Below are 144,179 nucleotides of genomic sequence, written 5' to 3'. Positions count from 1 at the left end.
AGCCGTACGCGAGAAGTATGGCAGTAGAGCTCAAGTTAATTTGATCCCTGTCAGGATATTCCCATTTTCATCCTTGCAAGATAACATAAAATACCACACTCCGATTAGTGTAGGAATTAAATGTACATTTTATTCCGGTTGACAACGGTTGAAAGATATTTGCTTACCTTAACCATATCTGTTGTGGGTGGGCGAGGATTTATGCGTTGAAGGAACTGAATGCAGCTACGAAAAAAGTACTGCGTTGCTCTCCCGAGGCTTGTAGCTGAGTACACCACTACATAAAAAAAGTTTAGCTGTACAAATTTTATTATAGTGCCTTATTCTCTCTTACAAAACATCATTCAACAAGATTTTGTACATGATCAACCATACTCTTTCCTTTCTGTAGCTTCATCTTTTACATTAAGAAGTATAATGCAGAAGCAAAAAAATATATATTTAATGCATAAGGCTTGTGAATTCAGTATAGCCTCATGGATTGATATTTACCGTTTGTGTATTGGTAATCCAGAGAATCAGTGGAGGAACGGTACCTCTGGATGCCTCTTGTAGTAATTATTTTCGGATATATTTGTCAAGCACATGTGCAACAAACATAGTGCCTTCCATGCTCTCTGAATATAAAGGGACTATCTCTTGAGATAGGAACCTCAAAGGGACACTAAAGGCTAATACTAAGTCTGCGTGATCTGTTTGAATACCATTCCAGAAACCTCGCAACGCTTGTTTCGTGCGAAGAAAAGACTTAGTTTACGAGCTAATTGCATCTGAAGGATCCGAATACCTTTTTTGAAATTCAAATCTTCCGCCACTCAACCCGGGGGGGAGTGGTGACGTTGCATACGCCATCACTGCCCTTCGCTGGGGTCGCTGAGTAAAATGGCGCCCGACAGACGGCGGTACCGAGCCAAGACAGAGCGGTGGAGTCGCCGCTGCAGCTGCTTTTTTGGTCAAGTGGCGTAGACCCTTCGGGCATCCCGCGACAACACACAGAAGTTGAATTCTCTGCTACTTGCCGTTTGTGCGAGTTTTGCGAGCCAGCAAAACCAGCGCAGCACTACGCGACAACGAAACTACTGAAACGCTAAAGCGTGGGCGGTGCAGAGTCGAGCGATAACGAAACCTTTCGACCGCCCGCGTCGTTGTCATGGGTAATTTCAATGAGTTATCTTTCCTAAAAATGAAGTAGAACTGGAGAAGTAGCATTTTATTTTGTGTTGTAATGCAATACAATGATGTTTGTTTGCAAAGAGTAGTTCAGTACTAGTGACAAAATTTAACTGAGGAGTGCTTTCGTCATCGGGCAAGTGCTTAAAGGTCCCGGAGGAGTCTCTAATCATGTCCGGCATTTACCTCGATTTCTCTAGTATTAAGGCTATGCTGGCGGTAATATTGACGCCTTAGAGATTCTCGAACATCAGTCTATAACTTTAGCTTGACCTAATATTTGCATTTGGTGTCCCTTGTGTGAGGTCAGCGTTTTCGGGTTGTAAAGTAAGAGTAACAGCGCATTAGACTTCTAGGTTGCATCGGTCCTTTACAGTTGTTTGAAGTTGTCATTGAGCGCGAGTCTATTATGGGGGAGGGAAAGGGCGCCATAGATCGCGAACCAAAGTGACCGAAAAGATCACAAGACACATTGTATCGGTCTCCTTGCTTGTTTCGTTGTTGAGTGTCTACCACGGCTGCGGAAGGACGCGGGTTCAAAACCCCGCTGCCGCCAGTTGCTCACAGGTAATCTCACGTGTTGATAGGCCACTTTTCGATGGTATCTCCTAACAACAAGGGAGGCTGTGTAACCGACTGTATAGACAGGGTGTCCATACTGACTTTAGCCAGAGTTCTAAAATATGCAAATTACACGTAGCTGGACAGAGCAGCGGTAATGTTGTTTGCCATCCGTTGGAGATACCCACACTGTTTTTTTTTTCATTCCGCTTTATTAGATAACTAGACTTACTTAATTATTCAACTTCTCAAATAATATATTTAGATGAAAAGTGTCAAAGAGAAAAGGAGCTACAGGAAAAACTCCCGATACAGCTTTCTCTTCCTCAATACGTGCTACATAAAAGAGTTTTTCGAGCGTGAAGAAAGACCGCGAATACACGCAAAGTGCATCGAGCAGTCAGTCGCGCGGCAATAGTGCGTGCATTTGCGGGCTTCTTTCACGCTCGGGAAAACACTCTTATGCAGCACGTATTGAGGAAGAGAAAGCTGTATCGGGAGAAACTCTATGCTGCTACTCAGGCTTGTAAACTGCTGAGTAGAAGCTATATAGGAATTTATTGCGTAGCCACGTGCGTGTGGACCACTGGGCGGTTACATTGCTTGCTTAATTGCACTTTTTGCATTTTCTTGTCCATGTATTTATAATTGTCTTAAATGCACTTAAATAGGAACACTAATTCAGCTGTGACCTTAAGATCGCTACATTTCGTTATTTCACTAATTGAAAAATGCATAAGGAAGGGTCGAAGTAAATTTTTTTTTTAATTTTGCGTCATAACCCCAGCGCGGCGATTCGTCATTTCAACGTCACAGATTTGATAAGCTGTTTTTCTATTTTGCCCGTTGTTGCTTGGCAAATTTTCTAACGTTCACTCTTTGGCTGTGCTCAAGCAAACGCCGTCAAAATCCATGACGTCATGGCGAGCTAGTGCGAGAAATTGATGAGGGCGTCGCCACCCGTATTTTGTTCTCGCGTCTTTTCTGGCTAGCCAGCCTCTTCTCATGGTAAGGGCGGCTTTCTTGGGACTGCATGCAAGGGTAATTTATGACGTGGCCTAAAATTATTTTTCTCTTTACCGCGTGTCTTTAACGGCTAATGTGCATAGCAGTGCGCACAGCAGACCAAGCAATGGCTATACGGGTCTCGGAAACTATGCCGAGCCGTTCAATTCATTACACTCTATCAGACGTGTGAGCGCACACGTCGGTCGGAGAAAGTGCCGCTCGTCACCCGTAGGTTGCGCGAGCAGCTAAGCACACAACGCAGTGCGGGCTTCCGTCCTTCGTGTCAACTATGGGTGACAGTGCCAACGCGAAAAACAAAGGCGGAGGGCCATCAGATCGACGTCATACACGTACTTTATCCGAGTCCGTTTCTCTTTGACTGATTCGTGAGGTTAAACGCCCAAAGCAACTTTGGGGCTATGAGAGACGTCGTAAGGCGGAGAGCCCCAAATTCATTTTGAACGCTTGGGTTCCTTAACACGCCCCTTTATCTAAGTACACAAGCGTTCCTCCATTTAGATTTCATCAATATGCAGCTTCCGTAGCGGGGTATTGAGCGCACGACCTAGTGTTCGGCAGCAGACATGTCATACATAGCCTTTGAGCTAATCTGACAGATGTTTTCTTTCAGCGAGACTTCCAATCGCCAAGTATTCGTTCGCGTATTTCTAACAGGAACTGGGCTATTGAAAATTTTTATCGTTCAGCTCTGGACCTTCTCAAGGATGGGATCCTGGATACCACGTAACCCGTCGTTGCAGAAAGCCACCTCGATGCATAACCAAAGCTACCAAGGTCCAGCTCCATTAGTTACACCCATAAATTCCGTAGTTACTCCGTATTTGGAGGTTACCAATCTGCACACTCCCACGGTGGACAATCTCATCCCCAAACATCAATCGTCATCTTCTTACGTGCCTTTACCCTCTTTAACACGTTGCACCCAGTATTTTCATCTGTTAAATTGCAAGCGCCTTATCAGGGTGACATGGCATTATTTACAGCTAGGAGAGTAGTGAGTGCAGAGTTTTCAATAAAGTAAACGCAAGAGATACAGATGACGATCATTGTTTGGGTGTCTAGGTGCGCTCTGAAGGGTGCAAACATATTCTAGAGTGCTGTCCATTTGAGTTCCATGCTCCGTCGTTCGCTAGTAATAACAAGTTATGTAAATGCTACCCTACGTAAAGGTGTGCGCGATATAAGTTTGATGCAATGCCAGTGCAGCTAACAGCTAGTTTTTATGACAAAAATGGGCTTGAGGGGTGACTTCTGGCCGTAAAGGCTAACTACAACGAAATGTCGCTTTGGTTAAATACGTTATAAGTCAATAGAGTGCACTATCTGCAGCAATATTCGCAGATCAGAATGGCTGGTTTTAACAGACGACGCTTGTATGTGGTGGTTAGCAGAGTCGTCGTGATTCCCAGCATGGGCTACGTCTGACGTCGTAGGTCAGACGGAGGAGTAGCGTTAGTTTTGAACGTTCTGTTTTCTGCGTCATTCCCGGTGAACGGTAATGGCGGCGTCTTTTTGATGCGGTTAGCATTCTTACGCTACCTGAGGTACTTCAAATCTATCTATTTCTCTATCTATCGTGACGTCTCAATAGATCGATGAGATTTCTTTAGATGTTTATCACGAGGGAACCTCCCATTCATGAGCGCCTATCCAGAAGTCGACGCAGCGCTGACGCCTACTGCTGACGGGTCAACAAAAGACTCATCTGCCTAAACCATACAACGGGAACTAATTTATCAAAAGCGACAACGTCGATTGCTACCGTGGGAACGGCTTCGACTTTGGATTCACAGATTGCTACGCACTTGCACCATATGCGGGGCCGAAATCTCAAGATAAGAGGCGGAGTTCGGCGGAATAGTGCAATATCAAGGGCGGGATTTGGTGACCTATTCCCCGGGCGATTGTGATTGGCTGCGATACAGCCATCAGATTTCCTAGCCTGGTCGCTTAAGGAACACGATGGTATTAAAAGCGGAGATCTTTGGTGCAGTGAGAGTGCTGACGTGCGCTGATGTGAACTCAGACGTTTAATACGCTCTTACATGGAGTGGGCTCCGTATGTGGAGCCGGTGTACATACGATAAAATAAACCCCTTTTCCTTCTTTCCTACTACCGGCCGTGTTCGTTAATGGGCTTGGTTGATTTCTGAACGCCACCTCGAGCCGCAACACTGTCTGTCTGTCTGTCTGTCTGTCTGTCTGTCTGTCTGTCTGTCTGTCTGTCTGTCTGTCTGTCTGTCTGTCTGTCTGTCTGTCTGTCTGTCTGTCTGTCTGTCTGTCTGTCTGTCTGTCTGTCTGTCTGTCTGTCTGTCTGTCAATTTAGCGGCAAACCAGGGTGTCTGGGTACTTCATGGTCGAATTTGTAGCACGTGGTGTTGCTGTGCTGAGGGAAGAGCGTTCAAAACCAACCATAGTACCAACTTGGATCACGGTACGGGGTATGTGGCACTTTGTACCTAAGTCCCGCTATTCAACAAACCTCTATAGCAAAGTTTACATGAATGCAATAAAAGCGTATCGTATTACGAGTAACTTTTAAGCTCATCGCACCTATTGTAAGCTAGGCAATTCGCTAGGAAGGCGTACGGCCTGAAATGCGCCAACAGAGGTAGCTTGAGGTGGAGAATACGACGAGTGTCTTATCAGAAATTATGGGAACGCATTCGCTGCGCGATGAGAAGCGGCCAACCAACCGGCGATGGCCGCTGCCGCACTCCAGGACATCAAAACAAAGATGGCGGCTTGCCAAGCAGGCCACATGCAATTTCTTTTCACTCGTGAGTACGTTACACGCGTTGAAACAGCGTTTTTTGTCATTAATAAGTTACATTAACAAGGGTTAGTCACTTCTTTCGCGGCATTAACGCAGCGAAGTTCGCTTAGAGGAGATAGAAACCGAAATGTCCACGCTCGGCTACGACAAGACTTTGCAATGTCAAATTTTGGGCTAAATGGCGGTTTTTTCTTAACACTGCTTACAGCGCTAGGCTTTACGTCGGCGAAATAAGAGAGTAGGGCAGATGGCACCGTCTGTGGCTTGGTCTCTTCCTTCGGCCACATAAAGACTTGCGCTGTAAGGATAGTTAAGCAGTACCACTAGACATTGCAAAAGTTTCGAACGCACTGCAAAATTTTTATATCTTGCTAGAATGTGGTAGGTTACCGCAAGATAAGCGTCACGTAAATTTTTTTACGCAGGTAAATGAAGAAAAACCTGACCGAATATAGTCGACACACTGTAGGTACTTTTAGTGGATTTCGCATCGAGGCAGCAAAAGCAAGCCCATGGGAAGTTATAGCGCTAACCTTCAAATGTGACACCAATTGGCGTTGACTTGCTGGGCAGGAAAATGCGCACTCACGCAAATGGTGGCGTATGACTACATGCGATGCTATAAGTTACTGCGATACGCTTCTACCGGTACTGGCCATGCATTGCTCTTCAATGCATCTCTTGTACGCTACCGCTTTGCAAGAAACGTATTTCACGCCAACTTCGGTAAGTAGGTGATTTTCACTTGGAATGTCATAACAAAAAACAAATCCTTTTAATTTCTCCGACGCTTGGCTGACTCAAACTCCCCCAGAGAGCGAACTTCATGGCGGCGCTGAAAGATGTCGCAGCGTGTGCAGTGGGAGGGCATCCCGGAGGCTGCATTTCGACCAGCCGATTTCGCGATGGGCATGTAGATCCAGCTCAATGTACCACTAGAAAACCTTTGAAATTTTCCGCTGCTTGGCAGAATCGAGCCCACTTTCCAGATGTTGAACAGTAGCCCGAAGTTTTAGCAAGCTGCACCACAAGTGCACCGGGTACGTGTCGCTCTTCAACGAACCGCTCGCCAGCTTGGGTCATTGAATATGTGTCACTGAGTATGTGGCCAGAGAGGGAAAAATTGTCAGCCCTTGCGGGCACTGGCGGGCGACGAATTTCGTCTCGGAGGACATGCGCGGACTTGTCGGAAGCGCAACTAGAGAGTGCAAGGTGTCCAGAAAAAAAAAAGAAAGAGAGCACAAGAGTCCTGCTGCCGAATGATGCATTGCTCTGTGCAGGCACCGGCGTGCCATGCATTTCGGAGGCGACGCACAGGCTTCGCGTCAGTGGTGATAGATGGCACAGATTGTGCATAGGGAAGCCTGAGAGAGGAATCCCACTGCAGCACACGCCTCAGTATACACAAGGTGTTTCGACAGTGACAATACCTCAGGTCGCTATATAGCTTGCACGTGACGTGCATTACCGTCGACAGACGTTGTAAGGTAGCTTGTGTCGAATTTTATTACTGTGATTTGCATTTGTCCGCCGCCCCTCCTCCCTCCTCTCCTCCTATAACATGTAAAAAAAAAAGGTGTCTTCAGCAGTACTCTGTGTAGATATAGTGCTGGAATCGTAATCGTATTAACGTCGACATTCATCGTAAGATAGATTCTGCAAGATTAGTTTCGTTCGCAGTTTTGGCATCAGAAACATCTATTTTTACCCACCGTGGTTGCTTAGTGGCTATGGTGTTAGGCTGCTAAGCAAGAGGTCGCGGGATACAATCCCGGCCATCGCGGCCGCGTTTTGACGGGGGCGAAATGCGAAAACACCTGTCTACTTAAATTTAGGTGCACGTTCAAAAACCCTAGGTGGTCCGAATTTACAAAGTCCCCCACTACCACGTGCCTCATGATTATGCCGTGGCTTTGGCACGTAAAACGCCATAATCAAGTTTTTTAACATCTATTTTGTCGAGACCTCTGTGGTCCATTCACTCGCATTTCAAACGCGGAATTTCGCAAGGAGGCTGCTGAACATCTACGCTACCTGAAACAACGCCTACTAAGTGGTTCGAAATTGCATTACAGTAGAACTTTAGATAGGTTGCATAACCAAGGCTCGTATAGTAAGTGTGCAATGTGTAAAAATTCAAATGATTTCATTCATTTCGCGAGCAATAATCGTACTGTGCAAGACTGAAAGGTTTTGCGTTGTGAGCCAGTACTGATGAACGCGTCCTTACATTATTACTGTTTCAAAGAAGTGCCAGCCAATCGTATGAGAGGACATATGACTTGTGAAAGCCAGTCAGGCCGATGACAGAGGCCAATTGGGAGCAGTTCTTGCGAACGAAGCGTTTCGATAATTCGCTTCTTTATGAATATTTGCTAAATGACGCCGGCTGGCACGCCCATGTACTATCGCTTTTAGGCTGTTAGCTCGCTTTACGGTATTCGACACTTGACGGCGCAAGCATTTCTTTTTCTTCGTTGTCTTTTGGTTTTGTGCTGTAGGTTCAGTATTAAAACAATTCTGTTATGGTTGAATTGTTCGTAAGAGCAAATTTAAGCCTATAATCTTGCCGGGCATATAATTAACAAAAGCGACCAGCTAATGGCTAGGAGCACCTGCTAACGACACCCCGGATTCTTTCACGTATAACTAAACCATTCTTTACCAGTTTCATTGCACATGAACGAGCTGAATGCTAGCGAGCTGTGTATCTTAGTTGCTTCGACTGTATGTAGTTTGTTGCCAGGGCTTTCGCGCATTGAATAAACCGTGCCTGGTTATGGTGGTAATCAATCACGTTGCCTTCTTCGCAATAAGATACTGCATGGAGGTCAATTTCAGGATGGGCTAGCCTTATTTAGAGCGAAAAAGACGAAATGGCGGAGAGAAGACAACCGCGCGCATGCTCCTTTCACTAGTACGTGTTTTCTCAGCTGCAACAATGTTTATACTGAACGAAAACGATCTAGTGACACGTTGTCCCCTCTTTCACCTTCAAACCTCTCGAAAAGCACAAAGCAATACCTGGTTTTTCTTCTACGCGTATGTAGGCGTGCCGAGCTCTGTACCAGCGTCGTTAAGGCGTGCAGGTCGGCTGATACATTTGACAGGCGTAATCGCATAAACCTTGACTTATGTGAGTGTGCGGAGGAACTACATTACGCGTATCCGACGCATCATTTGGTAAACTGGCTGGTCACATGCGACCAATACATACCAAAACTCCATATGGGTTCAACATGTCCATAAATGTAACGCCAACGTGCGAGGTACGTTTTGGAATTGTTATCCAAGAAACTTAAAATCACTTCGATGTGTTATTCTCAGCACAGATTACACGTACACAAGTGAACTTATCAAATATCAGAGATAAAGAACTCGTCATACCTTCCCTTCTGTCTACTTTGCAGGAATGAGAAAAGTTCATGATTATAAGCAGAACGAGCAGTTTTGCACGATGTGCCATGGCTCGCAAGCTCTGAAGCTATCCTATCTGCTGGCATTATGAGAGCTCAAGCGAACTTCAGTACACAGACACAGATGAGAGAATAAAATCGAAAAAAAAAGGTGAGCTATTCAGCTTCTGACTAAACACGCTCGATCACTGGAGACAAAGCAAATGATATTCGTCACGGCCTCTTTATCCTTTATATTGTCGCTCTGGTAAATTTGACTGGCACGCAAACTTCCGATCAAGAACTTTCACGGTGCTAAATCGCGATCCATAGATCACCTCTTGGTGGAAATTATGTATGTCGAAGCACGTACGAAGGCCATTTTCATGGCTGAAAATAGGATAACTTCAGGAAAAAAAACTAAAGCTCTTCAGCATATTTGATTTCCTTGAGGACTGGGATGATTGAATAATTCTTCGCTTTAATTAAATAATGCAGGACGTTAAACGTGGCAGTTCAATTCGCAGAATAGGCACCAGCAATTTTTCTGCGTTGGCCAATGAATATGCTTTACTATCGTCGAGGTAAAAGTGGAGGTGTGTGTCGGCATGAGGCGCTGTCGACTTGCGTATGACCTCTTCTACCACATGAACGTCTGCGACATGCTTGATAAGGAAGCCACATAAATATCACCCGCTCTTCCATGCAGAGGCCCGTGTGCTAGGGATCAATAAGGTGACATTCTGATGACGATGGCTATTGCACTTCAGTAACCCCAAGGGATCGCTGTACCTCTTCCTTGACGATGTCGGCGATCGATGCCACTTGAGGCTGCGACAAAGGCAAGGCCTTGCGCAGTTATTTGCGCACAATAGCCTTGATGGCCTCTTGAAGGTCGTTGGAACCCAGTCCTTGGATGACGCACTGCGGCGTGAGCACCTGGCGGTTATATTGCCGAGTGCGCATTTCTAGAGTTCTCTCGATCGTCGATGCGTTTGTAGAAACCTCAGCTACAGTCTTCGACTGGTTGCGAATAAGTCTGGCGAAAAATTCTTGCTTGACGCCCCGCATCAGGAAGTGGACATTTTTCTCCTCTGACATTTCCGGGTCAGCGTGCCGGTAAAGGTGGGCCATCTCCTCCGTGAAGCTCGCTATGGTCTCAGTGGAAAGCTGTACTCGGGTTTCTAGTAGCACTTGGACGCGCTGTTTACGCACGGCTCTTGTGAATGTTTGCAGGAAACCGGTTCGGAACAGGTCCCATGTCGTTAAGGTGGCTTCTCGATTCTCGAACCACGTCCTGGCCGCGTCTTCCATTGCGAAATAGACATGTCACAGCTTGTCGTCGCTGTTCCAGTGTTAAACGTAGCGACCCTCTCATACGTCGCCAGCCAGCTTTCCGGGTCCTCTAATGTGGAATCGCGGAACGTCGGTGACTCCCTGGACTGCTGAAGAACTATTGGGGCCGCTGCGGCTGCCAATGCAGCTGTCTTCTTTGTCGTCTCTGGACCCTCTTGGGCGATCTTCCCGGTCGTCTCTGGTAGAAGTCCGTGGTCCGGGGGCAGCTGCTGTAGCCGGCAGCTTGCTCGATGTTCTGGGACGACGTTGATGTTGTCTTTGCAGTCCGGGCTTTGATTGCTGCTTGTCAGGGGCATCCGGTACATAAACGTAAAGTACCTCCACCAGATGCCACGTGGTATTGACGCATAAAGAACACAGTAAATACTGTGGAAGATGAAACTAACTTTACTGGGCGAACATGTACCCAGAAAAACACTCTACACAAGAATGGAGACAGCGGCGAACACAGTCGGCGATCGTCAAAATATGATCAGCGGGTCCAGTGCGTCGGCCTTTTATACATCAGTCGTCGAATGTTCCAGAGTAATCGCTGGGACCCGCGTGTCTTCCACAATGTTCTACACGATTCGCGTCGCGCATACAAGCAATCAGATTACACAATGTTCGGTGACAGACAGCGGATGGAACCATCGATAACATTCCAGAAACTTTCGATGCATGCACGCGCGTCCGGTGCTGTGAGATGACATTTGTTAGGTGGTGAAACGTTGTCACCTGATAAAGATAAACAAATACACCTGTCAGTATGTACAGGATATAGGTCATGATTTAATGTTCTTTAAAGCAGAGCACAGGTGGGCTCACCAGTATTATTTTGTCAGTCATTGCTCATTGCTATACTGAGCCGGTTTGATAAGCGAAAGAAGAACAAAGGACGTGAAACTCCGGATAACTTGCAAGGAGAGATTCGCTTCAGAACAACAACAATAATCAGGTAAATGAGGCAGTCTTGCCGATTCAGGTGAGTCAATACAGACTACATCATCCTTTAAAGGTGACTGTAACGCATGAAACAGCGAGAAGAAGCACTTAAAACTCTGAAATATCTTTAGGAGTGACGATGGCAGTTCTTTCACGGTCCCGTTCATTGACTTAAACCTGCCATGCGGCTCTCTATAAATGAAGTGATGAAAATTGTGATTTGGCCACAACTGCCTGAGAGAGTGATCTATGAGGCGCATTGGGCAAACATCTCTGTTTGTGATGTCGATGCGTGGCCTTTACTTGAAAAAGAAGCAGTTTGCCATATTCACAAATACGACAGATAATGGCAACTGAATCTTTGAAAGTTCAATAATGCCCTCTGCCATCATAACTCTTTTGTGCTTTAATTGCCTCGCATGGTTTCACTGAGATATGATATGGATAATATTGGATAGGGCGTGCAGCGTTAAAGGCAATTATTCTGTGTTACGTCATCGGCATTTGGCTCACCATAGATGAACGTGTTATGCTTCGATAATGCAGATTTCTTTAGAAGCAGAGTACTCAAGGACGTCCTATATGCTTTCAGGGTAATTGAATTCTGCGCTTTTACATGCAAGAACCACGATCTGAACACCAGGCACGCCGTAGTGGGGGACTCCCGATCAATTTTGACCACCAGAGGACCTTTAACGTAGCCGCAATGCACGGGACACGAGCGTCTTTCCATTTCGCCCCCATTGAAACGCGGCCGCCACCACTGCGATTTTGTACGTCGACCTTGTGCTTAGGAGCGCAACGGCATAGCCGCTAAGCCACCGCGGTGGGTGCTTACACGGTAGGTAATGGCAGTGTCACAAGAAGTCTTCGGCTCTCATTACTCAAATTTGCGAGCAAGACCTTGATCCAGCCACCCTGAAGGTCAACAGTGACTCGGGCTATACAAAGGTCTAGAGTTTGCAACATAGAATGGCTGCCCTCTGCTTGTCCTTCACAGTCGCGTGTCCCAACAGTTGCGACCTGAACCAGAACATTGGCATGGACCGGTATTGTAATGCGGTCGTTGGAAGTGTCTACGCCCGGAAGCTTCATCTTTTGTTATTGCGCTTTTTGTCTAGAAACTCATACAGCACTTGGAGATACTGGTGTTCCGTGATGAGCCCGGAGAGCGCACGTGTCACCGGTTGCATTACAGGAGCACTCACGGACAATGATTCAGTTGGCGAGGAACGCCCGACTGCGAAATTGTACTGTAGTTGTGCACACATCAAGCGGTGGGAAACGTATCCTCTAGGTAGGCGGATACGTTAGTTGGCGCACACTTTCGCGGGTGCATTGCCAAGATGTGCGCCTGCGAAGGGCACCAACTGTGAGAAACTGTAGCGACACGTCATCGCTTGCTCTCTCTCGCAAAACACGGCGCCAGCGATGCGACACTGAGCAATAAGCTAAGAAAATGTTACGCTCTGGAAAGACATTTTGTCGCTTTTGCCTGTGTAGCGAAAGACAATCGCCGACCAACATGTTGGTAGCCGAAGTTCTGGCCCCTCAGTCAGACTATCGATGACACAGCACAGAAAACAACTGCGTCTCGAGAGTGCAGTTTAGCTGGCCGCTACTGTGATTGACTGATTGGTTATGGCGGCTAATTACCCGCTCTGCAGCTTATTCATAAATTTGGTGGTTCGAGTTCGAGGCAAAGAGACCACAACACACAAAAAAAAAAAAACTTCAGCGCACCAGGCATCGGAAGCCACCTCAATGATGAACGGAGAAGTTATTGACACCATCCAATTAAATGACGGCTCTTGTGGTTTAATACGGTGGGTAAATAAACGATGTATATGAAGCCAGCGTTCCGACAAGAGGGCTTAGCTTCTCGATTGATTATTTTCCTGAAGGAAACAAGAACACTTAACAAATATTGGCTCCAGTAAAGTTTTTTTTGACTCGATCACTGTTGCTCAAGTCTGCATCTTCCTGTGAGCTGCTGTCTTGTTTGAAGTTCTAACATTAGCTGTTCTATAGCTCGTTGGTAAGACACGTTTGGCGCTTGCAATACACACATCAGACCAGGTTAGCACCGAAGGATCACTCACGGACTTTCACAGCGTTCGCAGTATAAGGCGATTGTGAGTATTATATGTTGTCATTGGCACATTTCCGTGGGCAGTCGTCGGCCGTCAGTAAACGGACCATGACCGTTTCCAAGCGCAGTCAGTAACACACACTACTCAGCGATGCCAGCGCAGGCCTGTCACCAGACCTACTGCTTGAACAGCAGGACTCCAGCACAGCACAGCAGGACTCCAGCACAGTCCATACATTTTATCGAACGCTGCAGCAGCCAGATTGTATAGGACACTCACATCAACACGATGCAAGAACGTCAACGCCCAAAGCGCTTCGGCAACGGGACAGCAGGATGTGCACCTGCTATGAACAGCAGGATATGTACCAGAGCCTGGCCTTCATTGCCCAGGCGTGCCAACTGCCCAGCAGAACAGGCGACGTGAGCACAGCGGCCCGTTCGAAGTGCCTCTTTGCGTCCAAGCATCCGTCCTTCCCGAATCTTGTACCACAAACAGCTCGGTGGCAACCTCATGCGAACAGATCTTGCGCCGTGATACGTGTCGCTAGAGTCCTATAGCTTATTATTCTTTCATGTAGCATTGGAAGCGCCTGGGAAATTCAAAACTTCTTATTAACGGGAGGTGCCTTCTTCGCTATAAACCAGTACCGAGGTAGAACATTTCCAGCGAAACCAGCGGTAAGAAGTAACGCCGGAACTAACCAAAAATAACTTCAGGTCGGAGTATAATGCTTTCCCTCTAGCGAACCCCCGCTTGGAAGTGTTATACTTCGTATAATCGGTGTATGATTTTATCTACGCGCACGTGAAGTTTTTGCATAGAGCCTTAGGAGTTTCTTTGTTTATCTGCCTTTCTGGTTTACTTCGTGCTGGACGGAGCTTTTTCGAGATGGATCAGGAGTATAAAAAGTGGTATTGCGTCAGTTTGCGTGATGATTTGTAATTATGTAGAGGACCCTGGTCAAATTTCGACATATAAACGCCTGAACGTGCCAAATTCTGTGAAACAAGTCAATGAGAGCAGATAAACCACGACATACATATGCATTTTTGAAACGCTCCATGCAGAGGAGAAGAAGACGAAGTGCTTCTCTTGTAGAACACATATCGCCGCCCGTCTCTGTGCTTTTCTGTAGTTCTCACTGCACTTGTGGGGTCTACCGCCCCTTGCATAAAGAAGCCTAGCAAGTGAACATAACGTCATTGTGCATGTTGGTTGCCTCGGTAACACACGTTGTGTGAGGATAATGTTCAAAGGTGACTGCCTTCCATCCTACGTGAAAGTTGGCACTTTCGCCACAGCGTTCGGCAATTAAACCGGGCACGTCTAGGAGCAAACGCCTGCAACACGCGCTAAGAAGCCTCCTCTGTATCGCCTAGGCGGAGACATATATTCAAGGAGCAAAAGCCACCAGATTTTCTCTCTCGCGCCCTCTCTTCCTCGTGCCTGCACACAAACGGCTGCGATTCCTCAAATGAACGTCTCGTTGGCGCTGTATTGCTCCCAAATACCGGACTAAATATTTAAGGATGGGAAGCTTTTAGGGAACACCACCTATTAAAACTTCCATGTGGGATTATATTCGTTTACAGCGGTAGGATACAAAAGAGCAAGCAGAAAAAGATTGGTGGCGTATTCATCCTATGAACATGATTGGCGTCGGTAATGCGATTAGCATTCTTTGTCGTGACAGGTGTGATTATTGATCATACGTGATGGATTCTTGTGATGGTGTAATTAACGAGATAGAGACTCAGTCTTCTTACTCTTTGAGCTCTCGTTACTGCTTGCGCTAGTGGCTAACTTGTCGAATATATGCCTATACAGCGCACCGAAGCCGCACTTGTCATTGTTCAGCTTCTTGGCGGTAACCATTACCTTGTGGCGAGGCATGTCCGACGGCACCGCGTGATGCTCTACTTCCTTGCTTGCTTGCTCCTTATTTCATGGCGCTTACCAACTACGGCGAACTGGCCACAAAGCCGGCGGTTGAACGAAAGGGAGGGCGAGAAAACTTCAAAGAGAGAGTAAATCAGGGTAAGCTAGAAATTTTCGACAATTAGAAGACAGACTCTCTTGACAGACAATATTCAAGTTCGAGATGCTGCTCTCGGACGGAGTCTTTTTCTTTACTGAGCTCCCGACGGTCATTATTGCGATTGCAATAATGACCAGTTGGCAGTGGTACGACGGTTGATTTTGAAACCTGTTCCCTCAGCACAGCAGCGCGGTGCTCTAAACATGCGACCATGAAGTAGACAGTGACCCAGCGTGGCGGAAAAACGCTTAGAGAGAGCCATAGATAGATAGATAGATAGATAGATAGATAGATAGATAGATAGATAGATAGATAGATAGATAGATAGATAGATAGATAGATAGATAGATAGATAGATAGATAGATAGATAGATAGATAGATAGATAGCTATCGCGCAGAAAGGCTGTGAAGTAATCTAAGAATGCTAATCGCAATAAAAGTATTGTCATCACACTTTTCCTCTGACAGGGAGCGCCACTTGCACCGACGAAGTTGGTTGGTTGATCTTAGGCGATATGGTTCAACCGACCCTAAGACACACCCTGATTCGCACGGTAGTAAGAAATAAAACTAAAATGGAAGTTTGTAGAATAAAGGGAAGATAAAGTGTGCATAATAGTATGCGTTATTAGGTACTCATGAATTGTGAGGTATAGATAAAAAATATGTTAGATATATTGCTAGTATAGTTAAGGATTAGAGAAAAATGTCTAAAGTTTTCTTTGACTGATAGTCTTCAATCAAGGCGTACACACTTAAGTACGCGACTTAATTTTGCCATTTCTGCGCAGTGGTGGCAAGGAATAGACCACGAACATTAAAGGGGCGCTCCCCTAAAACACCTGTTGAAGATGGTAAGAAAATTCTGCCACTCTGTTGTAGAGGCTGCGGTGAACACGTGAGCGCAATATTACTGCGCTGTATACAGCAGGGAGTTCCGAAAGTCGTGTCGAAACAGCGAATAATTGCTCGCTCTCGCTTCCGCAACGCCGTCATGCAGCCCCATCGAAAGGAGCTGGCCCACCACCGCTTTTGGTTTGTTTCGTGATTGAGCGTGCACTCCGAGTAATACATAATTGGTAATTTTCTGGCAACTAAGCGAAAAATACATGTCTGCGATCCTAAAAAGACAAACACAATTTCATCTTTGCACTGCGCGTAGCTGCGTCAGCTGGGCGTGGCCTCCAAGATGGCAGCGGCGGGCAGCTAGCACGGTCTACCGCGGCCGCCACGGTGTTCCGCGACGAACCCTTTCGCTGCCGCGACACTTAAGTCATGGTCGGGGCTTCGCCCTCTTGGCTTCTCCGCTGTTACCATACCGCTGTGTAGCTTCGAGTGCGCTAGCGGAAACGAAGAGATAGATAGAAATCCGCGTATCAGTGCGATAACCGCATTTAGGGTTGAAGGATCCGAAACACTTTTGCGGCGTGAGATCCGCTAGAAGACGTCCTTTAATATGGTTAGGTCATTCTTAAAGAGTGACCTTTTGCTTAGGGTAAATTTAACATTCTGTTTTTCTGATGGATGTTCGTTTTACTTCTGAGGGAAATATATCGTTAGAGAAAGTGAAGGCACTACTGTGTTTTCACAGTACGTTCGACGTGGGGTGTTTAGGTAGCAATTGCGAAATAGTTTCTCTTTTCTTTCTGGTAATAGTTGCGGGCAATTGTTAGCTTGTACGTAGTATTGGAGCGGGTAATTTATTAGTTTTATGAAGAAACCTAGCATGAATTAGTTTACAACAAATATATATTTATTACTGTGTAACTAATATGCCTCCATACAAAAGGCAGAATAAGTCATTCTACCCTCTTCACTTGCTTTGAACGACGTCTCCAACTATTTTTATGAAGTTATGCCAATTTCACACAGTTATGGATAGTCAATCATAATCTGTGACTGAGCTAGGGGATTCTAATAACGAACATAGTGTTAGATACGTTCTTGTACTAGTGTCCACTTCCGAGACTTCCTGTGACGCACCATCTCTTCTGCCAAGGGAAGCTAAAGTGATGATAATCAGTGATGTTTCAGAGAGAAAATTTTGAACGTCCCTCATGAACACCCAATTTTCTGAACATTGAGCCCGTCATACACACCAAAATTTGTAGGATTTCCAGAGCGAGCCTTTAAAAGATGCCCCAGCAAGAACATCCATTGCATAATTTAATGTTGAGCCCTTGTGGCATGGTGCCCCATACCAAATGGACGAAGCGTATGTGTACAGAAATTGTTGATTAATATTGTCCGACAATGTTACATGGATTCGTCGCTGACGTAATGTAGCAAATGGATAGGGAGTCTATCATGGTGGTTCGGCCGTGAAATAATCTTTAGAGGCGGTGCCTTGCGTGCATCTCTGAAGATTTAAACTTGCCGATAGAGCGCGAAATAGTGCCATACTTACTGCGCATAATTTTAGCTTATCTATAGCAACACACATTTGAATTGTAGGCGGAAGTGCCTTTTTTTGTTACTACCCTATAGATATATCGCAAAGCATTCTTGGGATTCCTGCGACAGGCGCCGTAGGACGCATGCGGACCGCAACGGATATCCTAACAATTATAGCAGCAAGTGCACAGCCTCAATTACTGGGAAAATGTCCTAATGCCCTGTGAGATTTCCAACTCCTCAGACCCAGATGAACACTCCAAGATTTCACCTCTCACTTAGGCCATTGATTCTGTAGCAAACAATAATGTTTCGGCTGGAGACCATAGGCGCATCTCCAGCAGCTACCATTCACTGTCGCCCACTCGGTTTGTCCCTACCTCTACTAGATGGCGCTGTTGTCGACAGACCTTGCGGACGAGGTCTTGGTTCTTTCAAGGAGTTTGAGGCCTATTTCTTCCCGAGTTAGGGCCCGATAACGCAAGGTGCTGACCGCTGCTGAAGAAGTAGAACAGTAATATACTCTCGATGCTGCAACCAGGGAACGTAAGAAGCTACATATGTAAAGTAGAGACATTCCCACAGTGCATGGTATCCACATATTTATTTTTTCTGAGAGCTTGAGATTTTTTGAAAAGAGATGAGTTAAGCGGCTTTGTGCTGTCAAGTACTTGACTTTCTGCAAGAATACGGCGCTGTTATTGACATACGGGGAGTGTAGTCACCTTATCAGCGGATGGAGAAATCGACGGGCACGACGACAAGCAACATGCAACGGCCTTCGTGTTTCCGCCGAAAGCATTATGCTTCCTCCATAAGCTAGTGTTCTAGTCGATGTGCGGCGGAATGCGCGAAGGCGAAGTGGTCGCAGAAATTAACTTATCACATCTATTACGCAAGGTGTCGGTGCGGCTAGGAGTGTGCTACAGCTTACTGATGGCCGTTCTCATGGCTTGTCACCAATTTCAGCAACCAGCAACAACACGTTTTCTGTGGTACTTCGATAGCGTTTGCCGACGAAATAGAGAACGTGGCTGAATGTATTGTCTCTAAAGCTGTGGGGATGGCTGAAAAGCCACTGGGCAACATCGATATTAATTCAGAGCTATCGAAAGACAACCAGGCAGCACTTCACGAGCTCGTGCTTGAATTCAGGGCATGCTTCGCAAGTTCATCTAAGGTACGCCAGGCTTCAATCCCAAGGCACAGGATCGTCACATGCGACGACGCATGCCCGATACGCCAGAAGCCCTACCACGTACCGGCAGAAGAAGTCAAAGCGATTCGTACGAAAGGAAAAGATATGCTTGAAAACGGTGTTATTGAACCTCCCAAGAGCTCATGGTCGTCTTCGGTCGTTCTTGTCAAAAAGAAAGACGGAAGGTTACGCTTCTGCGTTGATTACCGAAAGCTCAACAAGGTAACTAAAAAGGGCGTGTACCCACTGCGACGTATCGACCACTCGTCAGATAGACCATAGATAGCAACATTCCCTCCTCCGGCCGACAAGAAGGCTGTGTGGCGCTTTCTGAGCTCGTGTGCGTATTATTGACGTTTCATTGAAAACTTCTCGAAGATAGCGAAACCTCCGACTCGGCTCACAATGGATGATACCCATTTGTATGGACGAACAAGCAACAGGCGGCCTTCGCTGAACTACTGCAACGCATGCAGTCAGCGCCCATCCTGGCACATTCTGATGACGAAGCTGACATCGAGGTGTATATTGACGCCAGTAACATCAGTCTTGGCGCAGTACTCGTCCAACATCAAGGCGGCAGTGAAAAAGTAATAGCTTATGCTAGCCGCTCGCTGTCTCGTGCGTAGGAAAACTACTGTACCACAGAAAAAGAGTGCCTCACTGTTGTGTGGGCGATCACAAGGTTTCGCTGGCACGATGGAGCTTGCGGCTACAGGAATTGGACGCCACTGTCGGTTACAAGTCTGGACGCAAGCATGAAGACGCTGACACATCGTCGCGTGCACGCGCCGAATCTCTCAGTCGAGAGTCAGAGGACGATGATGGCTTCCTGGGCGCCATTACTACAGCGGAATTGATCAGACGGCAGCTTGACGACGCTGAAATTCGACCTATGATCGGCTACTTAGAGGGCCGCCCAACAAACATTCCACGCCACTATGTCACGTATTGACGTTCTTTTGTGTACGAGACAACTTGCTTTACAAGAAAAACGCCTGTTCGAGTGACCGAGCCAAATCCTGGCCATTCCAAAAGACTTGCGGGACGATATCAATTTCTTTTGCCATGATGACCCACCATCAGGCCACTTAAGGCACGTTTATAGTCCGACGTTATCGGCGCGCGGGCGAGCGTCTTTCACCGACAGTCACGCTACGTCGGTTGCGCTGCGCCAGCCGAGGTGCCATCCCCTCTATACTTCAACGCACACGCCGTCGGCTGCTATCTTCGGAGCATGCGCAGAACATCCGCCAAGTCGCGCGCCGTCCGCAAAAGACGTCTGCGCAGTTGTGTTGGCGCCTATTTCTTCGCGCGCAATGCATTGTGGGGCGAGAGTTCCGCCGCCTCCGATGCGCGAATGGGTCAGGAGCCATATCGGCGCCGGGCCCGTCGGGGCGCGTGGGAAGCCGCCGGTTACGTTGGCTGCGCCGGTGCGCCCGACTATAGAGGGATCGTTTTCGCCGACGTGACGTAGCGTGCGCGTGCGCAGGCCTTACGTCAAACTATAAACGGCCCTTTGGGTTCCTCACTAACGCTTGCCAGTGTACGCGAAATGCATTAATGGCCCCAGCTTTCGGCAAGCGTCGAACAGTACGTTAAAGGCTGCCATGAATGTCAGTGGCAGAAGTCACCGCCAATGAAGCCCACCGGGTTATTGCAACCTATCAAACCACCTCATAAGCCAATGGACCAAGTCGGCTTGGACATTCTTGGGCGTTTTCCTTTGTCAACCGACGGCCACAGGTGGGTGATTGTCGCGGCTATTTAGCCCGCCATGTCGAGACGGAGGTGCTCGCACGAGCCACGGCTTCTGAGGTAGCGCAATTCGTCATGTATCACTATGTGTTGCGTCATGGTGCCCCATCTACTGTAATCATAGACAGAAGGACGGCGTTCACAGCACAGCTCATGGAGGAAATTTTTCAGTTGAGCAACACCAGGCAACGAAAGATCACTGTTTACCAGCCGCAGTCCCGACGAGCTTACGAAACGAATAAACAAGACCATTAAAGGCACGGTCTTTATGTACATCGACGGGCAGCACAACACATGGGGCCATATTTTGCCTTAAGTGATCATCGCGTACAATACCGCCGCACATGCAACAACGCGCTTCACACAATTATCTCTCCTTTAAAGCCGCGAAGTTGACTATGCTGGACGCTGTGCTTTCATGTCAAGACGACAGCACCTAACTACTGACGCCGAAGAAGTTGCTGAAAACGCTGAGGAAGCTCGTCCGCTCGCGCGTCTGCACATTGGTCAGCAGCAGCACGCAGATGCAACATCTGCCACAAACAAGTGTGGATGTTCCTTTTTCGCAGTCTTGGCCTTAGTGCAAAGTTGCTGAGCCGGTATTTTGGCCCCTACAAAGTGCTGCGCCGCGTTACTGACATGAACTACGAAGTCGTTCCGGACAGTGCGGCTCAAATACGGCGTAGACAACAACCTAGCCCTGACATAGTTCACGTTGTCCGCATGAAACCATAACTTGCGCGTTCGTGATTATTCTTTCTTCATTTATTATTTATATATTTACATTCATATTTTCAGATAATGCGGTTACATCTCTGTTTCTTGAGACTGTGCACGTGACGCTTCACGTGACAACCACTGCTGTATGTTTGTCTTTCCTGTAGCTGTCACTGTGTTCCTTCCTCGAGCGTCTGCCTTAACCACGCTTTTTGTTTTCTCCTCCTTCTCTTACAGCGCTTCTTAAGTTTTAAGCCGATTGTCTTTTCGAGGAAGGGGGAAACTTCCACCTGCAGTAGTGGGGACAGTACAAGAGGAAAGGCATGCAAGGCCAAGAAGAAAGTAGTGCGCGTGATACCCTGCCGCTCGAAAGCCAGGTCCCACCACCGTCTTTTTCAACAGCCAGCTGTCCTCATTAAATGTAGGCAGTCCTATTTCAAGACCAGCACTCATCCGCAATTCTTGCCGGGTGCGGACGGAGTCACCAACAGAATGTTGACAAACCTCGACGACTCCTCGATCGTCATTCTGACCAACAGGATAAACGAGCCCTGGAAGAGCGGTCTTGTTCCTGCAGAATGGAAGACGGCCTGCACGGTGCTCATTACCAAGCCCGGCAAGGCCACGAACATCGAGAACCTCAGTCCAATTTCTCTAACGTCCTGCGTTGGCAAGGTAATGGAGCGCGTCGTCCTCAACAGGCTCAACGGGTACCCCAAACAGAACCAGGTTTACACGCATGACGTGATCGGCTTCCGCGCCGGACTCTAGATGCAGGATGCCATGAAATTAATCAAGCATCAGATCGTGGACGGCCGTTCCAGAGACGTCAAGGCTCTGCTCGGTCTGGACCTTGAGAAGGCTTTCGACAAGGTGCTCCATGCCTTCATCGTCAAGACCATTCCGAACCTTGGTCTCGGTTCCAGATTCACAGCTACGTTAGCTCATTTCTAACGGAAAGGAAGGCCAACCTTCGCATTGGATCTTCCGCAACGATGTGCCCCTCGAAGGACAGAGCACTCTTCAGGGCGCCGTCATCTCCCCCACACTGTTTAACGTCTCAATGATTGGTCTTTTCGAGAGGTTGGCACGCGTCGAGGACGTCAAGCACACCATCTACGCCAACGACGTCACAATCTGGTGCTCCGGCTGCTGCGAGAGCAGAGTGGAAAAAGCTATGGAGGAGGTGATCGCCATGATCGAGGAGTATCTCCGCCCCACCGGTCTTCGATTCTTCCCCCCCCCCCCCCCCCCAAGTCGGAGCTTCTGCTTTACAGAAAAGAGAAGGAAGGCAGACCCCGAAGATTGGAAGCCAGTTTCCGAAAGGAGCATCAGTCTTCGCACTTGTGATGGGAGGTTAATACCCAGGGTCGACATCATTCGGCTCCTGGGTATTTTTGTCGAATTCAACGGGGGTAATGGAACGGCTCTCCGCAAAGACGGACAGCGCTTCCCGCCTCGTTCCCAGAATCGCATGACTGACACCGAGGCATGATGGAAAACAATCTCCTCAGGCTGATCAATGCCTTCGTACTATGCCACTTCACGTACATGATTTCTATGTACAACTGGCTCAGAGCGGAGCGAGATAAGCTCTACGCTCTCAGCTGGAAAGTAGTCAAAAGGGCTCTCGGGCTACCCGTCAGGATCCACACCAAGGATACATAACACCGTCGAGCAGATCGCCGAAGCCCAAGAACGCGCGCATCTCAGTCACCTGACCACCACAGCGGCAGGTAAAGGCATTCTCGAAGAGCTGGGTTACCACCCTGTGGGATTCCCGATGGTCAGTACCCCGATCCCTAGATGCATTCGAGACAAGTTCGATGTGTCCATCACGTCAATTCCGTCGACAACGAAACGTCCATGCCGTCGACAACAAAACGTCCATGCTGTCCACAACGAGGGCAGACGCAAGGCCAGAGCAGCAGCGATCTTCAAACAGATCAAGACAGATCAGAGCATGGGTCGTCCACGCCGCGGAGTACAGCGATGGGAAGACCTTTGCCGTCGTCGTGCTCGACTCCAGTGGCAAGATTACCAATAGCGCCTTGATTCACCCTTCAGACTACGATGTCGCCGAGCAAGCCGTTATCGCCGTCGCCCTCCTAGACGGTCTTGGGTCCGAGATCTATAGCAATTCCAAAACGGCAGTTAGGGCTTTTCAGAACGGTTGCGTCGCTGAACAAGCTGCTCGTCTTAGTGTCTCGAGTCCGCATGCCCTCACGCATCATTAGATTTACCGGTTTCTCGCTCACGTAGGGTCGGTAGAGGGCGCTCCCCCGAACCTCAGTCAGTCTGCTCACGACGCTGCGCGCGACGTCACCAACCACTCTTCCTCTGTAAAGACCGCCGACTCCCCTCCTCCCTACGGCCACAGGGACGCTCCCGCTACTCACAACGAGGTTATCTAATTCTTCTACATGTCTGGAAGGGCCTTTCCACCCCCTCACTCCAAGTTGAATAGGGCGCAAGCCGTTTCTATTAGACTGTTACAGACCGGCACATAACCGTGTCTGGCCGTTGTACACGAAGTTTACTCCGACGTATATCACGACGACGCCTGCCCGTCCTGCGGGCAGACCTCCACTTAGCACACATGCTCTTAGAGTGCGCGTCGAGATACCCCAAGTTCAGCAAGGAGGAGTGGGAGCCGCTTCTGCGTAGCTCTACTGTATACAAGCAAATCCGGGCTGTCCGGTGTGCCCGCGACCGCGCCAGTGCGCGAGACCTGCCGGTCCCAACGTGGGACTAGCCGGGTGCGTGACGAGTTGCGTTCTCGCCATATCTCCAATGAAGTTCTTTCAAGCACTGACTTAGTCAAGACAGGTGACAACACACACACACACACACACACACACACACCATATATATATATATCTATATATGTATATATATATATTCTGACGGAGGCCGTGATGAGGCCGAAACGATAGATGTAATATTCGTATGTGTGCTCCTTCGTTTAGTCAACCTATGCACAGGACCTACAGAACTTTTCCTTGAATTATATATATATATATATATATATATATATATATACATAGATAGATAGATAGATAGATAGATAGAGAGATAGATAGATATTTGGTCACTGACGCCGGCTGGCCCGCCAGCCGAAGCGTTTGACAGTAAAAAATAGCGTGTTTTCACCTACGTCCCGGGACGTTTATTCTGTCGAGCAATACCAACGGAGCCAGTGTGCTGTTTTCGCCGCCGCTACTGCATACGTATATATATATATATATATATATATATATATATATATATATATATATATATATATTGTTGTGGGGAGAGAAGACGCTTGAGAATATATTTACAAGATATATACAACGGGCAGAAGACAGGCCTACAAGATGGAACCCGTGCGCACGACTATCGGGGACCGACGTCTTCATCAGTCCTCAGGCCGTCAAAGAGAGCGCTCATCATTCGTTTGAATGTGGCGGAAGCATTGCATAGCCCGAATGGCATCACCTTAAGCTGACAGAACCCATTAGGTGCAATAAACGCCGTCTTTTCACGATCTATCTCGTCAACTGCAATCTACCAATATCCGGAACGAAGGTCTATCGAAGAAAAATACTTGGAAGCACTGAGACAGTGAAGGGCGTCATGTATCCGAGGTAAGGGTTACACGTGTTTTTTCGTTAATCGGTTAAGATTCCGGTAGTCGATACAGAAGCGCCAGCTGGTTGTCCTTCTCTCTAATGAGCACGACAGGAGATGCCCATGGACTTGAAGAAGGTTCGATGATATCACGGCCAGACATTTTGTCAACTTCCTTTTGTATAACTTGGCGCTCAGTGGAGGAGACACGTTAGGGACTTCGGTGTATGGGTTTGGCATTACCTTGTGCTTAAGAGCGCAACAGCATAGCCGCTAAGCCACCGCGGTGGGTGCTTACACGGTAGGTAATGGCAGTGTCACAAGAAGTCTTCGGCTCTCATTACTCAAATTTGCGAGCAAGACCTTCATCCAGCCACCCTGAAGGTCAACAGTGACTCGGGCTATACAAAGGTCTAGAGTTTGCAACATAGAATGGCTGCCCTCTGCTTGTCCTTCACAGTCGCGTGTCCCAACAGTTGCGACCTGAACCAGAACATTGGCATGGACCGGTATTGTAATGCGGTCGTTATTGTTATGTCTTTTGTTATTGCGCTTTGTGTCTAGAAACTCATACAGCACTTGGAGATACTGGTGTTCCGTGATGAGCCCGGAGAGCGCACATGTCACCGGTTGCATTACAGGAGCACTCACGGACAATGATTCAGTTGGCGAGGAACGCCCGACTGCGAAATTGTACTGTAGTTGGGCACACATCAAGCGGTGGGAAACGTATCCTCTAGGTAGGCGGATACGTTAGTTGGCACACACTTTCGCGGTTGCATTGCCAAGATGTGCGCCTGCGAAGGGCACCAACTGTGAGAAACTGTAGCGACACGTCATCGCTTGCTCTCTCTCGCAAAACACGGCGCCAGCGATGCGACACTGAGCAATAAGCTAAGAAAATGTTACGCTCTGGAAAGACATTTTGTCGCTTTTGCCTGTGTACCGAAAGACGATCGCCGACCAACATGTTGGTAGCCGAAGTTCTGGCCCCTCAGTCACACTATCGATGACACAGCACAGAAAACAACTGCGTCTCGAGAGTGCAGTTTAGCTGGCCGCTACTGTGATTGACTGATTGGTTATGGTGGCGAATTACCCGCTCTGCAGCTTATTCATAAATTTGGTGGTTCGAGTTCGACGCAAAGAGACCACAACACAAAGAAAAAAAAAACTTCAGCGCACCAGGCATCGGAAGCCACCTCAATGATGAACGGAGAAGTTATTGACACCATCCAATTAAATGACGGCTCTTGTAGTTTTATACGCTGGGTCAACAAACGATGTATATGAAGCCAGCGTTCCGACAAGGGGGCTTAGCTTCTCGATTTATTATTTTCCTGAAGGAAACAAGAACACTTGATGAAATATTGGCTCCAGTAAAGTTTTTTTGACTCGATCACTGTTGCTCAAGTCTGCATGTTCCTGTGAGCTGCTGTCTTGTTTGAATTTCTAACATTAGCTGTTCTATAGATCGTTGATAAGACACGTTTGGCGCTTGCAATGCACACATCAGTCCAGGTTAGCACCGAAGGATCACTCACGGACTTTCACAGCGTTCGCAGTATAAGGTGCTTGTGAGTATTATATGTTGTCGTTGGCACATTTCCGTGGGCAGTCGTCGGCCATCAGTAAACGGACCATGACCGTTTCCAAGCGCAGTCAGTAACACACACTACTCAGCGATGCCAGCGCAGGCCTGTCACCAGACCTACTGCTTGAACAGCAGGATAGCCTGCCGCGGACTCCAGCACAGGTGATACATTTTATCGAACGCTGCGGCAGCCGGATTGTATAGGACACTCACACCAACACGATACAAGAACGTCAGCGCCCAAAGCGCTTCGGCAACGGGACAGCAGGATGTGGACCTGCTATGAACAGCAAGATATGTACCAGAGCCTGGCCTTCATTGCCCAGGCGTGCCAACTGCCCAGCAGAACAGGCGACGTGAGCACAGCGGCCCGTTCGAAGTGCCTCTTTGCGTCCAAGCATCCGTCCTTCCCGCATCTTGTACCACAAACAGCTCGGTGACAACCTCATGCGAACAGATCTTGCGCCGTGATACGTGTGGCTAGAGTCCTATAGCGTATTATTCTTTCATGGAGCATTGGAAGCGCCTGGGAAATTCAAAACTTCCTATCAACGGGAGGTGCCTTCTTCGCTATAAACCAGTACCGAGGCAGAAAATTTCCAGCGAAACCAGCGGTAAGACGTAACGCCGGAACTAACCAGAAATAACTCCAGGTCACAGTATAATGCTTTCCATCTAGCGAACCCCCGGTTGGAAGTGTTATACTTCGTATAATCGGTGTATAATTTTATCTACGCGTAGGTGAAGTTTTTGCATAGAGCCTTAGGAGTTTCTTTCTTTATCTGCCTTTCTGCTTTACTTCGTGCTGGACGGAGCTTTTTCGAGATTCATCAGGAGTATAAAAAGTGGTATTGCGTCAGTTTGCGTGCTGATTTGTAATTATGTAGAGGACCCTAGTGAAATTTCGATATATACACGCTGGAACTTGCCAAATTCTGTGAAACAAGTCAATGAGAGCAGATAAACCACGACATATATATGCATTTGAGAAACGCTTGAAGCAGAGGAGAAGACGACGAAGTGCTTCTCTTGTGGAACACATATCGCCCGTCTCTGTGCTTTTCTGTAGTTCTCACTGCACTTGTGGGGTCTACCGCCCCCTGCACAAAGAAGCCTAGCAAGTGAACATAACGTCATTGTGCATGTTGGTCGCCTCGGTAACACACGTTCTGTGAGGACAATGTTCAAAGGTGACTGCCTTCCATCCTACGTGAAAGTTGGCACTTTCGCCACAGTGTTCGGCAATTAGACCGGGCACGTCTAGGGGCCAACGCCTGCAACACGCGCTAAGAAGCCTCCTCCGTATCGCCTAGGCGGAGACATATATTCAAGGAGCAAAAGCCACCAGATTTTATCTCTCGCGCCCACTCTACTCGACCCTGCTAAACAAACGGCTGCGATTCCTCAAATGGACATCTCGTTGGAGCTGTATTGCTCCCAAATACCGGACTAAATAATTAAGAATGGGAAGCTTTTCGGCAACAGCACCTATTAAAACTTCCATTTGGGATTATATTCGTTTACAGCGGTAGGATACAAAAGAGCAAGCAGAAAAGAATTGGCGGTGTATTCATCCTATGAACATGATTGGCGTCGGTAATGCGATTAGCATTCTTTCTCGCGACAGGTGTGATTATTGATCATACGTGATGGATTCTTGCGATGGTGTAATTAACGAGATAGAGACTCAGTCTTCTTACTCTTTGAGCTCTCGTTACTGCTTGCGCTAGTGGCCAACTTGTTGAAAATGCCTATACAGTGCACCGAAGCCGCCCTTGTCGTTGTTCAGCTTCTTGGCGGTAACCATTACCTTGAGGCGAGGCATGTCCGACGGCACCGCGTGATGCTCTACTTCCTTGCTTGCTTGCTCCTTATTTCATGGCGCTTACCAACTACGGGGAACTGGCCACAAAGCCGGCGGTTGAACGAAAGGGAGGGCGAGAAAACTTCAAAGAGAAAGTAAATCAGGGTAAGCTAGAAATTTTCGACAATTAGGAGACAGACTCACTTGACAGACACTGTTCAAGTTCGAGATGCTGCTCTCGGACGGAGTCTTCTTCTTTACTGAGCTCCCGCAGGCGCTTGCAATAATGACCAGTGGGCAGTGGTACGACGGTTGATATTGAAACCTGTTCCCTCAGCACAGCAGCGCGATGCTCTAAACATGCGACGATGAAGTAGACAGTGACCCAGCGTGGCTGAAAAGCGCTTAGAGAGAGCCATAGATTAGATAGATAGATAGATAGATAGATAGATAGATAGATAGATAGATAGATAGATAGATAGAGGATAGATATATAGATAGATAGATAGATAGATAGATAGATAGATAGATAGATAGATAGATAGATAGATAGATAGATAGATAGATAGATAGATAGATAGATAGATAGATAGATAGATAGATAGATAGATATCGCGCAGAAAGGCCGTGAATTAATCTAAGAATGCTAATCGCAATAAAAGTATTGTCTTCACACTTTTCCTCTGACAGGGAGCGCCACTTGCACCGACGAAGTTGGTTGGTTGATCTTAGGCGATATGGTTCAACCGACCCTAAGATACACCCTGATTTGCACGGTAGTAAGAAATAAAACTAAATTGGAAGTTTTTAGATTAAAGGGAAGATAAAGTGTGCATAATAGTATGCGTTATTAGGCAAAGAACCTCAATTGTCTGAATTCTATACTCATGAATTGTGAGGTATAGATAAAAAATATGTTAGATATATTGCTAGTATAGTTAAGGAATAGAGAAAAATGTCTAAAGTTTTCTTTGACTGATAGTCTTCAATCAAGGCGTACACGCTTAAGTACGCGACTTAATTTTGCCATTTCTGCGCAGTGGTGGCAAGGAATAGACCACGAACATTAAAGGGGCGCTCCCCTAAAAAACCTGTTGAAGATGGTAAGAAAATTCTGCCACTCTGTTGTAGAGGCTGCGGTGAACACGTGAGCGCAATATTACCGCGCTGTATACCGCAGGGAGTTCCGAAAGTCGTGTCGAAAGAGCGAATAATTGCTCGCTCTCGCTTCCGCAACGCCGTCATGCAGCCCCATCGAAAGGAGCTGGCCCACCACCGCTTTTGGTTTGTTTCGTGATTGAGAGTGCACTCCGAGTAATACATAATCGGTAATTTTCTGGCAACTAAGCGAAAAATACATGTCTGCGATCCTAAAAAGACAAACACAATTTCATCTTTGCACTGCGCGTAGCTGCGTCAGCTGGCGTGGCCTCCGAGATGGCAGCGGCGGGCAGCTAGCGCGGTCTACCGCGGCCGCCACGGTGTTCCGCGACGAGCCCTTTCGCCGCCGCGACACTTAAGTCATGGTCGGGGCTTCACCCTCTTGGCTTCTCCGCTGTTACCATACCGCTGTGTAGCTTCGAGTGCGCTAGCGGAATCGAAGAGATAGATAGAAATCCGCGTATCAGTGCGATAACCGCTTTTAGGGTTGAAGGATCCGAAACACTTTTGCTGCGTGAGATTCGCTAGAAGACGTCCTTTAATATGGTTAGGTCATTCTTAAAGAGGTAGAAAAGGGTTTCAGGGACCTTTTGCTTAGGGTAAATTTAACATTCTGTTTTTCTGATGGATGTTCGTTTTACTTCTGAGGGAAATATATCGTTAGAGAAAGTGAAGGCACTACTGTGTTTTCACAGTACGTTCGACGTGGGGTGTTTAGGTAGCAATTGCGAAATAGTTTCTCTTTTCTTTCTGGTAATAGTTGCGGGCAATTGTTAGCTTGTACGTAGTATTGGAGCGGGTAATTTACTAGTTTTATGAAGAAACCTAGCATGAATTAGTTTACAACAAATATATATTTATTACTGTGTAACTAATATGCCCGGCCCTCAGTCCCCGGCCCTCAGTCCCCAGCAGCTGCGAAGCAACTGACCACGGCGGCGGTCACACCTGCGACGCTGCAGAGGGTGCTAAGAATGCCTGGCTCCGGACAGGCCGCCATAGGAATATGAACCTGGCAACGTTTTACGCTAGAACGTTATCTAGTGAGGCGAGTCTAGCAGTGCTATTGGAGGAATTAGAGGGCAGTAAATGGTATATAATAGGGCTCAGTGAAGTTAGGAGGCCAAAAGAAGCATATACAGTGCTAAAAAGCGGGCACGTCTTGTGCTACCGGGGCTTAGCAGAGAGACGAGAACTAGGAGTCGGATTCCTGATTAATAAGAACATAGCTGGTAACATACAGGAATTCTATAGCATTAACGAGAGGGTGGCATGTCTTGTTGTGAAACTTAATAAGATGTACAAAATGAAGGTTATACAGGTCTACGCCCCTACACCTAGTCATGATGACCAGGAAGTCGAAAGCTTCTATGAAGACGTGGAATCGGCGATGGGTAAAGTCAAAACAAAATACAGTATACTGATGGGCGATTTCAATGCCAGGGTAGGCAAGAAGCAGGCCGGAGACAAGTCAGTGGGGAAATATGGCATAGGCTCTAGGAATAGCAGAGGAGAGTTATTAGTAGAGTTTGCAGAACAGAATAATATGCGGATAATGAATACCTTTTTCCGCAAGCGGGCTAACCGAAAGTGGACATGGAGGAGCCCGAATGGTGAGACTAGAAATGAAATCGACTTTATACTCTGCGCGAACCCTGGCATCATACAAGATGTAGACGTGCTCGGCAAGGTGCGCGGCAGTGACCATAGGATGGTAAGAACTCGAATTAGCCTTCACTTGAGGAGGGAACGGAAGAAATTGGTACATAAGAAGCCAATCAATGAGTTAGCGGTAAGAGGGAAACTAGAGGAATTCCGGATCAAGCTACAGAACAGGTATTCGGCTTTAACCGAGGAAGAGGACCATAGTGTTGAAGCAATGAACGACAATCTTATGGGCATCATTAAGGAATGCGCAATAGAAGTCGGTGGTAACGCCGTTAAACAGGAAACCAGTAAGCTATCGCAGGAGACGAAAGATCTGATCAAGAAACGCCAATGTATGAAAGCCTCTAACCCTACAGCTAGAATAGAACTGGCAGAACTTTCTAAGTTAATCAACAAGCGTAAGACAGCGGACATAAGGAACTATAATATGGATAGAATTGAACAGGCTCTCAGGAGCGGAGGAAGCCTAAAAGCAGTAAAGAAAAAACTAGGAATAGGCAAAAATCAGATGTGTGCGTTAAGAGACAAAGCCGGCAATATCGTTACTAATATGGATGATATAGTTCAAGTGGCTGAAGAGTTTTATAGAGATTTATACAGTACCAGTAACACCCACGACGATAAGGTGAGAGAGAATAGTCTAGAGGAACTTGAAATCCCAGAAGTAACACCGGAAGAGGTAAAGAACGCCTTGGGAGCTATGCAAAGGGGGAAGGCAGCTGGGGAGGATCAGGTAACAGCAGATTTGTTGAAGGATGGTGGGAACACTGTCCTAGAAAGGTTGGCCGCCCTATATACACAATGCCTCATGACCTCGAACGTACCGGAATCTTGGAAGAACGCTAACATAATCCTAATCCATAAGAAAGGGGGCGCCAAAGACTTGAAAAATTATAGACCGATCAGCTTACTGTCCGTTGCCTACAAAGTATTTACTAAGGTAATCGCAAATAGAATCAGGAATACCTTAGACTTCTGTCAACCAAAGGACCAGGCAGGATTCCGTAAAGGCTACTCAACAATAGACCATATTCACACTATCAATCAGGTGATAGAGAAATGTGCGGAATATAACCAACCCTTATATATAGCCTTCATTGATTACGAAAAAGCATTTGATTCAGTCGAAACCTCAGCAGTCATGGAGGAACTACGGAATCAGGGTGTAGATGAGCCATATGTAAAGATACTGGAAGCAATCTATAGCGGTTCCACAGCCACCGTAATCCTCCACAAAGAAAGCAACAAAATCCCAATAAAGAAAGGCGTCAGACAGGGAGATACGATATCTCCAATGCTATTCACAGCGTGTTTACAGGAGGTATTCAGAAACCTGGAGTGGGAAGAATTGGGGATAAATGTTGATGGAGAATACCTTAGCAACTTGCGATTCGCTGATGATATTGCCTTGCTTAGTAACTCAGGAGACCAATTGCAATGCATGCTCACTGACCTGGAGAGGCAAAGCAGAAGGGTGGGTCTGAAAATTAATCTACAGAAAACTAAAGTAATGTTTGACAGTCTCGGAAGAGAACAGCAGTTTACGATAGGTAGCGAGGCACTGGAAGTGGTAAGGGAATACATCTACTTAGGGCAGGTAGTGACCACGGATCCGGATCATGAGACTGAAATAACCAGAAGAATAAGAATGGGCTGGGGTGCGTTTGGCAGGCATTCTCAAATCATGAACAGCAGGTTGCCACTATCCCTCAAGAGGAAAGTGTATAACAGCTGTGTCTTACCAGTACTCACCTACGGGGCAGAAACCTGGAGGCTTACGAAAAGGGTTCTGCTGAAATTGAGGACGACGCAACGAGCCATGGAAAGAAGAATGATAGGTGTAACGTTAAGGGATAAGAAAAGAGCAGATTGGGTGAGGGAACAAACGCGGGTAAATGACATCTTAGTTGAAATCAAGAAAATGAAATGGGCATGGGCCGGACATGTAATGAGGAGGGAAGATAACCGATGGTCATTAAGGGTTACGGACTGGATTCCAAGGGAAGGAAAGCGTAGTAGGGGGCGGCAGAAAGTTAGGTGGGCGGATGACATTAAGACGTTTGCAGGGGCAAGATGGCCACAATTAGTACATGACCGGGGTAGTTGGAGAAGTATGGGAGAGGCCTTTGCCCTGCAGTGGGCGTAACTAGGCTGATGATGATGATGCTGAACTAATATGCCTCCATACAAAAGGCAGAATAAGTCATTCTACCCTCTTCACTTGCTTTGAACGACGTCTCCAACTATTTTTATGAAGTTTTGCCAATTTCACACAGTTATGGATAGTCAATCATAATCTATGACTGAGCTAGGGGATTCTAATAACGAACATAGTGTTAGATACGTTCTTGTACTAGTATCCACTTCCGAGACTTCCTGTGACGCACCATCTCTTCTGCCAAGGGAAGCTAAAGTGATGATAATCAGTGATGTTTCAGAGAGAAAATTTTGAACGTCCCTGATGAACACCCGATTTTCTGAACATTGAGCCCGTAATACACACCAAAATTTGTAGGATTTCCAGAGCGAGCCTTTAAAAGATGCCAAAGCAAGAACATCCATTGCATAATTTAATGTTGAGCCCTTGTGGCATGGTGCCCCATACCAAATGGACGAAGCGTATGTGTACAGAAATTGTTGATTAATATTGTCCGACAATGTTACATGGATTCGTCACTGACGTAATGTAGCAAATGGATAGGGAGTCTATCATGGTGGTTCGGCCGTGAAATAATTTTTAGAGGCGATGCCTTGCGTTCATCTCTGAAGATTTAAACTTGCCGATAGAGCGCGAAATAGTGCCATACTTACTGCGCATAATTTTAGCTTATCTATAGCATCACACTTTTGAATTGTAGGCGGAAGTGCCTCTTTTTGTTACTACCCTATAAATATATCGCAAAGCATTCTTGGGATTCCTGCGACAGGCGCCGTAGGACGCATGCGGACCGCAACGGATATCCTAACAATTATAGCAGTGAGTGCACCGCCTCAATTACTGGGAAAATGTCCTAATGCCCTGTGAGATTTCCAACTCCTCAGACCCAGATAAACACTCCAAGATTTCACCTCTCACTTAGGCCATTGATTCTGTAGCAAAGAATAATGTTTCGGCTAGAGACCATAGGCGCATCGCCAGCAGCTACCATTCACTGTCGCCCACTCGGTTTGTCCCTACCTCTACTAGATGGCGCTGTCTTCGACAGACCTTGCGGACGAGGTCTTGGTTCTTTCAAGGAGTTTGAGGCCTATTTCTTCCCGAGTTAGGGTTCGATAACGCAAGGTGCTGACCGCTGCTGAAGAAGTAGAGCAGTAATATACTCTCGATGATGCAACCAGGGAACACAAGAAGCTACATATGTAAAGTAGAGACATTCCCAGAGTGCATGGTATCCACATATTTATTTTTTCTGAGAGCTTGAGATTTTTTGAAAAGAGATGAGTTAAGCGGCTTTGTGCTGTCAAGTACTTGACTTTCTGCAGGAATACGGCTCTGTTATTGACATACGGGGAGTGTAGTTACCTTATCAGCCGATGGAGAAATCGACGGGCACGACGACAACCAACATGACAACGGCCTTCGTGTTTCCGGCGAAAGCATTATGCTTCCTCCATAAGCTATAGTGTTCTAGTCGATGTGCGGCGGAATGCGCGAAGGCGAAGTGGTCGCAGAAATTAACTTATCGCATCTATTACGCAAGGTGTCGGCGCGGCTAGGAGTGTGCTACAGCTTACTGATGGCCGTTCTCATGGCTTGTCACCAATTTCAGCAACCAGCAACAACACGTTTTCTGTGGTACTTCGATAGCGTTTGCCGACGAAATAGAGAACGTGGCTGAATGTATTGTCTCTAAAGCTGTGGGGATGGCTGAAAAGCCACTGGGCAACATCGATATTAATTCAGAGCTATCGAAAGACAACCAGGCAGCACTTCACGAGCTCGTGCTTGAATTCAGGGCATGCTTCGCAAGTTCATCTAAGGTACGCCAGGCTTCAATCCCAAGGCACAGGATCGTCACATGCGACGACGTATGCCCGATACGCCAGAAGCCCTACCACGTGCCGGCAGAAGAACTCAAAGCGATTCGTACGAAAGGAAAAGATATGCTTGAAAACGGTGTTATTGAACCTCCCAAGAGCTCATGGTCGTCTTCGGTCGTTCTTGTCAAAAAGAAAGACGGAAGGTTACGCTTCTGCGTTGATTACCGAAAGCTCAACAAGGTAACTAAAAAAGGCGTATACCCACTGTGACGTATCGACCACTCGTCAGATAGACTACAGATAGCAACATTTCCTCCTCCGGCCGACAAGAAGGCTGTGCGGCGCTTTCTGAGCTCGTGTGCGTATTATTGACGTTTCATTGAAAACTTCTCGGGTCGCGGGATCGAATCCCGGCCACAGCGGCCGCATTTCGATGGGGGCGAAATGCGAAAACACCCGTGTACTTAGATTTAGGTGAACTTTAAAGAACCCCAGGTGGTCGAAATTTCCGGAGTCCTCCACGACGGCGTGCCTCATAATCAGAAAGTGGTTTGGGCACGTAAAACCCATTAACTTTAAAAACTTCTCGAAGATAGCGAAACCTCCGACTCGGCTCACAATGGATGATACCCATTTGTATGGACGAACAAGCAACAGGCGGCCTTCGCTGAACTACTGCAACGCATGCAGTCAGCACCCGTCCTGGCACATTCTGATGACGAAGCTGACATCGAGGTGTATATTGACGCCAGTAACATCAGTCTTGGCGCAGTACTCGTCCAACATCAAGGCGGCAGTGAAAAAGTAATAGCTTATGCTAGCCGCTCGCTGTCTCGTGCCTAGGCAAACTACTGTACCACAGAAAAAGCGTGCTTCACTGTTGTGTGGGTGATCACAAGGTTTCGCTGGCACGATGGAGCTTGCGGCTACAGGAATTGGACGCCACTGTCGGTTACAAGTCTGGACGCAAGCACGAAGACGCTGACACATCTTCGCGTGCACGTGCCGAATCTCTCAGTCGAGAGTTAAGGCACGTTTATAGTCCGACGTTATCGGCGCACGGCCGAGCGTCGTTCGCGGTCAGTCACGCTGCCTCGGTTGCGCTGCGCCAGCCGAGATGCCGTCGTCTCTATACTTCAACGCGCGCGCCGTCGGCTGCTATCTTCGGAGCATGCGCAGAACGTTCACCAATTCGCGCCCCGTGCGCAAAAGCAGTCGGCGGAGTTGTGTTGGCGCCTTTTTCTTCGCGCGCAATGCATTGTGGAGCGAGAGTTCCGCCGACTCCGACGCGCGAATGGCTCAGGAGCCATATCGGCGCCGGGCCCGTCGGGGCGCGTCGGAAGCCGCCGGTTACGTTGACTGCGCCGGTGCGCCCGACTATAGAGGGGTCGTTTTCGCCGACGTGACGTAGCGTGCGCTCGCGCGGACGTTACGTCGGACTATAAACGGCCCTTTAGAGGACGATGACGGCTTCCTGGGCGCCATTAGTGCAGCGGAATTGATCAGACGGCAGTGTGACGACGCTGAAATTCGACCTATGATCGGCCACTTAGAGGGCCACCCAACAAACATTCCACGCCATCTATGTCATGTATTGACGTTCTTTTGTCTACGAGACAACTTGCTTTACAAGAAAAACGCCTGTTCGAGTGACCGAGCCAAATCCTGGCCATTCCAAAAGACTTGCGGGACGATATTCATTTCTTTTGCCATGATGACCCACCATCAGGCCACTTAAGGCGCGTTTATAGTCCGACGTTATCGGCGCGCGGGCGAGCGTCGTTCACCGACAGTCACGCTACGTCGGTTGCGCTGCGCCAGCCGAGATGCCATCGCCTCTATACTTCAACGCACGCGCCGTCAGCTGCTATCTTCGTAGCATGCCACAGAACGTTCGCCAAGTCGCGCGCCGTCCGCAAAAGCCGTCTGTGGAGCTGTGTTGGCGCCTTTTTCTTCGCGCGCAATGCAATGTGGGGCGAGAGTTCCGCCGCCTCCGATGCGCGAATGGGTCAGGAGCCATATCGGCGCCGGGCCCGTCGGGGCGCGTCGGAAGCCGCCGGTTACGTTGGCTGCGCCGGTGCGCCCGACTATAGAGGGATCGTTTTCGCCGACGTGAAGTAGCGTGCGCGTGCGCGGGCGTTACGTCGGACAATAAACGGCCCTTTAGGTTCCTCACTAACGCTTGCCAGTGTACGCGAAATCTATTAATGGCCCCAGCTTTCGGCAAGCGTCGAACAGTACGTTAAAGGCTGCCATGAATGTCAGTGGCAGAAGTCACCGCCCATGAAGCCCACCGGGTTATTGCAACCCATCAAACCACTTCATAAGCCAATGGACCAAGTCGGCTTGGACATTCTTGGGCCTTTTCCTTTGTCAACCGACGGCCACAGGTGGGTGATTGTCGCGGCCATTTAGCCCGCCATGCCGAGACGGAGGTTCTCCCACGAGCCACGGCTTCTGAGGTAGCGCAATTCGTCATGTGTCACTATGTGTTGCGTCATGGTGCCCCATCTACTGTAATCATAGACAGAAGGACGGCGTTCACAGCACAGCTCATGGAGGAAATTTTTCAGTTGAGCAACACTAGGCAACGAAAGATCACTGTTTACCATCCGCAGTCCCGACGAGCTTGCGAAACGAATAAACAAGACCATCAAAGGCATGGTCTTTATGTACATCGACGGGCAGCACAAAACATGGGGCCATATTTTGCCTTAAGTGATCATCGCGTACAATACCGCCGCACATGCAACAACGCGCTTCACACAATTCTCTCCTTTACAGCCGCGAAGTTGACTATGCTGGACGCTGTGCTTTCATGTCAAGACGACAGCACCTAACTACTGACGCCGAAGAAGTTGCTGAAAACGCTGAGGAAGCTCGTCCGCTCGCGCGTCTGCACATTGGTCAGCAGCAGCACGCAGATGCAACATCTGCCACAAACAAGTGTGGGTGTTCCTTTTTCGCAGTCTTGGCCTTAGTGAAAAGTTGCTGAGCCGGTATTTTGGCCCCTACAAAGTGCTGCGCCGCGTTACTGACATGAACTACGAAGTCGTTCCGGACAGTGCGGCTCAAATACGGCATAGACAACAACCTAGCCCTGACATAGTTCACGTTGTCCGCATGAAACCATAACTTGCGCGTTCGTGATTATTCTTTCTTCATTTATTAATTTATATATTTACATTCACATTTTCAGATAATGCGGTTACATCTCTGTTTCTTGAGACTGCACGTGACGCTTCACGTGACAACCACTGCTGTATGTTTGTCTTTCCTGTAGCTGTCACTGTGTTCTTTCCTTGAGCGTCTGCCTTAACCACGCTTTTTGTTTTCTCCTCCTTCTCTTACAGCGCTTCTTAAGTATTAAGCCGATTGTCTTTTCGAGGATAGGGGAAACTTCCACCTGCAGTTGTGGGGAGTGCAAGAGGAAAGGCATGCAAGGCCAATAAGAAAGTAATGCGCGTGATATCCTGCCGCTCGAAAGCCAGGTCCCACCACCGTCTTTTTCAAGAGCCAGCTGTCCTCATTAAATGTAGCCAGTCCTATTTCAAGACAGGCACTCATCCGCAATTCTTGCCGGGTGCGGACGGAGTCACCAACAGAATGTTGATAAACCTCGACGACTCCTCGATCGCCATTCTGACCAACAAGATCAACGAGCCCTGGAAGAGCGGCCTTGTTCCTGCAGAATGGAAGACGGCCTGCACGGTGCTCATTATCAAGCCCGGCAAGGCCACGAACATCGAGAACCTCAGTCCAATTTCTCTAACGTCCTGCGTTGGCAAGGTAATGGAGCGCGTCGTCCTCAACAGGCTCAATGGGTACCCCAAACAGAACCAGGTTTACACGCATGACGTGATCGGCTTCCGCGCCGGACTCTAGATGCAGGATGCCATGAAATTAATCAAGCATCAGATTGTGGACGGCCGTTCCAGAGACGTCAAGGCTCTGCTCGGTCTGGACCTTGAGAAGGCTTTCGGCAAGGTGCTCCACGCCTTCATCGTCAAGACCATTTCGAACCTTGGTCTCGGTTCCAGATTCACAGCTACGTTAGCTCTTTTCTAAGGGAAAGGAAGGCCAACCTTCGCATTCGATCTTCCGCAACGATGTGCCCCTCGAAGGACAGAGCACTCTTCAGGGCGCCGTCATCTCTCCCACACTGTTTAACGTCTAAATGATTGGTCTTTTCGAGAGGTTGGCACGCGTCGAGGACGTCAAGCACACCATCTACGCCAACGACGTCACCATCTGGGGCTCCGGCTGCTGCGAGAGCAGAGTGGAAAAAGCTATGGAGGAGGTGATCGCCATGATTGAGGAGTATCTCTGCCCCACCGGACTTCGATTCTCCCCCCCCCCCCCCCACCCCACCCCAAGTCGGAGCTTCTGCTTTACAGAAAAGAGAAGGGAGGCAGACCCCGAAGATTGGAAGCCAGTTTCCGAAAGCAGCATCAGTCTTCGCACTTGTGATGGGAGGTTGATACCCAGGGTCGACATCATTCGGGTCCTGGGTATGTTTGTCGAATTCAACGGGGGGAACGGAACGGCTCTCCGCAAAGACGGACAGCGCTTCCCGCCTCGTTCGCAGAATCGCATGACTGACACCGAGGCATGATGGAAAACAATCTCCTCAGGCTGATCAATGCCTTCGTACTATGCCACTTCACGTACATGATTTCTATGCACAACTGGCTCAGAGCGGAGCGAGATAAGCTCTACGCTCTCAGCTGGAAAGTAGTCAAAAGGGCTCTCGGGCTACCCGTCATGATCCCCACCAAGGATACATAACACCGCCGAGCAGATCGCCGAAGCCCAAGAACGCGCGCAACTCAGTCACCTGACCACCACAGCGGCAGGTAAAGGCATTCTCGAAGAGCTGGGTTGCCACCCTGTGGCATTCCCGATGGTCAGTACCCCGATCCCTAGATGCATTCGAGACAAGCTCGATGTGTCCATCACGTCAATCCCGTCGACAACAAAACGTCCATGCCGTCGACAACGAAGCGTCCATGCTGTCCACAACGAGGGCAGACGCAAGGCCAGAGCAGCAGCGACCTTCAAACAGATCAAGCCAGATCAGAGCATGCTTCGTCGACGCCGCGGAGTACAGCGATGGGAAGACCTTTGCCGTCGTCGTGGTCGACTCCAGTGGCAAGATTACCAATAGCGCCTTGATTCACCCTTCAGACTACGATGTCGCCGATCAAGCCGTTATCGCCGTCGCCCTCCTAGACGGTCTTGGGTCCGAGATCTATAGCAATTCCAAAACGGCAGTTAGGGCTTTTCAGAACGGTTGCGTCGCTGAACAAGCTGCTCGTCTTAGTGTCTCGAGTCCGCATGCCCTCACGCATCATTAGATTTACCGGTTTCTCGCTCACGTAGGGTCGGTAGAGGGCGCTCCCCCGAACCTCAGTCAGTCTGCTCACGACGCTGCGCGCGACGTCACCAACCACTCTTCCTCTGTAAAGACCGCCGACTCCCCTCCTCCCTACGGCCACAGGGACGCTCCCGCTACTCACAACGAGGTTATCTAATTCTTCTACATGTCTGGAAGGGCCTTTCCACCCCCTCACTCCAAGTTGAATAGGGCGCAAGCCGTTTCTATTAGACTGTTACAGACCGGCACATAACCGTGTCTGGCCGTTGTACACGAAGTTTACTCCGACGTATATCACGACGACGCCTGCCCGTCCTGTGGGCAGACCTCCACTCTAGCACACATTCTCTTACAGTGCGCGTCGAGATACCCCAAGTTCAGCAAGGAGGAGTGGGAGTCGCTTCTGCGTAGCTCTACTCTATACAAGCAAATCCTGGCTGTTCAGTGTGCCCGCGACCGCGCCAATGCGCTAGACCTGCCGGTCCCAACGTGGGACTAGCCGGGTGCGTGACGAATTGCGTCCTCGCCATATCTCCAATGAAGTTCTTTCAATCACTGACTTAGTCAAGACAGGTGACAACACACACACACACCATATATATATATATATATATATATATAATAATATATATATATATATATATATATATATATATATATATATATATATATATATATATATATATATATATATACATGTTCTGACGAAGGCCGTGCCACGGCCGAAACGAAAAATGCAATTTGCGTATGTGTGCTCCTTCGTTTATTCAACCTATGCAGAGGACCTACAGAACCTTTATATATATATATATATATATATATATATATATATATAGATATTTGGTCGTTTGACAGTAAAAAATAGCGAGTTTTCACCTGCGTCCTGTTTATTGTTTCGAGCAATACCAACGGTGCCAGCGTGCTGTTTTCGCCGCCACTACTGCATACGTATATATATATATATATATATATATATATATATATATATATATATATATATATATATATTGTTGTGGGGAGAAAAGACGCTTGACAATATATTTACAAGATATATACAACGGGCAGAAGACAGGCCTAATAGAGGGAACCCGTGCGCACGACTATCGGGGATCGACGTCTTCATCAGTCCTCAGGCCGCCAAGGAGAGCGCTCATCATTCGTTTGAATGTGGCGGAAGCATTGCATAGCGCGAATGGCATCACCTTAAACTGACAGAACCCATCAGGTGCAATAAACGCCGTCTTTTCACGATCTATCTCGTCAACTGCAATCTGCCAATATCCGGAACGAAGGTCTATCGAAGAAAAATACTTGGAACCACTGAGACAGCCAAGGGCGTCATGTATCCGAGGTAAGGGTTACACGCGTTTTTTCGTTACTCGGTTAAGATTCCGGTAGTCGATACAGAAGCGCCAGCTGGTTGTCCTTCTCTCTAACGAGCACGACAGGAGATGCCCATGGACTTGAAGAAGGTTCGATGATATAACGGCCAGACATTTTGTCAACTTCCTTTTGTATGACTTGGCGCTCAGTGGAGGAGACACGGTAGGGACGTCGGTGTATGGGTTTGGCATTACCGGTGTGAATCGGATGCTTGACAACTGTTGTTTGGCCCAGTGGTCGGTTACTGAGATCAAAAATATCCTTGTACAACATGAGGAGGCCCTGAAGCGCGTGTACGTGTTCGGCCAGAAGGCCAGCGCGATCATCTTCGTTATGTTATCTGATATTGTGAGGTTCAAATCAATAGCAGCCGCAGGCGGTGCAGCAGGCTCAATTAAGACGGAAACATAATAGTCGGACGCTGGAGCTAGGGTTGCACGGGCGATACCACGGGGTATCACTTGAGGGGATAGTCCAAAATTCACAATAGAGCGACATGCGGTATTGCCCTTTATACTGATGACCGAGTGCGGGAAGATGACATTTTGCGAACAGAGGACGGTAGCCTTGGGCGACACGATGTAACACCCGTCGTCCACAGGGGGATCAGGAGATACGTCGATGTACGTCACTGCTAGATGTGGTATACGAATGTACGGCGGAACACAGCCGACTGGGCGCAGGTTCAGGAGGCTCACTGGCATAAGAGAGGGAGAAAGAGAGAAAGGCGAAGGAAAGACAGGAAGGTTAACCAGAGAACTAGCAAGAGGTAAGGCAAGCTGGGTAACTCCTGCAGACTAGCCAATAAAAGCCAAATCTGCCGAGAAAAAGTCAAGTCCTAAGATGATTGCATGTAGGCCAACACGTAAAACAAAACTAAAGCGTGGCGTCCGGCAACAGAGACAGGGGCCGTACACAACCCAGCAACTGCCGGAGTCGCACCATCGGCTACGCGCACTACAGCGATCGAAGCAGGGGTAAGAACTTTCTTCAGACGAGTATGGAGGTTTGAGTTTATGAGCGATATGTGGGTTCCGGTGTCAATGAGCGCGATGACAAGTACGTTGATGATGATGTGATGTCCAGGTAGAGTGAGTAGAGGAATTTCGGGCCGAGTCCTCGTGGCAGGTTCACCTCTCGAAGCTGCGCCGGTCAGTTTTTTTTATGAATGGCGGGAGTATGACGGAAAAGTTAAGCGACGACGCAGAGGTGATTGGGGCAGGTGTCGGCGTGGCGAAGAGGAGCTGTCTGATCGTGATACCCATGATGGCGGAGCGCTGTCGTCGTCATTGCGTACCGGCACTCGGAAACTACCAAATGGACGTCGGATGTTTCGATAGCTCGGCCAAGCCCGCGAGTTTCAAGCACTGCGACTATGGCGGGAAATGGCCTGTCATCGGAAGTACGCCATTCTGCGGAATTTTGATAACGAGGACGAACACTTGGGCTTCTGTATAAGTCAGGTGCACCAGGTAGGCAGTAGTCAGATCCGTTGACAGGGCGAAGCGTCTGTTTTCCTGCGTTTGTTAGTTCTTGACGCATAACGGTTCGGAGAAATGGAAATGGTCGCATGGGACTCGTCAGGGTTACATACCGGAAGGGGAACATGGGAGGCAGCTTCAACCTCGCGGTGGATGATGCGCGCAATATTGTCGGTTGCAGCAGGAACGGGTGGAGCGTGTGGGAAAAGGAGTTCCTCGCAGGTAGATGCCGCAGCCTTGTTCGAAAGACGTGTGAAATCGGAGTAACGCGGCGACTTTTTGCTTCTTCAAAGCGTCGGCATTCATTGATGGCGTCTTGCACTGTGGATGATATGTTAAAATCCAGAAGTTTAAACGCATCATCCGTGATACCTTTGAGGATATGCTCAACCTTTTCCATCTTCGGCATCGGAGCATCGGGTTTGCGACAAAGCGCGAGCACGTCCTAGATGTACGTCACATAGGACTCGGTGGAAGTCTGAGCTCGACAGGCAAGTTATTTCTGCGCAGTACGACGGCATCCAATGGGCTTGCCGAACAGATCGATGAGCTTTTGTTTACATACCTCCCTGCTCGTAAGTTCCTGTTCGTGGTTCGGAAAGCACACTTGTGCCGTGCCGGCCAGGTAAGATACGATGTTCGCAAGCATCAGTGTCGGATCCCAGTTGTTGCTAGTGCTCTGAAGCCAAGCTTCGAAGTAGGTGTGATCAGAGCCGAAAAATGTACCTGGGTCACGCGGTTGTCTGAAGACGATGGGGTGGTTGGCAGCGGATGGTTGAGGCATGGTTGATGACCTGCTCGAAATATTCTCGTCCCCGCCTCGCTCTGGCATTGTAGATGCCGCCAAGGAGCGTCCACTGCGTAAATCCTTCTTGAAACTTGAAAAACCCGCACTCTCCACCAAAATGTTACGGGGAGAAAAGACGCTTGACAATATATTTACAAGATATATACAACGAGCAGAAAACAGGCATACCATATGGAGCCCATGCTCACGACTATCGGCGATCATCGTCGTCGTCAGTCCTCTCATCATCGGTCGCTACTGCAGCGCCTCGTAGCAGTATATATATATATATATATATATATATATATATATATATATATATATATATATATATATATATATACACATACACAGGGTGTCCCACGTAACTTTACCTAAACATTAAAGCTAAGCAAATGCCACGCTGCTAGACAGAACCAAGGTAATATTTGGCGTCGCTTGGAGATACTCATATTTTTTTCTATCCGCGTTATTAAATCATTAGTCTTAAAAATTGATCAGCTTCTCAAATATTATAATTAGATGAAAAGTGTCAATGATAAAATTGCGAAAACACGAAAAATTCTCGAAAAAGCTTTGTGGTGCTCAATACGTGCTAAATAAAAGTGTTTTTCCTTGCGTGAAAGAAGCCCGCAAACACAAGCAACATTGTCGCGCGTCTGGTCGCTCGAGGCACTTTGTGTGTTCACGGCCTACTTGCACGCTCAGAAAAATACTTTTATGTCGCGCGTATTCATAAACAGAAAGCTGTATCGGGAGTTTTTCATGTGGCTCTACAATTTTCTCATTGACACTTTTAATCTATTTTTAATGTTTGAGAAGTTGAATAATTAATCTCCAAGCAACGGCAAACATTACCTTGGTTCTGTCCAGCTACGTGGCACTTGCATATGTTCGGCTGAAGTTACGTGGGACACCCTGTATATGCTGCAGCATCCATGTAAATGTGTTCGCTCAAATTACGTGGGACACCCTGTATATGCTGCAGCATCCATGTAAATGCGTAAGCTCAAGTTACGTGGGACACCCTGTATATGCTGCAGCATCCATGTAAATGTCGTAAGCTGCATTATCGTTAATGGAACCTGCCTATGTATTGTTTTTCCGCACTGTGATACTACCGGCCTATTTATTCTGTTTTTGGATATCGTAGTTGGGGGTGGGTTGCGTGGCCTCACCCCCGCTACCAAAAATTCAATGTTCCATAATCCCACTTTGGGAAAATGGCGAGAGTCAGCATGAAGCCTCTTCTCGGGGCGCGCCCTCGATGATCAGCGTTCGCCCAACACCAGGTACGTAAAGAGGAAAGTGCAAGCACCTCGCATCCCTCAAACTGTGCCCCTCTAATATGACCCGGCGGATGCTTGGCCGAAAATAATATATTAGTCGCAGAAGCTCACTCATTGTAGCCGATATTGCCTGGACAAGGCAAACGTTAAAGCGCAGAAAAATACTTTTCAGACAATGCAAATGAGAGCACCCCCGTAAGAGTTGAAACTTCACTTATTGATGAAAAAATTGTTGGTTGTGCACCATAAGCACCGAGTTCTTCAATGATGATGCGGATTGCCCAGCACTATTGGGAAGAAGTGAAGTGAATACGTGCGACCGCATTCACCTACTAACTCGTCTTTCTCTCTTCTGCACATGACAAAAAGGTGGAGAGTCGTCTTTTTCGTTTCTTCTAGTGCGTGCATACTTTACCATCATCAAACGTGCACCTAGTGTACGAGAGAAGCCACAGTCCTCATCAAGCGATCGAGAACAGACACAACATTCTAATTCAGTGAATACTGAACCCCTGCGGAATTGTCAGCAATGGCGGCTAAGATGAAGCTGCACGCTAGCCTCAGCAACAAGATCTGCGTATGCCCATAACGTTATCGTGAGCGGATGCTGCGTGGCCACTAGTGTAAATTGCCTTCCACCTCAAGATTTGACAATGGAATTCATTTGGTTTCATGAACCCTCGCTTGCATTCATCTCGTGCCTTACTTGTGACGTCGCCTGCCATCCGGACTCTCACGTCATGAAAGAACTTTATTGCGCAGTAAGTAGTTAGCAAAGACGGCGATAGCGAAGAGAGCACGAGGAGGAAAGCGGAGGAGGAGAGTGCGGCGAAATTCTGAGGATGAAGGCTGAGTGCCATAGAAGACATGCTCAACCGTGGCGACCAGTCATGCGGCGAGCTGCCTGAGCAGATGCTCAGTGCTTCCGCCGAGAGCACCCGGTCATTCAGAACCAAATTCTTTGCTACGATACATCGCGAATTCAAAGAATGTAGAGAACCATACTCAAATTCTGCATTAGGAAGTATCGGTTTATTTTTTTCCTTTTTCCGTCTGTATTCTCCTTTCCCTTCCCCAAGGGTAGGGTAGCCAACCGCGCACGTCCTTGGTTTACATCCCTGCCAGTTCATATTCTTCTTTAGCTCTTTGCAAAAACGAGTGTACAGGTTTTCTAACACATCAGCCCTTCAGTAATTTTAACAATTGAATTGTTTTGGCCGCATTCGCTCTATTCATAGTTGTCATTTGCTGAGTTTCGCCGCATATTTTTGCTGAGTAAAACACCGCTTGTAGCGATACAAAAGTACATGAAGCGTAGTGTAGGCTTCAGAAAACAGGCTCGTTTTGATGTCAACGGAGCATGATGCTTTACCAACAAACCAAGAAAAGAATTCCGCGCTGATTTAGCGGTTAATGCGGAAGAAATGCGTAAGCATTTTGTCGCACCTTCTTGAGATTCTGGATCAATGATTTAAACCGTCTACACCACATGCCAAAACGTTGTCCAGGAGCTTAATCAATGCATGTCATCTCCTTCAGTGCAACTCACGGTGGTGCGGCGCAAACACCGTCATATGTACAGGGTGTCCCAGTCCCAACCATCATGCACCAAGATTTAAAGATATGCGAATGCCGCGTGGCTCGACAGAACCAAGGAAATGCTGTTCTCCGTCACTTAGAGAAAGAGTGTTTCTTGCATTCCACCTCATTACATAATCATCGTTAATTAAAGAATCAACTTCCTAAATATTAAATCTACATGAAAAGTGTAATATAAAAAAAAGGTGGAGTAATACGAAAAACTCCCGATACACCTTTGTGTTGCTGAATACGGGCTACTTAAAAGTGGTTTCCGAGAGTGAAAGGAGCCCGCGAATACACGCAACATTGCCGGCCGCGACAACTTGAAGACTGCAGAAAGTCGCTGCCAGATTTTATGACCGCGGAAGGTTGCTGTCAAAAACGCTGGACTGAGAAAGCGTGGCGGCAACAGCAAGCGAAAGGAAATTCATGCAGGCTGTCGCTTCAACGGGAACTAAGCGGCGCACTTGGCGTATTCTGTCCCCTTCGCAGATCGCTTTGAAGGTAGGGCCCGAACGGCCGCGCCATACACAGCTGCGGCCGGAGTAGAACGCCCCACTCCACCCCCAACCCTCCTCCACTGCCTTGCGCGCTGCTTCCTCTCTTGCGCACGCGAGATTGAGCCGCAATCGTCGGCTCACCCTAGTACGTTTTCACTCGCGCACACAGCATACGGCACACGGCGGCGATGTTGTGATCCTTGGACTTTATACGGATCATCACGACGACGGCGGTGGCGAGGGCAGTAATGGCCTGGAGGGTCCGTGTAATTGCTATCGCAACAGAACGATCTGGCTATCTCCAAGTGACGGCAAACAACCTTACCTTGGTTCTGTCTAGCTACGTAGCGTTTACATATTTTTAACGTTTGGCGCAAGCTACGCGGGACACCCGGTATAGTGCCATTACTAGCCACAAGAGCATGGCAAACACGTCAATAAAGGAAGGTGCCACATGGAATGCACACTTGCCTGTCTTCTCAGCTTTATATATATCAGTGGCATAGACCACTAGATGTACCATTTCCAGGATCTTGTGTGTGCTTAGGGCTTCTAAAGTTTCTTTCTTTGGAAAAAGCTGAGGATGGCGTTCATCACTTACCTTATTTTGGAGCTAAGCAGTAAGGATGATAATAATTAAACAACAAAACGGGGCGCAGTGGGTTTTTCAAAGCGTTCCTGATGTGTGAAAGAAAATGAAAAAGCTGCAGAAAGGGGCCTGGGATGCAGAAACATTGTGTCTTTCCATAAGCTTGCAATTAGCTTTGTGCGACAAACATGTTCAGTACTTTAAGCGGGCCGAGCTTCTATCCTTGCCTTATTTAGTTTCCGTTTGGTCCAAAACACAAAAGATTTAATTTGCAAAATGAAGATTTGTTTGTGTTTTCATATTTGTTCCTGCATAAAGATAGCATCCAATGGGCGCCAATACTAAACACTCCTTTTCCCCTGTAAACAATTCATGAAGTGAGCATGCATCAATAAACATTTGCTTACCCTAACAAAATCCGACGTTGGAGGACGAGGCGTTATGAGCTTCATTTGAGTCATGCAGTTCCGAGCGAAGTACTGCGTTGCTCGCCCAAGACTGGTGGCCGAGCACACCACTAGAAAAGAACCAAGTAGAAGCGAAATTACCTGTAAACGTTTCTTAGAACAGTAAACGTTTCCCGCAAAATACGTCATCCGAGATGGTTGAATGCAGCTGGAAAATGGATTAAAGTCCCGGCAACCGAGGTACACTTTCCATCGAAGAGTATTGCATCAGGTGCTATTAAGCGGGCAACCCTGAAAGAGTAGAACAGGGGCCGAATCTTATAACGGTTCGGTTGGGGAACCGTTCCTTTGGCCTCACCTGATTGGCCAAAATTTTGATTACGTCACAGGTCGTCAGAGGCAGCGGGGCGGTATCGCAATTTTTGAATACGTCGCACATCTGTCAATCATCTTCAAAGCGAACCGGTCGTAGGAACCGGCGAAGGGGTAGTCCGCTTTGGGTTCCGTTGCTGTGGCTTGGCTTTGGCTTGTGACCCTGGCTGCGCGCGCCGGTCGCGCGACCCCGGAGACACGCGGGCGTCGCGCGCGCGTGCGTTGGTTGCTTCGTAGGCTATTACTTGCCTTCGTCGTCTGCTTGGCGTTCCTCTTTTGGTGTCGACCACGGCTGGAAGCGCGATACGCGTTCGAAGAAGTGACGGATAATGAGTTGCACCGCCCTTGCTGGCTTTCTAAGTAAACCTTTGCAGGCTACGCTATCAAATGGAGGGGACTCAGGTGCAAGCGTACGAGTGGCCATTCCACGCAGAGGAAGGAATATTGCGCGCTGCGGTTCATCGCCACCGGCCTGCAGCTCCCAGAGGTCGGTCGGACGTGAAGCATTCATCGGAATAACCTAGATCTCTGCTGCTGACACTGTCCACAAAGTTGCTCTCGCAATTACTGTGTTGGCTGGTTGAAGGGCTGGGTCAGCTTTCCCGTGACCTCAGCTTCAAAGCCAATGCCAAGGAGATATTTGCATGGTGAGATCGAATTCTCAGTGCTATCGCCAGCGTGAATAGCTCGCAGATCGCCGTTCAGCAGTCAGAAGGGTTCAACCTAGGCTGGTTCAGCACTTCCTTCGTTCGGCTGATAAAACTATACAGTCAAGACGGGAATATATTGTGGAGATCTCTTATTTGGCTGCCTTTTTTTTTTCTCGTTCGGGAGTGCCGCACTTTGTTACTCAATTTTACGGCACAGCGGGCACCGTCAGCACCACACTCTTCGATTTGACTTCGCGCAGGCAATGCAGGGCCCGTGTATCGTAATGTTCGATTTCAAGTTCCATTGCTTTTATCACGCGACGCGCCGTGGGGCTTATCGCAGGGACAGCGGTAGCGCGGCGGCGAGCAAGTCATGTCCGAGCCGATGACGAAGGGCGAAAAAAAGATGGAAAATTGATATAGTCGGCTAGTAAAGGTGTCCCTAAGAACCAGTTCACGGTTTTGTCGCGCTCGCTACTTGAGAAGTGCCGGCAGTGCGTTCCTGTTGCGTGCATCGTGCGAGCTCCTGGTAGCAGACGACATAGCGCGGCGCTCTGCCAACTCATTTACGCTTGCGATACCGCCTGTCGGCTCAGAACAAAAAAGAATGACATTAATAAATTACTTCTGCATTGCGTAAACGCCCGGCACCACACGTTTATACTTCAGAACTTGGCGTATAATATTTAATTCATATTTTACATTTATTTAGCAAGCAGAAACATTCTACAATTCCTCGATTAGCTCGTCATATAATGACGTACACTTCAGAGGTGGCACCCTCTCATCTATTGGTCGCGTCCTCCCATTCTTCCACCGCCGGCTTGGGAGTGGCACATCTAGTGACGTAAGCGGCGAAGCGAACGGTTCGTATTCCGAACCGTTATAAGATTCGACCCCTGGGTGATCAAACACCGTTTTGCGTAACTTGGTTCCGCGCTGCCATTTCCAACAAAGTGGCGAGAGTTAAAAATGCGAGGAGGTTAGCGGAGAGGAGGGTGCAGCGTAACCATAATATGAGAACAGAAGAAGGGTGTGAAGAAAGGGTGAGGAGGAAAGCGGACTGACGGCAGCGACCAGGCTTGCGGCGAGCACGGAAACAAAGCGCTGGCCTGGGCTTAGGACCCACTGTTCGTGCGCTACTTCGCCTGCGCCACCGCCGCCGCTAGAGAATGCGCGTCGCGCACACCACGCGTTTCCGTGTTAACGCGTTCTTTCTGAACAATCAGCGACGCAACCGGTGGAAATGCTTCCTCTGCCGCTGCTGCTGAACGAGCTGCCCAATGAGAGGCTCAGTGCCACCGCCGAGAGAACCCTGTCGTTCGGAATCAAGTTCTTTGCCACAATATATCGCGAATTCAAAGCACCTAAGCAGCTGCGCTCAAAATTCGAGAGATTATGGTAATCGTTGGTGAAATGTTTTTCTTGAAGCAAATCACTGAGGGTACCCAAATGCCAGGTCACCTTTAACATGAGACAGGCCGGTCATTCCTGATGATGTAGATTCTGAGCCACTGCACAGGAAATTGCGTGGGACTGCATAGTGTGGAGATACAAGAGATATTAAAACTACAGTGCTTAACTGACCTGGACACAGAAATACAAGCAAGCAAACAGTGCGCTAGCAATAATGCGCCATGCTTCATCTTGTGTCTGCGTCCCAGCCCTAAGGTCCCAGCCTCGGCACCAGACAAACCAGCCGAAAAGTATGTATTCCTCTATTACGAAACAGGCCAAGACTTGTCCTCTGTACCTGACCAAAACGGCAAAACGAAAACATTAACAACCAAGAACACGTGAGACTTCGCTTGAATTAAAATAGAACATGATGTGTAACCGCAACATGATATGACACACGCTGCAGGCCTGCGCAGCCGCACTATATAGACTAATGCCATCGCACAAAAATACGAAATATTTTTCGAAATAAATCAGGTCATGTAGAACACGTCTTAATAAATGTGCAGTTGTCCGCGTTTAGCAATAAGCACTTTTATGTTGTGCGCTGTATGCGAGTTCTCGAGACCTATAATGTATGTATATATATATATATATATATATATATATTTCAATTGCAAATTTTTATCGCCTACTACACGGGGGCACAAGGAAATGAACAGGCTAACGGTTATCTCGAGGGTCTACTAAGTGAGCGACCGCGTCCTCTTTTAATCCTAACCACTTGCACTAGCCTTTAGCAAATTCCCATCAGTTGAAATGCCAAATATATATTTGCTCATCAATCAACGTGGAGTCCGCAGAAAATACCGGCCACCTCACCCACAACTCAACGGGGAAGGGGCTACCGATGGGCGTAAAACACAGACTGGAATATTCGTCAATCTCTATGCTCAACGCAATGTATCCCACTCGATATAGGGCCAACTGCCCTTGGTGCGGTGGCATACCCACCCTAATACATGTAACCTGGGAGTGCACTAAGCGTCCTCATAGGCCAAATAATAATGACACACTGGAGCAATGGGAGGCACAGCTCGCCCGTTCCGACTTGGCAGGCATATATATATATATATATATATATGCTCAACGGATAAGCACAAGGACCATGGTTGCAAAAATACTTTGCAGTTGATCATCGCCTCAACGTCGCACGAGAGTTTGCGCGGATACTTTATAGAGTGCGGCGAATGTAGACAACGATGGACGTGCTTTTGAGACAATTCGACTACTTTAGATAAAGGAAGAGTACATCTTGTCAAAGGGCTAATATCCTCCTGAAGTTTGAAGACAGTTGAGGGAAACAATCGCTTTTCAAATCGGTTCTCCGTACTGATATTCCTCTGAGTGTAACGCTTAGATGGGAAAAACGCCATCTCCATATATATAGACAAACTAATTTCCTCATGATGAATGTGATAAAAACTTCTTTACATAAACAAAGAGACGGAGATGCATAATCGTATAGTTGGTGGCCATGATGACGCTGCATCAAGAATTTTCATGCCATTTCTTAGTGTAAGAAACACAACTTCATGGTTATTTTTCATGCCTCTGGAGAAATAAGGGTCTATATCAAATTAACTCTCTCATAGGTGCGAGCAATAATTTGATTAAACCATATTCATACAGTTACGCATGCATCCGACCTCATATCTGGGGGAAAAATGACATAATCACTACCTAGTTAACATGAATCAAGATTGAAGTAAATGTGCAAGATAATGCACGAGAGGTCTCCAGAGCATTTTGCCTAGTCTAGCTAGCTTCAATACTGAAAACTGTAAATGATTCAACCTCTTTCGCCTGTAAGGAACACATGCTACTGATTTACAGAGGTATAGGTATGATCGAAGCATAACATCTTACATAAATTCCAAGACTTTGGCAAAAACTGTGCCGCAGAACTCTTAATATCTCGAAGTGTCGTTATTTGAAATAAACTGTGAAAAAATGGGCAATCACAATTTAAAAAAAAAGCCGAAGCAGCAGTGCTCTAAAATGGACTTTTTTACAGACACCATAGAGTGAACGTTTTTGTACTAGCGTCACTTCATTACCTTCATTACTCAATACCTCTAGCGGAAATGAACAAAATAATGTTATTGTACTCTTACAATATTTTAGTCTATGGTAAGGTGCGCCTCCTATGTCGTCCTGACGAGCAGCGTCTGTGCCGAAACAAATATATTAACCTTTAGGTATTAGTCAACAAAGAATAACAAACAACCAGAGTGCGCAGTAAAAATTTAATAGCGTCGAAACTAATTAGCAAACCTCCCCTACTACGCCTCGCATTTCCCGTGCATTTGTTTGTAAGGTTGACCCGGGCAATTTTAATTTAAGCATTAAGTATAAGCACGGCTCTGCCAGAATATTCTTAGAAATTAGACTCTGAGTAGAGAAAATGTAACGTTGTACAGTTCGATTTAGCTCAGGCGGGAAGACGTGTATGCTCTGCGCATTTAACGGCGAAGCACTAGAACACCGCCATTGCTTTCCTCCCGTTACTAAAGTTCTGAGTGCAGACACTAGACAGGCGTTGTTAACGCGTCCTTGTTAGCTCTTCCACAGAAAGCCAAAGTAGAACGTAACGTTATAAATTTGTCTTGTAAGAGCTTTGCAAAAAATCGAAAGCTGTTTTTACAACTGATTCTTCAGAGACAGTCAAAATTTCGTCAATGAAGGTTACCATTTACATGAACCTAATAGAACGTAATCATACGTTCTCGCTCATCCACCTTGCAGGTGGTTGAGACGTCCAGCAATACTAACAGAGCGCAAAAACTCACCGATTCCTAGGCGTTATTATAGACAGAGACCTTTCATGGAGCCCCCACATCACATATTTGAAGAAGAGGCTTACTTCCATCTCCCATATACTAAGGTTTCTCGCCGGTAAAACGTGGGGCACATCCGTGGCATCTATGCTTCAACTATACAGGACGCTCTTCCTAGGATACTTGCGATACAGCACTCCAGTGCTGTCCAATGCTAACAAAACTAACATCCATGTCCTACAGAGCATTCAAGGCCAAGCCCTTCGAACATGTCTGGGGCTACCTCGAAATGCTTCAACCGTGGCAACAATTGCCACCGCGAGAGACCACCCAATAAGGACCTATATAGATATCGACGCGCTCCGGGTGCATGTTCGCCATATATCCAGAGTCCCTGACCACCATCTCGCTCGATTGCCTGAGAAAAGACCCAGGGCAGCGTTCTCCAGATCAATTGCGGCTAACCGGCACTCTTTGTCTTTGAGGCACTCACCCGCAACAAGAACGCCATCCCCTATGTGGTGCTTGAAGAAGCCTCCTGTGTACCTTGCTGTTCCAGGAATAGTGAAGAAAGCTAGCCTGACCACCGCGGCTCTCAAGCAGATCACATTGGAACTTCTGCATTGTTCATACTCTAACCGCATTCATGTTTACACGGATGGTTCCGTCTCGGAAAATTCTACGGGCGCCGTTGTTCTACCATCTCAATCGGTCGTCATCAAGTTTAAGACATCACACGCAACGACATCTACAGGCTCTGAACTGGCCGCTCTTCGCGCTGCTGTCGAATACATTGAAAAAGAACCGCCCTACAAATGGGCAATATTTTTTGACTCGAAAGCAGCCCTCCAGAGCTTGAGAAGTTTACGACGTGGCAATTATGAACAGATGGTGTCACAAATCCACGAAACCTGCCATTGCGCTTCTGAAAGAGGACATAATATCATATTTCAGTGGCTGCCAGGACATTGTGGCATCGTTGGTAATCACCTCGCCGATGACGCTGCCCGACGTGCCCAGGCTGGCTCATCGACACTCCTTATACCTTTATCCAGAGTCGACGCTGCAAGAGAGCTTCGCAGTCTCGCTCGTACAATCACGTTAGGTTGCTGGCATACACCTCAGAACTCTAAGTGTCGTTTACACAGCCTCGACCCATCACTGAAACTTACGTTACCAGCGAACCTTCCACGACGTGACGCAACACTGCTGTGTCGGCTGTGGGTAGGAGTAGCATTCACCAACTCCTACAGCTATCGTATTGGAATGGCGGATTCACCAATGTGCGCGAAGTGCAAGTGTGAAGAGACCATCAGTCACCTTCTGTGCCACTGTTCTCGCTTCGATAATCAACGCGAGACTCTCCAGTGTGCCTTAAATAGACTGGATGACAGGCCATTTACGGAAGCGAAGATCTTGGGGGCCTGGCCTCATAGTTCATTGGCCCAGAAAGCAGTTCGAGCGCTGTTTCGCTACCTGAGGGAAACAGACTTGAGTGCCAGACTGTAGACATCCTATACCTAAGTTCTCTCTCTCCCTCTTTCACTCCCCATTCCCCTCCCCACGTGTAGGGTAGCAAACTGGACTCAGTCTAGTTAACCTCCCTGCCTTTCTGTCTTCCCTTCTCTCTCTCTCTCTCTCTAACAGAACGAGTAGCTTGCCTAGATGGGCCATGATGTACCCGGACTCTGGCACTTTGATAAATGCGGAACTAGTGGAAGCTCTCGCTGTCTAAAGGACACACCGGGTTTGAGTGACACGATGAAAAATTGCAGGAAATGCGCTCATCCACCCCTGAACAAACACAGTCAGTCAAGGCTGCCTATCGCTGTAGACAAAGCAGCTGGCATGCATCAATGTCTATTTATTGTGTGATATTCATGCTTCTAAATCGTGCGGTCACGCAAGCTTCCGATCCGAAATATTTATGAGACGAGGTCGCAGCATGACACCTCTATATAGACTTTTCCGCCCAAGGACTGTCTAAAAGTTTTTTTCATCGCGAGTTTCGTGAATACTGCTACATGTTTTACGAAAAGAAAACCACCGTAATGTTAGATTGGTTTACCGTGCGCATTTAATTCTCATAGTGTGAGCAGCCAGAAAAACAAAGGCAAAGATCACTTCGTTTCTAAAAGCCAAAGTGAAATCTGGAATGAAAAAAGGTGTCGGGAAAGGAAAACAAAAAGAAGTATCGTCCTTTTCAGACTAGCAACACAGCTCCCTAAACAAATCACTACTGTTTCCTCAGAAAGAAGGGGCAATTTCTTCTTTTGCAAGGAATCGAACCGGGCACCGGCAACTCTTAGGGCCGGCCGTTCTACCACATGGACTCTCCCGGAAAAGCACAGCTAGCCTGACCAAGCCGTGTTATTTGACAACCGGAGACGCTGAAACCTTTAGTATGGAACATATTCAGAAGCGCTGATTTGTGATGCTCTTTACTTTTTGAGCGATTTCAGCCAAAGCCAATAAAAAGCAAGGATACTTGCAGTGATCATTGCTTAGAGAGCGCATTATGTAGAACACTACCGCGATCTTCAATCATATAAGTGCATGAAACAGTTCTAGGATGTTGCACTGCATTTTATGCAGTAAGTTCAAGTCTTGAGGTGCACCCGCAATTTCAAAGAACTTTTGCGAATGCATGAAAAGCTGGATATATATGCACGACATTGTAGAATAAGTTATCAAGGCTCACGTGAATTGCCAACGGGAGTGCCTCGCCCTCAAGCTCTCCCTTTTACCCGCTGCCACCTTCAGCTTCCAGATGCATACAACGCGTCGCTCAGGATATTAAAGAATGCACACAAGTGTTTCCAGCACCACACAGCATGCATATGGATCGCCACAAACACTAACGACAAGCCACGCGCTTCACCAACAATTAGTCAACTCCCTTGACACGTTGTAGACGGACACAGTGCTTTACGAACACGAAGACGCGCACTTGACCAGCTCAATAGTCACCACTGTCCACGAGGTATACCGTCTCACGAGCCGCACATAGCATACTACAATGCTCCACGCTCTCCGCACCGGCCACGATAATATGAACCCTTGGTCATGAATGTCCGGAATATCTAAGGTCGACGGCCCGGCTCAAGCGCGTACCCTAGGAGCATATTAGCGCGACAATCGGGAAAGAGAATGACCGGATGCGGTCTCAAGCTTTTTGACGCCGTTAACCAACACTGCACTTGCCAGCGGCGGAAGTACCTCCTACCCCACAAAGACCTCTCACGAAACGATGTCCTATCATGGCGTCAGTCGCACACAAACACATTCCCTCATCTCACTGTATACCACAATATATGCCCCGCACTGCACCGCTATTGACGTCCCGTCTGCGATGAACCTATGGCCCTACGTTCCACGCAACATGGGCGTTCCGACACTCCACAACCTTGGGCCATAACCTTCACCCTTTCCTGGCGCCGTGGGAAGCTTTGCTGTACAGCGTCGACTCGAGGAGCAAGCTCCATCTGGTCCGGAAAGAGCACCGGGTGGGCGTGTCTCATGGAGTCCTCAACTGAGGACTTCACTCACACATCCTACCCCTACGGTTCTCTGTAACTTAAGCGCAATAAGCTTTTTTACCTGTCTTCGGACTAATACAGTTCTAGCCCGAGTTTATTGCTCGGGCTAGAACTGCAATAAAAAGGCGAGCAACTGTGTTTCGAAGGAGCTTCTGTGATTCTCGTGGTGGCATATTACACAACTGCAGTAAATGTACACTAGCTGACTTAACATGCTGCATGGAAGTATACTTTAATTTGTAGGTAAGTGTAACGTGTGCGACGTGTGTCTGGTAAAGATCGAGGCAACTACAGGATGGCAGGAACAAGAAGCAGCGAAGGGTTTATTGGCACGCTCTTAAATAGTCAAACGCACGCGTGATATCAGGGCTGTCCTGATAAGGTAGTGCAGACAGCGCATACCCGATACATCCTCTCATGGGTAGCGAAGCACAACAGTTCAGGTTACTTGATTAAAGGTCGCGTCGTACCGAAGCCGCTGCGGTGGCCTACTGGTGCGACCCGACCTTCTTGGGACTAGCGTCGGCCTGGGAGGAGATAGCACGTGGTGCGCTGTAGTTGATGCCGGGCCATCGGCGGACGACGCTTGAGGATGCGGGTGTGTAGGCTGGCACGATGTAACATCAACGGAGTTACTTGCACTAGAGTCAGTGCACAAGCTGTAACATGAACCGCAGTCATCATCATCACTCTCGTCTGCTGTCCACTGTTCGCGAGTCTGAAGGAGATGCTGTCTGTTACGTCTAAACACTCGACCACCCTGTTTCCACGTTGTAGGACCTCGGGGACGTTCTACCCATCACAATACCTTTCGGGGACCATGTTGTGTCCCTGAGCCTTACGATCAACCATTTGTCCAAGGGTGACAAATGCTTTCCGCCGTTGTTCTGACGAAGTATTTTGACTGGCGTAGGCTGCACGTCGCCAAAATCGGGTACATTCGACCAGAGACAACTGCCTTGAAGAAGTTCTCGAGGTGATTGGCCACCCACAAGCGATGTGGAGCGGTAGGCCAACAAGCCTAGCCAAAATTCTTCGCGTGCAGTCTTCACTTTTCTTCAAGAGGCGTTTCACGATCTGTACCCCTTTCTCTGCCAGACCGTTGGACTGTGGGGAAGCGCGGACTGGATGTGACATGAGCGAAGTCATATTTTCTTGCTAATTCTGCAAATTCATAACTTGAAAACTGCTGCCCGTTGCCGGTGCACACCTCCAGAGCTACGCCATACCTGGCAAACATTGCGCTAAGTGCGGAAATTGTTGCTCTTTCAGTGGTGTCCTGGAGCTTCTGGACTTCCGGGAAGTTTGAAAGCGCGTCAAACGCTACGACGTACGAACTTCCCCCAAAAGAAAAAATGTCTACACCAACTCGAACCCATGCGCATAATGTGATTGGGCGCATGAGCAACGGTTCTTTCGGTTGCTTGTATGAAAACTTCCGGCAAGTAGAGCAACTCTGAATTAGCAGGGATAAGTCGCTGCTGAGCCCAGGCCAAAAAACCAAACGTCGTGCTCTTTCTTTGCATTTCTGCAATCCTAGGTGCGCAGTATGAATTCGTCCTAGGATTTCACGTCGCGTGCTTTTAGGTATGACGACTTTTGTTCCTTTCAGCAATATACCGTCCACGACGGAAAGCTCTGACGAAAACGGCTTGAGTTCACCTTGCAGGCTCTCACCGCTTGACAAATTGGAGATGACAGTGCTCAAGTAACCGTCACGCGCAGTTTCTTGCACCAGCTTCTGTCGCGTAGCGCCCGTGACCAAATAGTCCAGGACTTGCACTGCGTGCACTTCCACGTCATCAGCGGCGCCAGCGATGTCCTCGTGACTAGCCGCAGCCGATCTTGACAGCATGTCGGCCAAGACGAGGTGTTTTCCTGGTACGTAGGTACTGCAAAACAAAATCATATTTCAGAAGTCTTAAAAAATACCTCTGAAGGCGGGGAGGCATGTCGCAGATCCCTTTCGCAGCAACAGATAGCAACGGTTTATGGTCAGTTTCAATAAAAACTTTGTGCCCATACACGAAGTGGTGAAACTTCTAACAGCCGAACGAAATGCTGACAGTCTCCTTTTTCAATATGCGCGTAACGCTGCTCAGCTTGTGTTAGCGCACGGAATGCATATGCCACTGGGTGCCGCTTATCACCATCGTGACACTGCAAGAGCGCTGCCCCCATGCCATCTTTTGATGCATCACGTTATTTTAGACTGCCTTTGGGGATCCAAGATGGCGAGTACGGGTGTACGGGTTTCATGGTTAGAATTTGAGTGATGCCTTTCAACTTTTTTCTGTGGTTTTCAGTTCACTCAAATACTGCGTGTGTTTTGATAAGCGCTCGGAGAAGCGCAGTCCGCTCAGAAAGCCGTGGCACGTACTTTGCAAAGTAGTTGATTACACCGAGCATGCGCTGAACATCACATTTGGTTTTGGGTTCCGGCGTTTCAAGCAAGCTTTTGATAAGTTTTGGGTCTGGCGAGATGCCGTCACGTCCAATGATATCGCCCAGGAATTGTATTTCCGTAACACCAAACCGGCATTTTTTTGCGTTGAACGTTAAGCCGGTTTTTTCGGCCGCTTTCAAGACCGCAACCAGTCTCAGGTCATGCTGCTGTTTGTTTGCTCCCCATACCAAAATATCGTCAATGGACACATGTACACCGGGAAGGCCCTCAAATACTTGAGTCATCGTCCTTTGAAAGAGTTCAGGCGCTGAGGCGATGCCGAAGGGCAATCGGAGGTAACGGTACCTGCCAAAAGGAGTAGCAAAAGTGCATATTTTCGATATCTGCTCGTCAAGTGCGATCTGGTGGAAGCCGGAGCTTGCGTCCAAGCAACTAAATACAGTTGCGCCGGTCATCTCCCCTTCCATATCCTCACGCCTTGGGAGCTGGAAGTGTTCTCTTTTTATGTTCTCATTAATTTTCCGGGGGTCCATGCAAATTCTAATTCTGCCGTCCTTTTTCTTGACGGTAACCAAAGGGCTTACCCAGTCCGTGGGGTCATTCTCTTTTACGATGATGGCCTCGCGCTCCAGTCTTCGCAGTTCTTCCTGAAGAGGGCCCCGCAGGGACAGGGGAATACGCCGCGCTGGTTGAACGACAGGAACCGCTGTTGGTTGCAGGACCATGCTGTATGGTTTCTTCAAGCAGCCTAATCCCTGGAAGAGGTGCTGGAAATTCGTAACTGCTTCGTAGTCTGTTGAGGCACTTACAGTGGCCACTGTGCGTTGAAAAAGGCCCAAGGCTTCACTCGCTTCCAGTCCTAGTATGGCTTGACTGCCGCGTTTTACGACAAAGAACTGGACTGTGGCGGAAGTATTTCCTACCGTCACCTCCAGCGACGTTGCTCCGAAGTGTGTTATGACGCCTCCGTTGTAGGCCCGTAGTACCGAGGTAGCAGCAGTCAACGGTCCCGCCGCACGCATTTTCCGGTAGGCCGAAAACAGCAGTAAGCTGGCCTGTGACCCAGTGTCTACCTTGAAGGAGACCTTCTTGCCCTTGACCTCAGCTTTCACTATCCAGTCTTTGGCATTTCTGTTCCCAACACCAACTTCTAGGATGTCGAAGTTATCGTCAAAGTCGTCTTTGCTGACTTCGGCAATTTTGGACAATTCTCGACAGCACACCGCAAAATGATTGGGCAAGTGGCATACGTTGCTTTTCTTTCCGCATGCAGGACACTGCCTTGGTCTGTGCCGCCGGTCGCACTTTGTGCAGCGGTACTGCTTGTTGCCATCTTGGGCGTTTCTGCTTTTCGGTGCAGTTGCGGGCCCCGCAATAGCGTCAATGTGGCTGTCCGTGGCCCTCTGGACCTCGTTTCGTTGCGCCACAGATTCGGCGACCTTGCAAAATTCTTCCGCCTTCACTAGAGTCAACTGTTGTTCGCGAAGCATTTTTTCGCGCAGCTTTGAGTTATTTGTGCCGAACACTATTTGATCCCGGATCATTGAATCACGCTGTTCTCCGAAATTGCACTGCCCAGCCTGCTTTTTTAGGTTACGAAGACATTTTTTGAACGGTTCCCCATCTGCCTGCTTCCTCGAGCGAAACAGATATCGCTCATGCACTTCGTTGCTTACCTCAGAGCAGTAAGACTCGAACTTTTCAACGATTGTTGCGTAGTCTTCCTTGAATTCTTGTGCTTCAAACTTGAACGTGTTGAACACGTCAAGTCCTTCTCCGTCCGGCACTCAGAAGGAGTGCCGCTTTTGCAGCTGCCGTGCGGGGTTGCTCCTTCGTCGTGGTTGCCACTATGAACAAGTCAAACTTCTGTTTGAAGCGCTTTCATTGCGCAGAGAGATTGCCGGTAAGTTGCAAGAGTGGCGGTGCCTTCAGTAGTTCCATCGTTGGGGCTCCGCCGGATCCACGCTTGGACCCGAAGTGCCCACTTCTGACACCATGTAACGTGTGCCACGTGTGTCTGGTAAAGATCGAGGCAACTACACGATGGCAGGAACAAGAAGCAGCGAAGGGTTTATTGGCACGCTTTTAAATAGTCAAACGCACGCGTGATATCAGTGCTGTCCTGATAGGGTAGCGCAGACAGCGCATGTTCGATATATTAAGCATTGCTTTAAAGAAAAAAGAACGACGCTACAGCAGGGAGAAGATGACAGGGCACACGGTCTCTTTATTCATTCGTGTTTTTTCACTTGAAATGTGTATCTTCAACCAGAACAATCTAGCTCTGCCTCTATCTTTTCCCCCTTGGAACCTCTCGGAAAGTACAAAAATATAGCCAATCATTGCCGTGCGAAGCTCTCTACAGCGTCGTTAAGGTGCTTATTTGGGCGGACTTTAAGCTGACTGACAGTGATGCTTTCGAAGAGGAAATTGCTTAGAAATTGCCTTAGGTGTCTACGGCGAGGAATTCCACACGCATATTCTATGTATAATTTTGTAAACTAGCTGGTCACGTGCGACGTATAGACAACCTTATTCTGAATATCCGTCGGATGTGTCCATGAATATTAACACGAACGTAGGAGTCTTCTTTTGGCACTTCCGTACATGAATCTCAACAGCACTTTGATGTGTTATCCTGAGCACAAATTCAAATAAGTAAGTGAAAGTAAGTTTGGAGACAAGAAGTAACTTGTCATACCTTCCCTTATCTCTACATCGCAGGCGTTAGAGAGGTTTATAGTTGCCGTAGAACAAGCAGTTTAAGATGATGAACCTTTATTTGTAGGCTCTGAAGCTATCATATCTGCAGGGAGTATGAGATCTTTTGCCGACTTAAGGACGATTAATTGTGTTTAAGTCAGGCGAGATAATAGTATAGAAAAAAGGCAAGTTACTTAACTGCTGTATAAACATCATGGGTGTCTAACAGTGAAGGCTAAGCAAACGGCATCCGTAAAGACCTTACATTTTGATACCACTGGATATTTGTTGCACGCAAATTTCTATCAGCAAAGTCCCTTTTCTTTGGTCGTATTGCATGACGACCGCTTAGCAAAAATTGTGCATGTCTGAATACACACGAAGGTGACTTTCATGCCAAAAAAATACGATTAGGCGATTAAAAGAAAAGGCTTGTAAAGACATTGATTTTTCTGTGGATTAAATCTGTGGGAGGCTTGTTATCTTTACTGCAGTGATACTGTCTATAAAATGCGCCATTTAAACTCCCAGAACAGGTGCTGAGAGGAAGCTTTAGCTCGAGGCCAGCTCCGATGCCACCCATTTTTAGTGCCTGCAGCAACTCGCCGTCTAGCAGGGCGAGGTCGATAACGGCTTACTCAGCGCCTTCGAGGTCTGAAGTGCGAATCGAGGCGCTATTGGAAATATTGCCGCTGGAGTCAACCAGAACGACGGGAAAGGTCTTCTCCTCGCTGGACTCCGCGTCATCGACGAAGCTTGCTCTAATGTCTTGTTGCTTGACCTGTTTGAGGATCAGTGCTGCTCTGGCCCTCGTTGTGGGCGGGATGGGCGCTTCGGGGCACGGAGGCCACTTTGAACTTGTCCCGAATGGACGTAGGGATCGGAGTACTGACCATCCAGAATCCCGCAGGGTGGTAACGCAGCTCTTCGTGAATGCGTTTACCTGCCGCTGTGGTGGTCCGGCTAGCGAGTTGCATGCGTTATTGGGCTTCGGAAATTTCATCAGCGGTTTTATGTACCTCCAGCTATAGGAGATCCCTGGTATGGGTCCTGATGGGTAGCCCGAGAGCACTTTTGACTACTTTGCTGACAAAAGCGCTGAGCTTGTCTCGCTGCTCTCTGAGCCAGTTGTGCATAGAGATTGTGTACGTGAAGAGGCATAGTACGAAGACGTTGATCAACCTGAGGATCTTGTTTTCCTTCATGCCTCGGTGTGGGTTTGCGATTCTGCGAACGAGGCGGAAAGCGTTGCCCGTCTCGGCGAAGATCATGCGGACAGCCGTTATGTTGCCTCCAATGAATTCGACAAACATACCCAGGGCCCGAATGACGTCGACCCTGGTTATCGTCCCCCGCCCTGGCTTCTAATCTTTGGGTCTGCTTGCCTTCTCTGTAATGCAAAAGCACGCACCTGGCGGGAAGCATCCAAGTCCGGTCGGGCGCAGATATTCCTCGATCGCGTCGGTCGCCTCTTGCATGGCTTCTTCAACTCTGCCCTCGCCGGCGCACCAGATGGAGATGTCGTCAACGTAGGTGGTGTGCTTGACGTCCTCAATGCGTTCCAGCCTCTCGGAAAGGCCAGTCATAAAGATGTTACACAGTGCGGGGTAGATGAGAGCGCCCTGAGGAGTGCCCTGTCCTCCGATGTGCACATCGTCGGAGCGGCAGTCCCCAATACGAAGCTTGGCCTTCCTGTCCGTTAAAAAAGAGCTGACATAGCTGTGGAATTTAAAACCGAGATCCAGGTCGGAAATGGCCTTGACGATGAAGGGGTGGAGCACGTTGTCGGAAGCCTTCTCAAAGTCCAGACTGAGGAGGGCCTTGACGTCTCTGGAACGGCCATCCACCCTTCTGATGCTTGATTAGTTTCATGACATCCTGCGTCGAGAGTCTGGCGCGGAAGCCGATCATGTTGTGCGTGTAAACCTTGTTGTCTTCGAGGTACCCGTTGAGCCTGTTGAGGACCACGTGTTCCATGACCTTGCCGACGTAGGAGGTTAGAAGAATCGGCGTGAGGTTCTCAATGTTTGGGGCCTTGTCGGGCTTGGGAATCAGCACAGTGCAGGCCGTCTTCCATTTTGCAAGAACAGCGCCGCTCTTCATGGACTCGTTGATCTTGTCGCTCAGAAATACGATCGACGTGTCGTCGAGGTTTCTCAACATTCTTCTGGCGACTTCGTCCGGAGCCGGCGCAGACTTGCGGTTGAGCGCGAAGATGGCCTGTCTGACCTCGGCAATGGAGAAGTCTTCATTCAGCTCGGGGCGTGGAGGGCCTCGGTAGTCCGAGAGTTGGGATACCCGTCGCGACGGACGGGCAGGTACTTCTGCATGAGTTTTCAGACGAGATCATCGACTGTGTGAGACCTGGTGGCTTCGTTAAGGGCCCGGGCCAACGTATGCCTCTGCTTTGACTTCGAGCCGCTTTCGTCGAGATGGTGCTTCAGCATATCCCAGGATTTGTCGTTGCGCATCTGTCCGTCGTTGAATTCACACAGTTCGTCCCACTACTGCTCACATAGCGCTTTGCAGTGGTCATCGATGACCTTGTTGACCTCCAAAGTCTTCTTAAGGAGTCTACTATTGAGCCTTTGACCCATCGGCGCAGCAGGGCTTTTTTGGCCTCCATCATGTGGGCGAGTCTGCTGTCTATTCGCTCGACGTCGAGATGGTGGTGGTGGTGCTGGTAGGGGTCCTGAAGGACACTCCGCTAGGTGCCAGGTGTAGAGGGCAGCTCCCACGTCGGCACAGAGAGCCCGAAGCTCTCCGCCGCCACGCGGGCCTCCAGGACAGCCCGAAGCTGGTCGTGTAGTGAAGCACTATTTAGCGCTTTGTCCCAACCTTCCTTGTTCTTGACGAGGCGTCACTCGATGCACAACCACACAGCATATGGTTCAAGTCTACACATTCACTGCACTTTTCACAAACTTGTCCGTCATAGTCTGGGTCGATGTGCTTCATGCGTCAGGGGTTGGGGTATGAGTTCGTTTGGAGCAAGCGTAACGAGACCGACTGGCTGCGGGTTAATTTCTTATCCGGGAGGGGAAACTCTCGTCTCCCTAGATAAAAGTGCTTAGTGAGCTCGTTGTACGTTAATAATTGATCCCTGTACTCGATATGTGGGGTAGCAGGGGAAAGCGGAGGGACGCCGTCAATGAGTCCTCGCGCCGCCTCGTGTGCGATCTCGTTGAGATTCCGCAGGCCACCCCTTAGCTGCCCATGGGTGCCGGGAACCATACGATGGAGTGATCGGTGATGTTACTTCCGCCTAAGATTCGTAGCGTCGTCTTGTCTATCCCGGCTCCGGCGAAAGCTCGAGTGGCTTCTCTAGAGTCGCTGTATACAGTTGTGAAGCTCGAGTCTGAGAGCTAGTGGTATAGCTGCTTGTTCCGCTACCTGTGGTTTCTTCTTGTAAAGTGTGAATGAGTTGCGTGTTCGCCCGTGTCCGTCGATTACTGCTACCGAGTAGGCGTGCTTTGCCGGTATGTACGCTGCATCCACGAAAGCTGTCTGGTCGCGAAACCTTGCCGCGTCCGCCGCGAGGGCTCTGGCTGGGCGACTCTTCTTCCTTGATTGTGGATCGGGTGTACGTTTCTTGGGAAGGGGAGCACTTTAATTGCTACTCGCATGACTTTAGGTAACTGCAGGCCGTTGTCCCTTTCTGCTATGGTGTTCAGGCCGAGCTTGACCAGAATCTCTCTGCCCGCTTTGGTGCTTGATAGGCGTGCGATGTGTGCCGTGTGCTGAGTCTCGATGATTTCGGCAAGGGGATTGTGCACTCCTAGCTGTAAGAGTAGATCAGTGGAGGCATTATCGGGGAGCCTCAACGCTGTCTTGAAAGCTCAACGTATGTGTACTTAGAGCCTTTTCCGATGTTCTTTTTCCAGTTGAGCATCGCATTCACGTATGTGGTGTGACAGAGTTCAAAAGCGTGGACCATTCTAAGGGTGTTGTCCTCGCTCAGTCCCCTGTGCGTATTCATGATGCGCTGAAACATTCGGATCGCGTTCACAACCTTGATCGTGATGCTGTCCAGCATCACCCAGTTGGAGCCGTTACTTTGGATGATCAGTCCTAGAATTCGTATTTTGTCAACCGTAGGTATGCGATTTCCGTCCGTGTAGTATGGTGTCTGCGCCAGTTGTTGGATGGGCGTCCTGGTCTTGGGGGTGGTAGATGAGCAGCTCGGATTTTCTGGAAGCGCAGCGAAGTCCCATCGGGGTGAGATGGGCCTCGGTATCCGAGATGGCTTTTTGCATGCGAGCTTCCAATTCCGCATCGCTGGCACCAGTGATCCAGATGGTGACATCTGCGTATATGGTGTGCTCCACGTCGGCAATTTCACCCAGTGCGCGAAAGAGCTTTGTCGTCGCCAAGTTAAATAAGAATGGCCAACGTACTGAGCCTTGCGTCTCAGTTTTCATTCGGCTGTATTCAGCAAACCTTAAGGGCCTTTACGCATAATCACAAAATCCTACTTACAACTCGATCGCATTGTTCAGCCATTCCACAACAAAGATAATTACGGCGTCGCGAATAACACCTCCAAAGTTCGATATGCTGAAGGTTAGGACATTCTTTGTAGGACTTGAAATAGATGGTCGGTCTCGTTCTCGCGGGAACCGGTGGATCTTGCAGCTGCTCTAGGCTTTTCGGTAGTTCTAATGTAGAACAAATAGGCTAGCGGTAGGTGCAAATATGACAGGGAAAGATAACGAAGTGGCATAAAGGTCACTGATAGGGGATTAGGTCTATCGCGCTGCCAGGAATTGGACAACGGGGACATTTAGCACTCCCTTCATTCGTTATTTGCCACTAAAAGGGAGAAAAAGACAGTCCATGGGACATCCCATCACTTCCTACAGGTTCCATCGTACTTTCGCCCCAAACAAATTGGCGAGTGCTGGATGCGCCGCTCTTGCGGAGCATAAATATGCAACACGCGCCACCATACGTGCCGCCGTAGGCGAGAAAGAAGAAGCACTAGCAGTGCGCGTGTCCTTCGAGCAAGGCCGAAGAGAAGGCGACGTCCCAAACCTGCGTTCCTCATGGAAGGCCAGCGTCAGCGGTCGCCATCGGAGTCACGCGCGGTAAGTGTTGAGTTCAGAAGCGGCATGTCCTCGCGGGGCGGCGAGATTCATTGCTACGGTTCTGTAGGCAAAAACACTGCACTTCGCACGGCTGTTTAGTTTGGTGACGTCACTAGCAAGGTAAAGCGACATGACTGAAGACAACAGTGTGCGCAACGCAGAATCGCCTCTCAGTACGGAATCGTAAAACCGCGTTTACGTCGAGGACGAGACACTGATCTCGAAACGTAGCTACAGCAATAAGAAAAATTTACAGGGTCCCTTACGTTATCCCTAAGACGACTTGACGGGCAAAGCCCGAGTGCCGATGCATTATAGACGGACGCCGGACGTACACATCCCTCATAATTCGCTTAGTGTACTTTGCTTAGTCATCCCTCTTTATTCCAAAGGCCGAGGGTTCGACGCCCACCCAAGGTCGTGAGTTCGAGTGCCTTAATTGTCTCTAGCTTAACTGTATATTAACATCGCCGTCATTAGCTCCAAAGGTCGTGGGTTCCAGTATCTTAATTAACTGAATAATAATTAACCATGCAGTAATTAACTTCGCCTTAATTACCACCAAAGGTGATGGATGCGACTCCGACCAAAGGCTGTGGGTTCTACTTGCACCAATGGGGATGGGTTCGACTCCTACCAAATATCCAAATATCGTGGGCTCGGGTGCCTCAGTTAACTTCGTCGTCATTAAAACCAAAGGTCATGGGTTCGACTTCGACTAAAGGTTGAGGGTACAAAGACTTTTTGTACCTATCGTGTCATGGACGTGTTTTTGCTGAAGATCGACTGACCGATGAGACATATAAGGCTTTCGCCTTAATAGAAAGAACGGACTAATCTTTCCGGAAAATAACAGACGAGCTCACGAAAGCGTGAGATCAATGAAATACGTCTTTACTTTGCATTCTCCGGCGTTACATACTCTAATTTATGGTCACCGCAGGAAGAAGGCCTCTACTAGCGATATGCAATGCCCCCAGTCCAGCATGAGCTGGCTCCATCCTTAAAATTTCAGAAATTTGTCTCACAATATAATCCCATAGACACTTTTCGACCGTTGCGCTGCCCTTCACAGCTCTCATGTTGCTCTTATAGACCACTGGTTGTATGCGCCTGTTAGACAGCCTTACGTAACACTACTTTAACGCAGCATAAATATGAGAAAAAAGAGTGGTAGGAATTTAGCTGGCCGAATGAGTCAGAGTTGGAGAATTCATCAAACATGGCAATGAGCCGGCATAGGCGGCTCTATACACTTGAGGGTATCAGTAGCTGGGAAGTGTAACAGTAATCTCCAGAAATTTATTTCTATTTAGGTTAAGGCTCAATAAAACGTACCCTAACACATTTCAAAGTTATTTACGCACTTGCTCCTTCCCGTTCTTGCCTACAGAACCCCAAGAGGTCTTCAGTGCCCAATCTTCGTCACCATCGTAGTCTCTCGAGTAAGCGGACCGCGAGGACGGGCTCGGTGCACGAGTATGTTGCCAGTGCACCCGCATCAAGAGACGATGCGAAAAGCCCTTCACCGGCCTTGCCAGTTGGGCAAGCCTCGCAGGGCCGCAGGGACGAGGCACCTAGGACAGGTGCACTAGCCGCAGAGTACGTACCAAGTAAGATGAGGTACAAACAAGGGGACAAGAACATTGCGTTTCGCACCTACGCTCTTTATCACGCGTGATATACTTGTCTTCGCCTAAACGATACAACGTATGCACGGGCTTCGCGCGTGCTTTAAAATACCGGTTCCAAAGTAATGGACAGCATTTCTGGTTACGCGCATATTGGCACGCGTCCCGGCTTATCTCACCGTCTAACAAATGTTAAGCGCTACCGCCCGGCGCAAAGCGTCGCATGCGTGTGTCGGAACATTCTCGACTTCTGTCACCGCTTTCATCAGTGGTCTATCTTGTCGCTGAATATTTTAATCAGATTGCTTGCGCGACTCGAATAGTGTTGTGCATTCTGGAAGTGATAACAATTCAATCTTCGCTGAGTCATATATAGGTAGCTGATGCGCTTGACCTGTAGATAAGGTTTCGACGATCAGTGAATCTGCTCATCACTGTCATTCTGCCATAGTTTAGTTTGCTTTCGTAGGTACAGGTTCGCAAAACCGAGAGTTAGTTTTTTTACTTAACGTTGTACCACGGTCAAATTCTTCACCGTCACGAGAACGTGACAATATAAGCATTTCCATATATAGCGCTGTGGCTATTTCTTGGCTTGCGTATAGATTGCGTTAAAGAAAATGGTGCAGCCTAGGGTACCTGCTAAAAGTCGAATTCATTATTTCCTCTGGCTGAATGCTAACTAGAACCAGCTTTTGCTTAGTCTTGTACTACTTGGAGGGCATCGTACAAGCGATGAGGTGCCCGCTGCTTCTGGGATAGACTGCAGTTTTGGCACTGTTAAGCCGCTCGTTAACGACAGCCGCTGTGGTTAGACTGAGCGACAGCCGCCATATATGATTTCCTCCTATCAGATGGCGCCCCAATCATTGAACGTGGGCCTTGCGTTCGGGACTCGGAGTGCTCTACTAAGAACCTTCCCAAGGCTCTTAGTAGAGCACTCCGGGGCCTTAGCCGGAGTGTAGCGGGGCCCTTCATCATCATAAACGGTCCAAACGCTGCAGTTTAATTTAGGTGCTTCTATTGGCGTATCTATTACGCGTATATATTCAGAAGTATGGGAGAGGCCTTTGCCCCGCAGTGGGCATAACCAGGCTGCTGCTGCTGCTGCTGCCACCGCCGCCGCCACCGCTGCCGCCGCTGCTGCTGCTGATGATGATGATCTATTGGCACAGAGTTTTCGCTTTACAGTTAGTTGAGAGAGCGGACATGAGCTAATACAACGGCAGCACTTTTCTCAACCAAGCGCACGGGACATGTGCGCACTAGTTACGCGTTTAATTTGTACGTATACATAGTGTCCCAACTATCATGCACCAATATTTAAAGATATGCAAACGTCACGTAGCTGGGCAGAACCAAGGTAATGTTGTTTGCCGTCGCTTGGGGCTACTCGGATTTTCTTGTTTTGCATTCCGCCTAATTGTCTAATTAGTCTTAATTATTTGACTTCTCAGATATTGTACTTAGATGAAACTTGCCAACGGGAAAATTGTAGAGCAACATAAAGAACTTCCGATACAGCTTTCTGTTGCACAATACGTGCTACATAAAAGTTGTTTTCAAGCGTGAAATAAGCCAAATTTCCGCGCGACTGACCGCTCGAGGCACTTTCAGTTCTCTGCGGTTCTCTTCAAACAGGCGGTGTTATCCGCTTGTCGATGTAACCAATGCGCCGCTAGTGTGCTTTCCTTCGTATACGATAAGCATCCAACAATTCTCGTGCGAGGGAGTAAGCACTCTTTCTCAGAATTCTAATATTTGAAAGCTGTGACTAAGGCTCGCAGGCTTTGCAATGTCGCGGTAAATACTCGTCGCCAAGCAAATGCGTCCATGATTCGTAAAGTTCCCCTTTCTTTTCTCCATATGAGGGAAGTGTTTCGTTTTCAGCGTTAACAACGTTCCTCTCATTTTGATATCAAATACGCTGCTTATTATTTGACACCCTTGCTAGAAGGCAAGCTGCGTGGCACCGTGAATGCGCAATGAATATGCTCGTCAAACCTGGGCCTAGTGGACGCTCCGCTTCAACTGTGTTTTGGTTTTCTCAAAGTTAACGTAACACAAAGACATAAGAGACACATCGTGATTATATCACTTTAAGCGAACACTAGCAAAGTTTCAATGTACCTCAGTAAAAAGAACTATGGGTTGTATACAATCATCAGACATGCTTACACATGAGAACTTTTTATGAAACCCGTGTGGTAATATTGTATGTTGGTGTGCATGGAGCATTTCGAATTTCTCAATAGGATATGCTATTCAGTTAAGGAGTGGGGTCAAGTTTTTAAAGTTTTTTTTTGTCATTGACTTACCCTAAAGACAGAGCAGCGCAATGCGCAGAAGGTGAATGGCAGAACCTTGAAGCGACGAACACAAAAATCTATTTCAGGAGAAAACCGGCAAAAATATTGGTTGTAAAAGGAGATAGATTTTTCACAGTACAGAGAGTAGGACATAAAGAGAGAACTGGAGTATAAAGCGACGTGGCTTATAAATTACATTAACGCTCTTTCAGACGTGGATGGGAGAGACGGTCACTCACAGCTGCTGAGAAGTCGGAGTCGCCTGCGCAGCAGGACTGTGACTGCCCGTCCGCCGTCGATGCCGCGACCGCGCAGGGCCCCGAAAGCTCGATGAGCGAGCGGACCGCGTCCGTCGCGGCAGCCCCCCCGCACCGACCATCGTGTGCACTCGGGCTGCTGCAGGGCGCAGATTCCGACGCGCTCTTAGGCCGAGCTGACGAAGGGGCCGTCATGCACCGCCTCTCCACGTCTTCTACGCCGCAATTGAGTCGCTTGGAGGCTCCCCAGATTGTCAACAGCGAGGAATCGGCGTGGCAGAATCCCGAGAAAGCCAGAGCCCCCAGTGGTGTGAGCGCGAGCTCTGGCATTCAAGGTACACAAACGCTTTGTTCGTGGCCTAGCTCCGAGATCGCACCGGCTACCTTACGCCGATGCACTTTCGGAGGCCATGGTTTTCGTCGAGCCGTTCGTAAAGGTGCATTCGGTGGGTGCCACCTGTCGCGTGCGTGCTTGCCTCCATCAGGGGCCTTGAGTGAAGTCGAAATGCATGGTTCAAGGCGTTCTTGCAGTTGATCGCTTTGCGGCTTAATCCCGGGTGCCTTGACTTCCGTTGCCGCTAGGCCAGATTCGGCATTTCCCAGCCGTGGTCAGTGTAAGTGTAGCCGGAACCTGGTGGGACATATTACGAAAAAGTCAGCTTTTAAATACATTACAAAGGGAAAATACTAGCACAGAAATAGAGCTCACAAACACGTTTCCATTCGTATGGTCTTTTTATGCATCTTTGCTTTGTCCTTATCCTTAGCCCTGTTGGCGTTTGGATAAGAATAACAGAGTAGCCGATGCTTTCAGGTTAATTAAGCTCGTTCAGTATATAATGATGGGCTAGCTGGTAAGCATATATTGTTGTAAAGGCGGCACACTATATCCACAAGCATGTACAACACAGCATTACTTAAAAAAACAATTACAGCTTGTGTTTCATTTGATGTGTCATTATGTAGCTACGCCTAGAATAAACCTTTTCTGTCAAAGGACAAGGGCACGGGTTGACTTATCTATAGTCAGCAACTCAGGAAAAGCTTCTGTCAAAAACACGGGCCGGCTTCTTTCCTGTAAAACGGTATAGCTTGCTTGCCACCCCAACACAAATGTTAGGCGCAACAGTGTTTCAGCAACGAATCCGCCGTATTCCCGTACGGCATGTGTATGAAAAGCCCGGATGAACACGCGCAAAGGCAAACAACGCAAATATATGAATGAATGAATGAATGAACCGAATTTTCATCTCAAAACAGGTGAGGGGCATCGCGAGAAAGAAGTGAACGGAGCTTGATGGGCTCCCGAGTTTTACGTGTCTCGGAAGAAAACGGCAGCAATAAGACGGCAATAACACTGTATAGATCCCATGCATAAACAAATTGGCTCATTGCAATGTGAGCTACCGTAAAGCTCTTGTGGAGTGGTGTGACCTTGTTTAATGTGAATCCTGCTCATTATGAGGCGGGCCGTGCCTGCAGGAACTCTCCATTCTGCCGAAATAACTTCACCATTCCGTGAGAGCGATGGCACGGAAGCTCGGCGCCGCCGAGATGAACCGGCAACCAGACCACGTCACACGTCCTAACACCGCGAACACTCGCAAACATGTACATATAGGTAGTACCACAATAATAAAAATAACTCAGACGTTCCACGCCGGGCAGTCTCCTGTGGCCACGCTGAGGAGAGATCATGCCATAGCAGCACGTCCGCAAGCCAGACAAGGAAGGAGGGGGGCGTGGATCAGACGAGATAATTTGCTAGCGCATGCGTACATCTTAGAAAGGAGCAAATTTGCAGCAAAAAAAAAAAAATATGCGCTGGTCCCGGAAGAGGCGTCGAGAGCATGTAAAATAATTGCCGAGGACATTGTGTATTGTTTTCTTTGGCTTTAAGACCACATCTAAACTGTATAGAAAGCACGTCTCCTTCAAGTTCGTTCTTGCACGTCAATGTACAAGAGTTTTGCACATGCAAAGCGCACCAGGTACTGCGGACATGCGCAGCGACCGACTTTGTTGCGAAAGTTGGTTAATTACCCACTTCATTACAGGTTACACATGGTCTCATTTGTGTTATTTTGATACAGATTTTAATAGACATGCTAATGGTTATGTAGTCGTCCTGGTATTGAATGGAGCAAGATAAGATGATTGAAGCACATAATTAACGAGAAATATTCTGTGGCCTAATGTGTAAAGAGTTCATAATCAAGAGACCCTGTGATGGGTATATATAGCTACTTGCATATCGCAAAGAACATTAATTTCTGTGCGCATGAATTCGTAAATCCGTCATTTTTTTACGAATTGCTAATTTCAGAAGCTAATGTGGTAAGCACAAATGCTAACCACAGACTTTTTTTGTGTTTTTCTTTGCCATGGCGTGATTCCTGCAAAGTGTTGAATAACAGGTGATGGAATTCGTCCCTTAACAGCGAACGGTAGACATAAAGCTCAGTTGAATGCAACAACGAAACGTCAACTACGGAAAGCTTTCCGTGAGACTAGGTTTCGCCACTACGTAAGCGCTTGCACTTTGGCGTTACTCTGTTCATTGTCCCTGACGGCGTCCTTATCTTCCTTTGCGTCTTATGTAGCACCTCGTATTCAGCAGCTTGCACCCACTTAACCGGTCGTGCTGCTTTCTGATCCACATACGGATGGCAACACGTCTCCATCGTTCAGCCATGGGAGGTCTTTGGTTTTACGCACACCCGTGATCAAACCGTACTGAACTGAAATCGGAACCGCGAACCAGACTCGACTTTCTGGGGCGCAGCATGGAGAGTTTTCATTACATCGGTGACGTCTGTACACTTTTGGTTCCAGATGTGGTTTCCTCGGGGAGTTGCGAACGAAGTGTTAGGACACTAGATGAAGCTCCAGGAACTAATTATATTTCCTGTGGTTCCTTTCACCCGAATACAAACAAGCTACGAGAAATCGACAAAATACAGCAGTAAGCGCTGAGCAGTGGCCAGCCGTAAGTTCCCCTATCCGCTTCACATCATACAGGGTGTTCAAAATTAAGCTTTATGGTTTTCTTAAAATTAGGCACTGGGAGGCACGCGAAGACCACCTGTCCAAATAAGGGATGTGACCTGGAGGACACAAAGTGAGAGGATAATTATCGCTGTCTGCAGCCCAATCAACTAAAATTGAATAATTAACATTTTGTTGGCTGCACTAAGTGGGTATGTTTGTATCGAAAAGTTAGAGACAGTCGCACAGAATCAGTTGGAATAATTCTTCTAGCGTGTCTGTAGCCCGAGATATCCGACGCCAAATTTTAGTTGTCGTTCGCATGATTACGCATGCAAGAGAGTGAGGATCACAACAAAGCTCTCCCTGATGTGACGCGGCTGTTGCGTGCGGCGCTTAGTCTGACAACGGGGCGCTTTCATATCTTGATTTCGCCAGCCAAGAGGGGAAGGGGAAGAGTTGTTATCTTTGCCTATGCCTCCGCCCTGTTGTCAGCCTAAACGCCGCACGCAAAAGCCGTGTCACATCAGGGAGGAGCTTTGCGCCTATCCTCACTCTCTTGCATGCTTAATCATGCGAACGACAACTAAAATTTGGAGTCGGATATCTCGGAGCACTGACATGCTAGAAGAGTTCTTCCAACTGATTCTGTCCGGAAACACGACTGCCTCTAACTTTTCAATACAAACATACCAAGTGACTGCAGTCAACAAAAAGTTAATTGTTCAATTTGAGTTCATTGGGCTGCTCACAGCAATAATTATTGTCTCACTTTGTGTTCCCCAGGCCACATCACTTATCTGCACAGGAGGTCTTCACGTGCCTCCAAGTGCCTAACTTTGAGAAAACGATAAATCTTCATTTTTAACACTCGGCATAACAAAAGCATACAGAAACTCGTGGATTATACTCATTCTCTGCTATAGAAGGCACGATGGCCTGCACTACTTGCTGGCTGGACGGCATGCAAACTCATACTTAAAAGGCCTGTTTCCCATAATCTCCTACACGTTACCTACTGCTGCCGGCGAGAACAAGCTTGACGACAAGGGAATCAAACAAGATTTATTCAACGACTGCAAACGCATTTCCTCTGTAAAGAAAAAAAAAAACTCGGTGGCTACAATATCGGCAGCGTTTGCCACGGCTGTCGCAGTGAATCGCGCAGCTTACATTACCCTGACATGTACGTGGCCATCGTCGCACATTCAGAATGAATTCATGGCTGTCGAGGCGACAGCCCACAACGTGTGACACAGGCATCCGTACGAACGTACCCTAATGTCATGTTACCGTCAGGACCGCGGCGTGATAGCATCGCGAAAAGCACAACAAACAACGTGCGCCGATGCCATTTGCAGGTTCCGAGTCGCCCCGCGCGCTCACGCTGTCTCCGGTCGGAACCGCGGCGGCGGCCCTTGCCGCAGCTGCGTCGTACGCACCCTTTGTCGGCGTCGACTACGATGTCGTTACCGGGCCGCGCGCCGACGAAGGCGAGGCTGCGATGGGCCCAGAGGCCGCTTGCGCTGCTGACGCTGGCGCGACGGAATCGCAGCTACCGGACACCGGCGCTGGAACCGGCCGGCCGTATCGGCCCCGCGGCCTCCGGGACGGTGCGGCGCTCAAGCCGCTCTTCGACCTGCTGGTGCAGCTGGACTGCTTCTGGCTCGCGCAGGATTTGTTTTCCGGCGACACGCAGCGCGTGCAGAGCAGCATTCGCGTGCTGGCCACCATGGCGCTGCTTCTGCTAGTGCTCTGGCTGGCCGCTGTGCCAAACTCGGCCGAGAAGGTGCGTCCTCGATACGATGTCTCGTGGGGAACGCTCGCAGCGCACCGAGCCACCCTGAAAATACCCTGGCGTTAGAGTGCACGCTTGCAACACCGCCGGGTCAGGTTTTCTCTCGTTGTTCTCATTATTGTGGATCGAGGTGAGCCAGTATACTTCCAATCCCGACTTGACACACGAAACATGTCGCGAATCTCGAATCGCAATTAAGGATTACGAAAATCAATTGGAAGGTGTTGAACCGTCTAATAACTTTTACTTACACATATTCAAATATGTGCATCAACGTTTGCGGCACTTGCGACAATATGGATCCCATGATTCTATAGATGTGTTCTTGTATGTTCGTTGTATGTTCGATGTATGGCGCATCGTGGTGTTTTTTTTTTACGGTTTTATTCTTGCTTTACCTTCGTTTTTCTCACCGGGAGGGCATAGGCTTATGTTTTAGCTTGTGAACTTGTATTGTGAACTTGTGGATTATTTGCCCCGACCTCTGACCTACTCCCTCAAACTCACTGCTGGGTTCTTTTTTATCGCTACGGCTTCGTTCCTCTGCTCCCAAATACACTTATATTTAAAAAAAAGAAAATACACGTCTCCTTGCTTTTCTCCGTTGAGTCCACGTCTTGCCATTCTGCAGTCGTGGCGCGCCAGCAGCGTGGGCCTGCTGCTCATGGCGTCGCTGACGATGGACCTGGTGGCGGCACCCATGGCTTCGTTGCTGCCTTTCCTGTGCATGCCACTTCTGGAGCTGGCCGACGCGTCAGCCGCCGCACTGCCGTACTCCACGGTACAACGCTCTATAACTTTTTCAATGGACCGTTTTTCTCTAAATTTAAGCTCCCGATATTTAGTAAATAATTTCACTAATTATGCAACGAAACAAAATGTAAATGCTTTTTCATTGACTTTTCAGCTAAATGCTTTCAGTGGCGTCTTGCTATAGTGCACCAACATATTCATAAAGCTATCGACCCTGGATATAGTACAAACGTGAATTCCAAATGCGTCTTAACGCTATCGTGGGTAGGGCGAAGATGCGCTTGTGGTGTTTAGGCAAGCAATGAATTGGTAGGACGGGTGCGCGTCTGTTGGCGCTAATATGACCGCATGATTTTTGTCGCAGTCCGAGGGGCCGACGTAGGCAGCGTACAGTTTCCCACAAGATTTACCAGAGGGACTCTGGCTCTGGTTTAAACGGTAGCCGCAAGTATGGCGGCTCACCCAGAGTGAAAATGACGAGAATTACATGAATTTGCCTAAATTTGGTCCAATTATGTCTTCAAATGGCCTTGCGACTTTGTAAATTGTCAATCTTAGACGATATATTACGTTATGAACGCAACAATTGAGTGCTTAGGCATGCACATGCACTGATTCGTATGGCGCTCCTCGTTTAGAAAACATTGATTGGAAATATAAACCAACAAACGCAATACAAAACATCTAAATAAGGCCACAGTAAGGTCTTACGTCACTAGCGAAAAGATGAGACAAATATATGTGCTAGCCATCATTTCCGTGGCACCTGAGCGATGGCAGTGTCAGTGGCAGTGGTGGTAACCTTATGAGATTACCACTTGGTCAGCAGCACTTGTAGGTAGCTGAAAATACAGCAGCGCTATCTATCGAGTGAGCGATGTTCATTTGGAACAGAAAAAAAGAAAAGACGAATCACACATTTGTTAGCTGCGTGGAAACGTTGTATTCTATTTACAACCGAGAACAGGGCTGCACAGCACAACAGGAAGAAAAACAACGCCGACCAAAATGGGGTTGTCTAAAAATTCTTAAACGTTTCGGTTTCTCACACGGAAGCCTTCTTTAGTGAGCTTAGAGGCATAAAGCCTGCAGCTTAAATACGCGTCAATAATGACTTCAGGCATCCTGAGTATGTCGGCGGGAGATTGCCATGGTTTCGATTAACCATGTGTGTGGTTTGCATAGTCAGATTCCATATACAATCGCTTCGTCCAGTTTTTTTTTTCTTGGGCGATGACGGAAGTTTGGCTCCAGTTGTAATCGTGTTGGTTGGCTTATGCGTGTTCGACGGGTGCATCGGAAGTGACTTTTTTCTTTTTCACATTGTTCATGTGATCCTTTAGGTTCCACTAAAATTGCCAATTTCCCCAATGTAGACATAATTGCAGTTATATACAACGCCCGGAAATGTTCTTTTCTTAGTTTGTCCTTGGCGTAATTGACAAACTCAGGATGTAACTTGCGACGGGGAACATGGGGGACTTGCACGTTATACTCACGCTAGACACGTGCTCCAAAGATTCGATGATGACGGGAACATACGGAATGGCTGCGCTAACTTGGCCGGAGGCATCACGTCGTTCATTACGCTGCGAGGCTCTTTTTTCCGAAGAAGCAATAAAGCTTTCTCATTGGCTGCACGCACTGAACCCCCGTCGAATGCAGGCCAAATCGGAAACCAAGTCGTCTGGCTTACTACAATTTGTTTGGACTCTCTGTATTGAGAATGCCACGGACCGCTTGTGGCACACAGGGTGTGCAGAAGTGAAATGAAGTTACTGTGTGCGTGTCCTTCCTGTGAACTTTGAAAGATAACCGCTGTCTGTCCCATTCTACCACTACGTCTAGAAAGGGTAGCCTCCATAATCCTCAGAACTTAATGGCTTCCCGACCAGATTGCATTTCGTTAAGCTATTGATTTCAACGCTGCGCAGGTTCGCCAGATGAGTTTCCTGTGCGCCATGCTGCTCGTGCTGACCATGGAAGAATGCGGCCTCTCGACTCGCCTGGCGCTGCTCATACTCAGTCACACTGGACACAAGATCAACAGGTGGGTGCGGCGCAGACCTTATTTCTTCTTGCTAGTCCATAAACCCGCCGGAAGCCGCATACTCTCCCGAGTATGCTCGTGAAGTGCGTTACATCTGCAAGCTATCCGCATTCTGTGCTCCCTGGGTAGATCACTAGTGTTGGAGAGTTGTGTGAAATTGTTTAAATTGGAAATAAGTGTGACACAGCTGGCAGGAGAGATATTTAGTGCCACCCGTTATTATTTGTCTAATGCTAACCGGCAGCGTAAGTTGTCGGTGAAGCGCAGCCACAGTGATACCGTGATGCGAATCCTGCCTCAGGTTTTCCTAGATGTCTGTAGAAGTCTGTGGTCCAAAAGTAGACCATCTGGACGCTCGGTGCTTGCGTGGAGATAACGCTACTGTTGGTCACTCATGTTGTTGACGTAGAAGTGATCCTTTAGCTGAAGAAATCAGATGGCAGAACTGCTTTTGCAAAACTTTGGTAGGCCATGCATCCACGGGATGTGTGAATACAGAATATCGAAGGCTTGTTTGCTGTTGCTTACGGTGAAATGGTGAATTCCGATAGCATAAGGGTTGCCTTGTTCACTGAAGCAATCACGAAGGTTCTGCTTGTGGCGTCGCTGTGACTGTAAGAGGGAAATTTGCCCCTAGTGCAGCTGGTGGGAGAGCTGCCTTTGAGAGGGTGAGGAGGCTCACAGACTGAGTTGAGGTTTAATGCTGGGGCCGGTGCGTGCTGACAATAGGCAAGGGTGGACGCAGGCGATGTGGGTCGACAAGACGCAGAATCGCGCCGCGATTCAGATGGCGAGAGCGGCTGCAAGTGAGGGCTTGAGGTGACGTAGTGAGCAAGGACGGCTGCCCGCAAGTGCGAGTAGACGTTGGGGCCAGGGGATGACAGCCGGAGCCTGGAACCTTGTTGAGAAGGAAATGGCTTTCTGGCTTGATAAACCACAGAAGTCCGGCATGTCGATGTAGAATTCCCGGACACCCTACAATCGCGGGACATTTGCCGCACCGCGTGAGGCCACGTCACTACTCGCGTAGAGTCGTTGCGCTGACGTTGGCATGGCCGGGTTTCGACGTCCGGATCACCAATTTGTGGGAGGCGGCACGAAGAGGTAGGCCGCCATAGCCGTAGTTTCTTTGAGCCGGCCAGTCATTTTGTCAGCTGATCTCGGTAGCAGCCGACACTGCGGCCGCTCAGATTGAGCGCGCTAGCGTGTTCTGTTTTCGGGCTACCTGCACGAGAACAGAACTTTGACTGCCTTGGAAGCGATAGTCGCGCCGCTACAGTAGATTTTGTAATAACCTGCATGTTAGCTTCTTTTCGTCATTAAAAAATTGGGGCAATGGCTTTCTGATTCACCCTTGTAATCGCCGTTAGCACAAGACCCTGCGTTAGTTTCTTAATTCCTGCATGGTGACATTTTGTTGGGGCAGCCAATCTAATAGGATATGGGAGTTACTAAACGGAGGCGTATTTTCGTAACAGCCTAATGCAACGATGTCAGTGATGAGAATACATATTTTAACCAATATCATAATAGCTCCAGGTTCAATAAGGCGCGTGGTTCAAGTTTTGTGACACGAAACAATTCTTTATGCTGCTATACTTCCATGGTTGCTGCGCGCAACAAATCACAAACTCAATTAAATTCGAAGGCCCTGCGTGTGAGAAACCATGCCATGGTCAGAATGCGCGATCTAGTAAGGACTGCGCAATAATTTGGATCATCAAGAGTGCGTTAACGTGCACGTAAATCAAAGTAGGCTAGCATTTTTGCGTTTAGTACCCATCAGAATACTGCCGCTGCAGTCGGAGTCGGAACTGCGACCTGGACTTCAATATAGCCATGCCATATCAACGGGGGTACCACGGTGAGGGAAAATCGCCATCGCTCACCGCGCGAACGTTCTGTGCACAAGGCAGTTTAAGGCTTACCTATTTTCGAAACCGTTACTTATTGCGTACAATGCAGCTCGTCAATTGTTGTAATTACGTGGTTCTGGACTGGCAATCTCACAGGTGGCAAAGACAAACCCAATCTGAAAGTGCTACCCACAGCTGCATTCGGAAGAACGCCACCACCGCCTTCCAGTCCTCCACTTGAGAAGTTCGATTCGAAGCACACTTTGTTGAGCCAACACAAAAACTTTGGTTTAAATACTGGAAAACATTTACTGCACGCCCTCCTTATTCCTTAAGTGCTCCCGTGCATCCTACCACGTACCATATTTCTTTGTCAAATCATTGCTGTCGCGAAGCGATTCCGTCACAAAATCTCCCCGGAAGAAATGCCTCCATAGTTTAACGCTGATTTCGTAAATGCGATGATCTCGGTCAAATTGTCTTCGTTCCCTGTTTGGACATCGCTGCGCACCACTCGGCCAAGCAGACCCCTTGTATGGCTTCTGCTATGCAGCATCCTGGCACTCGTAATAGCCGTGGCCGTGACAATGACGTGTCTGCTGGATGCCTTTTGCGTCACCGTACTCATGATGTCTACCGTAGAGTGCATCGTGGACGAAATATACTTTCACGTTGTTCAAGCCAACGTGCCCTCCGGTGAGTGAGCTACTTGCTAGGCCAAACTACGACGATTGACCAAAAATGCCAGACGTTTTCTGAGTTGAGTTCAGAGCATAGAATTTCATACAATTGCCAGACGGAACTGTGGCCCTAATGTCTACGGCATTCCCAAATAGGGCCGCCCAGCCAGCATGGGAATGATGGGAAGCGCATGGATTTGCTTAAACTTCGTCCTTCTGGCTTTAGATGGCTAAAGTGACTTTGCAAAGGGATCATTTAAGAATGTACTGCGTTACGAATATACAAATAAACATAAATATTGTCCGACAGCTGGATCCAAGCACAGGACCTCTAACACAGAAGCCCGATATTGAAGTCATTATGCCCCGGACATATGGACCAGTGGAACCACTGCAATTAGCGGCGATTATGCGTGATTGCAGAGTCTATTACATTCTGCATCAAAAAACGTTTCAACCTCTTTGAAACTTAGGCCCAGATAAAGGGCGCGCGCGCGCACGCACGCACGCACGCACGCACGCACGCACGCAAGCACGCACGCAAGCACGCACGCACGCACGCACGCACACACGCACACACGCACACGCACGCACGCACGCACGCATACATGCATGCATGCACGCGCTTGAGCGCCGGCGCAGGCACACAAGTTGGACAAAATAAAAAGCGAGTACGACGCTGCAACTTCCATGTTTTGTTCATATCTTGCTGCACCTCCTGTACAAATTTCATACGTACTTCTTGCACTATTGTGGGTTAGCTTCTGTCCTTTCTTTTTTATTTTGATTGTATGCGAATCGTATAAAACTTCTGTCAAGGAAGTAGCAAACCCTAGTAAACACAGCGCCGCGTTCGATTCATTATTTCCTTCGCAAATTTCATCTTCACATTCTTAGCTTAATTAATGCAAGTAATGGTTTGTGACTGAAGTCGTGCTTCTTATGATTCAAGTCTCACCATGCATATTTCTTCAACACTGTAGACTGCGCGGAGGTGGAATAAATAAGTAAATAAATAAATAAATAAATAAATAAATAAATAAATAAATAAATAAATAAGTAAATAAATAAATAAATAAATAAATTAACGCGCCCATGCAGCAACTCTAAAGTCTGATTGCTGGCGCACGCATACATAAAAAAGGAAATAAAATTACTGGACTATATCACTAAAAATAAAAAGAGAAAGAGAAACGATATAAACAAAAAGAGAGATCACGCGATATAACCACAAAACAAAAACAATAAATAAAGGAACTATTGGGAAATCAGGAGTGCCCATACAAAAAGAACGCAATGTAGAAACAAGAAAACGGAGGAGAAAGACAGTTAAGCAATGGAAAGAACAACGCAAATAGGCAGTATGCTGCAAAAACAAAACACTTATCCTGTTACACTAGTTCGCACAAAGCCTGCAAAGAAAAGATGGTAGATGTAGCGGTAACGGTATTTGTTGGGGATGCATTTATCGCTTCATCTGGCATCGCTCCTCGCGTTTGAGGCGCCTCATTTACGTACCGACATGCGGGTATACGTCCACAAACAGGGATGGCCGACCCAGGCCAACGCCCTTGCCATGGAAGTGGGGCAAGCCCCAATTCGGCGCCGCAGCGGCAGTCAATGGAGTCGACCGAGCACCTGTCGTACTTCACCTACCGCCGCTACATCTTCAGCGAGTGCACCACTTACATCCGGTGAGCAGTCACTGCATGGCGCGCAACGAGTATCGCGAGCGCTTTGCCATGAACATTGTCAAGCGCCTACAGGCGACGCACTGCGCAGATGCGAAACCAATATGAGAGATTACCGTCAAATCCGAAGTTAGAATTATGGGGTTTAGCGTCCTGAAAGATCACACGCCCTTCAATGGACGTCATAGTGAATTGGGCGGAGAGGTTATATTGTTCAATTACATGGGCACTTCAGGCGCATTTCTGCCGTCGCCGTCGCCGTGAGGTTCTGTATAAAGTCCGAGGACGATAAAATCATCGCCGCGTGCCTTATCCTTCATGTGCGAGTGAAAGAGAGAGGGTGAGCCGGCGAACACCGCTCAATCTCGCGTGCGCGAGCGAGAAAGGCAGGGCGCAAGCGCGCCCTCTTTTGTCGCGCGCGAGGCACGGGAGCGATACGAGGGAGGGGGGCGTTCTTCTCCCGCGGCTGCTGCTTACGGCGCGGCCCTGCGGGCGCGCGGTCGAACCTTCACTCATTTTGTTTTACGGCGAAGCTTTTGGCCTCTGGTTGGTGGGGATATTTCGTGTCCTTGTGCACGGTCCTCACTCAAAAACAAACGGCAGTTGGAAGGCTTTGTGTTAGGGTTTCCGCGTAACAGAATTACGTTATCTTGTATACTCGAATTACAATCATGTGCTATCATGTACGCAGGTTTTGTGTAAGTCGTACTTTACAAATTTGCTGGCGCATTCTACTTTGAGAAATTCAATTAGTTCATATACGCACTTGCGCTAAGCGGAGGGCCTACAAGAATGAGGATTTATGCTGTGCTAACGCTACCGCCATCTAGCGGCCGCGGCCGCTCTAACAGACCTCAAACGGCAGCTGTCTCTCAGTTTCCGCGTAACAAATTTGTGTCTTCTCTTACATTACAATAACAATTTGAAATTATCATGTCTGCAGCTTCTGCGTAAGTCGTACTTTAAGGATTTTTCTGGCGCAATTTACTTTTACGCATTCGTTTATTTCAGTAATGCACTTGCGCTTGGCGGAAGGTATAGGGGAATGGGGATGCGTGCTTCACTGCGCAACACGTGCGTGGCCACGTGACGTACGTCGCTTGTAGTGGAAATGCGTGTGCATAGAGTTTCTCACTGTAACACCTATAGGGAAATCTGGCGCCACCGTCTATGGGAGTTTCTTAAGGGGGCTCCGTGCCGTCATGTGTCTGCGAGGCTCGTATTGGCTAGTGTTGTACGAAGCTTCGTCTAAAACGTGGATATGGCGACACAAATAACGCGTTCTCAAAGTAAAATCTTCATAAAACGTTTCCATTGACGCATGTTACATCTTTACTCACCTACAATGCATGACCAAGGGAAGAAAAGCGAGAACAGACGACAAACTGTTTCAAAGCGAGCGTGTCCTCCAACTTTAGCGGCCCGCTTATACTTTTTACATAACATATAATCGTACACGTAATAACAAGTTCTCATAGTTAAACAAAACATGTTTTTGCGTAATAATAAAACCGAAACAGCTTTTCACGTGCTGTTTTAGTAGAAAATGAATCATTGCGACAGACGGAACGGTGCTTGCCAGGCGTGTCCTGATTCTTCGAGAACGATGCCAATCCGAAGTCACAATATACCGGCATTCCCATGCATACCACAGCGCAGCAGCGCCAGATTTCCCTCTAGATAATGTAGTGAGAAACTCTATGTGCGTGTGTAACATCGTCCAACATCGCTTGTGCTTACCTAACGTCGGCAACAGCTTCACTGTACATCCACTTCCACAGGATGGAACGGAGGCAGATTTTTTTATTTTTTATTGTTTTTATCCCGGCAGCAGTTATAGGGGCACTTCAAGTGAATTTTTGCCGTCGCCGTAGTCGTGAGATTCCGTATATATTAAGGTATATGTATGCCATATGCCATGCCATGCTATGTGGCATGCGGTATATGCGGATTATATTTCCACGCCATTCTATCATTAAGGTTCCTCGTACTAGGTCTTACATTCTCGACAAAATTATTCCTTAGGATGTTAACAATGGCAGCCTACTAGGAAATGTCATGAAGCAAAACACTACCCGCCGTGGTTGCTCAGTGGCTATGGTGTTAGGCTGCTGAGCACGAGGTCGCGGGATCGAATCCCGGCCACGGCGGCCGCATTTCGATGGGGGCGAAATGCGAAAATACCCGTGTACTTAGATTTAAGTGCACGTTAAAGAACCCCAGGTGGTCGAAATTTCCGGAGTCCTCCACTACGGCGTGCCTCATAATCAGAAAGTGGTTTTGGCACGTAAAACCCCATAATTTTGAAGCAAAACACTGACAGCGCATGTCTTTTATCTTAAGTCTTCTCAAACTTTAATAGTAAAAGTACGAAACATTAACCGAGCTCAAATATGAAAACAATGCTGTTTCATTGACGCGGCTATGTGCTACCTCCGGGATCTGTTCAGGAAAGTTAGCCGATAAGGAAAATTGGGGGTAATGTCGCTAAGAAAGACATTGACATTAATTAATAAGCATAACTGAAACTGCCCGATGACAGGATCCAAACAGAGAAGAACCCTAGTGCAACAGCTCGTTTTTACTTAGGCAGCTTACGTTTACTTCAATTCATACTGCCACTGCAGCTACAATTCTTAAACTTAGTGTAATAGTCTATCTTATTCCCATCGCATTCATTGCTTCGCTCTTATGGTGAAACCACGACATTTTGCTTCACCACGTTTGTTGAATAGATGGTGTTCCAACTTAATTTATTATTCTTTCATTTATTTTCATATTATTCTTTTATTTTCAACTGCAATTTCACTAAACACAAAATTCCACCGTGCTGTCATTGCATGTCATAAAAGTTCACTCCACCTCTATATAGTGGGTGCTTTCTGGACGCCGTTATTTGAAGTGCGGCCTGCTGAGGTGCGGCCTACTTGAGATGCGGAACTCGCACCACAAAATTGGCGCCAGGATTGATTGCCCAATGTTCCATCTGCTATTCGTGAAGCATGGATGTGGCATAAAGCTTCCGCGTAAGTTTGTAGAATGAAAACTTGACAGTTCTATGCGCTGCACTGTCGACCTCGACTGTGGAGTCTGTCAACATGTGCCAGTTGTTTAGAACACGCCATTCTGGCACTACAATTCGTCAGCTTGGTCTCTCATGGAGTGCTTTGACGACTCGCTCACAAGGAGCTGTAAGGAAAACAACCAGACGAGCTTCAATGAGGCCCGTAAAAAAAAATCGCAAATACATGATGAAGATTCGCAAAACAACGGCAATGAAACAGCATCGATCCGACTGCAATTTGATGCTTTTCAGCCGTCTTACACCAGCTCGCAAGTTATATCGTAAGATCAGGCTGTTTCCTCGGCTAATATCTGTTTGCCACTAAATATCAGCAGTTCATTAATGCTGCCGAATCATTCACGCCGAAAATGATTGATTTGTGTTGGATGTTGTGTAGCAGATTTTGCAGTCGTCTGAAGCTTAATGATGATCTATGGCTTGCTGCCATTTCCTTCCACATGTGTGCATGTGAAAAGATTAACTGAACTGCGACGCTCTCCGACGCTGCGTTGTACAGGCTCTATACTTACTGGCAAATAGCGAAACTTTCTCTTGGCGGTGTTGCCGTATCTCTCGGAAATAGCTACAGTCGGGGTGAGAGTGAGGTATAAAATAAAATTTATATTATTTCGTCACCTTTCATCGGTTCCGCTTGCGAGAAAGGTGGCGTAAGGAAATGGGATGGACAGAACGGGAAGCCTGTAATTGACGTCTAGGGCGTGTAGGCATGTATGATCAAGGATCGTGACCCATTGCTTAAGTCTTTCCGTACAGCGCCCATTGAGCATCGTTAGCCCGCTAACTATGGTTTGAAACGCCGATTTCGAGACTCTACGTGCCGCTCACGCACACGCTGTAGTAATCAGACGTAAAGGAGAACTATTCTACTGTTTCCTAAGCAGTTTGCCTTTTCTCCCCAGGCGGTGATTTTCGAACACGCTTCCAAGTTTTCGCGCTCGCCAAAGTAGAAAGCGAAATGGCCGCCCGCTATCGATGATTTGAAACACCGCTTTCGAGATTTTACGCGGTGTTCATGGATATTCTGGGTCGTAGAACGTGAAGGAGAACTATATTTTTGTTTTCTAAGCAGTTTGCTTTTTCCCTACCAGTCGTTAATTTTTGAACGCACTCCGAAATTTGGCGATCGTCAAAGCAGAAACCAAGAATGGCCGCTTCCGGAAGCGGCGCGCGCGCTTCGAATATCTCGCAATTTCGCTGCGTTTGTGGCTGAGTGTATCTGTGGATCGAGCAGCAGCGAGTCTGAGGATGCTACCTTTTCGTCGGGCTTTGACTCTGAGACCAACGATGACGCAAGCCAGCCCGGACATCGATGGCCGCAGCCTGGCACGCCATACTGTAGTGCCCGCACTTAATTTTTTGTGAATACCTGTTCAATTAAAGATTTTGAATTCTTGGAAGATAGTGCCAATTAGATGGCAGTACATATTTGTATATCTAATATCTTTTGTTATATTTTTTTAGTAGATACAAGCGTGTCTTTATACAAACGTTGTTCAATTTTATCCCACAATCTTGATTTTGGCAATTTATGTCTTTTTTATGACATGTATCTTGGTAATACAAATTTATGCGTGAAAAGTGCATCCATTCTGCCTTTTGTATAAGTACTACATAAAATACTGAGTGCAGTAGTACCTACTGAATAAAGAAATCTGGCGTAACCTACAAAAAACACCTATTTTCCCCATGGTATGGAAGGGGTTAACAGCGCAAGGTTTCCATTATATCATTGCCGTGTTTGCAGTTTCTTCGCTGTAGTTTTATAAACTTGGAGAACACTTAGGCTTCGCCTTTAAGAGTGGAGCGCCCAATAGCATTCACAGATATCTGACTGCTTCTCACGCTTCCCGTCCAATGCAGCTTTGGAATCACAATATTTACCGCGAAACGCTGGCGGCGAACGCTCCCCGAGGGCGAGGCTTCTGGTAGAAACGCGGCCACTTGTGTGGGCCAATCCCGCAGGTAGCGCACAGCCGCGCCAAGAAAGTTACTCATTTTCAGGTTTCTGTTATTGTTTCGCACTTTTTCTGTTTCAGTTTGAGAAGGTTAAACATAAAAGGCACCCACTGTTGCTGTTTTGTTTCATGAAATTTGTTTGTGGGCTGTCATACTCAAAATACCGAAGAATAACTTTGTCAACAATACAAGGTTAGTGACTGAATGGTGTAGAAATATAACGCGCATATACGCATATCATACAGCAAGGCGTGGTATATACATATACCTAAATATATACGGAAATTTACGCTCACGGTCAGCTAAGCCCACACTGACACCGGATTTTATGCGACTCAGGGCCCTTAACGCTATCGCATTAAAACATACCTTCTTTGTAACATGCGGGTGTACCGAAAACTTGAAACTCAGCTGCAGTAAATTCTTGAGTCGGTTATTGAAGTAACACCCAATTTCCGCTGTTGCCATCATCTTCATATTCCGTTAGACTCGTGTGTTTATTAGTAGGATAAGGTTTGAACTCCTTGCTGTTGATTACTATCACTCATTTACCGACGGACACGCATGCGCACACCCGCATACGTACACCGACATATATACACAGGCAGACACGCTCTCAATCTCTTTCGCACACTCACACACACGTACGTGCACACGCATGCACGCACGCGTGCAGGTACCTGACAATTGCGAGCACAGTCATTTGTGACAATTGATCATAGACAAAAGGCAAGAGTGCTCTCCAGTATGTGCAGTCGTTGATGGTGTGCTTGTGTTGCTGGCATTTTTAAGGGACGAACGGAACACGCTGTTCAAGGCCATGATGGCGGCTGTCGTGTACGGCTCCAACATAGGCAGTAGCGGCACCTCTCGCGGCTCCCAGCAGAGCTACTACCTGCTCCATTTCTTGCGCCAGTGAGTATACTGCTCTACACGATTGACAGAGACCACTGCACAAGTACTGCGACTGTCCAGTAATGGACTCCGATAATATCCCCTTTAGGCACACCATAGCCTAAATTATCGATAATTGTGTCAGAGTCGCATGATTTTGCAGGAACGCGCAGCAGAGTCCGTTAAAAGAAAGTTTAATTGGTAGGATGTTGCTCTGCGCATTTTATATCAAGTGTTCATAATCAAATGTTCTCACAATCAAACTCCTTCCTACCGAACATGGGTATCGTCACATGCAACCGAACACTGTTGCTCCTGAAGGACCTGCGATCTTACAAGAAACCTCAAGTTATCTATGTCCGCAGGCACTGATCTTCTGAATTCCAAAACATTAAGAAACACTCTGCCATTGTCTAGCCAAATTTTAAGTCTGAGGCCTAATCAACCGTTATTAAATGGCCAGTTACATGTGAATTGGAGGATGGCAGAAGGTTTTCCCGTGTTTAAAGCTCGAGGAAGAAACGCTCCTGAACACTACACTGTTCCATCTCTCTTGCGTGCGTCAGGTATTATTTCTTTTACGCGTATACAATCTTCTTGAAAAATATTTTCATTAATCCGCATGGTTCCCGAACAAGCCTTTCTTGCGACACTCAGTTGCGGGAATCTACGATTGTATTTTCCTTGTGTTTTCGAAAGCGTTTGTTTGCGTAGTTCAGTGTGATTTTTTTTCAGAAATTTCATAAAATTTATTTTTATTAGTTAACTATATCCTAGTTCTGCACCTTTCTGTAGACTTGTCGCTACTACGTTTATAACTGTGCTTCCCCGCTACCTATGTTGCTTCTGGTGTTCCTCAGGGTATTCCTTCTGGCCCTCAACTTTCTAAATTGTTTATGAATGTCTTACCCGATCACTTATCACCCGAAATGCGGCTCTTCGTTGGGGATTGTATTGTCTACCCCAGAACAAATTAATTTATGGTAACCTGATTCTGCAAAATTATATTTCTTTTACAAGCTTTGATGACAGCACATGGGAAATGGCATTCAATTCCGAAAATAAAAATAATTTTCATTCATTCGTAAACTCTGACTTTCCTTATTCCAATTACCACAGTATGGCTTCTTCAAGTACATTGGTGTGCATTTTGAATCCAACCTGTCATGGTCAACACATGTCACTGCAATGTGCGCGAAAACATCTCAAACACTTGGTTATGTCCGTCGTAATTTGCTCAACTTGCCTACTGACACCAGCACATCGAGGCGCGTACCACACGCATGTTCACCGAAAGCTTGGATTTGCATCATTAGTGCGGTCGATGAACCAGAAAAAATCTCATCGATAAGATATAGTGTGCTGGAAACAGGGCAACACAGTATATTTGACGTAAATACGATTGAAGTTCTAGCGTTACTTATATCAAACTAAACATTCCTCTTCAGCGCCTCGAAGCTCTCCGTTCCGCTACCGTTTTATGTGTCCCACATGGTAGGTGGAGACCGAAGAATTCGCAATTTTTTGGTCACGAATTCATACCATCACGAAGAACTTATAATCTTTTGAGTTTTCAACGTATCTTTGGGAAGACCCACACGTTTAAGGAGCCTCCCTTGCCTCATGTAATTTCAATTTAGAATGAGCTTTCTGATGTCATTCCACTCCTTTGATATCGCGATCTTTTTCTTGAACGTTTATATTAACTTCATTTTTCTTGTTGGTGTACTGTGCTACAATTTTTGCCCTTTCTTGTTTGTGTGAAGTTGTTTCTTCATAAAATATGCGACACATTGTCTCTTTTTGTCTTCAGGTGCTGTTGAAGTTCCTTTTCGTTGGTGCAATGCTGCTTTGCCAATACTTATTGATTTTACCCTGCTTGCTAAACTAACTGCTCTTATTACTACGCAGCTCTTAGGCGTCCGTTTCTGTGTTGAGCGTCGCCGTCCCTACGCGTAACCGCGCGAACGCGTTCTTGCCACTGCTCGCCCGTTCGTCGTCGTCTTCCACAGCTGGCTCCGATGCCGCTCATCATGGCAGCGTTCGCATACTGCCTCTCACGCTCGTGCCACTTCTCGCGTCTTCGTCGTCGTCTTCTTCCGAAGTTGGTGCCGATCGGTGCAGCTCGTCGTGCGAGCGTTCTCATCATACTTCCCCTCCCTCTGCGAAGGCGCTGATGGCACTTCTTCCGAAGTTGGTGCCGATCGGTGCAGCTCGTCGTGCGAGCGTTCTCATCATACTTCCCCTCCCTCTGCGAAGGCGCTGATGGCACTGCACCCCTGCCAGTCGGCGCGGTGATTTCGGTCTCAAATTCTTTCCTTCAGCATATCGCGAAATGAAAACACGTATACAGATTTTCTCAAATTTCGCATTAAGGAGTATCGTAATAGTCGGACACGTTTAACATTATGTTCCCCTTAACTCAATGCTCCACATACGACATTTTAAAGTATGATAAAGAAATAAGCAAACAGCGTGATGAAATATTCATTAATTGTGTAATGAGTGAAGCGGCATAATCTCATGTAAACTATTAAATCAAGGACTCAATGTACAAGCAAAAGTTAATTATTCACGGCAAGCATTGCATTCAAGGAGAAACTATCGCATTGCAATTGCTAACACAACCCTTTTTTAACATTCTGTCAAATATGGTATTGCCGTCGGCAGAGTGGTAGTCTGTAGCAATGTTCAGCGTATAGAAGCAGTCTGAAGCAACCTTGAATATGTGAGGGGTCCAGTTTATACAATGCTTAGTGTCCACATTTTCTTCCTTACCAACCCTCAACAGGTTTGGTAAAACCCCAAGTCACGAACACAACTGTCTACACCAGCACTGAAGGGGACATAATAACAGTTGCTGTAGCTTCGCTTAGGCGCCGGAACTCAAGATGTAAGGAATAAGACAAGGAGAGAATGTCACGTGACAACTTTGAAGCCTGGTCATAAAAATTTCCGGCAGAAACCATGTCACGATGAATGTCCGCACAAATGCGATTGAAATTTGCGACGCACCGTATTGTCAACACCAAAACGTTTCATGTATGGGGCGTATATGGAGCCGGGCTCTTTTCTCGCGCTTCCCGCTGTACATGCTGTGCCTTCTAGCGGTGTCGTGACGAAGCCCATGCGTGGCGTGTGTGTACGTATATGTTCAGACAAGATTGCCGGAATATGTATGACACGAGTTTGACATCGCCCAGCACCAGATAAATTTTATGTAATTTCTTTTGCCACTAAGGAGCGGCACATACCATTGGCACATAGACAGTGAAGTTGTAATCACACAGGTTACACTGAAGAGCGGCCCATACCCAGTGCCACATAACGAGTGATCTAAGTTGGTCCAACGGCTGGATTCAAGATCGGCGCTCTCAGCACAACAGCACATGCTTTTACCCAATCATAGCGTACATTACCCAGTGACCCAAGTTGGGGAAGGGAGCTATTAGAGACACCAGTAGATAGACAGAACGCTACCGGAAAGTATGTGAAGTGTCGTTCGAATGCTAATCGCTTTGAAAATAGAAAAGTAAGGTGCATGCGAAGTAGGCCCTCACCACGTGACAAGACAGTGGTAAATTCGAGCCACGCAGAGCGCGGAGAATACAAGGGAGAGCAGAGGGGAGGAAAGGTGGTGAGATTCTATCTGGCCGTCAAAGCGTAGATAAGACCCGAAGAAAATGAGCGTTGGGTGATGCTGTAGTACAATGAAATTCTGTAACATTGTCAGTGACGCCAGACTGGCGTTTGGAGCCAGTAAATGAGTAAAGCGTTGGTTCGGGGCTTGTTGGTAAACCGTATTTGATACTGTTTAAGCGCAGAATTTACAAAAACCACAAATAAGCACGAACGGGAGAGGCACTTACTTTCAACTAAATTGTAATGGAAGATGTCGTGAATATGTACAGAAAAACAGACAAAACGGAATAGAAAAGACAAGAGAGAGCTGACAAATAATCATTTCATTCTACCGTCTAACATGTGTACCTTATAGTAAGCGATTGTCACCAGCTGCTCGCGATAAAATTCATTTCTTTGGCAGGAAACCTCCAGCTCAACGTCTCTTTTGTTATCTGCCAACGAAACAAATTTTCTTGAGGGCAGCTGGTGACATTTGCTTAGTAACGCACACGTGATAGACGGTACGATTAAAGCATTAGTTATGCTTTTTCTTGCCTTTTCTGCTTCTTTTTGTCTATTTTTCTGCATATATTCACAACATTCATTTCACAACATTCATTTTCTGCATACTCACAAAAAAAGGTACGTGACACGGAATCCTCAGTTAGCATTATTCCCGACACCAATGCAGAGAACAGTTCTTTTTCCCCATTATGGCCGTTTTTTTGTTCTTCCGAATTTACAAACACATGCTTTTAAAAATTTTCAACTAAAACATCTAAGTTGGAATTGCACCTATCACTTGTCCCTTTGCACCTACTTATTCAATAATTAATTAATTAATACTTATTAGTTTAACAAATGTACATTGGTTTATGTTATGGTTGTATAATTTGTGCATTTCTGAGCAATATAAACGACTTAGTTTTTCAATAGATATGTACGTTTCTTTTACGGCTCAGCTGAAGTGTTTGGTAATACGAGTAATTTAGTTCGTCGGCATTTACCTCGGTGAAATCAAGGCACGTAAATCGTATAATCCTTAGGCAAAGAAGCTGATGCTTGGCTGTGTATTGCACGTACAAGAAGAGCAAATCGCATAACGCAGCACATACACCGTAACGCGTGCATCAAAGCGCAAGTAAGTTACGCGGAAACAAAGAAGAGAGCACATAAAAATAGCTCCCGTGTTGTATTGTGTTTCACTGTATGTGTTTGTCTTGATTGTGTGAGAATGTGTCGAAAAATACAAGCTCAAGTGACAAAATAAATGGAACGCAACGTAGAGCCTAACATTTTTTGTAAAATCTATTATTCGCGGAATTGAGGACAGGGATGCGAAACAGTCGTAAAAAAGTAGCGGAACATTCTGATTTCAGAAATACGGCGGCACAAAGGGTGAGAAAACAGGGAAATTCATTTACAGGCTACTTATAAAAGAATTCTCTATCAGGCACGTTCCTATTCTCGCAGACTTCGGCACAAGCTCGTGCTCTCCTACCTCAATGTTGCGTACGGTGTTGTAACATATGTCCCTCCTTTGTGAAAGGCTGGCCCTGTGCGTATTAAGTGGACAAAAACTCGTAGCGTTTAAGGTGGTCAAGATGATAGACATCACGGGAAGGCTCTATGGAAGAATAAATAAATAACAATTAGGCGTTTTACGGGGCAGAACAGCGATATGATTATAAGGGATGCCATATTGAGCGACTCCGGATTAATTTTGGCCACCGGATGTTCTTTAACGTGCACCCAATGCACGATACACGGGCTTTATCGCATTTCGCCCCCATGGAAATGCGGTCACCGCGGCCGGGATTCGATTCCGCGCCCTCGGACTTAGCAACGCGATGCCAAAGCCACTACGCCACCACGACGGGTAAGGCTGTGTGGAGCAAGTGGGATACGTGACGAGGGAGATTTCATAGATTACATCTGTCACCTGGTGAAGAAACCGGCAAGGACCCGCGTAGCAGGACAGTGTAGCTTTTCCGAGAGCTCGTTAGGGATAGTTGGATTCGTTAAATAAACAAGGTCTTCGGGAAGAAAGTTGGCGTCGTGGTGGCGGCTGTTATAGGAGCGCATCTGCTTCTTCAGGGAAACAAATGCGACAGCGAGCAACCTGACGTGTTCTGGCCGGGCAATGACGTCGTGGGCATAATAGTACGGCGAATGTTGACCGCGGGATGGTGTCAGAAGGCAATATGGGGTGGTGGCCATCCAATAGATAAAATGGTGAATAACCAGCGGTGTCCTGGGAGGGGGGGGGGGGGTATTCTGTAAAAGTCCACTTAGTGCACTGTCCATTTCGGCTGCTGCTGAATGGATGCCGCTGTACGAGCGAGGAGGAGACGAGACGGCCCTAGCCATGAAGAATTTTACACGACTGCGACAAAAACAACAGCATTTTCCCAGTCACATTCTTCATTTGAAACATACATTGAAGGCATGTCCGTGATAGTACAAATAAGGCGCTCAATAAGATCTTTAGTCCGTGATGATAGACAGTCGTGAGCTTGTGCTTGGTAGTACAGGAACAGAGTTCGTGGTCCAAAGCTCTGGATAGGTAATGCCGGTCACGGTAAAGAACATGTTAAAGAGGAGCGCCTTGATGAGGATAATGTCGTGGAAAAGGAACTCAGCCCCGTGTATTGCGCAGGATGACGGAAGAGCTTTGGTGATCGCATACCGAATTGTATAGTCGGTAGTGACGACAATCCACTTCTTAATAGAGGTGGCTCTAGGTAAAGGTACGAACAGGCCTGCACCAACGAGAAAGAACGGTTCTCAAGATACGTCAAGAGGTTGAAGGTGACTGCAGGGAGTACAGGCGGTTTTTACAGCGCTGACATAACTCGCAAGAAGAAGCCACGTAGCGGCTTACGGATCGATATAGGCCAGTACAAAGGAAGCAGTGCTGCACATGCTCGAACGGGCGGGAGACCCTGAGGTGATCAGCTGTCGGCACATTGTGTACCTGGGAGAAAACAGGGACACACGGATGTTGGGGAACGACTAGGATGCATGCCGCGGCGAAATGAAGTGCCGTGCCGGAAGAACAGGGAGGGGTCAGATGTGACACTGGCGACTTTAACAAGGAGAGGCGGGCTAGTTGGTGGTCGATATTGGAATGCATCATGTAACCACGTCAACAACAAAGGACAAAGAAGGCAACACACAGGACAGACGCGGAACATCAACTGTTGAAGTTGTTAACTGTCAGTCAGTTGAAGTTTCTGTCCTGTGTGTTTCCTTCTTTGTCCTTTGTTGTTTGCGCGGTTACATGATGCATTCCAGAAAAGAGGCGAACTTGTTCATGGCCTCAATTAATTGGGTAGCGGCACTGCTCGGTGGCGAGGACCACGAAAACAGACAGCGAGGGTGCAAGAGTCGCAGCATCGGTCACCGAGATATCAGGAGGATTGACGGGATGGCGTCACAGGCAACTGGCATCCTGGTGTCCATAGACAGTTTCGGTTTCACGTAGGTAAATGCTTTGCATACGTGGAGCTCTTACCTGTGAGCAGTGCGCCTGCGCAGAACGAAAAGGGTCTGCGTGAGTCTGAGGCTCAAAAGTTTGCGTGCGTTTCTTGCGCACGTAGAGAGCTCTGCGCGGTGGTCTCGCGAGATCTCGCACAAGCGAGAGCATCATTGGAAGATGGCAGCCAAACACTACGACAAAATAGCTCCGCGCCTTCGTATTTCTAAAAACGACTCTGATTTGTTGTGAGAGGTAAGCGAGTGCGACTCCTTCGAGGTCAACATGTAATATAGCACTTCTAGGCATTGCGAAGCTCCAATCGGCCCAAGCACACACTTTTACGTGTTTTGCGCGCCAATGCAACTCGACTGGCTTGGCTTTGATTTGTCTTGGATGACAATGGTTACAGCAGTGTTTATACCTGGCGACAGATGGCGATACATCGTTGCTTTTAGCGTGCGTAGCGTACGTGTAACTTAAAGCGTTTCAGTTGCAGTGCGCGTATGGTACGTAGAGCTTTCACGTTTGCGTGCGTGAAGTCTCTGCGTACGTGTAACTAAAGCTACTCGAAGGTAACGGCATACGACTATTCTTGAAGGCCTACCATGGCGTGACCAAGGTGCTCTGTAGATTCCTTTAGGACGAAAGTAAGTAGAGCGCGCAGTAGTCTGTTGTACCGATAAATGGCCGACCGTACGTAAGGGCGAAATTTTCTGCTGTCTAGACAACTGCAAGGCCTTCCTGCTCGGTGATGCAATAATTCCGCTTGGTTGCGTAAGGCGTACGATTTTCGTATACAATCACTGTCGTGCCATCACCGGGGCTGAGATTAGTGCCCAGTCCACGACCACTCGAGACAGTGAGGACTTCAGTATGAGCATGAGGGTGGAAGTAAACTCAATTGGGTGGAGAAATAAAAATAGAGAGGGGCTTCAAGAAGGCGGTTGCTTGTTCAGCACCGGCTTCCATGGATGCAGTAAATGGTGGGGCGACTTCCGCAATATTGTGCACGAATTGACGGATGTGGCTCAACACAAATCAATAAAGCTCTGTGCATCCTTGGCCCCCGTCGGTACGGGAAAATACTGTACTGCTCGAACTTTCTTTGGGTCGTGGCCTAGACCGGATAAATCAACAAGATAAGATGGTCGAGGATAGTGATGTGGTTGTACCCTAAGTGACACTTAGAAGAATTAAGCTGAATAGATTGGTTGCGAAAAACAGAAAGTACCAATCAAAGGCGCTCGAAGTGCGTAGCAAATGTGGGAACGAAAATAAAGGCGTCATTTAGGTGAAACGTCACTGCCCAAGCACTCCGTACAGATGGTTAACCGACGAAGCGCAGGCGTACGGCCCCGGTGTTTATCACTGGGTTAATCCCGATGGTTCATTAAACGACGGCTTGGTAGGCTGCCGGATTCTCGGTAGGCAGTTGCCGCTTGCGCTCGGCTGCACGAGCCTGTTCTTGTGCCCCGGCTTCAGCATCGGCACGGCGTAGACGAGCTCGTTCCCGGTTCTGCTGGCAGCGTTGCTGATTGAGAGCTGTCTGCTCCTAAGGAGTACGTATGACGCGTGGCTTACCCATTTCGGAGCCGGAGCTAAACCGCTGCGCGCGCGCTCGGCTGCGGCGGAGAGCAACGTCGTCACTACCGGCGCAGCCAATCGCGCGCCTCTCTTGTTTTTTCGCCTATGATTAGAAAGCTTTAGCAGAGCGTTTACGGTCCGCTCCGCTCCGACCGGCGTATCACACCACTCGCACGCAGCCGGTCAGCAGAACACTACCGGGAAGATTGATGCGCGTGCGCACAACGCACATAGCGGCAGCGGAACGTGGTCAGCGTTCCACGTTCCGCTAGGAACCCGGTTTAGCGAAGCATCAGGGTGAGTCTAATTGCTTTCGTAATCGTTTTACAGCCAAGCTGAGAGCACGTCACTGGCGTCTCTGGGAGACGCGCTTGTTAGATAAGCGAAATCAGTGTAGGGTAAGCAGCCACCGGTGTGCATGAAGTGTTTGCGGAGCGCAGCGTAAGCAACGCTCTGCTAAAACTCTCTATTATCAGCTGCGCTGGAGTTTTCGGCGCGCAAGCGACAGACGGACGGACGGACGGACGGACGGACCGTCAGACAGACAGACAGACAGACAGACAGACAGACAGACAGACAGACAGACAGACAGACAGACAGACAGACAGACAGACAGACAGACAGACAGACAGACAGACAGACAGACAGACAGACAGACAGACAGACAGACAGACAGACAGACAGACAGACAGACAGACAGACAGACAGATGACAGGTCCTGCGCAAGAATATTGCTGGAAACCGTACCAATTACTGGTAGCACCCTGGTTACAAGAAAAGTAGCACTTGTTATTTATGTTATTGAAAGAACTGACAGTGGTATGGCTGTGTTGCAAGTACTATTGAGTGCGATAATAGCTGAACTGCTTTGGACCATGCCCATAGTGGCTTCGATGCCTCTGGTAAATGCTCTCTATAGATGCATGAATATCGTGAACCCAGGACGTACAAGGGAGGGACGACGCTCAACTACGTCACCTGGACAGTGTACTCGGCTCCGTCTGTGGTCGCTTCGGCCGTGTTTCTGTGGTGGCATCTCTGCAGGCGATTTGCGCCCAGAGCGTGAGTTGATGAACGCGCTCATTCTCTCTTCCGTGAATTTCCTCTCTACAAAGCCGGAACTCTGCAAGCGGCATCTATTGCAGTATGGCTGGAGGACAACATAAAGGAGGCTTTTAGCGCAGGTTAAATATACTGCATGAGAGTGATTATTGATGCCGTAGTTTTCCGAAAAGTTGACCCAGAGGTTTGACTTTCCCCCCAAAGTCTGGTACAAAATTACTAAAAACGGAGTCCTCATTCCTGCAGTCATCTGGTTCGTTTTTTACGCATCTGTTCTGGAAAAATATTATCACAAGTTACCGATGACCGAAGTTAGGAAATGGCGACACGCAGCGCTCTTGTTCCCGAGTACGCCGGTAACGAGTGTGTCAGGTACTCCTGCTTGAAACATGGATCCGACCTGGCACTCTGGTCACCGGCGTGCTCAGCTACAAGAGCGTCGGGTGTAGCGATTTCGCTGCTTCGTTCACATGGTTGCTTGAGCTAGTTGTTTTCCGTTGTAGTTGTACATTACCCTTTACTGTCGAGCTTTCTGCAAGCGTCTCGTATTCTTAAACGAAGTCGCAGTTTCGCCCGAAAGGCGAAGCATCGATTGCGACAACAAATTAGTTGACAGCTATGGGAAGTAAGGATAGTAGTTTTCTTTTACAGAATAAACTTGTAAACATTTCCTTAGTAAGTAAAAGAACAAGCATACTGGCACTCGCGCTCAAGCAAACATGAACGCATCTCATTCGATGACTGCGGAAACTCGCCGTCAAAACGCTGGTGTGATGAAGCGCGGCGCCAGCAGCTAGCGAGGTGACCTCCTTGCTGACTCTCGCTTAAACGCAAAGCGGCAAAAGCACTGCGCACACGAACCTATGAGCCATCGGCGCACCTAAGCTTTGTACTCACAGCAGATCGCTTTCAAGATAGGGCCCACGCCCCAACGCGCGGACGCTCCATGTGCCGCAGCCGCCGGAGTAGAACGCCACCCACCCCTCTTTCCCTTCCTCACAATGCCTTACGCGCGAAGGAACACGGCGAGCTTCCTCCCCGATTTCCTTCCTTGCGCGCGCGAGAGCGAGCCTCCGTCATCGGCTCACTCTCGCAAGCTTTTACTTGCACATTCAGCATACCGCTCGCGGTGACGATATTATCGTCCTTGGACTTTATGCGCAACATAAAAGCGAAGGCAGAAATTCGGCTGGCATGTTTATGTAACTGCTGTCGCAACAAAAATATTCGCAGATAGATGCCAATTCGAGCAACTCGTTTGACAGCGAAGCTATCTAAGCGTTTTACTATAAAGCTCCTTCGCTGTTAGCGGCGAGAAGTTGGATTGATTCCCTCTCACCAGAGACTTCACGGACAGGACGCCACTCGCTTCGATTTGCTTGAATGCCAAGCGCACTCACAGGCTTAGTGCAAGCTAGGCAGCAGGAACAAAGCCCGCACGCGAGCCTGAGGACCCTTCCTGAAGGGTGTTCTTGCTACTCGCTCCTGTCGTGCCTTTGAGTTTTCTCGAAACCGCATGACTCGCGAAAATTTGAGGCATAGCTATTTGAAGCTGTGTAGAGTTGATGTCGCATATCTGCATATTTAGAAGTGTACCGTGCCTGTCGATAGATTTTGCTGCAATATAGTAATGCCCGTATATTCAACTTGTAAATCTTTGTGCGATATTTCGCCCAAGACGCGAATATTTGCTGTAATACTTAGCTATGGCAGACACTGTATTTTATACTGAGCAGCAGCCTTGATCTTTGGCATGAACAATGTAAATGGGCAGATAGAACCGATACTGCCTGCGAAACTTTCATGGAGCTTCTGTTCGCCTGGTGAGTTGTTCTAGTCAAATGCAAGCACTATAAAAGTGCGTCAAAAAGAAGTTACCACGCATTTTCTATTAACTTGCCATTATTGTCTCCCCTTCTCGGCAACAGGGGCTCAGAAATCGCGTTGCTAGGGGCATTTAGTACGACTTCGTGAACTATATGAGGTATATTTCACAAAAATCTGCACAACGGTGTCAAAAAAACTGTGTGATTACGAGAAAGATTTGGCTCGTGGCCAACTCCGCTTTGTCTGTTCCAATAGGTTTAAAACGTAGATACACCTTGACGAGGCAACCGCTAAACTGATTTGAAGGAAATTAGTATTATTATTTCAAGTATTAGTATTAGCCTGAGTAATCACTGAGAGCAAAAAAGAACAAAAACAAGAGTAATCTGACTTGCCTAATATGATACAATGACTACCCTATTTGTGCCTACGGTACTTCTAAGAACCCCAAGTTCTGATATCGAAAAGACTGGCCGAAGAACTCAGATGCGAGATTAAAAGTGCCTAATATTACTTCCTCAGGTTGCAGGCTGCGGCACAGTACCAGAACGACACAGACGCGTGCCAGGAAAAGTACGCCACAATCAGGAGAATAGGGTGAGTGAACGAATACATGAGAAAGAGCCTTGGAAAACGTTGACGTCTAGATTATGGATGTGCCGCAGTATTCTCGTGTGTGATAGTCTATAGTGCCAGCTAAAAAAATTTGTTTTTCTACCTTTGGCGTACGGTGTACATTAAGAGAAAGATCAAGCATAGAACAGCCTGGGGGGCATGAGTAGTCGGGACGCACAAAATATGGACGTGAAGTGTACAACTACGCTGGAAACATATTGTGACACTGTGTGAAACTGTCTACACGACAAACATTTTTGTTTTGCCCGACAAGAAAACCGCCAAGAATATGCAGCGACCATCATCTTCTACACCACGGTATCAAAATAATTTAGGTGCTGATACTCCGTGAAGAGACGCTACCAGGCAACGTTTGCCGCTCCTGTAATTTCTTCAACCGGCGGCAGGTGGGGCCACTGCAAATAGCCCCACCGAGCCACGGTAGTTCTACTGCAGCTGCTGTTTGACTGTCGGGCGCCGTGACTTGTATGGACTAATTTATAAGTGTGGCAAGTGACGGAAGCTTTTCAGCAGCAGTCGCCACAGGATCATATCACCCTAGTCCCCCTACTGTTTACTGGGACTGCATGAATGGGCGGATTAGCAACGAGGACGAAGCCTTCACGTCTTTAAGAGCTCAATCTGGAAGTGCTACTCATTCCAAGGGTTTTCGCATGCTTGAAGCATTGCTCAGCGCAAGATTGACTTTATACAGATCAAATAAAGATGGCGCGTAAGCCTGCTAGCCAGAATTTCAGTTAATGACGAATCGCTTCTTGCCCATAGTTGAGCGGAGCAAGCTCCTGGGTGTCGCTGGCTTTCGCAAGTTGGCGAAAAGAGCACATCCAGCCATCGGAGGATAAGCGGCAGCAACGGTCAACAGGCTCGGTCAGTGCCATCATTGAAGCTTCGTGGCCAACAACGCCATTCCAAACCGCGAGAGTTGGGAAACATCTACACAGCGCCCATCACAACGCAGGAGGCTAGAAGATTACGTTTTCGCACTGTGGAAGCTCAAAAGGCAGATACGAAAAAAGCACCAAACCTCACTGAAAGCTGAATGCACCATTTGATACGTTAGCCGCGTGGCCTTCGAGGTAGCACTGGTGCACCTTAAAGAAAGGCAGATGGTGCAGTCTCGGAGGCCATGGTTTGCCACAACGTAGCGATGATAATGATGATTCTATTGACATCACATTTGAAATGGGGTGTCGACAAATTACCACCTAGCCTCCTCGAGCTAATCATGTTTTGCTACATGTGTCGCAGTATAGAATTTTGCCAATCTCTCCTCGTAGTCCTCTATCTACATCAAAACCTCTATCTGTGTATTGTACCGTTACCTATGCTTGTAAAAACACCGGTTCTATCGATGTGTCTCCTGCTTTTCCCCCCCAAAGCTGTAAACGCCTCTTGCTTACCTCGATTGCCTGCCGAGTTACTACTTCCTTTCTAGGGAAGTGGACGTCACTTACGGGTTTCGCTGGGTAAAATACCTTCGCATTCCATTAGTATATGTTGAGTGGTCTCCGGATGTTTGCTGCATTAGACACAGGCCTCGTCTGTTGAGGAGTATTTGCTACGAGATATCCTTTTCCTTAAGCAACCAGCTCGGGCCTCAAATAGCAACGCACGGCCCTTTGTGCCATTGTGCAGATTTTTTTGTATTCATTTGTGCCATACTTGTCAATCTACACGATATTATTTCTCGTTACCATCCTTTGTTTCAGATTTACTGTCTCTCTCTCTCACTTTCTTTTTCATGACTCCTGATAACTGCCGTGGTGGCTTTGCGGCTATAGCGTTCCGCCGCTAAGTGTTGCACTGTGCATTGGTTTAACATGTACCGTGCATTAGGTGCACATAAAGAAACCCGGGTGGTCAAAAATTAATGCGGAGTCCTCCATTACGGCGCGTTTTATAGTAATAGAGTGGTTTTATCATGTAAAACCTCAGAATTCGGTTGTGACTCCTTGTTGTCTATTTACACGTTCGATTACCCTGTACTTGGTTGCCAACTTTCTTGACCACTTCCTCCATTCCGTGTTCAGACTTTTGATGTGCACACATTTCTGTACTTTAGGTGCCCATTTTTTTATCCACGCCAGAAGCATACACCAGCAGCGCAGCTGCGAACGCTATTTAGTGGGGCTGTACGCGCTGGTGCGCGCCGAGTGTTAACATCTAAATTATTTTTCACACTGACCAACACGTTTACATTAGCAGTTAAAAGATATGGCCCTCAATATGAGATTTTTTTTTTCAGGCGCGCAGATTCTAATTCACTTCCGTGCACCGAAACCATCACTCATCAACTCGAACGGCTTCGTTCTAACAAGTGTAACAGCAAATTACACAAAGCTATTTTACCAGTTACTTTCTAGGTCTGTTCATACGAACAAGTCAATGTCAACGAAACTTGATCGCATGTCAGTAGAAAATGGTATCTACCTACATTTTCATTCATTCATGACTCTATCGGGAAATACCGCATCAGACGGTTAGGTACAAACGCAAAGAGCTTCGCGATAGTCGCTGTGTAATAGAAATTTTTTTTTTCTAAATCGCGAGTCCGCTTCTCTCCAGTGCACATTTGGCCAACTGTTGGCGGCGGCAGTCATCGTTCAAACGAAGACGAAATTCTAGCGGCACCTGCCGGGGTTTATCTCCTGCGCATGGTTTCAACACAGGAGCCACATCTACATTTCCCATGCCATAATACAATGAACCTTTACTTGTCGTACGCGCTGTTTGCACGAATGGCTACGCCGCCAATTGTTGGACAGACTGCCTCGCGGGTAAGCTAGCTGAACAACGATGAAGAATAAATGTTTTACATTGCGAGTTTCGAGATTATCTGATGACTGATAAAAGGGAAAAGTGAGTGATCGGGTATGTACAATGATTCGCGAGCAGTACGAATCAGCGCTTCTTGCATATGTGATTAATATCGATCACCATGAAAGTATACATTGGTCGGAAAGTGTGAGGGTTTTTGGCGCAGTCTCGCTCTTCAAGACATAGTATTAATTTATGACAATCTGAAAATACGTATACTACGGCGGAAAACGTATTTAAATGGTGTTCGCAACACACGAGTATATGCGTGTTTCTAATTGCTACAATTAGAAATAATAAAAACAAATAGGCATGACTACATTTTGTTTTAATGCTACTCAAGTAAAGAGGCTAAAATTCCTAAATCTCGCTGATTGTGATACGTATCTTCAAGTCAAGGTGCCTCTGCTCATTTTTTTCTTCCAGACTGGTACGCAGTCTTAAAACGCTTTGGACATTGCGTAGAAACAGGATAAGAGAAACCTACAGCTTGCCACACCTCTCATTGGCAGTGAGCAAATTGTACAGCGTAGCAATGAGGTCGGCTTAATGGTAAAGCGGGGACGATGAGCTTTTCCAGGCTACCTGAAAAGTTAGTGATGTTAATGTGCTTTGTTACTATAGGTGCTGATCGACAGTTATGTTGCACTGCAGCCTTTCAGTTCTACTTTTACGAAAGTGCTTATGCAGCATTTTAACATTCTGATACTTAGCTCTTCAGTAACAACACTGTTTCGTGTCAAAGAAGTGCTCATGGCCACAACCGTAACCAATTTCCTAGACTTAACGGAAGTTTTTATAAACATAATTATGGGCATTCTAAATTGTATCTTGAAGAAATAATTGGTGGTCTAGTTGGTCTTACTTGGCTGACGAGGCAAATTAGCGGAAACTAAATGACTACTCACACGGTAAGAAAAGTCTGTCTCTTCTTCCCCTATCAGTTGTCTTCTGTTAGCACTGAATTTCCTTGCCGGTTTCTGGAAGATAAGATATTCTTCTGCATGGTATGTTCTTCAACAAACCATTCGTGATACTGACCGTTGCGTTCTACCGGCCCCAAACAGGTACAAGTCTTACGAGGCCGTGGCCATAATGATGATGGCGGCCTACGTCAACTGTTCCCTTGTCGGCCAGGACTGGATTAACATCAACGACAACACCAGGTACGCGCACACTGGCATGCCTCCACATAATCTTATCTCCGTATTTCCATGCGTAATGACAGATTCATGCAAAGGACCGTGCAGGGTACAGGTCACGCTTTCACGAGAAAAGTGCCACAATCACGCAGAAGAATTAGCTGCTGAAACATGCGGCAAGTGGGGAATGTAATTTTTGTGGGATCGGGCTAATGAAAAGCATTAGTTTTTTTGTTCAAACTCACTTGTACAAAACGTTTGAGTAAAGAAATCTAAACCTGCCTGTATCAAGGAACCACGCCTTGTCTTCATTTTCCTATAGTAAGAGGTTTCACTGCTGGTTATTATTGGTAATCTGTGGGGGGTGTTTAAACATGTCAAGTCTCTAATTATGCAGACACTTTATGGATAGTTCGTTTTCTGATGGCACGTTTGACCTAGATTGAGCATAAGCAGTAACATTACGGAAACATCTGATTTTCGTCATAATCATTACGTGCCTAGGGCCCTAAGTCAACTTTACTGTGAAGTATACAAAGCATTTCATTGAAGGGCCCCTAAACTACTTCGGATATCTGAACACATTAAACACAAATGCTTATCGTGTGCAGAATGCCAGGACGATTACCTTGTCTCTTCGGTGCCGTGCCTTGTTCTCGATGTTGTCTATTCAGCATGAGCGTGTACCTAGCAATCTAAGCTACTAGATAACGTGGGTGATTGGATGAAAAAGGTTTAGATAAAGACGGAGAAACCGGAAAGAGGGTAACGTTACCAAGGAATGATAATTCAAGGAATTAAAAAATGGAACAATATGGTATTCATTTCTGGCTTTTGCGTAACCCCATTCATACCCTGTAGCACCAACATAATCATGCACCAACATAATCATGCATAACCAGGGTAAAAGCTTTCGAGTTGTCCATCTATGAGAGACATCAGTTCTGATCAGTAGTGCGCCATGCCATGCCATCAGAGACCCGACCATTCTTTTGTCGTCCCGCTTTCGTGTGGCGCGTAATAAAGTAATTTTACCTCGTGTAACATGTATTGCACTGTGTGTGCGATTACAGCAGCGTGTGGCCGAAAAGCGCGTACTCCGGGTGACTGGAAGTGGATGGCGTTCTCACATAGGAATACAGCGTCAACGTGACGTTTTTTTCCGGCGTGATCTCTACGTGTCTCCTGGAAGCACACGGCGATGAGGAGAGGGGCAAGAGTAGGCGCTCGTTCGCCATCACGCTCATAATAGTTTAATCACAGTGTAACAGTGATTGGGGATCATGAGAAAGGAATTTATAGAAGAATAAAAATGGGTTGGATCGCATACGGTCGACATTGTCAGCTCCTGACTGGAAGCTTACCATTATCAATGAAAAGTAAGGTGTACATTCAGTGCATTTTGCCGGTGCTGACATATGGGACAGAGACTTTGAGACTGACAGAGAAGCTTGAGAACAAGTTAAGGACCGAACTAAAAGCGATTTAGTGAGGAATGCTAGGCCTAACGTTGAGACGCAGAAAGAGAAATGTTTGGATCAGAGAGCAAAAGGGTATAGCCAATATTCTATTTGACATTAGGAGAAAAGAAATAGCGCTGGGCAGATCATGTAATGAGCAGGTTAGATAACCATTGGACCATTAGGGTTACAGAAAGGGTACCAAGAGAAGGGAAGCGCAGTCGAGGACGGCAGAATACTAGGTGGTGCGATGAAATAAAGAAATCCGCGGGTGGTAATTGGAATAGGTTGGCGCAAGACAGTTGTAATTGGCGATCGCAGGGAGAGGCCTTCCTACTTCAGTGGACATAGAATAGGCTGACGATGATGATTCTAATATGACCGCGGCATATGCTTAGAAAGCGTACCGCCCTACGTTCAGACTATGGTACGTCTAAACTCAACGGTATTAGTTATAGAATGCATGAAAGAAGTATTTAGTGTCAGTGGTGGTATACTGCATGAACCGAACTTATTTGTGTGAACACTCTACTCGATTTATTTTGCCCCTAGCAAGCGTCGCTTATCACCCTGATCGGTGCCATCAGTATTGTTTGCCCGAATACCAGCCAATGAATAAGTGGTCTTGTGCAAAATCGGCTATGGTTTTGGTGTTTTTAAAACATGTGTCAGGCTTTGCCCGCAATGCTCTAATGCATACATCGGCTTCCACAATGAACTTTGTTGTTTACTACCATTTCAAACAATCGAAACTTTTCTCATTGTTCTGCAAAAATAGCATATTTCTTTGACAAATGCTCCGCCGAATGTTTCGCAGCAAAACTAGACGCACAAATATCTTCAGCTGTGCTGATCTGGTGCGTGCAAGTTTCTGTGCAGCAGTAATATGCGTGATTTAGTTATAGTTAAAGCTGCCGTAACCATGTATATGCGCTTCGCAAAAGATAATAATGACTGCAGCTTCCCTTATGTTCAGGTTCACCCGCTTTTAAAGTTACGATTAGGCACCAGGCAAGGTGGACGACAATATTGGCTCACCTTCATAATGTCCGTGACAACTATTTTGTCATATATTTACGAGATTCAGCTCAAGCATGATGGATCTCCGGCTAACCGCAGGCTGTGGCTTTTTCTCCATGATCTGCTGCTGAGTACAAATCCGAGGGTTCGATTACCTGCCATGGAAGCTGCATTATGAACGGGGCAGGTTGTGTAATTGTGTGATGCAACTTCCCCCTCCCACAATCCTCTAGGTGCCTTTCATATCATTTACGTTGCTTTGTGGAATCTAGCTCCAGAAGTCACTCCCTCTGTAAGCACCGCCATTTGCCGGCCTCAGTGTCGTCATGCCCTGTTGATTTGCATAAATTCTGCTCCGTAGGAAACATCCGTATGTCGCCTTTTTCGTATGCGGAAAGAGTCAGGGTAGCGTTAGAAGTCCGTTCTCCTGCACTATGCACCGATAGAGCACAAGCAGAAGAGGGCTATGCGCGATCGTCCTTCACCTTATTTACATGACCTTTGGTGCGTTAAATGCAAAAATGTTTTATAAATATTTTGTTCGTCCCAGTCAATTAGGGAATGCTTCCCAGGCTAAAAGCTAGGAATATGGACCTTGAGTATATATGGGACACAGAAAACAAATACTGGCGTATAATACACAGGGGTGGCACGCACAAATATCTTATACCAGTAGGCAATGGCGAAATACCATTTCAAGAGGACACAAGATGTAATATGAAATATTCGAGAATGGAAGATAAACAAAAAATTAACGCAATAAGGGCACTTTCCCATCGTGTCACCACGACAGGAACAAGATTTCCTGCATCAGATAGATGGCTACCCAGTTCCAGCATTCGCACCAATACTTACCCATGTCACCGCGCAGCGCGGTTCGCTCGGAGACGGTGATGGTGGGCCTGACGTCACTTGCGTTCATGGCTCCTGCGCGACGTGCCCGCTGCTCTGTGGCCCCGGGTATCGTCTCGACCGACGTGATCCAGACTCGCTTTCCCTGGGGCGTATTCCTGCTCGCCGGAGCCGGATGCGCCATGACACTCTGTTTCGAGGTACGTGGCCTTGCACCCATCGTGCTTTCCTGTGTTTTGTTCTAATTTAGGAGTATTTAACAGAAATTTTCAGTTCACCTAGCATTGATAAACGACACTCCTTGAATTTGCCGCGCAAAGCGGTGTTTTCATTGCTTATAGTTTTGTCATCAAGATAAAATAAAACAGTAGCAGTTTCGGCCGAAACGTAAAAAACATTTACGGGGTTTTACGTGCCAAAATCACTTTCTGATTATGAGGCACGCCGTAGTGGAGGACTCCGGAAATTTCGACCACCTGGGGTTCTTCAACGTGCACTTAAATCTAAGTACACGGGTGCTTTCGCATTTCGCCCCCATCGAAATGCGGCCACCGTGGGCGGGATTCCATCCCGCGACCTCGTGCTCAGCAGCCCAACACCATAGCCACTGAGCAACCGCGGCGGGTAGAAAAGGTAAAAGCATTGAAAGCGATAGCAGTGTATTAGACAAATACACGAGCTAAGGCTCGTAGTTTATTGACCAATAGATCTGTCAGCAAGGATAGTTGGTAATAATTCATTATGGGGGTGGTAGCGTGAGACAAGTCGAGGACAATAAAGAAAACAGGACGGGCCCTAGTTTTACGGGTAGTGTTAACTGCAGCAAATATTCGCTTAATTATCGAAGAAGTTCGCTGTCATTCACCCAGGGAAACCCATACATGGACAGAGTTAACTTGCTGAGCGCAAGCAGTCACAACGCTGACTTGCGCCGCCAAAGGGGAGCGCACATACGTGTCCGAAAGCGAGCGTTCCGTGCTGCCGCTCTCTTCACCATTTCAACTGTGCCGGCTCTCGAACGCTCAGCAAATACGTAGGCTACATGTATAAGTTGGCTTTGACGTTTCTGCTTAAAGATAAATATTACTCGGAGAAAAGCTCTCTCGCACGAATATCCTCAGTGTGCTTGTTATTTGTCGTTCTTGTTGCAACTTTAGCTCGGTGAGGTGAGCGCCTTGCGCCTGGAACTAGTGTCAGCGGCGGCGGACATACACCCCGGCTTGGGCGTGGCGCTACTGTTCACGATCCAGTGCTTCCTGGTCGAGATGAAGAGCAGCCACGACAGCGTGCTCCATCTCATGGCTCCCATGGTTTCTTTGGTACGTGCTGGTCGCACTCACGCCACATTTTTGTGCACTTAGTCTTCGGGGTGCGTAGACGCTCTGCACGGCTAGACTGCTAAAGCTCGCTGTGTGGTGTACACTGGGCACCTGTTGTGCTTTTAGTACCTCAAAGCCGGAGGAAAAAAGTACCACTACCGTCCCGGTTGCTCCCAGACGAGCTTCACATTAGGCGCCAAGATCACGAAAAACATAGATTTCTTCATGTTCCTCTCTGTCATCACAAACACTCAACCGTTCACGGAGTACATTCTTGCTTATTTTCATGATCTCGATGTTTTCATAAGTCGGTAATTGCTCTTCTCCGAGCTTGGCTTTGTTGTGTAATTGTTTCACACATTGTCCAACTGCCATTTTCCTTCTTTTTATTCTTTATGGCGAAGCTGTATGTGCCTAGGCGAAACACTCGCAGTCCGACCATAAAATCCCTACTGTGGGAGTATGAGCCATTGTTTATGGGGGATATGAGCCATTGTATTGGTCTTACGTGACCGACGGACAAATTTCTCGTTAGGTAGCCATATAAATGCTTACGCATTTAAAACATATACGTTTAACTGCGTATTATTGCAGGGAAGGGATTCAGAGGGGGACGGGGTTAAGACAATTTCATGATGACATAATTATCTCGCAGCAAAGGTGTGGTGCCTCATTGGCTACGCCGATAGTGACGTCGTCTCTCTCTCGCAGCACAGAGCGTGCGCAGCAGTCTCTCTCCGACTTCTCAACAGGTTCAAAAATGTGTCCCTGTTTTTAATTAAATGAAGTGTGCGCATCCAATGGGTCACATGGCAAATACAGTGCATAACCGAGTCATAAACACCATGATTAACGCATTACGACACCCAAATGCGTAACATAATTCGGAAACATTTTCATGAAGCCACTGGGAACCGCTCATTGCACTCCTCCATGATGTTGATTATGCGAAGCGCAATGTGTTGCATTTCAAATAAACGATGTTATAAACCCAAGCCAAACGTGTGCGTAACCTCATTAAGAAACACAAAGACCTAACCAATAAATGAGAAAGTGTTTAATAAGCCGTCGGAATAAACCCAACAATAAATGCCAGGGCCGCACATATCAACTTCGCTGATTTACCATCTGTACGGTGTACATGGGCGCGGTAATATATGATTGATTGATGAATTATTATTATTATTATTATTATTATTATTATTATTATTATTATTATTATTATTATTATTATTATTATTATTATTATTATTAGACGCATCGTTCCCATCTTTAAGTCAGGGTTAAGAACTGCTGCGTAGGTATAATAACGTATGCCTTCCAGTTCTTGAGTACGCCTCTGTCGTTTGTGGTGACGCTTGTAGGCCAAACTGTGAACATCTAGAAAGCGTGCAAAAAAAAAAGGACGTTGACATATACATTTAAACATCTATTCTGTAAAAAGCCTTCCGTTTCCATAGGACAGGAAACGCACACTCACATTACCTAACGCCACTTATAGAGGCAACAAATCGGATGTTCTTTTTCTTCACAAATTAATGCATGAAAAAATATGCTGCTCGCATTTGCTGTCTAATGTGCGCTTTTACATTTTACAGAAAAGCACAAGGAAGCAACGTGCCTTTCAGCCTTCCGATTTCACAGACCTTCTATTTAGAGTGCAGGCGACAAATAATGCCCATTCAGAGTGCCTGGATATCTTCATGCCTAATTTCAATATTTTCCGGAAAAGTGTTGCAGTCGAATTCCGATAATTCAGCAAGAACTCTCATATGCTGTGTGTTCTGTCGTTCCGTAATCCTTTTCGGTATTCTCCCCTTTTGTTTTTTATTCTCTTCGTGTGCACATGTTATGGTCTGTTAAAATCGCTATTCGCGAAATATTTTTTTTATTTGTGCGCGCGTCTGTATGCGTGTATGTGTGTGTAGGCATGCACTGTTTTTCATGTGCATTGTTCTACCGAGTGCGCCAGCACCAAGACCCTCAAGGTTGTTCCTGGGCACTTTATTAACACCTTTGATTGATTGATTGATTGATTGATTGATTGATTGATTGATTGATTGATTGATTGATTGATTGATTGATTGATTGATTGATCGATCGATCGATCGATTGATTGATTAGAAAACCAACATGGGTTTCTACAAGGCCCTTCAACATCAGCGAAACTCAACAAAATTATGACCCCCCGATTCGAAAGTGGCCGAGAGCAGGAGTCAAATGAACGCTGCTTACTGTGACTTAAGCAAGGCGTTTGATGTCTGTAATGCCCTCTTGCTCCGAAAGCTCTACAAAACCGGTGTTTCCGCACCTTCGTTATCTTTGCTGCATGACTAACTGTAAGACTGACAGTGCTATGTCACCTCAAACAGACAGTCCTCAAGGACGTACATAGCTACCAGTGGTGTGCCATAGCGCTCTGTCCTCGGAACGCTTGTCTTCTATCTGTTTGCAAATGATGTATCCAAAGCAATAAAGAACTCGTCATCTTTAGTTTACGTGGAGTATATGAAGACATCGAAAGAAATTCGCACCATTTGAGACTACATTCTACTTCAACAAGACATATCCAAGCCTTTGCCGATTGGTCCGTGCAACACAAACTCTAGATGTCCGAAAGACTAAAGCAATCCCGTCTACAAGTCAGAGAAATTAGTTCCGTTTCCTTAAACACCTAAGCAAAGCCACACTCACATTGGAGGGCGGAGTTAATGACCTTGGAATTACATTTAATTCCAAGCTCACCTTTTCGCGCGACATAGATTGTATCCCTATGCGTGACCTGGGATCCGTGAGCACATCAAGTAGTAATTCGAGGGAGCTCAGAAACGCAGGTGTATTTATTAAACTGCACACACCCGTATGGTAAATTGTTATCGTATAACATCACTACTGCTTATTCCTGTTTGTTGATGCATATATATATATATATATATATATATCCACCCTATGCCACGTAAGAGTTTCCAATGGCTTGGCGCCCACATTTCCAGAAATGTCGATCAATGTTATTTTCGTATGTTATATGTTATATATCGTTATGTTATGCTATAAGCATGTATGTATGTATGGCTCTGTATATATATTATAACAATTCTCACGGCTACCAGTGTACAGACCAGGAAGTTGTTCCTGTGCCAGGTATTAAAATTGATTGATTGATTGTTCTTTGCTGAAGCGCTGATACTTTTGATTGTAGATCGTTGGTAGGCAGTTTGGCCAGAACGATACAGAAAACTACATATTTCACAATGATACACAAACTCGTGGAGTAAGCAAAGGTGCGCAAATAAAACTCCAAATTTTCTGCCGTCACCGTATACTCCCATAACCTCAGACGCCGAAACGGAACGTCAAACCTAATAAAATTTTATAAACATTTCAGTCAGCGTGCAGCCCGTTCGACCTTTCTAAAAGACGGCGTTCTGATAGGAATCGACAATTGTGCAGCGTGTGTTCTTACGCCCGCAACTGACGCTCTTCCTACACCTCCTTTTGATGCTACGTATAGGCCAGCGAGCGCCACTGGAACCCTCTGCTGCTTCTGCTGCCGGTGACCAAGGGGGCATCGATGGTGTTCCTGCTGCCAGTGTCCTGCTACGGAAACGCACTGCTCTTTGACTACGCACGCATGTCTTGCTGGGAGATGGTAAGCAAGGCGCCGCAAGCTGCTCTCCTAGTTATCTACCGCTGCAGTCGCCAGTACCCGAATATTTTCGAGTACTAGTCTAATGACGCGCCGACTGGCAGTCATGCAAGTACGCTAACGACTTGAAACGAAGGCCTTCATTCTAGGAGCTTGTGCCTCCTAGATCGAAATAGAGCTCTGCGGCAAACATTGGTACAAGCGAGGTCAGTAGTCCTCATCTTGTTTACTTTCCATGTCACACACCTTTAATTATGGTAAAAACCAAGCTAATCACTGTTTTTCTTTCTTCAAACGAAAAGAATTGTTTTTGTAATCTTGGAGAACATCAATAATTACTTTTTTTTAGAACAAGCACGCAAGGTATGCAAGAAATTAGTGTTTTCAGGTTCTCCATGTTCTCTCTTCATAATTATTCATTTTGATTACTGCCGAAAATAGATGGTATTGAAGAAATAAAATTATTACTAAATTACGGCGCATCTTGCTCAAAAGTGGGCAGTTGCAGATTAAATGCTGTGATCCAGACAAAATATTCATTGTAATTCTGAATCTCGCCAAAAGAGCAGAATTTTCGGAGAGAAGTCGAAAACAAAACAAAAACACTTCTGAAATCTCTTTGAAAAGTTGTTTCTTGTGAAACACATTCAAGTAAGACCCACAACGCTTTGTCTTTTATCACTTCTGAACAAATCAGCGTGTACGGGTGCGTAATTTTTTTCGAGTAAATGTTGAAAGTTTCATATGTTTGCTTGCGTAACGCAGTAAGAAAGAATCGACAAGTCGATTAGCATTACAGATTATATAACGTGAGCGTGTGCTAAGAAGTAAGCCAAAATTTTTTACTACAATGTGAGCGTGTGCGTACACTATTTGAAACTTCACGTGACGAAACAATTTCCTTCTGATCGCTTCTTTTTTATTTGTAAGTAAGCTTTACAATGTGCCTTATGTTGAGAAACTTCGTCAGCCATATTTCCTGGTTTCCTGGGCAGGTTTGGGCGCTCTAAACATATTTGGGCCGTCAACAATAGAAAGGAAGCTAAATAAAAAAGGGTTGCTCACCTGTATGGCAGGCTTCAGGCGAATAAAAAAAATAGTAGTAGAGAAGCGTAATAACTCAAACTATTGAAAGTTAAAAAGAAACGAAAGGATCTAAAAAAATAAGCTGAGAGCCCGCGGGTCAGTCAGTAATGTAGACAAACTCTCTTCAGTGCAGACTCCAAGTCTTAAATTTTGCCTACCGCGTAAAGTAGGTGAAATTACGCGCAAGCACATAAAGCGGCAGCGCGAAGAGTGCCTGGAACTGGCAACTGAAAGGCGTCTGGCAGCATAACAAAAAAGAGAACAAAAGGAAAGAAATGAAGACCGGAAGACGAGGCACAAATCGTGACGTAAACGTGACGACCGATAGCTGAGAAAGCAGTAACGTGGTGAGAGCCTTTTGCTGCCGAGAGGGTGCCAACTCACTTCCTCGTACTATCACCTTCGGGCAGTGTACTCCCATCTCTCTCCTCTATACTATTAAGGTCATTAAATTTCTTCATGTGGAATACTTCTGTGGATGGTGGTTTGCAACATCCAGTGCTCCACAAACATTTCGGACAGGAATTATTGGATGGCTCTCATATGGCATTATCGCCAATTTGATAATGTACCTCAAGGTAGATGAAATGTAATGTTTTTTCCCAGAAATGTCTTCGTCTGTCCGAAGAGGTGAAAACAAACTAAAATGTCGTACAGGCGTAACCCAAAGGTTGCGTCACCTAAAGAGTATATCGATTTGTTGCAATTTCGTTCTCGCGAATTTTTACTGGTTGAACTATCAATTAAGTTCATAATGTCATACTAAAGCGTACATCACTTGTGTAAAGAAGAAATATAGATACCTGAGAGAGACTTTCTACTGCGATATTATTATTACCCGCCGTGGTTTCTCAGTGGCTATGGTGTTGGGCTGCTGAGCACGAGGTCGCGGGATCGAATCCCGGCCACGGCGGCCGCATTTCGATGGGGGCGAAATGCGAAAACACCCGTGTACTTAGATTTAGGTGCACGTTAAAGAACCCCAGGTGGTATAAATTTCTGGAGTCCTCGACTACGGCGTGCCTCATAATCAGAAAGTGGTTTTGGCACGTAAAACCCCATAATTTAATTTTTTTTTACTGCGATATTAGTATTTATGGCCATGACAAGTACTGCATAAACTTATGTTAGACCAGGACAGCTTTTCTTTACCTTGGTTTCTCTCATTTGCAGTTCCCTATGTTCTTCTGTAAAGCTCTTTATGTATATATCTAGCGATCTCATTATAACAGGTTAAAGTTTGTGTTAAACCAAGGCATCTCTCTCTTTACGAAATTGCTTGTCATCGTATTGAAATGCTTTGCAGTGTAGCATTGCCAGCTGCGACAATACACCTTTTGCGGATATGAACATTGAGAATTAATTTTTTCTTTATAACACAAAGCGTTCCAGCTCATTATCCCTTCGTCGTCTGTATCTATTCGCAGATTAAAATCGGCTTTCCAGTCAAGATTGTGACTATCGTACTTGAGCTGCTCTCATTGCTGACCGTGGGCAACGCCATGTTCGACCTGGGCCATTTTCCCGCTTGGGCAACACTGGTACCACCGACGACGACGACGACGATATCGGCGTTCAATGCCTCAACACTCGACATCCTCAACATCACCAGCTACCTCTGAGTCTGTGCGCAAGGACATACGGGGCATTCAGCAATGTTTGTTTGGTTATGTGTTCAGGATATTTATTGCGACTCAATTATTTGTGTGCGTCTGAAAATGTTCTGCTATCATTACTTTTCGTCGCATCTGTGTCGCAGCAAATCACCACTGTGTCTGCGCATAGGAAGGAATGCACTGAGTGAGCACATTTTTCTCGCTGCCTCGAGTGTGAAAGACAAACGAGCGAAGTCTGTAAATGGTCAAGCCTTCAACAAGTGTCTAGCTGTAACCATACAACACACGAAAATGTATAATCTGCCAAACATTGTTTGCCGTATAGCCTTGCTGTTGCTTGCTCCCCTGCTTTTTCTTCATTTTTGTGTGTGTTGGGAATGCTTGCATAGCTGCGCTTTTTTATTCAACTGTGTGTGCTGCAAAACGTTTACGCAAAAAAAAAAAGAAGCTGACTTAGATTCTTTCTCTCTCGCGTCAATTAAGCGGCGTTCACTATGGTTCACCTGTAGCGTTGCAGTAGACGCGAAACGAAGGGACGTTACGGATGCAAGCTCTCGACATACTGCACTCATTACAAATATGCGTAATCTTCTTACGCGCAGAAACGTGACCGTATGCAATCACGGCTGCAATGTGGGACAGCAAATGATTATTCTACTTAAAACAACGCCTTGCGCTGTTCGTTGCTTCACGGCTCCTAAATATTGCGTTCGGGCTCCTCTGAAGTTTTGCGTTCTACAAGTCTGCATTCTTGTGACTACAGTCTTGCGATGCCGGTAGCATTTCTCGGTACCTCATTGACGCTTCCTGTGTAGCATGAAACATGACCGGTTAAAGCGTCCGTTCAGAAATATCAACGATTTTCGAAAAGTTAGTGGACGTTCATTTGTTTAAAGATGCATAGTTTTCTTTTCTAAAAGCATGACCAGAGCGCAAACTCTCACGCGAACTTACTGACATTTCTCGGTAAACTAATTCTTGTGGTCAAAATACCAGCGGTTGCCTTGTATTAAAATTTGTTCAGTAGAAGTATTCTTGTATTCATTCCAGCTCACGTCGTGCGTTCTCGCGTTTCGTATATAAATTTGTGGCATTACTTTTAAACCTGCAAATAGATTTAAAAATATTGAATCCACTGTGCTGCACGGCTTGCTTGCGCTACTTCTCATGTTATGATTGCCGCCCATTACCATACAACGTTTAAGCCAGTTCTTATAATGCAGAACTTAGGAGTTTACCGTTTATGCCTGCATTTATTTCGCTATCCCTGCTCATAGCTAATCAACAGTTTCATTTAGATACTCTAGACGCACAGCAGCTTGACGGTACTTTATTTTATTACGAAGGTTTGTTTGTCTGTAGCTCCACCACTCTTAGGCTTCCTGTTTGTCTTTCAGTGTGTTTCTTACGTAGCAAAGTTGATTGATCCCAGAGACAGTGTAGTACTAAAATGTGCCTTTTCCGAATATGGTTCAGTCGAAACTAGGTGCAGACTTTGGAGACAGTATAATAATAAACAGGATCTATTCAGGCGATGGTATTGAAACTGGGCCGATCCAGAAGGCTGTTTTATAGAAAGGTGCTGACATGGTGAGCCCGTCTTTACACCAGCAAACATGTGTGATTGCCAGGCTCGCAATGTGGTTTGTAAGCCAATACTACGGAACGGTGCCGCATTACAGTCGCTGAGGGGTAGCATGTGGACCGAGCTATTTCGCTCCTTCCTCCGAATTTGGCATCGGCAACTACAAGACCAGCAATGGGTCGTCCAGGAAGGCTCGCGCAGCGGCCGCCAGATACTGCCTGTCGGTCCCTGCGTGGGAGACGCCCACTGCGCACTGACGTGAGTCCTGCAGGACCATTATTAAAGTTTATCCAATCCAATCTCGCTGAGTATGCTAAGTGGTAGGTCTTTCAGGTAACTTTCACGCGTAAAAGTAAAGCACAAAGGAAATTTGTTGGAAAGGGAATTTGCAAAGGGCGAAGGACATATACAAAGGACGAGGAACATCTCGCCGGGCACAACGAAAGGAAAGTCTCTGTGGTCGCGTGAGTCACGTGGTGACGCTGAGTGAATCATCACTGTTCTTCAGCGGTGCCGAAGGGTTAAACCCACATCGTTAGTTTCACACGTCTCTGAGCATAGATGGTTACTCGCAATGTTTCTTCATTCACCACTCGCAAAATGACAGATTTGCTTGAAAGTCATCGCTAGAATTTCTTCGCATACCACGAGGTCACATAAACTTGTGCAAGGTTTTAAGTAGAAGTGGTAAGCAATCATATAACTTGGAAGTACAGTGCAGTTGCACACATCATTAGTCTGTTTGCACAGCATTAAACTGAGACTATTAACAAAACCTTAGCTTAACTGCTGATCGTATATTCCAACGAGGATGATCTCCAACAGGGAATGGAGATGTATTCCAACAAGGAATTCTTCGCTTGCGTGGGTTGCCTCGCGGCATAGCATGAAACTGAAATTGCAAACAAGAAAGGCTCTTTCATGCAGATACTGCAACAGCAACTTCTCACGTCTATTGTCGGTGACACTTTTGGTGAGAAAAGCACACAATGCCAAAAACGGCGGCGGACAGCGTAAAAACGTGCCGCTGAGATTTTTTTTCGGTTATCGTCCCACGCTATGTTTCAGTTTTTTCGCTCGTCGTTACGGGATTCAGACGGGCACCTTACCCATGCCCGCCCTTCCTGCACAAAATCTTTCCGGACGCGCACCCTCGCAATGCATTTCTCTTTTGTCAAGCTATAGCTAGCCTTGCACATATGCTCTGGGGTTGCCCCCTGGCGCCTGGGGCCAGGACCACGAAGGATGTGTGGGGACGTGCTCTACGCAGCTCGGACATTGAAGCACAGCTCTGGGCTGTAAATTGGGCCCGCGACGTGGCGGAGGGGCATGGCGCCTCTGTCCCGACGTGGGAGCGGCCCGCTGCGCGCTAATCGCGCGCACCGACGGACCTCAAGAAAGTTATTCATTCATCCATCCGTCATCGATGCATGGGACAAAGTCACGGTCGAGAAAGATTGGTGTTTCAAAATTTGGTTCGTGTGACGAGTTCTTGGCTTTCATAAGCTCATTACGAAGATGCTTAATTTCAACCTGAAAATTGAATGTTAAGCATTAATATGTCTGAAATAATGGCGTATTAAAATTTTAAAAAGAACGCGGAAAACGATTGTACTGATTGAATGGACTGTTGTAATTGATGTTACGTTTGCACTTTTGGGCGAATTCACCCTTTTAGGAGAGCTATTGTTTCGAAACTGTAATGACAGAAACACTTTGAAAGATTGTTTTTAGGGCTTTTAATTTGTGAGGAACAAATCTACGTCCTTCATTTCTAAATTAGTTCTACCAAGAATAATATATAGATCTCTTCATTCAGTAACAGTAAGTCAACAGTAAGTCATTCTATTTCTACAAAAAGGGATTAAAGTGCAAGCGGCTGCCACTATCCTATAATATAGAGCGTCCCGAAGACATTTATTTAGAAATAAACATATCTGTCTTCAGGAATTTCACTATAGCTTTCCTGAGGTCACACGCTCACTTGCTGAATAGGACATTAATAAGCCTTATTCCCATTGCTTTAGAGCTTTGAAATTTTCGACGTGTTTTCATATCAGTTAGACGAAGCATCCTGCCAAATTTTCTTAAATTCGGCTGGTCGGTTAAACTTTAACTTCCGAAGTTCATATTGGTGCTTTCGAAGAACGCTCTTCTTACATGGCGATCACTTGCAGCTGTAGAGAGAGCTCCAAAGTTAGACATATTTATAACCAGAAAACTCTTCGGGCTGAAATAAACTTGTGGCGCTTGAACATGCGCATCGCACGTATAATGAAAAGCAACTACGATGGCATGACGACACTGTATTGATGATGGAATCGCTACGATGGCACGACGACGGCTGTATGACGCTCGATGATGACCGTGGAATGAAGATAACCGTATCACGAAAACGATGTTACGACGCTGGAGCGACAACGATTGCGTGACGATGACCAGGCCGACGATGATAGGACGACGATGCTGGATTGCTGACGATAGTATGATTGCTTGACGAAGACGGTATGAGAACGATGGAATGACGGCGGCATCACGCCGAGGTGACGACCACGAAGGAATGACGAGGACGACGTGATGAATGACCATGGCGTTATCACGACGACTTCATTACGTCGGTTTGACGACTACGCAATGACGACGACTGCATGATTACGACGACGCGAAGATGATGCCACGATAACGGTGGAATAACCAGGACAGAACGATGGTCAGAGCGTGGTGACGTAGCATAATTATCAGTAAATGGCAACGTCATGAAGACCAAAATTGAAGACGTTGGAATGATGACAACGGCATAAGAAAAAGGAATACTCCTACTGGCACGACGAGGACACCGTGATTGTGTTGCAGCTCCCGTCCCCGCTTTCGAGCACCACCTGCCGCCTCGGGTCGCCACGGTTTGGTACTGGAAAACCAAGGCAGCCAGAAGCCTGCACCCGTAAATTAGGAGGAAGAGACAAAGAAGGCTTCGCTTTAAGCAACCCTATGCAAAACTTTCGCGCATCTCATTACAAATATTACTTCTTTACGCAGCACAGTGGTCATGCTAATCCCAAGAGTGAGCGCATTTATTAAACATCACGTGTTCCGCATATGCGCTCTCACAGCAAAGAATACAGCCTAAACGCAAGCACTAATTTTCGTAGCCCATTTATAGCACCATTGGGCAAATCCTTCAGGCGACACAAAGGTCGCACAGCATGGTTGTGCGACAGGCATATATCTGGCACATGACATCGCGTTTCCCAACTTGCGACAAATGAACTTCAGAGAAGTGAATTTCGGGGTGGCGCGATAGTCAACGCGTGCAAGGAAATTGGAGCGCAGCGTGCTGCTAGTCCAACTTTATTTTTTACAGTACCATTGTAAAAAAGCTTCCCTCGGAAAAAATTTATTTTGTGCAAATTGGCGAGCGAAATGCGCCTGCTTTCTTGTTCTTTTTGCAACAAGCTACTTGCAATTTCTCAGCGCTCACGTAACGAACAATATCTCACGTCGGGTATGGTTCACTGCTTTCGGCAATGCCGCCTTATGCTGTGCTGCAATTAATTCTTAAGCTTTTAGTAGAGACTCCAGGCGTACACGCGTACACAATGCATACGTGTGACTGTAGCGCATAAAAAAAGGCACGCTATATCGCCATGTTGTGGGGACGATAATGAATGGGACATTCCCGCAACTACGACTTACAAGTCTGCCTCTTTATTGGGTCACTGTGAAGATTAGAAAGGAATGAGAAAACTCTAACAGCAACACAATCACTGAGGTTAGATAAGAATCTCCATAACGCCTGCTTCTCGTGCATCCAAGAAAGGTATCGAAAGGATTAGATGCAACAGCGCCATGAGCGTAGGTATCACCGGTAACACAGCTCGCACGAAATTAACCCTCTGTGGCGTGCGTATATATAGAATACAAATAGCAAAGCTCACATGTGGTGCTCAGTCAATTCGCACCGGCCTGGCTTAGGATGCTCATACGACTTTCCAGTGCTGTGAAGAACTCGTAACAGCAATACCATTGTAACAACTACTAGGAAGGTCCGCAAGTACGTTTAAAAAGGAGGTGGTCTTAGGCGACAAACCCACAATTTGTTTATGAGGCGCGCTGTAGTGCGCGATTCCGGAGTAATTTTGACCCACTGGTGTTCGTTAACGTGCACCTAAATCCAAGTACATGAGTGATTTAACGCGATTAGCCTTATTCGGGAACTTCGCATATATATATATATATATATATATATATAAACGAGAAGATAGGGGGTTAACCGAGGGACCCGATTTTTATTAGTCATATTATGAGAAGCCAACAAACACTGACACCAAGGACAACATAGGGGAAATTGCATGTGCTTAATAAATGAAATAAAGTAACGATAAATTATTGGAAATTAAAGTGGATGAAAAAACAACTTGCCGCAGGTGGGAACCGAACCCAAGCCTTCGCATGTCGCGTGAGATGCTCTACTACTTGAGCTACCGCAGCGGCGTTTCCCCATCCACTTTCTTGGGTATTTATGTGTACTAGTAGAACCCTGAGTAGTAGAACCCAGGGGTCACGAGACCGTGATCTTTTCGGGTGAAGGCAACATATATATATATATATATATGTATGGGCACGTGCCACGGGGTGTGTGCCGGAGTGCTCAACTTGGAACATTGGGTATGAGCAACTGCGCATGTGACACTATATAGGTGTGTCATTAGACGCCAACAAACACTGATACCAAGGACAACGTAGGAATGGATGGATGGATGAATAACTTTATTGAGGTCCCTCAGTGCGCGCGTTTAGCGCGTAGCGCGCCGCTCCCCCGTCGGGACAGAGAGGCCATGCCCCTCGGCCGCGTCGCGGGCCCGATGGACAGCCCAGAGCTTTGCTTCAAGGTCCGAGCTGCGTAGAGCTCGGTCCTACTCTTTCTTGGTGGTCCTGGCCGCCAGCGCCAGGGGGCAACCCCAGAGCATGTGAGCAAGGCTAGCCATATCTGTACAAAAGCGACACGCATTGCTAGGGTGCCCGTCGGGAATGATTTTGTGCAGGAAGGCCGGGGAAATTACTTGTGCTTAATAAATGAAATAAACAAACGATAACTTTATGGAAATAAAAATAGATGAAGAAACAACTTCCCGCAGGTGGGGAACGATCCCACAACCTGCGGCAAGTTGTTTTTTCATCCATTTTCATTTCCATTAATTTATCGTTTCTTTATTTCATTTATTAAGCACAAGTAATTTTCCCTATGTTGTCGTCCTTGGTGTCAGTCTTTGTTGGCTTCTTATTATATGACTAATAAAAATCGGTCCCCTCGGTCCCCTCGGTCCCCTCGTTTATATAGGTTTGTGAACATTCTTGGCCTATACTCCATAATGCATTTGTGCAACTGGGTTGGTTGCCGGATGGACAAGCAGAACAAAAGGCATGAAATGGAGGAGTCGGCAAATCAAAATCGAAGATGGCGGCTACGAACTGAAAAAGTCGTCATCAGGAGCATCCAGGTGTTGAGACAGCAGTGAAGTGAACAAAATGGGATCAGAGCGGGCATCGAGCACTAGTCGGTCTCTCAGGTGAGTATCTGGAAGATTTTCCCTGATACAATGTTACGTCCATGAAAGCCTCACAGAAGGATGAGAAATCGGCGATAGGCATTTGCTTAGAAAGAAACATTATCGTGTAGCTTTCCTATCCGTCTTCCGGATTATAATCCTATCTTTTTAGCTGAAGACCGGGCCATTTGCTTGGCGCGATACAAAAATAATAATAATATAATAATAATAGCAAACACAATATTGCTCGCAGGCTGCCTCTCCGTTCTTATGTCAATAGAAAGCACAAATAACTCACTACTGCACCGGTTGCTACACTTTTCATTTCCACTTGATGTGAAATTCATTTTATTTTTGTGGAATAATCAACGCTATGGACTAATGCACTCAGTGAGATTGCAGACAGGCTGGCATAAGCACTGCTTCATGGACCGATAAGTTTCTTTATACCCAACATTACCCTGCTGGCAGTGTGAAAATCCCGAAAACAACAAGCCCTATAAAAAAAAATTGCCTCTCCTTCCTGCTTCAAATTACGGACATTTAGCCTTCCCCTGGGACGTCCGGCTGTGTCCCGCTTGGAAACGCGAAGTTTCGATTGCGCTATTATGACGTAGAATACCGCAATTAAATCTGAACACGAATAGGTGTGGCTTTACATCATCGAACCTTTGTGCGTCAAGGGGGCGGGAGGGGTATAGAATAAGCGAACCATTTTCTCACCTATTGCCAAAAATATAATTTCCAAGCAACGCTATGGGCCTTGCTCCCTCGATGACTAATAATTTATCTTTGGTGCACCCTTGGTCAAGCCCGAAAGGAAGTGTGTCAGATTGTGCACGAGCACTTCCTTGCTACAGGGAAACTCTCATGTTAAGCACCTCCTACTTATGAACATTAGATCGCATTTTAACCTGATAGCGTTAAGGGCCCCGTGTCACAGAAAATCCGGTATCGGCGTCCGGCGCCGGAGTCCCCGTGAGCGAAAATTCCCCTAGGAATTCCGTAAGTATATGTAAATGCCACGTCTGGTTTTTTGACATGTGGTATGTGCGGCTTATATTGCCACACCATTCTATCAATAAAGTTGCGCATACCTTGTCTTACAATTTTGACAAAGTTATTCCTCGAAATTTTGAGAGCGATAGCCCAAAAACAAGTGTCATGAAACAAAACACCGACATAGAGCATGCCTTTTCCCTTAAATCTTCTCAGACTGAAATATTAAAAGTTGCGAAACAATAACAGAAGCCTTAGAATGATCTAATTTTTTTTTTGCGCGGCTGGGCACTCGGCTGGGCACTACCCCTAGGATCGGCCCACGCAAGAGGCAGAGTTTCTACCGGTAAGCTCACCTTCGTGCATAGCGTTCGCCGCCAGCGTTTCACAGCAGATATTGCGGTGACATACGCTGGCGTTGAAGGGAAGCGTGAGAAGCAGTCACAGATGTTTGAATGTTATCGCTTTCCAATCTTCAAGGAGAAGCTTAAGCGTCCTTCAAATTTTTTTTTTTATCTGGCAAGTTCGTCAAAAATTGACATGACACCACTTGCAAGAAGAAAAAAAAGGACAAGGAAAAAGAATTTATAATGAAGATTAATTATGTATAGGTAGTATTGACCAATAAGTTAACGGAAAGCAAGTAATTACCATTGTGTTTTCATTGCGAATCATGGCTAATCCCCCCTCGTGGGTACGTGCCGTAAGTAGAAGGCGACGACACCAAGAACTACAACAACGACGAGGAACGTTCAGCTACACAGAAGTGAAGACGATGTCGGTAACAGAAAATGGAAGTTGACGATGCAGAAATGAATATTTTAGCAATTCGGTGTGTTGCTACGTTGCTTCAATGCAAATCATACTACATCGGCATTCATCGCGGGATGAGCTTTGCCGGACGTTTTTGCATTTGGCGTCCGTCGAAATGCGGCTACCGCAGCAGGGATCAAACCCACGACCTCGAGCTCCACAGCACAACTTCATAGCCACTACACGCGCCTTTCAAGCGACTGAGGATTTTAGGCGAGTACACGGCAAGCTTCCCGCAACCGAGCGGTGTTCAGAGTAGAGATGACGTAGAAACTCATGCGTTGGCTTTCTACTTGCTTGACTGGCTTGCATCCTTCCTGTGATGTATACAAGAAAAAAAAAATAACGAGGACACTGTGTTGAGGGTGAGTAATATTTAATCAAGGAGGGAAAGTCATGTTATGAGAGGTCGTGATTTACAAGTTCCTTAGGCAGGCGATGACCATCCGCGTCCCGTTGTTTGTGCGCGGTTGGCCTCATGGCAGCGCGGACACCAAAGGCGATGAAGTGAAGTTCATGGCGAAATTTTTTGTGTGCATTGGCTTCCACGAAGACGTCTAGCCGTGGTGGTGCCATAGGTGCAGTTTCTTGAGGCTGAAACGTAAGAAGTGCGTGTAGAATGTCCAGGCTAACAATGACGTAGATTATAGATTTCTGAGATGGACATCAACTGTACACGGTACTACAACATAAGTTAAGACAGAAACCAGGGAAAGAAACGCTTACGCAATAAACAAGAAACACACAGGACGAATGCTGGACGCACGCATCTCTCCTGTCTGCTGTATTTTTCTTGCATGTGCGTTTGTTTCATTGTTTCTTTTTTTTAGTGACACCAACTCGCCCAGCACATGATAGTAGAACTACAGATACGTAACTACTGAACCTTTCTGCCTTTCCTTCCTCCATTCTCTCTCTTCCTCTACAGATACCTAAAGCGCTCTAGCAAGTAGAATAACGTTCTTTTTCATTTGTTGTTGCGCTCTCATATGATACAGAAAAAAGAAACGTTACTGCGGCGTATGTGGTCGCTGCAAGCCCTGCAGAAATGCTCAGAAGTATAGATTCCTTTAACTAGAGATAGTACAAAATGTGAAATGTTTAGAGCACAGCCCTTAGGCGCCCATTCCTGCGGCGAGCGTGGGCTTTGTTTCTCGTAGCCGAGGGAACGAGCACAGCGAAGGATGAAAGAGCCAACGCGGAGCGCAGCGGGAGATGAAAGATGGCGATAGTGAAGAGAGCGCGAGGCGGAAAGCGGTGAAGGAGGGTCTAGCGGAACCATGAGGCGGAAAGCGGAGGAGGAGGGCATAACCAAAGCGCGAGAAGGAAAGCTAGTGCGGCGCAAGACGGCTTTGCGGCGACGGTGGCTACGAGATGGTGCCAGAGTACGTTGGGCGCGTCGTCTGTACGGAAGGAAAGCGCTGCATGAGCGTAGGTCTGTCTGCAGCGGCTTCTGTAAATAGCGCCCACACGTCACCCACGCGCCGCCTCTCGTGATCTCCGATTAGCGAGGCAGTCGCGCCACACTCCGCTCCGTTTGCAACGTGCCGCACGAGATAGATTGTCCATGCCAGCCAATATACGGCAAAATGAAAACACATATAGAGCTGACCGCAACTTTTGCATTAGGGAATATCGTAATCGTGGGTAAATCTTTTTTTCGTTGTCTTCTGCCGGTGGTACCGGGCCTCCGAAATTTATAGCGCTGCACTAATATTAGGGGTTTAAAACTGTTGTTAGAATGACGTCTCAATCAATGCTCACATTTTGGGAGCGTAAGTCATGAGATTAGTCTTAAATATACAGCCGCTGAAGCCAATTACCAACCCCCCCCCTCCCTCACCAAATACACACACGCACACGCCCCTTAAAAAAAAACGTGCAGTACTGATGGCTCTTTGAAAGACAAGAAAAAGAATAGTGCTGTTTTCAGTGCCACTGTGAGACATTTGTGGCACTTGCAATAAATCTGTACCGAAAGTTAAATTACAAACCAATACTTACACCTTTAACATATTTCTATGTGTAACATTAGCTGTTGTGATGCTTTGGTTGAACAACACGTTTTGGAAGTGGTATAGAAACAGCCCTCCTAAATACTTTTAGTTTCGCAGAAAGAAGAGGGAAAGAATTGATGTGTGAAAAAAGGATTTGATTTTCTCTCGCGCCCCCACCACCCACCCCGCGCCCCCTTACTTATCGCGCACACAGTGGTTAAGATAGCATAGTGTAAACGCCGACAATGTCTTGTTCAGCAGTAGTGAGCGCAACCTTTTCAATACAACTTTTTCCAATATGAAATTCTGCAGTACAGACTCGGCAACGACTTTATTCGGACAGCTAGATCTAACATTAAAAAAAAACTATTAAGTACAGGGACACATCTTTTATTATTTAGTGGAAGGGAAAGTTCTGAGCTATCTCTCTGAGTTATGAACGTCCCATGAATCTTCGAGACGGGAAACGTTGACGGAAAGCAGAACTTTTCGAGACGAGTGTGGAACCAACTTCCCTGCACAATCATCTCGTTGTAAAGCAATAACCAGTGTTGCTATACATCGCGGGCGTTGAAATTTGTTTTTATTTTCTCTTTGTACGACACACCCACCATACTGGGACAGCTCCGCTATGCGTGACTGTAGACGACAGGGCGGTCACGTTTAACCGTAAGCAAAAGTGGTCGCGTGCATGCTGGGAGGAATGGATAAAAATGGGCGCGATGCAGCCTTACACCAGAAGAAGTACGAGGAACGAGGTAACCACATGCATAATATCTCCAGGCTATCCCAGGCGCGCGAGCAGCAGCAGTGTAACTAAAAATGGGGACACCGCGTTTCTGGCTTCGACGTCACCAACAAATGCAGTTCTCGGAAGCTGGTCGTAACCGGCACTAGTGTTGGTTAAGCCCTGCTGCCCAGAATACTGCGCTTCCAAAGAAGCAGGTCCTTATCGATCTAGTTCAACAAATGGGGGCACCGGCACGAGCATCAACGGTGCGCTTTATCAGACAACGTTGGTTCGAGCGGGATTTGGGCGCGTTGCATAGCTGACCTCGTTAAGCGCGGAAACGATGATGCAAAGATTGATGCTAATCAAGATAGAGCAGCCTAGTCGAATTGCACGTTCGCCTGCCATGCGTAGTTTTTATAGGCTCTTAGTTCCATACCACGGAAATCACCGCCGCTTTCGTTACAAGTGACGCTGATAATCCGAACGCGAGATTGCATGAGAAGTTACGCGTACGGGGCTTACTTCCGGGATTGTATGCCTATTAACATTAGCAGTGTACGCCTCTCGACAAATTATGCGATTTTAGTAAGAACAAGCTTATTTTGTGCAACAGAGATTAGGAAAGTTGCACATCTTTTTACACATACGCCATATGACCCACTTCTGCTGCTTTCTTTTAATGTTTGCGTATTGAAGGCTCTACTACAGCATGGATGAATTGGGATAGCCTTTTGGGACCAATTGAGATAGCGCTTATACATAGCCCTGACGGTTGTCCTTACTCCATTACTAAACGCGGAATATTTTACCCAGCTGTGTGTTTTCGTGTGCGTGTGTGTTTGTGAAGAGGGGGGAGGGGCTTTCGCGAGTCGGAAGACACTCAGTGAGGAAGCAACTATAAATAAACTCAGAACACCTGCGAATGCTAAGCGGCTGCAGCCAACTAGCACGTCGCGAGTGGTGCCGCATATACTGCGCTTGAATGCAACCGCTGGTGTCCATTCACTTTCATTTCCATTCAATACGCACCTAAATAGAAGGTGGAATATAGTTCCCTAAGATTGTGTACACTGATTCCTTTGTCATTGTTTTCGCTTCAGTGACTGCCGCCGTCCTTGACTGAGCAAACCTTCTATTTCTGCCTTTTTTTTTCTTCTTTCCAGATCGTAGTATGTCATTTGACCTAGTTGGCATTGACTAGCTTCCTTTACGTATTGTGCGATGTGGAACAATTGTTGACATCTCAATTTAAGTGTCCATGTGGCTGCATGATTTTTTCCCTCTAATGCTTTATTTCAAGGCGTACACATTGGCCTCAAAAAGAAAAAAAAGAAAAGGAAAGAGTAATTGCGAACCATCCGTTGAGAGTTGGTCTCAATGACTCGCTCGCGGTTAAATGCAACGCTGAAAAGTTCTCCTTTAGGCGGCTCTGCCATAACCAGCAGTTGCAGCTTAAAATTCTGAGACTGACTACGTGATTTGAGCGAAATTATGTTTCTGTCTAGATGCAAGTTAGTTTTGACTAATGTTCGGAGCAAAAAGTTGCCCGGACAGAAACACGAACACTTGCAGTGAACGTATAGAAACCACACTATATCGGTTTGGTAACCTGTTACGTAATTATATCATTGCATCGATAGAGACTGTGCGTACCGTAGCTAACTACACGGCATTTAAATATCATAGTGAATGTTCAACAGCGCCAACCGCCGAAGAGCTAGACGAGTAAGTGAAGCAACCGGGCGATTACTTTCAACTTGTAACTGTAGTGGGATCTTCACGTGGTGACGGCGAACCGGGGTTCAGGTGGCGGCCGCTCTCACGGCTTGTCGACCGAACTGAGTTCCACTTGCGGTGAGTGCTCTTCAAGCCTTGAAAAAGCGCTGACAAAGCGCCAACGAAGTCGACGCTGACAACGAAGGCGAGTTTGTAGTCTTGCGCAGGGGCATTTGGGACGCGAAGATATCTGAGGCTGTTTTTTTTTTTTCAGCATTTAAAACGTGTGCGTCTCCTATACTCGTCATGTCTTTGGTCTGTTTCGCTGTTAAACGTTAACCAGATAGAAGAATGCACTAGGCCACAAACAACCCATGACCAAGTGGCTATTAAAGGGGCTAGGATGACACATGTCCCAGTAGTAGTTACCTAGGCCGCATTCCCTATATTGCAGAAGCATTCGAAACGTTTTTTTACGAGCTACTGTGGTGTGGAACACTCTGCTTCGTAGCTAGAGAATCTGTACCGACTCGACAAAAAGAAAGGAACACCTGGAAGGGTTAATAATATACGTTTTATACATTTATTATACGCCTTCTAAGCGTTCGGCTAAAGCAGTACAATTTGATCAATCGAATCCGAATAGTGATAACAGTTAATGAATTGACTACAGGTTTAATTCTTGGTGTGCCAACCAGCACCGACAAGCGCACCAAGCCTTGAAAAGATTACGGGCCTTGAGAAAAACTGAGGAATGTGTCTTCTTTATTTTTTGCGCAGTCCCGTTCAATATAAGCTGCAACAAGCTGGCCGTGGTTGAAGAAGCCCCAAGACGGCGCAGCGGGGCCGACAAACGAATATAAATTGAAGGAATAAACGCCGTTGCAAAAACCTCTATTTATTCACCAATATTTCGTATGTTGGCGCCGCCATGCAATCATTGTGCCCTTTCGACCACGGCCTCCGCGTGATAGCGCACATTGAGGCGATTGTACGTCCGTAACCGACTCAGTCGTCAATTCAGTCGACTGTTGAAGAAAATTAACGCACTTCGAGGCATAATGTCGGTAAATACTTTCATTTCTTGTTAACGCGTGATGCGACAAGGAAGCTTACTAAGCAATGTATTATTTACCTCTTTCAGACATAAATAAGTTGCCCCCAAGGCCTTTCTTTTTACAAAATGTCACAAACAATAAGCGCAGCTACTGAGAAATGACATATTCTGACAGTGGAATATCCACTGAGCTACTGAATAGTGCTACAGCTTATTGTCACCGAAAATCCGTTTACCTCCCCACGCTACCGACTCCTGCGCAGAAATCGATGCGCGCGGTAATGACAGCTTCTTTAAATCTTTGTTGAAGTCCGGAAGGTAGGATAACTACTTCGGTTGCCTGAGGTATTGCCTGAGGCCCTTGTATAACATTTGAATGCTATGACTATCGGACACAAATGTTTACTGTATCAATGCTATTACAGTGTCCAAGAATATATATTTTGCACCAGCATTTGGCAACAGGCACGGAGGAACACGCAACGTTATGTTTCTGTGCCTTCCTACTTGCTAACTAACAGGAGTCCACCTGGCGGCCAGCCGTAGAGGCTTAGTGGCTACGACATTCCGCTCCTCCGCGTGAGGTGATGGGGTCGATTGGGTCTGATGTGATTGGGTCTGGATGGGGTCTGATGGGGGCAGACTAGGACTACTGACGTGACGTGCATGTATAAAGCCACATTTAGAAGCTCGTATGGTCGAAATTACCCATAACCCGCAACCGCCGTGTCTCTTATAGCCCCTCAGTTGTCTGGTAAGATAAGCTCCATCAATCACTACCTCTTGTTTGCCAGCAAGCCAACACGAAAACAACAACGACAACAACAACAACAACAACAACAACAAAAAGCTACAGCGATTTTGACTGTTTCGCACAGTGCACATGTATACTATGCACTAGTGAACACCGTCTGATAAAGTTCTAGAGAAACATTAATCTTTAGGTTGGGCTACGTTTGATTCACTCACTGGACGAAGCAGTGCACTGCGTATTAGAGCGAATCGAAAGATCAACTGATGAATGACAGTTGTTGCCGTAAACAGAAAACGCTGACCCTTTAATTAGCTTGACGTTGCCAGTATTGATGAATATTGTTGCAGCTTCGGCATTAGAAACATCCGTGAGCCGCTATCTACAGCGGATGACAGACGGCAGGAATAAGGCAAGCAACGGATAATACAGATACGACGACGCCATGGGTAGGCGCAGGGATAGTGCTGTCTAACGTCGGTACTCAGTTTTTCTGTAGTATTAAATCGAAGGTCAAGAAAGATGTGTATAAACTTCTTGTATCTTAATCATTGTATTCAAGTTTCGATTGACTGAAGCAAAAATCGCGATTACGTCACCCACCGAAGCCCTCTCCAAGCGCAATCGTGCCATTCGGTACAGTATTTTTGAGAAATATAAAAGCTCAGGATTATATAGCGTGAGCGCCTCGCCCTTGACTCATGATCCACAATTTCTAAGGAAACCCAACAAACCCCTAGGTCTCTGCCTTTATATTATGCAGCGGCTGAAGTCTTTCTCCATCTAAGGCACATGGAACTTACTTACATTGGACAGCATTAGGTTGCATATATAGCGAACCTGTTTCTGTAGCAGAAACACTTCCAGCCTCTTATAGTTCCCAAATACGACTTGTCTGCCCACAGGTGCTTGCGCGTTTACTCACTGTTTGAGATGCTTGAGGACGAGAAGCTTCTTCAGTTTATGCTTGATCAGCCACAAATGGTGGTGATGATGGTGCGGCTCCGCGAAGTGCACCAACATCAGCAAGAACAGGAGGATGAAAAAAAGGACGAGGTACTTGTTCCAGACCATCGCGTTCCTGAGGCAAAGTAAATGTCTACAAGAGCAAGTCCACTCTTCCGGAATGTCAGTCGCCGAATGACGAAGCTGTTCACTGCGTTATCCAGTCCACACTACACGTGGCGCCCTCGCGACCGCACCTGGCTTCCGGTCGACAGGGTTCTGGAGGATCTCACCGCAGACGTTGGTGTCTTCGAGTGGAATGGCCGCACGCTGGGTTCCGCGGGTGGTTTTTCTTTCCCCCTGACTCGAGACCGCGATGCGTGGCATTAGGCTAACCTCTTTTATGCCTTCCCTCGCCCCTCGCTCGTCGCGTTGCCGGCGCGTAATACACACGAACGAGGCAGAGAAAGTTGTGAAGGGGAAGGCGTAGAGGGGGGAAGGGGCAAGCAGGCCCTTATCGCAGCAGCCCGTGTGCTGTCCGACGCCTTCCGGTTTGACGGCGGCATCGGGGACGCGCCCAGAACGAGACCGGTGGCGGTGGAGAGATCGCAGTAACGAATGGGAATCCAGAAGAACGAGAAAGCGAAAGAACGCTGGCTGTCGGTGTTTGTCTTGGGTGCGTGCGCACCGCGGCCGAACGTCTGCAGTGAAGTTACGCTGACGCCGTTCCTCGCGCCGCCTGCCGGCAATCGTTCCGTCGGTCTGGATTCCTCCGGCCAACCAGTGGGTGCTTGCTGCTCACTGATTGTCCTTTCTGTCATTTCTTTTTTTTTTCATTTAATTTTCGGTCCTCCTCTTTCTGCTTCGTTTGCGCGTGCCTCTGACACGCAACGAAGGCGCCTCTATGTTCCTTCGGAACGGGTATCCCGTTCTCGCGTTTTGGTCCGGTCGGCAACTCTCATGCGGCGAGTTTGTCTGGAGCTTTCCCCTTGTCCCCCCCGGCCCTACCTCCGCAGCGATGGTCCAGTTTCGTTCGTGTATTGAGTAGCTGCCGAGTTTGGGGTTGAGGAGAAGATGAGGAAGAGGCAGCGGACGTTTCCGGAGGTAAAATGTGGGTTTCCGCCCCCGCTTTGTGACCGCGTTGCGTGCAGCTATTCAAAATAACTCGTGCTCTGCGACGCGAGAAACCAGCTGTTTCGAGGTTGCTGCTTTCGTGTCACTGGTTGTGTGAATTTCTCTTGCTTTAGAACGGTGCTGATTTCGCCTGTTACGAACGTCCGAGAAATATTTGCTCGCTTGTACACATGGCACTGGTGGTATCTGCACTAGAGATGGCTCGGTATCGATTAAATACGCATGCCTTCTTACAGATTCATTCTTGTGGTTACGCGGTGCACAAGTGGCCTTAAGAAGTGCGGGAAATCCCGTAGACCAGTTTCTTTTTATTATTGCTCGAGTCAAAGTTGCTATTCGATAGATTTTTTTACACTAGTATCTTGGTCATTATAAACTAAGCTGTAGAATGCACGTGCGAACTCCAAGGTGGTTCGGTTTATATTTATACATCTAGGCTCATCTTCACAAGAAAAGTTCTAAGCTAATACTTCGCAAAAACGTATGCCAGCCAATCATGATGTCGGGCATATCATTATTGATAGGGACTACTCAATAAAAAGGGGCCCTTATAGATGAATAAATTTTGTGAATTAACCCCCCCCCCCCCCACCCACAAACTTTTTTTTATGCAGAAAACAAAAAAAACTACTTAACGCGTATATATGTTTGCCAACAAAATAAAATGCGTTCAAATGAAGCAACTTGTTTCAGGCCTAGCTGTGACCTTGACGTCACCGGCCTGGGTTTAAATGAAATAACGTCAATAGCTGTAGACTGATATGCAACCAACGCACCGTGATCGGGTTCAATCGTGGTCGGAGGCTGCTTTTGTCTGAATAAGACTAAGGCTAGGTAATATTTATATGTAAGCTTCAGGTAACTAAAGAAAAAGTATGTTGTATTAACGGACAGTACCTCTAAAAGTAACAGAAACACAAACTTGGGCGCAGCGACGAGAAATTGGCACTTTCACTCGAAAGACGCAACACTGACAGCGATAGCAAGGTTTAGCGTGACCCTTGAACTTTCTTGAATGGGGTGTTCTAACTATACACGGGTCGGACTAGCACGGACGCGACATGTGCTGGTGCGAATTTCTGGCGCCCTGAAAAGCTTCAACACGTCATGTAGGGCCGCTAATGACATCGCACAGGGGCAACTACACTGTCAGAAAAAAAGCCGTGCCAGTAAAATTGCATCCATTTAGGATTTGGGAACTGCTCTTGTTTTGCCCATCAAATAGTCTGTGAAGATTTAAGGTAAAAGCCGTGCACTGCGAACATTGTTTCTTATGACATTTGTTTAAAAGTTGCCATTCTCAATACTCTGAGCCATGATTCAGTCAGGCACGTAAGAGACGGTTTGAGTAACTTTAGCTGTTGAATTATATAGCAGGTACCTTGCATATGCAGGGTCTTCTACATAGCTTGAGCCAAGATTTTAAAAGTGAAAGGCCCGTCGGATACGAATTCAACCGAGCGCATACTATTCACACTTATCTATAGTAACTGGGGCAACTTTTAGTTTTTTCCACAAGTAACTCAATAATTAAGTTTCATTACCGAACTTTTTAATTATTGGCTAAGGACCGCAAGTATGATACACAGATTTGCAGAGCATCTTCAGAAGCTGCCGATCGAGTTGTGTCCTCTACGATAAGCATCATCATCATCATCATCATATTTTATGTGCACTGCAGGACGAAGGCTTCTCCCTGCGATGTCCCTGCGCCAACCGATTCCAGCTGGCGCCTGCGAACTTCTTAATTTCAACACCCCACCTAGTCTTCTGTCGTCATCGACTGAGCTTCCCTTCTCTTGGCACCTATTCTGTAACTCTAATGATACACCGGTTATCTAACCTGCCAGGCTCCATTTTTTTCTCTTAATGTCAATTAGAATATCGGCTATCCCCGTTTGCTCTTTAATCCACACCGCTCTCTTCCTGTCTCTTAACGTTACGCCTAACAATCTTCGTTCCATCGCTCTTTCCGCGGTCTTTAACTTGTTCTTGTCAGTATCCAAGATTCTGCCCCAAATGTTAGCACCGGTAGAATGCACTGATTGTACACCTTTCGTTTTAATGATAATGGTAAGCTTCCAGTCAAAATCTGACAATGTCTGTCGTATGAGCTACAACGCATTTTTGTTCTTCTTTAAATTTCCTTCTGATTATCAGGGTCCCCTGGGAGTGACTGAGCTGGGTAAACGTACTCCCTCATCGACTCAAAAGGCTGACTGGCGATCCTGAACTCTGGTTCCCTTGCCCGGCTATTCATCGTTATCTTTGTTATCTGCATAATAATATTCAAGCCCACTCTTACACTCTCATTGTTATGGTCCTCAATCATTTGTTGTAACTTGTCCCCAGTGTTGCTGAACAGGACAATGCCATCTGCAAACCGAAGGTTGCTGAGATATTTGCCGTTGATTCTTAGTCCTAAGCCTTCCCAGTTCAATAGCTTGAATTCTTGCAAGCATGCAGTAAATAGCATTGGAGAGATTGTGTCTCCTTGTCTGACTCCTTTCTTTATAGCTATCGTTCTACCTTTCCTGTGGAGAATTAAGGTAGCTGTGGAACCTCTATAGGTATTTTCCAAGATATTTACGTAAGCGTCGTGTACTTCTTTATTATGTAATGCCTGTATGACTGCTGTTATCTTTACTTAATCAAATGCCTTTTCGTAATTTATCAAAGTTATATAGAGCGGCTGATTGTGCTCTGCGGATTTCTCGATTGCCTGTTTGATGACGTGAAATAGATCCATTGTAGAGTATGTCTTCCTGAAGCCAGCCTGTTCTCGTGGTTGACTGAATTACAGTGTAGCCGTTATTCTACTGGAAATTAACTTGATGGATATTTTATACAATACTGCAAGTAATTTAAGGCACCTATAGTTGTTCAATGTTTCAACATCTCCCTTTTTGTGGATTAGTGTAATGTTTGCAGTGTTCCAGTTATCTGGGACCCTTGAAGTCTAGAAAAAATTCGTATAGAGGGCCATCAGTTTTTCAAGCACGATGTCTCCTCCATCTTTGATGAAATCGACTGTTATTCCATCTTCTCCTGCCGCTTTTCCCCGTTTCATGTCTTACAAGGCCCTCCTAACTTGATCACCAGTTATAGAAGGGGTCTCTGTATCCTGTTCATTACTGTTTCGAAAGGAGTTATCCTGAATCCTGAAGTACAGGTCAGTATAGAATTTTTACGCAGCTTTTACTGTCGTCGAAATTACTGATTATATTACCCTGCTTATCTTTCAATGCATATATCTTGGCTTGTCCTAGGCCAAGTTTTCTTTTTGATTTCATGCTGCGTACATGTTTTAGCGCTTCCTCAGTCTTTCCTAGGTTAAAATTTCGACTATCCCTTATTTTCTCTTTGTTGATCAGTTTTCACAGTGCTGCGAATTTTGTCTGATCTTTTGAGTTGAACACTTTCATTCTTTGTCGTTCCTTTATTAGGTCCTTCGCTACTTGGGAGAGCTTACCAATAGGTAGCCTTGGTGCGTTACGTCCCACTTCAATTGCTGCTTCTGAAGCCAGCCTAGTTACGGTTTGATTCCTTACCTCTATGTCATCTTCATCTCTCTGTTCTAAGGCTGCATATTTGTTTGGAAGTGCCAGGCTGAATGTCTGCTTTGCTCTTACTGCGTCTAGGTTGACCTGTTTCATCTTGATCAATTTTACTCCTTCTCTCTTGATATTGAGGTGAATGCTAGACCTCACTAACTTAACATTAATGGACTTTTCCCTACCTAGCACTCCTAAGCCCTGCACTTTGCTACGATCGGCAAAAAGTATGAAATCAATTTCATTTCTTGCTTCCCCATTAAGGTTTTTCCAGGTCCACTTTTTATTGCTACGCTTCCTGAAGAAGGTGTTCATTATTCGCAGCTTATTTCTTTCCGCGAATTCTACCAACATGTCTCCTCCAGTGTTCCTAGAATCGACACCGTAGTTGGCAATTGCTTGTTGAGCAGTTTGTTTTCCCCCACTTTTGCATTGAAGTCGCCCATTTCCACAGTAAACTGAGTTTGACCTTATCTCATGGATAATTCATCACGTTCACAAAACTGATCTATTTCATCATCAATCATCATGACTAGACGTTGAAGCGTAGGCCTGTACTACCTTTAATCTATAGCTCTTATTAGGTGTTATTACGACTACTGCTACCCTCTCATTAATGACGAAGAATTCGTCAATGTTGCCCTCCTCCGCAGCTCTTGGCCAGCAGCACGCATTTGCACCGTCATCCGAAGGGAGCCGTTGGCCCAGCTGCCTACAAACTTCATAACATGTGACAATTAGTTCATGTGTAACTATGCCTTTCCGTGGGTCTATGTGGTTATATGTTAGTGAGTGAGGACTCGTACACTACTTTGAAAACGCGCCGTGTATACAGTGCTTCGTTTTGCGTATATCTTATCGTCCTGGTGGAATTGTGCCGTGATTGTCACTCAGTGTTCGCATCGTCTCAGGTTGCAACTAACTTCTTCTAAACACACATGCCGCTTCCTCGTCGCCAGACGCGATGGCTCCAGTCTTGTTCACCGAACGCACGCTTGACAGCAGCACGACGCCGCTGCGCAAGCGCTGCGCCATGTGACCTTTTTCATATTTCGTCGAGCTTTCTTTGCAACCCCGAAAAAAGGACTACGTGAGACGTCTCGTACAGGAAACAACTCGATCGGTGGTTTCTGAAGGTCCTCTACAAATCTGCGTATCCTACTTGTGGTTCTATGCCAATAATTAAAAAGTCGGGAAATAAATTTAATCAATGAGTGAGTTATGGGGAAAAAAATGCTCGAGTTACTACAAGCTATTGCGTATAGTATGCGTTCGGTTGCATCCGCTTCCGACGCGCCTTTCACTCTTAAAGCCTTGGCTCAAGTTACGTGAGACACCCGGTGTATAAATATATATGTAGCGACTGGTATTTTTTTGCATCTTATCAGACGTCCACTCAGGATCATGTGATTTGCTCCTCGTGAACTGCTGGCCGGCTCTGTTGTAGCGCAAGGAGTTCAAAAAAAAAAAATTGCAGGCGTGAAAATGATGTACAGAAACTGAAACCGGTCCACCACCATCCCAGGAGGGGCACGATAAGGCCTTAGTTTATAGGAAAGGGAAACAGACAATTTCCTCACACTTTCTATATGATACTCGCTTGGTTTATATTGCCGTACACATACAGGTCCGCGTGTATCTCTGTGTTACTGGTTTTAGAACCAAGATTCAACGTGTTGGGAAACTGTTTCGGAGATAAACCCATTTTTGCTCGATACTACTATCGTCGTGAACAATCACGTGTTACTTGCCATTTATCCTAGTCTATACAATAGCAGATTCGGAGCTCTTGATGTGCAAGGAGACATCACATATTAATATTAATATGCGGGGGGGTGCATGTATTTATTTTCACGATTTGGTAATGGTAGTGACGATAGCTTTGTAATTGTTTTGAGATACACTTATTGGTTCAGTTACAACCTTAGACAGAATTTCGGCCAAAGTTAAATCCATACACGATCGTTGTTGAGCAGTTGAGTAATTTGGATTAGTGAGGCACTTCAAACCAAAATATTCTAGCACAAACTGAATGAACCACTTTTTGTCTGGTTTTTGAATGACCACATTGAAGTCACCAACAATGATCACAAGCGAAGTTTATCACTGCTAACTCATGCAAAGGGCGTGGTGATGAACTTCTCAATATCACACTTGGATGTGCCTGGAGATATATAGACAATGGATATCAAAATTCCGTCTTTTGTTAGTACGGCACAATCATTCCCACAGTCGGTGGCATTGCCCTCTTGCGAGTCAAGGGTGAATTGTTGTACATACATTTTGTCCTTTGCGTATATGTCAACGTTTCCTACTAGAAGGTCCATATGCTGCTCAGAAACGATTATAGTATCATCAGCGAGTCAGGCACGTACCCAGGATTCTTTTTCGGGGGGGGGGCAACCCAAGGTAACTTTTCTATGCAAATGAGGGGGGTACCTTTAGTAGTACAAATGTGAATAACGCCCACCATTCCCCATAAAAACGCGTAAACCCACAAAAGAGAAATGAAAGAAGACGTATTTTACAGGTACGCCTGCGCGATACACCTCTCCTTTACTTAGCAAACAAAGAACCACGTCAAAGTGACTCGCGCAGAAAGGAAGCGCAGAAAGATCACTGCCAAGAACAAAAAGCGAAAGTGTAAAATAAATATTACTTGAAAAGAATAGAAATGAAAAAAAAAACAGCAGTTGGCAACAAAGGCACACGGACTGCGCGGAGTTAGATAACTCCACCAGCCAATCATAGAAGCAAACAAAATCGTTGTCATGCGGCCTTTTTCAAAATGGCGTCGTACTTGATAGCTCCGGAGCGTCTGCTGTTCTTGAAGAGTCTTTTCATCGGCGGAAGCAATGAGGTGTGCAACAGACATGTACAAAATGTGGGGAGTCTTCAAAAGTCTGCGGTGCAGTTCATTTCACTGCTGCACCCATTTTACTCATGAAACTTCACTGCCAACTGAAGTGAGACTTCACAACAAATAGTTGTATCGAAGCAAGCATGTTATTTCAGTTCAATGAAAAATTAAGCATTCGCCATTCCCCTATAATAGGCAAGGAAACAGGTATGAAATTACGAAAGCATATTTAGCGCCAGCAAACAAGGACGGAAGGGAGACGACAACACAATGCGCTAACTTCAACAACTTGATTTTTAGGAAGTACACCTATATAAACCATGAGGTGGCGCCACTGTGCATGGTTTATATAGGTGTACTTCCTAAAAATCAAGTTGTTGAAGTTAGCGCATTGTGTTGTCGTTTCCCTTCCGTCCTTGTTTGCTGGCGCTAAATATGCTTTCAATTTACCAACACGCCCAACAAATGGCAATGAAATTACGCACTGATAATTTTATTTTTGTAGTTACCGCTTTATTTGGGTAACAGAAAGAGCTTGAAGTACGAATTATTTGCAGCCTCGCGGAGGAACAGTGGCTGGCGGTTATGAGGGCGTGGGCGGGGCTTCATTGGAGACTTAAGTTGTATCCGACTATAGTAGTGCTTTTCTAATTAGCTCTGCAAGAATTATACAGAAATATATATTTGCCGAACAATCACAGTTATTTTGGATCCCTCGTTTACTGCTCTAACAAGTGCCACAACCGACTCGTGCTGTTATTTGGCAAGTTGCGTAACGATGCGTGGCCGCCAGTCGCGTACAAACGCGTATGGCGCAGGAAGCTGCGATTCTAGACGTGCTCACGAGACGTTCATTCGATGGATCGCCAGCCGTTAATGTATAGGGGCGAGCAAGAGCGGGCGCAAAAGAGAAAATCTGGGTGTTTTTGCTCCTTGAATGAGTGACTCTGCCTAGGCACTACGGAGGAGGTTTCTTACGTGGTTTCCTAGCGCGTGTTGTAGGTGTTTGTCTCTAGGCGTGCCGGCATGGCGTAGTGGTCGAGTTTGTTTACGCTCGGACGCTGGCTGCCGGCGCTGTAAAATAGGTCCTATGTAAAATGACGACCGATTTGGCGACCGCTGCGTTGGACAGACTATCTCGCTGCTGCGGCGCTCGTGCTAAGTCAGTCGTGCCGGATCATAGCTTTCTCGCGCCTTACGGCGATGTACCTTGTAAATAAAACCACAGATGTTTCTGTGGGAGCAGTAGCGACCGTAGTAGAGCCCGGGCAGCATATATTGAAAAATGTCGCGGGGCGCAGTAGTGCGGAACTTCGCATGACAAGTTGGCGGCTGGACGTAATTATATTTATTCAATCGTGTTTTTTACTAATCGTAACAACGTGTCATTATTTCGCATTATTTCGCATTTCGGCGCCTCCAGGACAGCAAAGCGGCAACGAGGACACCAAAGCTTAGAACCCGGACTGGTCCGTGTGTTGGGGCTCGCCGAGGCCTGCGCATGCGAGGGGTGTATCAGATAGGCTATTGCGGAAAGGCATATTTTTTATGCGGACACCTCCTGGCACGCTTCGGCCTCCGCGGCCCCAACCCACGGGCCGCCCTGCTTCCAGCTTTGATCCCCCCGCTACCCCTTGGCTGCTATGGAGATCCTGCGCCACCTGCTTTAATTATTACAACCTCAGGTGCTCTCCTGAGGCCTCCGTTTGCCGGTTACATTTGCCCTCTTGGAACAGTGCTTGTAAAAAATCCAATCTATCGTCGCGACGAAAAAAGTGACCCGCGACTTATACAACACCTCACCGCGCGGGCAGCCAGCGGCTGAGCGTTTCGACCGCACTCCGCAATGCCGGTATGTCTGGGGACAAACGAACACAACGCGCTCAAAGAAACCTCCTCTGTAGTGCCTATAGGCAGAGTAATATATTTAAGGAACAAGAGCCCCCAGATTTTCTTTCTCGCGCCCGCTCTCACTCGCGCCTGCGCACAAACGACTGGCGATCCCTCAAATGTACGTCTCGTGACGTACTGCGCCCACCGCGGAAGATTAGAACAAAAACCTACATAAGCACAGCAGAGAAGTGCTACGTTAGGCGGCTCCAATGATAACTAAATTGTCCTCCACTTCCGGTGGCGTTCTTTCTACTTCCTTTTTAAATAAAAATATGTTGATTCATAAATGGCTTCAGAAACAATGGTTAAATTTGTTAATTCTCGCTTTTCCATCCAGTTTGGCTGTTGCCTTGGCTCTCTCCCTTAGTAGATCGCTTAATTTCTCAAATCCTTGCGACTCCTGTTTCCAGTTGGCAAGTTTGCAAAAAAAGCGCTGTACAATTAGGGAAAAACCAGACGAGTTAACGAGTGACAGTCATATTGCCTATGAGTTTAAGGGTTATTGCAGGGTTTGATGACGGACGCTGTCTCGCATTATTTTATTTTCCACCTAATCTAATCCATATCACGGGTATATGGTTCCGAGGGTCTGTTAGCGTCGCGGCGAGCCGTCACTCGAGGAAAGAATGAAACAAAAAGAAAAGTTAAACGCAATTGGCATTTTCTCTGGCCGCAACTCGTTCCACGTGCATACAGACCAGCTGACAACGAACTGAAGCCGCTTCCTGGTCCCTGGATCAGTCTAAACAAAGAAGGTGGAACTAACGAAGGAACAACGATGCGCGTGATTGTTGAATAGACGGCGAAAACTGAATGCATCTCGAATTAATCGCCCGGGCACTGAATCGAGTAGGAAACTGGCCTTCACATCCCAGGGAGCGCCGATAACTACCGGCATCCAAAAGGAGTGAAGAAGGCAGCAAAATGATGGCCGCCGAATAGCTGTCAAGTCTCAACATTGATGTGGCGGCACTTTAGGAATGTCTGTGAGAAGTGGTGGCGTGAGTGGGGAGGTAGGGGGGGGAGGGGTATGCGTCTTAATATAGGGGGGGGGGGCGGCGCCCCCCCGGGCTCCCCTTGGGTACGTGCCTGCAGCGAGTAGAAACAATGCATCTTGATTTATTTATTTCATTTATTATTATTATTATTATTATTATTATTATTATTATTATTATTATAATTATTATTATTATTATTATTATTATTATGGGCGGTGTGCTTACAGCCTGCTTCACCTCCGCCGCGGGTCGGCCTGGTATTGAAGTTCATCGGCCGACGCTCACCTTTCGTTATTGTCGACGCACAAACACGAAAAGTATATGGAAATCTTATGGACGTGTTTCATTTGTTACGAGTTATTATTTATGTTATTAGGGGTGGAATGCTTGAGGCCTGCTGCACCCCCGCCGCGGGTTGGCCCGGTATTGGACAACCTCCGGGATCGGCCGACATGTTTGCCCACTGACATCGCAGATGCATTGGGGATAGAGGTGTACGGCTTGGATGTAAAAGTGCCAGTTTCACCCGAATGGCGAAGCAGACAGATATAGCAAGGTTCAGTGCTGCTTTTGAACTCCTCGGACGTTGTTGTAACTACATGCGGGTCCGACATGTTGGAGTGAAGTAACTGCGTCCTGGAGGCTACCAGGCGTCTGAGAACGCTAGCGGTGTTTTATGCGTCGGACCTCGACGCTGTGTACTCCATATCAGGCATCAGGTGCAACTCTGGAGGCCAGGGAGACATAGTTTTTGCAGTGGCTGCTTTCGCACTTCGGAGTAGTTTTATCTTTTTGATCGTAATTGTGCGAAGCTGTTCTTTATAGCTCAGTAGAGAATGAAAAAAAAAAAAACAT

General features: G+C 46.9%; 2 protein-coding genes, 1 long non-coding RNA gene and 1 pseudogene across 3 annotated transcripts; 2 read left to right on the top strand and 2 right to left on the bottom strand.

The window, feature by feature from the left end:
* Window positions 1–45,415: 45,415 nt before the first annotated feature.
* LOC126538002 (U1 spliceosomal RNA) lies at window positions 45,416–45,561 on the bottom strand (annotated as a pseudogene).
* Window positions 45,562–67,530: 21,969 nt separating this feature from the next.
* LOC129386454 (uncharacterized) lies at window positions 67,531–76,672 on the top strand. The gene is made up of 4 exons (XM_055074423.2): window positions 67,531–67,623; window positions 69,017–69,225; window positions 71,776–72,155; window positions 76,170–76,672. The coding sequence occupies exons 1-4, from the start codon at window positions 67,582–67,584 to the stop codon at window positions 76,670–76,672; spliced, it is 1,134 nt and encodes a 377-aa protein (XP_054930398.1). The 5' UTR covers window positions 67,531–67,581.
* LOC126537741 (Na(+)/citrate cotransporter-like) lies at window positions 76,668–117,100 on the top strand. Its single transcript, XM_050184829.3, has 12 exons — window positions 76,668–77,387; window positions 79,294–79,409; window positions 81,819–81,961; window positions 83,492–83,639; window positions 89,470–89,592; window positions 99,203–99,322; window positions 101,672–101,746; window positions 105,670–105,768; window positions 109,096–109,276; window positions 110,234–110,395; window positions 113,907–114,044; window positions 116,555–117,100. Exons 1-12 carry the CDS (start codon window positions 77,271–77,273, stop codon window positions 116,747–116,749), a joined length of 1,617 nt encoding a protein of 538 aa, XP_050040786.3. The 5' UTR covers window positions 76,668–77,270; the 3' UTR covers window positions 116,750–117,100.
* An 8,945-nt stretch (window positions 117,101–126,045) lies between these two features.
* LOC129386543 (uncharacterized) lies at window positions 126,046–134,186 on the bottom strand. The gene is made up of 2 exons (XR_008613901.2): window positions 132,866–134,186; window positions 126,046–126,280 (listed from the first exon to the last, which is right to left on the bottom strand). It is a non-coding gene; the product is annotated as an uncharacterized lncRNA (long non-coding RNA).
* Window positions 134,187–144,179: the final 9,993 nt, after the last annotated feature.

The sequence above is a fragment of the Dermacentor andersoni genome, chromosome 4 (assembly GCF_023375885.2).
Source record: "Dermacentor andersoni chromosome 4, qqDerAnde1_hic_scaffold, whole genome shotgun sequence".
Taxonomy (NCBI): Eukaryota; Metazoa; Arthropoda; class Arachnida; order Ixodida; family Ixodidae; genus Dermacentor; species Dermacentor andersoni.
Note: the sequence above shows the minus strand (reverse complement) of the source record. Positions and strands in the feature narration are given on the sequence as shown.

Excerpts from the sequence above, each read along its gene's own strand:
- LOC129386454 (XM_055074423.2), top strand. The coding sequence starts at position 67,582 with ATGGAAGGCCAGCGTCAGCGGTCGCCATCGGAGTCACGCGCG. Across the intron at positions 67,624-69,016 it reads CGCCATCGGAGTCACGCGCG|AACCCCAAGAGGTCTTCAGT; the intron begins GTAAGTGTTGAG and ends TCTTGCCTACAG. Across the intron at positions 69,226-71,775 it reads ACAGGTGCACTAGCCGCAGA|ACGTGGATGGGAGAGACGGT; the intron begins GTACGTACCAAG and ends ACGCTCTTTCAG.
- LOC126537741 (XM_050184829.3), top strand. The coding sequence starts at position 77,271 with ATGGCGTCGCTGACGATGGACCTGGTGGCGGCACCCATGGCTTCGTTG. Across the intron at positions 99,323-101,671 it reads AGGCGATTTGCGCCCAGAGC|GTTGCAGGCTGCGGCACAGT; the intron begins GTGAGTTGATGA and ends TTACTTCCTCAG. Across the intron at positions 114,045-116,554 it reads GCATGTCTTGCTGGGAGATG|ATTAAAATCGGCTTTCCAGT; the intron begins GTAAGCAAGGCG and ends ATCTATTCGCAG.